At 41.0% G+C, this 108880-nt stretch overlaps 4 protein-coding genes and 1 pseudogene across 9 annotated transcripts; 4 read left to right on the top strand and 1 right to left on the bottom strand.

The window, feature by feature from the left end:
- Nucleotides 1–4306: 4306 nt before the first annotated feature.
- Nucleotides 4307–22551, top strand: znf609b (zinc finger protein 609b). Of its 2 annotated transcripts, none has more exons than XM_035948430.2 (5): nt 4307–4461; nt 8117–10418; nt 10537–10903; nt 12259–12639; nt 19860–22551. In XM_035948430.2, exons 1-5 carry the CDS (start codon nt 4343–4345, stop codon nt 19901–19903), a joined length of 3213 nt encoding a protein of 1070 aa, XP_035804323.2. In that variant the 5' UTR covers nt 4307–4342; the 3' UTR covers nt 19904–22551. The 2 variants fall into 2 exon arrangements, with proteins under 2 accessions (XP_035804323.2, XP_035804322.2); XM_035948429.2 differs by having other exon boundaries at nt 10534–10903.
- Nucleotides 22552–26658: 4107 nt separating this feature from the next.
- LOC111570744 (probable serpin E3) lies at nt 26659–47263 on the top strand. 5 transcript variants are annotated; one of them, XM_055012231.1, is made up of 12 exons: nt 26661–27390; nt 29019–29159; nt 32228–32342; nt 34732–34874; nt 36468–36710; nt 39018–39216; nt 39315–39415; nt 39504–39590; nt 40226–40309; nt 40639–44418; nt 45797–45908; nt 47058–47263. In XM_055012231.1, the coding sequence occupies exons 5-10, from the start codon at nt 36680–36682 to the stop codon at nt 40647–40649; spliced, it is 513 nt and encodes a 170-aa protein (XP_054868206.1). In that variant the 5' UTR covers nt 26661–27390; nt 29019–29159; nt 32228–32342; nt 34732–34874; nt 36468–36679; the 3' UTR covers nt 40650–44418; nt 45797–45908; nt 47058–47263. The 5 variants fall into 5 exon arrangements, with proteins under 5 accessions (XP_054868203.1, XP_054868207.1, XP_054868206.1 ...); XM_055012230.1 differs by having other exon boundaries at nt 45797–46648; XM_055012228.1 differs by lacking the exons at nt 40639–44418; nt 45797–45908; nt 47058–47263 and having other exon boundaries at nt 26659–27390; nt 40226–40618.
- Nucleotides 30413–31167, bottom strand: LOC118470324 (myb/SANT-like DNA-binding domain-containing protein 4). The gene is made up of 2 exons (XM_035948428.2): nt 30754–31167; nt 30413–30656 (listed from the first exon to the last, which is right to left on the bottom strand). The coding sequence occupies exons 1-2, from the start codon at nt 31157–31159 to the stop codon at nt 30529–30531; spliced, it is 534 nt and encodes a 177-aa protein (XP_035804321.2). The 5' UTR covers nt 31160–31167; the 3' UTR covers nt 30413–30528.
- Nucleotides 43165–86332, top strand: LOC118469247 (ATP-binding cassette sub-family C member 4-like; annotated as a pseudogene).
- A 794-nt stretch (nt 86333–87126) lies between these two features.
- Nucleotides 87127–89503, top strand: LOC129349318 (non-homologous end joining factor IFFO1-like). Its single transcript, XM_055012274.1, has 2 exons — nt 87127–87174; nt 88493–89503. Exons 1-2 carry the CDS (start codon nt 87127–87129, stop codon nt 89501–89503), a joined length of 1059 nt encoding a protein of 352 aa, XP_054868249.1.
- Nucleotides 89504–108880: the final 19377 nt, after the last annotated feature.

Raw genomic sequence — 108880 nt, 5'->3', positions numbered from 1 at the left:
AGTTTATTTTTGTTGTTCATTTAGTTGTGTTGATGTGGGATTTGATTTGAAAATCCAGCTTTTTATGTATTTTTTGTTGTTTAAGGTAAAGTATAATTTCAGTTTCACTTTTAAAAAGGAGACGTATGCGCTTTGTTGCACAGCTTAGTCTGCCTCAGAGAAATAAAAAGGGATTCTCTTTATTTTGTTAAAGATGAGAGAAAAATATAATTAGTAGTTTTTATGTTTGAATATGTATATGTTTTTCAAATATGCATTCATTACATACTTTGTGTTTTGTTCCAGCCGACCTCAGAGATGGATTTTTCTCTGAGAAATAATTAAAAGAATCTTTTTCAGTCATAATTTGTCTGCAAGCTCAAAAGTCGTGAGAATATCGTGTCGTTAACCTCGTGTCGGAAATCGTATCGAATCGTGAGTTGGGTGTTTTTTGCACCTTTTGCTACTGACAGCATATAAAGTGTTTCCAGCCGATCTAGAGCGTCCATGCTCAGTAAAATCGATGGCTGCACCTCATGGAGTTGAGCGTGTACAACTCTGAGAGGTGGAGCTGAGGAAGGAAAACCCGATGCTAAGAACCCACCATGTCAAGACTGCAGAGATTTGTCTTCCAGCAGGACAGTGATCCTTATCAAATGCTTGAATAAAATTTCTCCAGAACAAGACTGTGATGATGAAAAATCTTTGCAGGGGCTTGGAGATGGTATTGAGATGCTCCTCGTACAGCTCGGCTGAGCTTTAGTCAATCTGCGGGTGGAATTACAGGAAATTTAGCCTGATGTGCCAGATATATATTCAAGATGACTCAAAGGTGTACGAGTGTCTGCTTGGGATGAAATAACAACTTAGATATCTGTGTTTCCAGTAGATTTATTTAATTTTTTTAAAAAAACTACATCTCTGACAATAAAATGCAACGTTCATTATGTTTAGTTTAATAGAAAGCACTTTTATTATGTGCTTTACCTTGTGGATGGATGGATGGATGGATGGATACTTTATTAATCTCGAGGGGAAATCTCATTGACTCAGTGAGGATCCTTTGACCGTTTAATTTTAAACAGATTTTTATCTTTCTTGCTGAGACTTAAAACATGACGGTTGCTTCAGTATTCTCACTGAACTGTAGGCAGAAAAAAACAAACTCATGTGTTTCCCAAACTGTTTTTCTTTCATATATTTTTGATCAGTTCTGGTATCAGTCGAGCTAAAATCCCTCTCATGCTGATCCGTTGTCTCAGCTAAAGACTGAATACTAATTTAACATCATTAAAGACTTTTAACAACTCGCGGTGTAATTTCCAGAGCCCTCTCCAGAGAATGCAGGGAAGGCTATATCCTGAACATCATGAAAGGCTAGTCATTCATTTGCCCTGCTTTGATTTACATCCTGCCACCACCAGCTGCCAGAGCCATTTTGTGCTAGAATGTTTGGAGAGCTCAGGGGGGCGGGCTGTTGAAGGCGTTTTAGAAAAGCTCTGGGTTCTTTTAATGTGACAGAAATCTGAACTGGAGGACCTCTCCACAACCCAGTGCACACACAGACCACGTTTGGATCCAGCCCCGACCGAGCTCTCACGTTTTCAGGTCAAAGATTGAAGGAAGAGATTGGTGTCTGAGTGTCGGCAGGTTCCAGTAAACATCTATAAACAAATGCCCCGTACGCTCGCTGCTTCACGCCGCCGGCAGCAGTAGAAAAAATGAGTTCTGAAATGCATCTTGTGTGTGTGGGAGAGGAAAAGATTGTAAGCCAGGGATGGTTATAGCATTGAAAAGAGGAAATGAGGGTGAGGGTGAAGGAGAGAGGGAAAATGGGGTGAGCGAGAGAGGTTTCCTAAGCTAATAAAATGCTCGGAGGGATGGAAGCTGCCAGCCAGCATTCCTGTGCCATTAGATAAGTTAGCTCTCTGCAGCCTCCAGTTTCTCTGCAGTGCTGAAGTGGCAGGCTGAGGTCACCGCCGGGGAGTAAGAGGGATGGTGTGGGCAACGATTTCACCAGCTTTTAGTGCACAGCCGTCCCTTCTGAACCGCTGAAGCTGTTTGGTTGATGATTTACATTGGAATTTGTGAGCAAAATCTGAAATTATTCATCATGTGCTTCTATCACAGCGGCATCTCTGTATTTCCTGTTCCAGTTAAACATCTACATTGCTGCACTGTAAAAAAAATGTTTTTATGGTAAAATTCCTCTGGTCACCAGAACGTACCGTACCGTAAAATCACAGTAAAACATTTTCTCCATTTATGGTAAAGAAATGTGTCAGTATTGTTGATTTTAGGGTTAAAAATGTGCTTCATTCCATATTTTACCTTGAAAAAAGTTTTAACCTTTAAAAAATTTAAAATTTACATGAAAATACTTTATAAAATAAAATTTGTGTAACTTATAAATAATATAGCATTTTTCCATCATTAGCACAACAGTTTGTGTTTTTAACATTAAATATGTGTATTTGTAGCAAAAATGGAAGGTAAAGCTGTCATAAATATTAAAGCATATGTCGGTTATTAATGCAAAACTACATCAATCTGACCGGTAGCAAACTGTTTTTTTTTTACATGTAATAAATGCAGAAATGTTACTTGCTATAAATATTGCAGCATGTTTCCATTATCAGTACAACAATATGTACATTTAAATGGTAAAAACTGGTATTCTTTTTGAGAATTAAATTCAAAAACTACACTATTGTTCTACATATTATGGCATTTTTTCCATTAAAAACTGTGCAGGAGTCGGGAAATTTGTTTTGTCAAAAGGAAAAAAAATCTAAAAAACACACTTTTCTCCTGATTAACCTGTTTATGGTGATTCAATGTTAAATAAACTGCATCAAACTGTTTTAAAGTTTACAGATTTTTACCGTCATGGTTTGACAGTTTTTCACCATAGAATATACAAACATTTTTTACAGTGTAGTTAAGTAACTTTGCGCAAACCTGCATCACGGATTGTGACATTTTGATGACATACAGGCTGTTGAAATGAAGAGTATTTGGTTTCGTAGTGGAGAAATGTACATAGAGGGCCATGTGATCTCCTGGAACTAATTTTAGATGTTAAAATGTGAGGTCAGGTATCGCAGTCGGCACAGGTCGGATTGTGTAGCTCACACCAAGCGCTACCAAATTCACACCAGCCAAATGGCAACACAGAAGCTTCTAAGTGTGACAGATTGCAGCAATACCAGAGAAGTCAAGAAGCTTCTCTTGTGCACTCATTTACAGTCTGTCAGGCTGAACCCTTCACGTTGAATTGGTTGAACCCAGGAGCTTGTTGGTTGTTTTTAAGAAGCTGTAGTAGTAAATCCAAACTCTTCCCCACAGTAGTAAATTTCTGGGCTGAAAAGTGAGATAGAGGGTTGCGAAAAGTATTTGCCTCCAAGTAATTCTCCATCAGGGAGAACTCTGGCGCTGTGAGATGCCTTATTTAAATGGAAGGAGTGTTGAGTGAGAATTCCCCAGCAGCCTGAGCATGATCATTCTTAGTGAGACCTTCTGCCACTATCTTCTACAGGTTTTACAATAGTGACTGCAGCTGAGTCTGTTCCAAGTCATTTAGAAGATATCAGTCAGTCTCATCCCCACGGCTTCACTGAGTGAAGGAGATTAAAAAAGGATCTTTGACTTGTAGAACTATCTCGCATCTGACACCCTTTAGCAAAGATTAACACATTGATGGAGGAGCCACAATGCTCTATATATACCATTATTGCATTACATTCACTCTGTTTCTTTCTGTGTCCTTTCTCCGAGTGTCCCTGGTCCCAGAGCTGGATGCTGGAAGCTTCAGATGTGTGGCTGTGTTTTATGGTCCTTGTGTCCCACCCCCCACCTCTCTATCTCTACCTCTACACCTCTATCTCTATCCCTCTACCTCTTCCCCTCTACCTCTATCCCTCTATCTGTATCCCTCTATCTCTACCTCCATCCCTCTATCTCTACCTCTCTACCTCTTCTGTCCCTCTCAACCCACCCGGCCAGCAGCAGATGGGTCCCCCCTCATTAGAGCCAGGTTCTGCTCGAGGTTTTTTTCCCTGTTCAAAGGGTGTTTTCCTGCCACTGTCTCCTTAGGGCTGCTCTGGGGGTTCAGGCATATGGGTTCTGTAAAGCGTCTCGAGACAATTTGACTGTAATTGGCACTATATAAATTGAATTGAATTGAATTGAATTGAATTGAATTGAATTGAATTGAATTGAATTGAATTGAATTGAATTGAACTGAACTGAACTGAACTGAACTGAACTGAATGCTCGCGTAGTGCATGCGGCTACACATGAATCTGACAGATGTTCTCTGTTGTGTTCAGTCCATGACTTACTGTCAGTTAACACAGTCTAAATGTGTGAATCATCCATTTGTTGTCTTGCAGGCATGCTGGTGGTCAATGTTACCTGGAGGAACAAGACATATGTGGGCACACTGTTGGACTGCACACGGCATGACTGGGCTCCCCCCAGGTAAGCAGCCGGTTCACTTCAGTTCAGTTAAAGAAAGCATATTCTGCACACTGTTCATGTGATTATTTAATCATGGTAATACAGGGATGAAGTTACAGATTTCTAGATGGCAAAAAAGGGAGATAAATAAAATCATAAATATGGAAGCGTTTGTCAGCACAAAGCTGACAGGCAAAGCTAAAGAGAGATAAAGCAGCAGGGTTTTGTGTACTGTTAAATTTACTGTCGTGCATGCTGGTTGTAAATGTCAAGGTAGAGGAGGGTTCACATTCGCCATGAATCACTGATGCGTTCACTCTATCCAAGCTCTTGGTACTTGGTCTCTTAACCTTTTCATATTCTCTGTGATATGAATCTGCTGTAGCAGCATCTGCTCAAGGATATGCAGCCTAATGCACCAAATTGCCAGTGAGCCACTGGATCTACTGAGAACATGAGTCTTTATGTTGTACCTGGAGAAACAGGATTCATTGGCAAACGGCTGACATCCCAGGAGGCAGCAGTGGAAATAGAAAGCTACTCTAACAAGCCAGATTGCAGAATCCAATTATTGGACAAATAGCTTTTCCTCAACACTGTAAAACATTCTCCTTCTCAAAGGCTGCAGTTTCTTAGATCAGTGTTATGTGGGCGGCAAAAGGTGTTTTTGTAATTTCTGGATACTTGCCTTTGTTATGCAAAACACACAGGATGTGTAAAATACGTTGCCAAGCGCTGGCTTTCATTTAGAGCAGTGGCCTATTTGGCTTGGAGCCCCCCCTATAAGCTGCACCCCACCCCCCACCACCACCAACAAAACCACCACCCCCCACCCACCCACCCACCACATAAGTACACTACAAAACATAAGAGGGAAGTTATTGAATTGTATTACTAATAGAAAATTCCCTAAAATTACAAAAATATATTTTATATCAAACCAAGAGTTCAAGAGTTGTACTATGACGAGGAGGAGAGAGTTTATGGCTGCAGTAAATTTGTTGACACTACAATGCATAAGAGTTAAGTTATTGATTTTTATTTATTTATTTTTTTAAATTTTTTTTACGAAAAAAATCCTTGAAATTATCAGAAAAAAATATTTAATATTAAACCAAGAGTTGTAGTATGAGAAGCAGGAGTCAGTTGCTGGCTGCAGTAAATGTGTTGAATATTTGTGTCTCTGGGCTGCACAGTGGTGTAGTGGTTAGCACTTTCACCTTGCAGCTAGAAGATCCCTGGTTCGCGTCCCGGCTTTCCCGGGATCTTTCTGCATGGAGTTTGCATGTTCTCCCTGTGCATGCGTGGGTTTTCTCCGGGTACTCCGGCTTCCTCCCACAGTCCAAAAATATGCTGAGGTTAATTGATCATTCTAAATTGCCCGTAGGTGTGAATGTGAGAGTGATTGTTTGTCTCTGTATGTAGCCCTGTGACAGACTGGTGACCTGTCTAGGGTGTCCCCTGCCTTCACCTGAGTCAGCTGGGATAGGCTCCAGCCCCCCCCCCGCGACCCTAGTGAGGATAAAGCGGTGTATAGATAGATATTTGTGTCTCTTCACTGTTTGCAGCAGTTTTGCTATTTGCAGACGGTCCCTGTTCACTCGTCGCACAGCCGGCTGCTCATAGACACCAATGTTATTTCTGCAGCTTGAAAGACAGCGACTTTTGATAAAACTAGGCTTGTAGCATATTGTCTACCTTACAACGATGGAAAAGAGGCATCGTTTATGTTTAGACAATGTATATTTAATGAGTTATTGATGCCGGAAGTCTGAATTTGTGAATATCTTTCCGACTTTACCAAACTGTGTTTTGTTTCCTGACGTCGCCGTAATTCGCTGGTTTCATGCTGTCATTTACGAGCATTTCACTACGAATAACATAATTCTGTCTTGTCCTTTAATAAAACCAAATTTAAGGTAACTCTCGAGGTATAGCCGGAGTTTTTAGGTACTGATGAATCTTCACCCGTTTTGCGTTTTTCAGACACCAATTCCGTCAGTAATTTTCTAACTGTACACAAACTAATGAATCGGGATGAACTAACGAGCCAACCTGAAGAAAGACCAAATAAATGTGTTTTAAAAATATTTTATAGGTAGACTTGTGATGACACAGTGAGTCTGTTACTCTGATTTTATCTGGAATGTAAAAATCTATTTTTTATAACATCACAGCCTCAGAGCAGACAAAGCTTCGCGCCCCCTCTCAGATCTCTGGTGCCCCCCTTGGGAGGGCGTGGACCCCAGGTTGGGAACCAGTGATTTAGAGCACCTGCACCACATCTAAATGTAAATATGAATCTATATTTGAAATGCATGGTTAAGTGCAATAGAAAAAAATAATCAAAATTAAAGTAGTGCTAATGGAAAACAAGGAGCTGCTGTATCACACTAATGTATCACAGTATATCACAATAATGCTAGGTACGGGAGGTTGCTTTTGCACCAAGATAGTCTTACAGTTTGCAGCATGACTACATTAGGGACACACCATGAATAATTCAGAAAGCTTTCAACGGACTGAATATAAACTTGGGCTTGTAATGAGTCTAAATTCCTGTACCACTGTCAGACTACGGATGTATTCACATCCCCTGCTGGGGCTGAAATTGTTTGGAGAGACTCGTAGAGGAAGCTGTGAGTCATACCAGCCCCTTTGTCTGACTTTGTCACAGACTGCTAACCTTCACTGCTGTGCAGAAAGATAATTACATTACTGTTATGGAGAGATAAGGCCAAACCGCTATTTTAAGTATTTGAATGACTGTGTGTTTTGATTACAGAGCAGGTAGAAGCTTCATGGCTGTCTTTTCAAATCATGTTCGCTTGTCTTTCATTTGGACAGTCGTGTGGCTTCATTTAAAGTGCTTATAGTGCACCAGGCATCAGCTTGGTATGTTGGAAGAAGACATGGATGGAACAATGGTGAATCTATTTTGATATAATTGCCATTGTTTACACCACTGTGGTAAACAATGTACAGTACTGTCATCCTGGGTATTACTGTTATGTTATGAGTTTCCTATGAGACAGTGTGGAATTGCACCATGTTATTTGGCACACCGACACAGTAAATAACAGTGTATGTGAGATTCCCAATGAAAATGTAAATAAATCTGACTCAAACTTTAGGAGGAATATGGCCAAGTACAGAAGTAGCCAAAATCTTGCTAAAAAAAATGTTTTTCTCCGAAAGCTTTGCTATGATCTAGAGAGCTTTACAGATGCCAGAAACTGACATTTTTCCCCTTTTATCTTGACAGTCAGAGGCTTTGGGCCTCTGTGGTTTCCAAGCAATGACTAATGAGGGCAACAGGGGTTTGCCTTCCAGATACAAGCATACTTATTGTAAGGTCACTTGTCACATCTTGATTCCACACAGGTGATCTCCATTTCACAAGAACAGCTGACTGCAACACTGATGAGATTTGTCATTTTTCGTGACAGACTGTTGATCACTGTCAAAAGTGCCAATGACATTCACGGTGATTAAATGCTGTAAGATAATAAGAATGAAAATGACTGAAGGGAGATGGGTTGGAATAGTGTTACTCAGTTTTCACAGCAATGTATTCCCATTATATTACTTCAGAATCTAAAATAAAGAACTGTTACACTTGCATTGATACTGTGACATGACTAACCCTTCTGTCTGATTTTCAACACTGCTGCAGGTTTTGTGAATCCCCTACAAGTGATCTGGAGATGAGGAACGGTCGTGGTCGAGGTAAACGAATGCGACCGAACAGTAACACCCCCATCAACGAGAACAGCAACTCGTCAGACAACAAAGGCACCACCAACAAGACCCGTGCCGCGTCTAACAGCAAAGGCCGAAGGGGCAGCCAGACGCCGTCGGAGCGCCGCACCCCACCCAACAGCAACACCGAGGACATCAAGGCCAGCCCGTCCTCAGCTGGAAAACGTAAGACCAAACCAGCCTCAGACATGGAACCCAATTCCAGCTCAGAGGACACCAAAGGCAACAAACGTATGCGGACAAACTCCAGCAGTGGAGGGGTGGGACCAACCGGCCTCCCTATCCCTTCTATTAAGACTGAGCCACTTCCACCTCCCCTCGATCGCAGCTGCCCCTCTCCAATTCTAATTGACTGCCCACACCCCAACTGCAACAAGAAATACAAGCACATCAATGGTCTCAAGTACCACCAAGCCCGTGCCCACAATGATGATGACATAAAGTTGGAAATGGATGGAGACAGTGAGTATGGAGAGGACTCAACTCTCCACCCCGAACCAGGGAACTGTAACGGAGCCTCCATCTCTCAGAAAGGATGCTTATCTCCTGCACGGTCTGTCACTCCAAAAGGCAGGAACTTTGAGGCTCAGAGTCCTTCCCCATCTTCTGGCAAGTTTGGTTCAAAGAGTAAAAAGAAAATTGCCGAGACAGATCCAGAAACAGGAGGTACACCGATGGATGGGTGTGAGGATGGGCCATGCCTCACTGATGAGGCCAGTAACGATGGTATAGATGATAAGAGAGGATCAGATAAGTCTAAAAAGGGTAGCGCTGGCACAAAAGCTGATAAAATGGGCCAGAAAAACTTGAAGTCACCGCGACCCATGGGTCCTGGCCTTCCAGCATCCCAGCAGATGTACTCTTTTCCTCCTGGAAACCCAAATTCTTCCCCAGGGCTTACCCCAATTATTCAAGGAATCCCCAAGAGTCCTCAAATGAAAGGCACACAGCCGAAACCCCCTGCCATTGGAGATCCTGCCCCGAGTAGCTCCAAAGACAAGAAGAAGAAGGACAAAAAGAAAAAGGATGGTGGGAAGGAAGCAGACAGTCCCAAGCCTCCAGGAAAAGGAGGGAAACTGGAGGAAGGAAAGCTTCCATACGCCGAACCTTGTGATCAAGGGAATAAGGGAGAAGGACTCCTCAATGGTTCCTCAGATCCTCATCAGAGTCGCTTGGCCAGTATCAAGGCAGAGGCTGACAAGATTTACAGCTTTTCTGACAACGCCCCAAGCCCATCCATTGGTGTCGCCAGTCGGATAGACGGTAGTGGGATGCCACAGCCCCTCACACCACTTCATGTAGTGAACCAGAACGGAGCTGACAACTCTTCAGTCAAAACCAATAGCCCAGCTTACTCAGATATTTCAGATGCTGGTGAGGATGGTGAAGGAAAACTAGAAGGTGTCAAAGTCAGGACAGAGGACCAAGCCATCAGGGAAAGTGTCAAAAAAGCGCTCTTTCCAAACCAGACACCCAACAAAGATTCCCCGTACTATGCCAGTTATGAGACATATTACTCACCCAATTACGTCAACCCCAGTCCAGGTGGGCCCAATCCAGGAACACCAGTGGCTGAAGGTCAGGTTAAAATCAAACGAGATGATGAGCCGGACCAAGGTGAAGAAAAAGTCAAGGTTGAGGTTCATGAAGAGCGCAAACCTGACAGCACTGCTCCTGGCCAGCAGCAGCAGCAACCCTCCGTCATCCAACAGAGATCCAACATGTACATGCAGCCTCTCTACTACAACCAGTATGCTTATGTCCCTCCATACGCATACCATCCTGATCAAGCCTACCATAACCACTTGATGAACACCAACCCAGCCTACCGGCAACAGTACGAGGAGCGGCAGCGACAGATGGCTGAACAGCATCGTGCTGCTGAGAAGAAGTCAGACGTAGCCATGAAAGAGCGAGAAGCCTCCATGAAGGAGGAGTGGAAGCAGAAGAGCCCAATGCCACCAAGCCTCTCCAAAGCCCCGAGTCAGTCAGACCTTGGAAAGACCTCGCAACCTCCAAGCAAATCCAGGGACTCACCCTCCGAGCCCTGTTCCAAGTCCATGGGAAGCATAAAGGTGGAGGACCCAAAGTCCCAGCAAGCGGAGGGGCTAAAGATGAAGCTGACTGAAGGGGGCCACCATGGAAAGGAGGACTCCAAGCAAGCACTGGAGTCCAGAAGCCAGGCAGGGATGGAGCAAGCCATGTGGTACAGACAGGTAAATACCCATCTACTCTCTCAGTGCTTATGAATCTGTTAATGAGAATGTTTTTTAGTTATTTCAGTATTTAAATGCTGGTTTCTGCTGACTGAGCCGTCTTTCTCACCCTCAGCAGTACCCCGAGAGCCAGAAGCCCCAAGCAGAAGATGAACACCAGCAACAACAACCTCGATGGAAAGATGAAAGGGACAGAGAGCGGGAACGCGACCGTAAATTAAAGGAAGACAGGCCTCGGCCCAAGGACAGTCAAAGTGGGCCCAAGGAGGACAGCAAAGAGGGCAGTGATCCCAGAATCACTTCTGAAGACCATCGGGCTCTGAGCAAAGACTCTCGTTCTAATCCTCACATGCAGTTCTCATCACCACTAGCACAGCACCAAGGCTACATGCCCTACATGCATGGTTACCCCTATGGACAAGGCTATGACCCCAACCACCCTGGATACAGGGGCATGCCTTCAGTCATGATGCAGAATTACCCAGGTATGACATTACATTTACTCCAAATATAAGTAAATATATTTTGCAGTGTAAAAAATGTTGAACTGATGACAAGGTAAAATCATCCAGTGTCTGGCTGGTGAGTTTCATCATTAGTCCAAATCACCAGTGGCTTTTTTTGGGCGAACACTTTACATGATCATTATTGAAGAACGGTGCATAAACTGCTGACGTAAACTACGTTTTAAGTTGTGAACAGCTGAAAGGTAACAGTTCACATGACTTACTTTTTGCTTGTAAAGACATTGGCTCTAAAGAATCAGTGCAGCTTTAGTTGTATAGTCTTAACAGATATAGTTTCCTGCACATTTTGTTTTTTTCTAGAGAATGTAATTTTCAAAAGCTCCACAAAGCAACTGTATTCCTTTGGTGTTTTGAGGGCAGCATGGAAGTAATTTATAAGGAAGTTAGATAGTTCAAGCCAATCAAGGATTGATTTTGTTGGAACCAAAGTCCCTAACAAAGGTTTAGAGTTGGATTATAAGTGGAAAATCGTATTTTCTGGGGAAATTTCATGCGTCCTTCCATTCTTTATTTTCACCAGTAATAGTGAAGATCTTTGAATGCTTGTACAAAGAGAAGTAGGAGTGGTTGAATTTGTGTTAATCTTCAAATATCTGGTCATTCTGGTAAACATGACCCTAAGAATTTAGTCTACATTGATAATGAGTGAGTTCTCGGTAAATGTTAGCGTTTTTATATGGCTGCTACTGATGTAGCAAGACCCTGATGTTAACTCCAATTGCGACAAAACAACAAAAAACAGGAATTACTGGACATAAACCTGGTTCTGTGAGTGCACAGGAAATAAAAGAATGGAAACTTGATGTGCTAGCTTATAAGACAGATCTTAAATTGTTAGTGGCGATGTCTGAAAGGGGAACAGATCGCTACTTAATGTGGTCATCTCTAAATTTAACTAATCAGCAGTAAGCTGTTTTTCAGGACCACTTTTTCCCCTGAAAACGACTCCGAAAGTAGTTCTACACGGCCGGTTCTTAAAGTTGGAACACACATAAAGGTTGAGCCCACCCTGAAACAGCCTATTGATAACATACATAACATAGCCAAGTTAGTGTATCCAAACAGCTTTTCTTTATGGTGAACCACAGTGCAATATTTACAGTCTGTGTGTTTACAATTTAAGATTAAAATGATCCCATGTGGAGAAATTCTAGTGGTACTACTGTTTAGTTCTTGGATAAAGGAGTCCAAGTGGACTGATTTCTGATCTAAAATCAATCATGTTCACCTCAAGAATGACTAATGTTTGCATTAATGGATAATAATCTCGTTTGTATTCCATGTAAATCGAAATGTTTCCTCATCGCTCTTAGGTTCCTATCTGCCCGGAGGTTACCCCTTCTCTCCATACGGGAGTAAAATAGCCGGAGGGGAGGAAGTCAGCGACAAATCTTGCGCTAGCCCCACCGTCACCAAAACAGCAACGGACTCCAAAGCCCTCGATATCCTGCATCAGCACGCCAGCCAGTACAAGAGCAAATCCCCGACTGTAGGCGACAAGCTGCCCCACGACAGGGAGAGGGAGCAGGACCGAGGGGCTGCCGGAGACCGAGACCGGGAACGGGAGCGCGAACGGGAACGGGAGCGAGACGTGGACCGACCGCGATCCTCGCCGTCCCAGCGCATCATGCCCTCCCACCACCACCTGGGATACCCCCTGCTCTCAGGGCAATACGACCTGTCCTACGCCACAGGTCAGTCAGTAACCCGCTCTAGAACCACAGTAGATTGTAGAACAGAAAGTCTGTCGCCCAGATAGCGACCCAGAAACGGGCTATAGTCCCCGACACAGCGGCCTGGCTTCCATTCCAGCTCACGGCCTTTTGCTGCAGGTCTTCCCCCGTTCTTCTTCCTTCTAAAAAGGTCTAAAAACTCTAATGGTTGCTACCGGGTCATTCCACCTCAATTCAACAAATTTTTAAGAACGTTCTCGCCTGACCATCTCACATTAGTCAGATTGTTTTCTGTGCATACATATCATGATTAATAAAGTATCTATCTATCTATCTATCTATCTATCTATCTATCTATCTATCTATCTATCTATCTATCTATCTATCTATCTATCTATCTATCTATCTATCTATCTATCTATCTATCTATCTGTCTATCTATCTATCTATCTGTCTATCTATCTGTCTATCTATAGTTCATCCATCCATCCATAGTAAAACATGTAAAGTTGTAAGGCCAGGTGTGTAAACATCAATGTTTGAAATTCCATAACTTGAGAAATGATGTAGCTACAGTCCTGAAATTTTGTAGTTTCATTGATGTGTTCATATGGGTCAGTATATAACTGCAGGACTTTTAGTATCATAGTTGACATTTTTGCTGTTTTCAGGCCTAAAATCAACATGACCGCCTATAACCAAACACCACGACATTGTAGAGAAAGAGTCTTCTAAATATTATATATACTGAATGTAAAGTTATTTCTAAAGCTATTGCAGTAAACCTGTTGACTACTTTATATTGAATAAGTCAAACCTTGGAAGCCAAAGCTCATTTTATTATTGTTTAGCTCATTAGAAGGTGGTTGGTATTAAATTCAGACGGTTATTTAGTTGACATTTAGTTGATATCCAGTCATTTTTTATTAATAAATGATTGTTTCCATAATGAATAATGATGGAATTTGTAAAGACATGATCATAATGAACATAAAAACAGTTTTTTTTTTTTACTTTTAATAAAAATGCATGCAGATATATCCCATGGACTTCAGAAGTCCCTCAGATTGACCCAGAAGGTCTTTAGTGTTGCTTCCCTGCCATGATAGAATAATGCTAACTAGTCATAGGAAGGGGCAGATTTGGTCACGAAATATCCACGTTTTAAGTCAACTCTATCAATATTTGCCATGATTTAAAAAATATCTGTCCAACTGAAGCTGATCAGATGTGGGGCGTTGGTTGAATTGATGCTTTAACCCTCCTGTTGTCCTCATTTACAGGCACCAAAAAATATTGTTTCCTTGTCTGAAAAAAATTCAAAAATCAGCAAAAAAATTCCCCAAATTTATGAAAATTTGCAAAACCTTCAGGAAGAAAATTCCAAGAATTCCTTAAAAGTTTCCCTTTAAGATTTTATTTTTTAAAAAATCCCCCAAATTTGACAAGAAAATTCTTGTAAATATTTTCAAAAGATGAGTAAAAATCTTCCAAAAAAATCCTAAAAATATCTGAAGTGATTCCATACATATCAGTAAAACTTCTGATATTTTCTTGAAGAACCTTCACATAAAAATCTTTTTGTGAATGTTGTTAAGAAACATTTTTAAAATTTCTTTTTTTCCACCAAAAAATGTTCCCAAAAATGTTGAAAATGTGTACATCAGAAGTTTTACTGTGAAAAAAATTTTTTTCCCACATTTTCAAACTTTAAAACGGGTCAATATGACCCGCAGGACGACACGAGGGTTAAATCTAAATTAACTGAACAAGGAAACAGAGCAGAGTGTGGTATATTCCCTCTTTGCTGCTGCTGCCAGCTACAACCAGCAGCTCCTCCCTTCACCAGCAGCTAGGGTTGCCACTTTTCAGAAATAAAAATAAAGGATGCCCATCACGGCTCCTCTGGGCCACAGTTCAGTAAAGTTGGAAAGATATTCACAGATTCAGATTTCCAGCATCAATAACTCGTTAGATATAGGTTATCAAAACATAACAATAACATAACAAAACATTGGTGTCAACAGGAGCCAGTTGAAGGCTGCAGTGATTTTAGTGACACTACAATGTATAAGAGTGAAGTTATTGAATATTTGTGTCTCTCTTTACTGTTGCAGCGGTTTTGCAAATTGCAGACGGACCCTGTTCACTCCATAGACACCAATGTTATTCCTGTAGCTTGAAAGAAAGCTACTTTTGATAAAACTGGGCTTGTAGCACATTGTCTGCCTTGCAACAATGGGAAAGAGGCACCGTTTATGTTTTGACAACCTATATCTAATGAGTTATTGATGCTGGAAGTCCCAATCTGTGAATATCTTTCCAACTTTACTGAACTTGGGGCCACTACCACCTAAGGAGTGATATATTTAATTTTGAAAAAAGCATTTAGCCATACTTAAAGCTTTAAGTGCTTTATTAACACGGAACTAAAAATTTTGTATTGTTTTATTATCACAGGTTCTGTCTGAAAAGAGGTGGCATCATTTTAAACAGTGAAACCAAACTAATAAAATGTCATGACCAACCAGTGTGCAATAGAATTAGAATTAGAATGGCTTTATTGTCATCATACATGGCATGACGAAAATATAAATAGCTTCCACTGAACAGTGCACAACAACAAGCAATAAGTAATAAAATATCAACATTAAATAATAAAATCAAATGTACATATATAAAAAACAATGTTAAAAATGCCAACATGTGCAAAGGAGGCCAGATATTTACAATATGGGTAGATGAAATGGAATAAGAACCAATACTGGATTCTGCAAAAACATAAACAACTGAATGGAGAATACTGGACAAAGAAATTCCCTACAGACATTATTTTAAATCTAAATCTAAATCTTATCTTAACACAGTTAATGTATTAACTTATTTATGTGTGTATGCATGTATTTATTGATTTATTTAGTACTGTTAACATATCAGAGTTCTGAGTGAATTTTTCTTAAGATAGGCAAAGGCCATTTATTGATTACATATAGGCTGTTAAATGTTTATTAAAAACTAAAAAGCATTTTAAAAAAACAACGTAGGCATTTATTGAGTCACTAAATACTGTAGAGTACAGACCACATCAGCATGATTATAAGCATCCTCTGGTAAATTAACAACCAGATACTGATGTCTCTCACCATATGGACTTCAGGAGATGATTAGATGATGATAAACTGTGACCTACTGGTTGGGTTCTCTCTGTTCTCATGGTTCTTACATGTTGATGCTGCCTTACTTCAGCCAGTCCATGAGCAACAGAAAACACAGTTTGTACCTACTGCCAGGGGTTCCACTCTTCCCACTCCAGTCTGTACATATGCAAACGTTTTTGCTTCTTTGGACATGGTGGAGTTTCGCTTGCAGACATTTTTAAATGCGTGGGAGCAGCAGCGTCTGTAACCAGGCAACCAGAGACAGGACCAGGTAGGACCATGTAGGACCGGGTAGGACCGGGTAGGACTGGGCACGCAGAGAAGGTCTATCCGCTGGACCTCGTATCGGGTCCTCGCTACATAGATATGAATAAGGAATGAATAGGTCCTATGAAGATGAAATTGGCTGCCCTTAATATTTGCTGTTTTATTTTGTTCATTACAGTTTGGATGAGTGTGTGACAGATTTGTCTGGGACGTTTATGAAAATACGGAAAAATTTGCGTCCCGTAGTGATTCAATACGGGACGCAACAATTAATTGTCAAATAAAGGGTGGCAACCCTAGGTGTCGGCCTCCTGCATTCAGCTGCTCTGGGTTTGTCCATGTGTCTCAGCAGGCTTGTGTTGGTTTCACGGTCAGTCTGCTGCTGGTAGGGTTGCCACCCATCCCTTAAAATACGAAATCGTCCTTTATTTCACAATTTCATAGTAGAACCCTCATTGTAAAAACGTCATAGTATGGTGTGTTGCTCAAAAACATTAGGACCTGGCTGTCAGGGGACAAACATGTAAGAACCATGAGAACAGAGAGAACCCAACCAGTAGGTCACAGTTTATCATCATCTAATCATCTCCTGAAGTCCATATGGTGAGAGACATCAGTATCTGGTTGTTAATTTACCAGAGGATGCTTATAATCATGCTGATGTGGTCTGTACTCTACAGTATTTTAGTGACTCAATAAATGCCTAAGTTGTTTTTTTTAAATGCTTTTTAGTTTTTAATAAACATTTAACAGCCTATATGTAATCAATAAATGGCCTTTGCCTATCTTAAGAAAAACTCACTCAGAACTCTGATATGTTAACAGTACTAAATAAATCAATAAATACATGCATACACACATAAATAAGTTCATACATTAACTGTGTTAAGATAAGATTTAGATATAAAAGAAAAGTTGTTTATGTTTTTGCAGAATCCAGTATTGCTCACTGGTTGGTCATTACATTTTATTAGTTTGATTTCACTGTTTAAAATGATGCCACCTCTTTTCAGACAGAACCTGTGATAATAAAACAATACAAAATTTTTAGTTCCGTGTTAATAAAGCACTTAAAGCTTTAAGTATGGCTAAATGCTTTTTTCAAAATTAAATATATCACTCCTTAGGTGGTAGTGGCCCCAAGTTCAGTAAAGTTGGAAAGATATTCACAGATTGGGACTTCCAGCATCAATAACTCATTAGATATAGGTTGTCAAAACATAAACGGTGCCTCTTTCCCATTGTTGCAAGGCAGACAATGTGCTACAAGCCCAGTTTTATCAAAAGTAGCTTTCTTTCAAGCTACAGGAATAACATTGGTGTCTATGGAGTGAACAGGGTCCGTCTCGTCTGCAATTTGCAAAACCGCTGCAACAGTAAAGAGAGACACAAATATTCAATAACTTCACTCTTATACATTGTAGTGTCACTAAAATCACTGCAGCCTTCAACTGGCTCCTGTTGACACCAATGTTTTGTTATGTTATTGTTATGTTTTGATAACCTATATCTAACGAGTTTTTTTTTTTTTTTTTTTTTAAACAAGTTATTGATGCCGGAAATTTGAATCTGTGAATATCTTTCCAACTTTACTGAACTGTGGCCCAGAGGAGCCGTGATGGGCGTCCTTTATTTTTATTTCTGAAAGGTGGCAACCCTACCGACACCTTCATATGAATAAATCACCACCAGAGTCCTGCTTTAGAGTGTTTAGCTGCTCAGAACATCCTGTAAAACCTACAACTACTTGTGTCTTTGTTCTGGGATTATTGGAGGTGAAATAAAAAGAACACGGCGTTCATGTTGGCGACTCGGAGGCAGCAGAACCTGTTAGAAACCAAACGGTGTCCAAACAAAGCACTCGCTGCTGCTGCAGTCTAGTCCAATATGCAGCACAGCTTTTAGCCCTCAGCTCATCCATCTTAAGTAGGTCCTCTGAGGACAAGTGGATCACAGTGTTGATAATAGAGATGTTGAATGAGCCTCCAAGACACAGAAACACCGCAGCCTGCAGCGACATCTAGTGGCAGCTCTGCTCCATTACAGCTTCAGAAAGAAATGACGCTTGTCAATGAGCAGAAATATGTTCAGCAGCTCTGCAGTGGATTCTACATTAGAGTTAGACTCAGCTGGAGGATCTTGTTGTTTGTGGAGCTGTTGATCTGTTAATCTGTTATTTCAACCGCATCACAAACTACATCCTCTCTGAAACAGTTTAAACCAGGAGTCTCAAACTCATCTTAGTCCAGGTTCCACATCCAGTCCAGTCTGATCTCCAGTGGACCAGACCAGTAAAACCACAGCAGAATAACCTATAAATAACCACAACTCCTGATGGTTCCTTTGGTTTAGTAGAAAAATGTTCACATTTAAGGAATTATCTTTTTACAAAACATCATGAACAACCTGAAATTTCTGAAGAAAAATAAATTCAGTTTCATCAACATTCATCCTCAGTTTATCATTTCCACATTACAACTTCCAGATCACAGAGTGTCTACAAAGGAACACAACATTTAGTCACCTGGAACTGAACCAGAGAGGATTTACTGTATGATCAATATGACAAAAAAAGACAAAAGATAACAAAAACAAGATGGAATATTACAAAAATGAGACACAAAACACCAAAAAATGGGACAAACGACACAAAACAAAACAATAAAGAGACAACAAATTAACAAAGGAAGTTACAAAGCGACAAAAAAACAAACAAATGACAAAAATGAGACAAAAATGACAAAAGCAAGAAAAAAAACGGCAAAAAAGTAGACAATCGACAAAAAAATTAACAATGCAAAACACAATATGACAAAATAAGACGAAAAACAAAAATGAGGCAAAAAGGAAATGCAAAACAACAAAAAACATGAGACAAAAGTCAGACAAAAGCAACAAAAACAAGACAAAATATGACAAAAATGAAACAAAACGACAAAAGAACAATGAACAATCTAGTATTTTACTTTATGATCCAAACAACTTGTCATGGTCTAGAAATGATTTTAGATTTATAGTTTTACTAATTTACAATCTGCAGTTAATGTCTTCTCTGGAATATTTACACTTTGAGGGCCAGATTGGACCCTCTGGAGGACCGCTTTTGGCCCACGGACCGCATGTTGGACACCTCTGGGCTAAACAAAAACTGCGCATTTTAGGCATCATAGAGGAAGGATTTAATGCACCACTGTTGATTTTAATTAAGAAACTATTTTATATGCAGCTGTGTGTAAATAGAGTAAAATGCTTCATATTCTTTAAGATGTTTGGATATTTTTATGTAAAATCTTAAACTACATGTAGTATAATATTGCTAAAATCACAATAAGCTGTTTCTTCTTTTCAGTCACAGTAAATAACTAGTGATAATATTAACAACCTACTGGAAGAAAAGTTTATTTTGAATTTGAAAAATGAAGCATTGAGCCCATTTATCAATAGATAATTATTTTAATGTTAATTCAATCGCAGAAAATACTCTGATAAATAAAATAAATAGAAATGAAGGATTGATCTGACCTTAAATCATTACGGTTTATATTTAATGCACTGAGCTAAAACATTGTCAGTAGTCGGTCGTATTCAATTAAATAAGCTTCCTTTACTGTTTCATTTTTCCATTCTAGTCCTGTCTAGCTTCCTTATTGTTATTTTTAGTAATGTGTGATATTTATATCTTACAGCTTGTTTATTCTCATGTTTTTGTCATTTTTGTCTCCATAAAGTTCCGTCTTCTCCCGTATTCTGAGGTGTTGTTTAGATCAACCATGTGTTACTAACTTTAATAATTGTGTGTGTTTTGTGTCTTTCCAGGGAAACCTGACCGTCACACCTCAACCCTGCAGAGATTCATGTGACCGGCTCACGTGAGAAGCTGATCTCCGGGTGAAACCTTCTAGACATCAGTTGAATGGTGTTTCTACCTATATTTTTTAGTTTCTTCTGCCCCGAGGCGAGGCAAAGTGTTGTTGTTTTTGCTGTTTTTTTTGTTGTTGTTTTTTTTCCTCCTCCCCTCGTAAAAGAATTCTCCAAACCTTGGACTGTAACAGGACTGAGAATAAACCAGGTTCAAAGCCATCGCTCTCTCTGGCCGTCAGAGGAAACACCGACCCGCTGATTATCTAGTCTTTGCACTGTCAACAAACACAATGCAAAAAGAGACTATGGGATGCCACAACAGCTTCTCTCGTTGTTGTTTTGTTTTTTCTGACTGCATTATTTGTTTTATTTAGTCACGCAGAGAGAAATTGGCCAGGAAGAAGGGTGGCTGATGGGGAAAGAGGAGTCAAAGTGAATGAAAGAGGGACGCAGAACGAGGAGGCTTCAGCTCTTCTGTCTTTGGCTTCATGAATCAGCAGAAAATCCTAAACTTGACAAACGTTTGGCTACCGGGGGAGGGAGAGGGAAAATGGTAACAGCTGCTTTCTTCAGAGACTTCCGAGCCTGAGACTGAAGTTTATTCGTTGGTTTTCCATCGTCATTAACTCCCATCCTCTCTGAACCCTCAGTTTTCGTTTCAGGGATGATGTCGTCGTGTTTTTTGTTTTGTTTTTTTTTTGCGAAGGGACCGCGAACACCTCAACAGAGAATCAACACTATTCATGTTTTCTTTCTTTTCTCCATTTAGTTCTACTCCATATCATTGTGTTCAACTTTGAATGTGTCTGATGCTGGTGTTGGTCCTGTTTTTTTTGTTTTTTCTGTCTGTTTCCACTCTAAAACGCGGTGAAGCCACGTTAGCGAAGCCGTTCGATTGCTCTGTGGCTGTTTTCCTGTCAGGTTGTGCTTCTTTTCCAGCTCTGTCACGTTTGATTGTTTCCTGTAAACAATGTGAAAAGTTCACTCATGTAATTTTTCTGCTGTAATATAGACTTTAATCCTCCTTTTTAATGTGCATAAATGTTTATATTTATCCCAGAACGCAACTGTTCAAAAAGAAGAAAAAAAGTGTTAAAAAGCTTTCAGCCTCACAGCGTTTCACCGTGACGTCACATCTGTCGCTGCAGAGTCTCTGTGCTGCTTCTGCTTCTTCTTCTTCTTCTGCTTCTTCTTTGCCTCACAGTTTCACTCGTCTCACTGCAGCTTTATTTGCTTCGGCTTCGTTCCGTTCATCCCATCGTCTCCCTCCAGGCTTCAGGTTGCATCTCGGTGCTTCGCTTGCTAACGTGGCTTCACCAGAAACACCTCAGACAGGTTCTTAGCATGTTTTTGCGTTTTTTCGCTTTAGATCCGGCCAGAAACGGGCCAACGACAGGTCAGCTGACTGTCCCGGTAAATAGAAACGCATGAGACGACCCCACCTCCAAAGAAAAGAACAAGAGTCGGTTAAAGTAGAGCAACGAGTTAAATTAATTTTTAAATGGACATCGGAGTTCCTCCTGGCTTTAAATCAGATGTTCCTCATACCTCAGGGGTTGTAAAAGCTGAAACTATCCATCGATTGGTTCCTGTTTCTGGTGTGAGGAGGGAAAAAGCCCATTTTCTACAAGGTTTAACGTGTTGAGGGTTGTCTTAACGTTCCTCTAAAACCATTAGAGAGTAGAATACTGACCACGATGTCATTAAATTTAATTTTATCGATTTATTTTTTGTTACTTTTAATGTTCCCATTGTTGTAGTCTCTTTTTTTCCTCATTAAACACTCGGATCCCTGAATAAACCGCCCACCGGTTGATCTCAGTCTCTCCGATCAGCTGCAGCTCTTCGTTTCCAGGTTCTTGGACATTCCAAGGAGGAAAGCTGCCGGTTTCTCGCCCCAGACGGTTTCTATTTTGACTTTTTAAGCGCATTTTAAAGAAGAATGGCTGACGTGAATAGACTGAATGTGGTGGTGTTTGTACTTAATCTGTGAGGGTATCTAGGCAGCTGTGATGTTGTCCTTCAGTCAGTGGGTTTTAGTACCAGCAGACTGCATACAGTACATATAGTTTTATCAGACAATGGTTGTGACAAGTGCATTTGTTCTCTCTCTGAGAGTAGTAATGTTATCTCAGTAGTAAAGCGAAGCCCAGTGAAAAATCCTCTATATACTAAAGTGTATGAAAAGCCAGAAAAGTAATGTTTGCTATCAACATATTGGAAAGTGCTTGGCTCTTGTATTTTGCAGGACTGTATTTGTTTCATGGTGAAGAGTATATTTATTGGCCAGCAGTTGTCTCAATTGGTGCCTAGTTGAACATTCTCCTGTGAAAACGCAGAGACATCTCGCTCGTTTGTCCTTTTCCTGACCTTCCGACCATCACGCAAACTCCCCCTCCCTCCCGGAGCGCAGCACCAGCGCTCACTACGGATGTTTACAAGGTCTTCATTTCTCTTTTCTTTTTGGTTTCTTTTTGTTTCTTCCTGTGTGAGAAATTCAGAACTCTCCTCCCTCCTCTCCTCGTTTCTCCCTCTCCCTTCAGGAGTTTGTGTAAAGTGTACATTACCATGGTTCTTTTTTATACAATACTCTGTAACTTGCCTTTGTAAATTTGGGCTGGAAAAAATAAATCTTTTTATGAGACAATCCGTCCCGAGGACTGATCACTGGATTCACATCGGTGTTGATGAGGAGGCGTTCGGATCGATGGTTTGGGAGGGAATCGTTCCTTAAAAGATCCTCAGATTGAACTGAAATAATTCCCAACACTGAGGGTTTAGTCAGGATTAACCGAGAAACTAAAGGAAACTTTCTGGAGGACGACATTGAAGCCAGAAAATGCTGCAGAGAACGATGATGTGGGACAAAAGAAAATTAAATTACTGATGTTTCTTTTGATCATTTTGTGGAAAACCTTCATTAGATCATTTTTATTCTCAGCTCAGAGGGATTATTAGAGTCAATAATTATGTAAAATAATCCGAGATTTGCTGCTAAAAGCTTCTAAAATGTCCCCTTCGATTTAAATTTTAAAGATTTTAAAAGACTTTTGCATAGATTTGGGATTTTTCAGTTTAAGAGGGGACGTAGATTTAGTTATTGATGCGTTTCTTAAACTATTTTGTGGAAAACCCCTTTCAGCTGAGTACCTTTATGTTGTAAAACCAGTTTAGAGCAGATATTTGGGTAAATAATGTGTTTGCTGGTATGAAGCTTCTAAAATGAGTTTAAAAGCCAGATTTTTCCAGACATTTTATAGAGATTTGGGATTTTACAATTAGAGAGGGGGAGTAGAGATAATGTAAAAAACTTTAAATAAGTTATTGATGTGTTTCTGTTGGGTTTTTGTTTTTTATATGTGGAACATAAATTTAGATAAAACACCGTTAAAAAATGTTTTTTTTGTTTATTCTAGTGTTCAAAAACTGTGAAAATAACAGCAAATATCTCTAAAATAACAAGATTTTTTGCAGATTTACATCCAGTTCACAGTTACAGATTTATTTATTCTTTTAACAGCCAACATGTAAATTTATACTTTTTTTTCTGTGATTTTTGTGGAAAATAAATGGATTCTTATTGTCAGTATTTTTATGTCATAAAATATCTTGAAGTCAATAATTATGTAAAACATTCAAAGCTTCTAAAATGTCACCTTAGATTTAAATTTAAAGGATTTGGTGTCAGACATTTTGCATAGATTTGGGATTTTTCAGCAGACAGAGAATTTTTCTGAACTGATTTCTTGATGTGAGGTCGGCTGCAGTTCTGGGGCCTCGTTTATTAAAATATCTTCAGATTGAACTAAAATAATTCCTAATAATGTGCTTATGTTTGATTTAAAAACCTGAGTTATGCAGGTTTCACACGTTAAACACCTGTGATCTACTGATCTCAAATCAGCTTCAACTGACGACACCTGCTCTGATTTCCTTCTCATCACACACCGAGGGTTTAGTCCGGATTAACCACGAAACTAAAGGAAACTTTGTGGAGGACGGCGATGAAGCAGGACGAAAGAAACGGTCAGAAAAGTCACAGTTCCGTCTTTCTAAATGGAAATTATGTCCAACTGCATTTATTTATCAGATGAACTCAAACAGATCAAGCTGCAACTTTTTAAAATGTTCCTACAAGCAGAAACTCTCATTTTCCAGGAGAAGTCGGTCTGATGTGATGCTTTAATCTGATTTAAGGGTTCTTGGAAGGTTTATTTTATAGATTTTAACTTTATTCACATGCAAGTTTCACATGTTCAAGAGGAAAGATCAGAAAAAAATTTTGTTTGTAAAAAAAAAAAAGCAAATCGACATCAGGAGGATGGAAGTTTATTTTCCTGCAGAGGGACGTTGAAATGAAACGAGCTCAAGAAGCAACAAAATAAACGAGTTTGATGGTTTAAATTCCCGAGCCTCATCTGGATGCTTTTATGAAACAGAAACTCGTCTGAATGTCTTTACCATCGAAGAGAAACGTTTCAAGGAAGTCATTTATTAAATTACTGACAGATTTGTTCAAGTCATCTGGTGAGAATTTCAGGATTTCTTTTTCTTTTCAACCAAATTTTTCTTTAAATGTTTTTATACATATTTATATGAGGCTCAAAAACGGACAAACGAAAACATACACATGATGAACAAAAACAAACAAGCCGGTGTTCCAGTTTGACTGGTGATCAGGTTAACTGGCGATAGTTTCCGTCTCCAGATGTTTCGTCCGCAGATTCGTCACGATCAGACCTGGATTTACGTGAAATAAAGATACCAGATAAAGAAGACCTCACCGAAAAACGCCGGCATCGCTGCTTAATAAAGTCTATATCCATGTAAATATCATCTACAGACAGTAAAAAGAAACGTGCTGGCCGAAATAAAAAAACACGTATTTTCAAATACGGTGAGAGGATTCGAAACCACGTAATCCAGCGATAAAATTACGAGACCATCGTTTTACTCATTATGCTACTGATCATCTCTGCAAGCATTCTGCTTCATCCACATAGATCGCTGTCATCCTGTCAGGTGTTTAACACCTGGTGATCGTTCAGGAAACACGTCCATGTCAACTGGGGATAGTCACAACTTAACACAGGCTTCCTGGTTAAGAACGAGACACAAAACTATTTATTGTCTCACCAAGAAAACCCACAACATAGAAGCACGTCCACTGCTGTGTTGTGTGTTAGTTTGTGTGTTCAGTGGAACAGATCCAGAGCAGAACTTCTGGTTTAACTCGGGTTTGTTCTCAGAAACACTCAGACTCTCAGCAGCCTCCCATCAGAACAACATGCAGCACATTAGCTTTATTTGCTAAAATACATCGGAACAAACTGAGCCCACGTTGTTTAAACTAGTCACTCAGAAAACAATAAAAACTCGTTCAGTCGTCCGCGTCCTAACCGTCATTTCAGAGCACTTTAACCGCTGACTATATATATATATATATATATATATATATATATATATATATATATATATATATATATATATATATATATATATAAATAAAAATTTTTTTAACGAAGTAAAGGGATTCTATCTGGTCAAAACAAACAATGGTTTATTAGTCCTACACAGTGAGCCATGAGCACCTATTGGAGGTATTGAAGTAGACTACAGTCACATTTGAATGTTACAGCTACGGATATTCCTGTTGGACTCTGAAGATATTGTGCTGCCATATTTGTATATTTAGCCAACTTGTACAGTTAGGTAAAGTTGGCAAGATATTCACAGATTCGTACTTCCGGCATCAATAACTCATGGGATATACGTTGTAAAAACATAAACAATGCCTCTTTCCCATCGTTGTAAGCTAGACAATGTGCTACAAGGCCAGTTTTATCAAAAGTCGCTGTCTTTCAAGCTGCAGAAATAACATTGACGTCTATGAGCAGCCGGCTGTGCAACGAGTGAACAGGGACCGTCTGCAACTAGCAAAACCGCTGCAACAGCGAAGAGAGACAAATATTCAATTACTTAACTTTTATACACTGTAGTGTCACCAAATTTACTGCAGCCATCAATTGTCTCCTGCTGGTCATACTACAACTCTTGGTTTGATACTAAATACAGAATCTGAATTATAAGGAATTTTCATTGTTTTATTATTATTTTATTAGTCGTAAAATTCAATAACTTCACTCTTATATACTGTAGTGTCACCAAAATCATTGGAGCCATCAACTGTCTCCTGCTGGTCATACTAAAACTCTTGGTTTGACATTAAATAAAAAAATCTGAATTTTAAGGAATTTTTATTATTTTATTATTATTTTATTAGTCATAAAATTCAATAACTTCACTCTTATTCATTGTAGTGTCACCAAAATCACTGGAGCCATCAATTGGCTTCTGCTGGTCATACTACAACTCTTGGTTTGATATTAAGTACAACATTTGAATTTTTAATAATTTTTATTCATAATACAATTCAATAACTTCACTCTTATGTACTGTAGTGTCATCAAATTCACTGGAGCCATCAGTTGACTCCTACTGGTCATACTACAACTCTTGGTTTGATATTAAAACATTTTTTCACAATTGTAATGAATTTTATTATTTTATTATTATTTTATTAGTAATACAATTCAATAACTTTACTCTTATGTACTGTAGTGTCATCAAATTCACTGGAGCCATCAGTTGGCTCCTGATTGTCATACTGCAATGCTTGGTTTGATATTAAATAAAAAATCAGAATTTTCAGGAATTTTTTTCTTATTTTCTTATTATTTTATTAGTAATAAAATTCAATAACTTCCCTCTTATGTACTGCAAAAAGATTACACTCTGTCTAACTCAGTTGGCTCCTGTTGATCATACTACAACTCTTGGTTTGATATTTAACTATTTTTCATGATTTTAAGGATTTTTTTTTTTATCGGTAATGAAATTGTTGTTATATATCTCAAATATTTTTTGTTGTAACAGTTAAAAGTGGTCATCCATTTTTTTTTTTTTTTGGTAGATTGTGTAACATTAACAACCAAAAGTAACTGAATTTTAATGATTTGGGTTGTTTATTGCCATGTGAAGATGTGCACACTATTTAGTGTGCATGCTTGTGTGTGAAGTTTAAGGATTATGAGTAAATTAGCTTTGACGGCTCTTCTCTTGATGTGTGTGGGGCTATATTTTTAGATCCACAGTGCACCTGTTTGTCCAAATACATGATACTGAATAGTAATGGAACTTGGACTCCTCATCAAAGAGAGGATCAGATAACATCAATATACCAAACTAAACTGTTTAGACTGTCTCCTCAAGTACTGACGATTGGGAAGAAAGACAGTCAGACGCTTTCTTACGAGGCTGCAGCCTTAACTGATTCATTTAAACCCTAATGTTAAACAGCTAATAATATTTTCCAAGTTAAGGACTGCACGGACAATACTTGGAAGAAAAAACCTGAAGGTATGATCAGTAGGACCCTTTTGATGGTTGGATGGCGTTTATTTTTTCTGCAGTGTTTAAGAGTAAAGTAAGTGAATTTTATTTACTACAAAAATTCCTTAAAATTCAGATTTTTTACTTAATGTCAAACCAAGAGTTGTAGTATGATAATCAGGAGCCAACTGATGGCTCCAGCGAATTTGATGACACTACAGTGTGTAAGAGTGAAGTTATTGAATTGTATTACGAATAAAAATTATTAAAAATTCAAATGTTGTACTTAATATCAAACCAAGAGTTGTAGTATGACCATCAGAAGCCGGTTGATGGCTCCAGTGATTTTGGTGACACTACAATGCATAAGAGTGAAGTTATTGAATTTTATGCCTAATAAAATAATAATAAAATAATAAAAAATTCCTTATAATTCAGATTCTGTATTTAGTATCAAACCAAGAGTTTTAGTATGACCAGCAGGAGACAATTGATGGCTGCAGTAAATTTGGTGACACTACAGTGTATAAAAGTTAAATAATTGAATATTTGTGTAGTGTCTCTCTTCGCTGTTGCAGCGGTTTTGCTATTTGCAGACGGTCCCTGTTCACTCGTTGCACAGCCGGCTGCTCATAGACATCAGTGCTATTTCTACAACTTGAAAGACAGCGACTTTTGATAAAACTGGCCTCGTAGCACATTGTCTAGCTTACAGCGATTTGAAAGAGGCATTGTTTATGTTTTTACAATGTATATCTCATGAGTTATTGATGCCGGAAGTCCGAATCTGTGAATATCTTGCCAACTTTACCTAATTTACATGTACTCTAAGGTGGATTAGGAACATATCATTAAATCAAATCCTGTCAAGCACCACAATTCACACTAGTCTTCCTCTGTGACATCTTTAAAAGTATCTTCTGCCATTTCTAAACCAGCCAGGATGTTTGGGAAGACACAAATCACACACATATATTGTTTGTTTTGACCAGGTCGGATCCCTTCGCTTCCTTTTTGAAAAAAAAGTATTGTCAGAGGTTAAAGTGCTCTGAATGACGGGTTAGGACGCGGATGACTGAACAAGTTTTTATTGTTTTCTGAGTGACTAGTTTAAACAAGGTGGTCTCAGTTTATTCCGATGTATTTTAGCAAATAAAGCTGATGTTCTCCTGCGTGTTGTTTTGATGGGAGACTGCTGAGGGTCTGAGTGTTTCTGGGAACAAACCCGAGTTAAACCTGAAGTTCTGCTCTGGATCTGTTCCACTGAACTCACAAACTAACACACAACACAGCAGTGGACGTGCTTCTATGTTGTGGGTTTTCTTGGTGAGACAATAAATATTTTTCTGACTCGTTCTTAACCAGGAAGCCTGTGTTAAGTTGTGACTATCCCCAGTTGACATGGGCGTGTTTCCTGAACGATCACCAGGTGTTAAACACCTGACAGAATGACAGCGATCTATATGGATGAAGCGGAATGCTCGTCAAGCTGATTGGTAGCACACTGAGTAAAACGATGGTCTCGTAATTTTATCGCAGGATTACGTGGTTTCGAATCCTCTCACCGTACTTGAAAAATACGTGTTTTTTATTTCGGCCCGCACGTTTCTTTTTACTGTCTGTAGATGATATTTACATGGATATAGACTTTATTAAGTAGTGATGCCGACGTTTTTCGGTGAGGTCTTCTTTATCTGGTATCTTTATTTCACGTAAATCCAGGTCTGATCGTGACGAATCTGCGGACGAAACATCTGGAGACGGAAACTATCGCCAGTTAACCAGTCAAACTGGAACACCGGCAACATGACAAACTCATGACATCACCTAAACCCACAGGAAGAGGAGAATTTCAAATTAAAGGTAAATTAAAGATAAATTAACTTTCGCCTGTAAAACCCACTGTTTCAGAAATACAACATCAGTTTTTGTTTTTAATATGATTTTTTAAATATTTAATATATTTATTTTTGAATATTCTCTCTATATATATGTATAGTTTCTTATTTTTTATATATTTGTTTTACATATTGTGACGACCCTCCATCTCAACACCAGGAGTGTCGCCACCTGACTGAGGCACATCTGCAATCAGTGGCTCAGCTGCATTTAATTGCTCTCCTTTTCTAGTCGAGGGCTCTCGCTGACAGGAGCGGTGTGTCCGGGGAGCTCCAGTCCCTCGTAGACATCCGGCTGATTTGGGCCTGGGCAGCAGTGACAGATTAGTTTGTTTGGTAATAAAAGCTTTGTTTTTGCATCGTACAGTGGTGGTCTCAGCGTCTTTGTTACAACTGAGGAACCGAGTTGTAACAAATGGAGGCTCGTCTAAACGGTCTAGTGTAAGCAGCGGTAGCTGATCTGCGTGCTTGCCGTTGTGGGCGGAGACTGAGACTTTTTGTGTGTGTGAATGAGTCAAGGGTTGTCGCGTCGGGAGTGACGTTGTGTGACCTGTTCATTCATTCGGTGTATGGGAACAGCGCGTGTGGTGAGGATTTTCTGGAGTTAAGAAGCAGCTCTTGGTAAGTTGAATTGTTTTGTAGATTGACTCAGAGGACAGGTTGTTGCCGGATGTAATGCTGGTGTTTCTAGTTCTGAGTTCTGTGTTTCTGTAGCTGTACAGTGGTGATAAGTCGCTGTGGTTCTGTCCCTGTTAGGCTTCAGAGCGAACTCCCTTGGAGTCCGTTGGGGGGTCGGTAGTGTGGTGAGAACGTGGTTGTCTCGGCAGCACGTCCGAGGCTGCAGGTGGAGTCGCCGTTTCTCGGTTGCTTCACCGGGCCTACGGGAGCTGGGGCCTCATTTATAAAGCTTGCTTACGCACAAAACAGGGCTAGAAAGTTACGTACGCCACTTCCAACGCAAGGGTTGTGATTTATAAAAATAAACGTGGCGTGAGAATATGCGCACCGGTGCGCCAACTTTGATGCTTGCTTACGGACATTTTGCAGACAGAGGGAACGGCAGTGCCAGACGGTGAGGTGGTGAATTGAAGCCAGATTGATCCCAAACCTTTACTGTCATCACATATTACACTTGTAGAGCCGGGGTGTTATGCAGCGTTTACAATAAGACCGAAAGTACGTTTCATTTTTTTTAACAAGATCTTTAATAGAGGCAGCAATGTCAGACAGGACCTCACACATGTTGTTCATTACGGTGCGTATTTGCTGGAGCTCATCCCGCACTTCATTTATGGCACCGATGGTGTCCCTTTGTGATTGTAGGACTCTGTCTGTCAGGACCCGACCACTTCTGGGTGTGCCATGGTCTCAGGATGTACTTGTACTGGGGACAGCCAGGATTCATCCACGCTGACAGGACACGCTGTGGTCGGAACCTCCTCGTCAGCCAGCGTTTCCAACTCTAGAGTGACGGAGGAAAAAAGCATAAGTTCACTGCCTTTTTACAAGTCCATTTAAATATTTAATACATTTAATAAACAGATAAAAGTGTATTTTACCGGTCTCCTCTGTGGGCTCTGCCAAATCGGTGTCTCCTTCCTTCTCTGACACGATTCCACACCCGCTGGCCGTCCCGAGGATGGATGCTATCCTGCTGTCCAGAGGTGTGGGCTCAGGTTTGCCTCTATCCCCACCTGTAGCAGACACGCTTTGGCGATGGCTTGTCACTCTCTTCTTGGTCTCCACCTTCAAATCAGACCACTTCTTTTTCACCTCTGCCACAGTTCTCTCTGTGGCACTCACACTGTTGACAGAGGTGACAACTTGCTGCCACTCAGTGCCTTTTCTTTTGTTAGTGATGCCACTACTATGACCACCAAACAAAATACTCTTCCTGGCCTCCACCTCATCCACAAGCACCTCTATCTCGGTCTCCGAAAAATTTCCTTTTCTTTTTTCTGCCATGACTGAGCGTAAAATGCTGTGGATCAGCAGCTTGTTTATATGCAAATACATTCATAAGTTACTTTGCATTGACCATTCATGGTAGAATGTGGGTGTGTCGTGGGCGGGATGCGAGGTGGATCCACCTGCGCAATCTTCCAGCTGGAGTGTGATTTATAAATGGGAAGTTGCGTGCAGTTGTGCGTACGCACAGTTTTATAAATCAGAATATGTTTTGGCGTACGCCTATTTCCGATTTTCGGGGTAGTCAAACTTTTAGTGTGGATCCTACGCAATGTTTTATAAATGAGGCCCCAGATGAGTAGTTGATCATTCTGTTAATCGCTTGTCAGAAAATTGGTTAAAAAAAAAAAATATGGGATGCCAGATTGAACAGGCCACACACCTGAATATATTGAATTTGTAATAGCAACAACAACAACCTGGTTGTGTCACATTTCTGTGTGTTACAAAATGTGTTAGGTGGGAAATAATAATAATAATTAGAATTACTATGATGTCAAAAACGTACAGAGGAAGGAGAAAATGAGATTGAAAACCTAAATGCAGGATCTAAAATCATAAAGTGGACATAAATGCTTTCTTACAGTGACATAAAAAAACTGAAAATACACACATTTGACTTTTTTCTTAAAAAGTGATGCATTAGATGAAATAATTGTCAGAATAATTCAGACCCAATTTGCTGTTGCTGTCAGCTGTTTTGTGTAGGTATTATGTTTGAAAATGAGTTAGAAGACCAAATGCAGTTGTCTTTTGTGCTTTTTTTTAATTGACTTTTATTTCTAAAAATGTAATTCTCAGTACCTCAGCTAAAATGCTGTGCAATTATGTCTCACTGGGGCATTCAACAGACTCACTGTCAAAACAACCACTTGTGATTTCTACTGTTAAAGTTTTGCAGAGGTTTTAGCTAAGTGTGTGTACATGTGTAATTGTGGTGCATAACCTTTCATGCTTCTGTTTAAATTGCTTGAAGCGGACCAGCGGTCATCAAGCTTTCTGTATCAGCAGAACGATGGTGCCGCCGCTGTTTGCTAACATGGTTCACTTTGTGTGTCTCTGCAGGGGGAGGTGGTGCACTGGCTGGCCTGTTGGCTGGATGCAGCCTGCAGGAAGGGCTCCACTCCCACAGTGGGTAAAGGACTGATGGAGGGAGGATCCTTCACTCGTCCAAACTCAGGTCAGACGCTGGCGCCTCTGCAGGACAATAATCCAGTAAAACCTGCCTCTGAATACGGCCCAATGCATAAAAACACTCAACTATTTTAAATAACTAATGGATTCTGGTTAAATGTCTTTTATTCTTTTAAAGCTGTGTAATCCTTCAAACTACTGGATCATGAACTATGTGTTTGCAAACTCAGGCTTTGCCAAAGTGAGTTGAAAAATGTCAGCAGTTGTTCAGTGAGTTATTTTAAACAGGAGCCAGTGAACAAGCACAGTAGACCTGTTTTTATATCTCCTCTTTGTCTGTGTCACAGAGCTACCTCAGGTTATAAACATTTCTCAGAGAGCCCATAGTGTACACATTTAGAGGTTCCGAATTGATTTTGTGGGTCGAGTAGAATGTTTACAAGTATTCATTTTCAAAAAACACATTATTTTAACATGAGTATTGGGATGTAGCAGCATCAGAAGAAGCTGCTCATTCTTTTTGAGGCCAAACTAGCCACCAGGCAGGCGTTTTGTGTTACATGGTGATGTAGATCAGTAACAGAAATAACTGCACTCTGAATGAGATATTGTGATATGATAACAACAGAGCAGCCCCTTATTCCTATGATTTCTGAAAACAGAAATATGTGAACTGGTGATTCCAACACAAGAATGATCCAGGATTAGAAAACGAATGCGTTTAACCTGCTGTCTTTAGATGCTCTGCCAAGGTGGTTGTTGAGTTGTGATATTAAAAAGTTTTTTGCAAAGTTTATCTTCGATTTTAACAAAAATGCAACCACACCATCAAGATGACTTCTTCGACTTGGTATCAGACTATTTAGTTCAGCCACTGAACTGAAAATGTTTTCCTGTTCTTTTTTAGACTTGTCGTTCTTTAACATCTGGGCTAGTTTCATTCTTAAACCTACTGCTGAGTTTTTCTTATCTTAAAATGGATGTTTGACCACACACAGCAGTGAGCATGACTGATAAAATGCTGTAGAGTGAATTTATCTGACAAAAATCTGAGTATTTTTCTGTTTTTTCTCACTATTCAGTAACAGACACATCAATAATGCTTGAGTACTTGGAACCCAAAATGTGAAAACGGATTTCATACTAAGTTCTGTTATTATTTTCCTTTGGTGCCTGCTCAAACCTCTGGATGGTGTAAAACAATTCTCACTGCAAGAAAACCCTTGTTTTTGTTATTTTACAGTGGAAAGTTAGTTGCTTTGTGTGAATGCTTTTTGACACTTGTGTCTGTTGAGCAGGTTCGTTTTTTGAGATAGAAAACAAACTACTACTTTCCAGTTAAGCTGTTTATTTTCTGCCATCAGTGTCTCAAAAGAATCTTGATCAAGGACCTTTTCTGTCTGGAACAGCCTCCCAGAAAATGACAAAGTCTGATATGAACAGAACATTTTATACCGTATTGTGAAATGTGATTGGTTATTGAACACAAACATATCATTCAAATATTGAACAGTGATTGGCTAAAGGTGGGGATAACCGTGGTGTAGACTTAGCTCTCCCATTGGTTGGTGCACAGATACGTCCATATCTCTGGCACACGATTCATCCAATCTCCAGGAACCATCCTGTAAAAGAACCTCTTAGAACCCTCTTCCCTCTCTCTACCTGTCAGTCTTATTCCTCTGTTAACTGAGATGTGATGCAGCTGCTGGTGGTGTCTCATAGGGAGGATTATTATGGTTTCCACTCTTAAACAACCTTGAGTTTAGCGGTTTCAGTAAAATTAGTTGTTTTATTATAAGGACATAGGAATGTGCTGTGTGTGTGAAAACACTCTTTGTACTGGTGTGTGTGTGTGTGTGTGTGTGTGTGTGTGTGTGTGTGTGTGTGTGTGTGTGTGTGTGTGTGTGTGTGTGTGTGTGTGTGTGTGTGTGTGTGTGTGTGTGTGTGTGTGTGTGTGTGTGTGTGTGTGTGTGTGTGTGTGTGTGTGTGTGTGTGTGTGTGTGTGTGTGTGTGTGTGTGTGTGCGCGCGCAGCTGTAGCTTTCCAGCCTGACCTGTGTGTATCCATCATGTATTTAACCCTTCAGAGCCTGGGGTTAATGCTCTCTCTCTATTCAGGTCAACACAACTCATACATTAATTACACAACAAATGGTTATTAATATTGTAATGTCTGTATATCTTATATCGACATAAAATATAATGAGGCGAAACGAGAGTGGTGTCTTTCAGTGTGTTTACTTCTGAACTGCCAGACCAGACTGCCAAACATGGGGTAATCCCATAATACCTTGCGCAGGTACTTCTTAAAGTGACCATAACACTGTTTTATACATTACAAATATCAATATTGTATTACTCATATGTGACATCAAGTTCAGTGTTCAGCTAGCAGTGCCTTAAAAAAATAAATCCTAACATGTCCTTGTCTCAGTCTGATCCAGTTCTTCTCTAAGATGAGGAAGTGGGCCGACATGTCCAACCTCTCGCAGGACTTCAGGCTACAAATGGATGGCTGGAGCGAAACTTTGAGGTCTCCACCATGATCTTCCGCAAGTTTGATGTCTTGATTTAGTAGTAAGAGACTTCCTTTTTGTCCAAACCATTTGACTCTGATGGTGTGTGTCCACTGCATTCAATGTTCAACAAGTGAGCAATGGTTTTGTTTCCATGAATATAAACATATATGAAGAGTACATTGTAGTCCAAATTGTTTTCCTGGTCATAAAACTGTTCACCAAGAAGTGTTTCTATTGGAGAGCTGTTACAGTTTAGGGCTGCATGTGGCAAACAGCTGCTCGAAAATAATAAAAGTTGCTATATTTAACAATAGCGCTTCTAAGCATCCAACTTATACTTACTCCTTGAGTGCTCTTTGCTACTGTGACCTGGAAATCAGTCCCCTCCACCATCATGGAGGATCTTCCAAACCTTTAAATGCTCAGTAAGGAGAGTGGAGCTTAGTGCGAGTAAACACAGCTGTGTTCTACGCACAGTAACTACAGGTTATGTTTCTGTGGTTTAGTGTCTCACACACACACACACACACACACACATATTATTTATCTTTTACTGCAGTATTTTTCCGCTAATATTCTTCTTTTACTGCAGCATTTTAGCTCTAATATTCATCTTTTACTGCAATAGTTTAAATGTATAAGAGCTCATTGTTTGCATCTGTTGTACTGCAACTAATGTATTGCATATATTATACTACAACTAATGCATGACAGCTAATTTTTTACAGTAACGTATTAGAGCTAATGCTTATCATCAATTGTACTGTTAGATCTAATGTGCTACAGCTAATGAAGCCTGAGTTTTGACCAAATGACCACAAAAAGACACAAAATAATCACAGAAACAAAAAATTTGAACAAAAACACACAAAAATGACCGCAAAGAGACACAAAATGACCATAAAGAAATGCAAAATGATCACATAACCAAAAATAAAACAGAAAAATGAATAAATTTGAAGGGACTGAACAGGAAAACAGTGTGACTTTTGACTTCTTTCAAAGCTGTTTCACTGTAATCATGTTTTGATAGATAGATAGATAGATAGATAGATAGATAGATAGATAGAAACTTTTATTATTTGGATGATGTTCATTTTGTTGTTGACTATCATAGGATAGCGTTATTTCTTTTACACTGACAAATCAAAAATAAGATGGTTTCACCTTAGCTGACATGTTTCAACTGCAACTACAGTCTTCTTCAGAGCGTCATCTGGCGTGTGCTGACGTGTCCTTTTTATCATGTGACCAGTCTGACAGATCTGTCAGAATCTGTCAGATAGGCCACGCCCCCCGCCGTCCGGTGGTCTCTGGAGGATGGGGTCCCAGGTATTAGAGGGTGTAGTCCCCCTCATCCCGGTTCATGGAGCAGCTCGCCTGCTTCCTGATCTCGATGGCCTCCTTGATCCATCGTTTATGTTTGTTGGTCTCTGATGTTAAAATCCTCCCCCTGTCCCAGTCCATGATAAGATTATTTCTTTTGCAGCGATCCCTGATGGCTGATTTTTTGTTTTCTTGTTCGGCTTTTTCTTTTTGTGTTCTTGTGAGTCGTCCAGTTCATTCATTTATTCATGGCATCAGACCACATGAGTCGATAACAGCCTCGTGGCCTCTCCATTAACCCCTGCCGTTCCCTGGTTCCCTCCAGATGAGTCGTGGCCCCTCCAGTCAGGAAGCAGCAGCGGAGAGCTCTCTGGATCAGGAGAGGCCCAGGCCGAGGCCCTGTGGTGGGGACACCACCTGCAGGTGGCGCTGGTCAACACGGTGGCCTTCAGGGGCATCTGGCAGAAGCAGTTTCTGTTCACCAACTCCCAGAACCTGCCCTTCATCCTGTCTGATGGGACTCCCATCAAGGTGCCCATGAAGTACCAGGCTGCAGAGGTCAGCTTTGGTAAGGGACCAGAATCATCCACTGGATGAGCTTCTAGGATGTAGTTAGAAGGAACTGTTCAGTTTAGTTATAGAGTGTATATACAGTGTATTATATGACTGGGTGTAATTCTGTGATTAGTTTCACTCATCTGAAGTCGCTTCTGCTGCACGTTTCACGCAGCATCCTCCCCTTCTGCTCTCCCTGTGGTTGCTCTTATATATATATATATATATATATATATATATATATATATATATATATATATATATATATATATATATATATATATATATATACATACACACACACACTATATTGCCAAAAGTATTCGCTCACCTGCCTTGACTTGCATATGAACATAAGTGACATCCCGTTCCTAATCCATAGGGTTCAATATGACGTGGGTCCACCCTTTGCAGCTAGAACAGCTTCAACTCTTCTGGGAAGGCTGTCCACAAGGTTTAGGAGTGTGTTTATGGGAATTTTTGACCATTCTTCCAGAAGCACATTTGTGAGGTCACACACTGATGTTGGACCAGAAGGTCTGGCTCTCAGTCTCTGCTCTAATTCATCCCAAAGGTGTTCTATGGGGTTGAGGTCAGGACTCTGTGCAGGTCAGTCAAGTTCATCCACACCAGACTCTGTCATCCATGTCTTTATGGACCTTGCTTTGTGCACTGGTGCACAGTCATGTTGGAAGAGGAAGGACCAGCTCCAAACTGTTCCCACAACGTTGGGAGCATGGAATTGTCCAAAATGTCTTGGTATGCTGAAGCATTCAGAGTTCCTTTCACTGGAACTAAGGGTCCAAGCCCAGCTCCTGAAAAACAAGCCCACACCATAATGCCCCCTCCACCAAACTTTACACTTGGCACAATGCAGTCCGACAAGTATGGTTCTCCTGACAACCACCAAACCCAGACTGGTCCATCAGATTGCCAGATGGAGAAGCGTGATTGGTCACTCCAGAGAAGGTGTCTCCACTGCTCTAGAGTCCAGTGGTGGCTGCTTTACACCACTGCATCCCACGCTTTGCATTGCACTTGGTGATGTATGGCTTGGATGCAGCTGCTCGGCCATGGAAACCCATTCCATGAAGCTCTCTGCTGAAGCACTGTTCTGGAGCTAATCTGAAGGCCACATGAAGTTTGAAGGTCTGTAGCGATTGACTCTGCAGAAAGTTGGCCACCTCTTGGCACTATGCTCCTCAGCATCCACTGATCCCGCTCCGTCAGTTTACGTGGCCTACCACTTGGTGGCAGAGTTGCTGTCATTCCCACACACTTCCACTTTCTTATAATACAGCTGACAGTTGACTGTGGAATATTTAGGAGTGAGGAAATGTCACGACTGGATTTGTTGCACAGGTGGCATCCTATCACAGTTCCACGCTGGAATTCACTGAGCTGAGAGCGACCCAATCTTTCACAAATGTTTGTAAAAGCAGTCTGCAGCCTAGGTGCTGGATTTTATACACCTGTGGACATGGAAGTGATTGGAACACCTGATTCTGATTATTTGGATGGATGAGCCAATACTTTTGCATATATACACACATATATATATATATATATATATATATATATATATGTGTGTGTGTGTATATATGTATATATATATATATATATATATATGTATATATATACATATATATATAATTTATTTATATATATATATATATATATATATATATATATATATATATATATATATCCAGTGAATTTAAAAGAGCAGTATTTCTATGAACATTTGGAACTTCAGTTATTTAAACTTCTTAGATGGTTGTTCAATAACATTTGTCAGTGACAGTTCTGACCATCATCAAGGTGATGTTTGACTGTTTCTTTGTCATTTTCAGAACTAAATGACATTAATCCCTCTCTGCAGCTGATCCCAGTGGAGCTTCTACCATCTGTTTCTCATCAACCAGTTCCTCTATCAGACATGCAGCTCCACATTTATTAGAAACTCACTGTTATCTCTGTAATCTCTTTATTTTCCAGTCCTGCCTGTATTTAATTACAACCTTGTTCCATTCAGAACATTTAAATACATTTTCTTTCACCATCCAATAATTGTTTATTATCACAGTGACAAGAGAAAATGTTTCACTTTCTCGATATTTAATAAAATGTTTAGTTAAATATGTTTGGCATTTACAAATGATGTGAGTCGTTTCTGTTTCTACTCTGGTGTTGTCTTTCTTTTAATCTGTTGGACATGGTTCTGTGAGGTTTAAAGTGAAATCAGGTGGAAATAGACCTGAGCTAAACTCTACTGATGACTGAATCAGAAGAAGTCCTGACCTCATTGATCTCCCCTCAGGTCAGCTCAGGACGGGATCGGATCAGCGCTACACGGTTCTGGAGCTGCCGTTCCTGGGCCGCTCCCTGAGCCTGCAGGTGCTTCTACCCAGCGAGAGGAAGACGCTACTGTCCTCCCTGGAGGCTCAGCTCACACAGCGCCACCTAGCGTCCTGGGACACCGGCCTGCGCAGAACCAGGATGGACATCTTCCTCCCAAGGTAGAGAACAATGCTTCAGGATTAGAGACTGGTTCAGGACTTGCAGACTCTTCATGAGGCTTGGTTCATAAACATGGATCTTCTTCTGGTGTTTCCAGATTCAGAATGCAGAACAAGTTCAACCTGAGGTCGGTGCTCCCCGCTATGGGCATCAGCGACGCCTTCAACCCCACAGCAGCCGACTTCACCGGGATCTCAGGTCAGTCCATCAGTTCATAAACATCCAGGATGTCCTTCAGGTTTAATCCCAGGTTCTTCAGGTATCTGACAGTTTGTTCCTTCTGAAGTGGAGGAGGGTCTCTATGTGTCTGATGCCTTCCATGAAGTCAGGATAGAAGTCACGGAGGACGGGACCAAAGCAGCTGCTGCTACTGGTGATAATATGATAGATATTAATACAACAAATAGATATTAATCCTACTGTTGTCCTCATTTACGGGCACCAAAAAATATTGTTTCCTTGTCTGAAAAAAGATCCAAAAATTCAGCAAAAAAATTCCCCAAATTTCTGAAAATTTGCAAAAGCTTCAGAAGAAAACTCCAATAATTCCTTAGAAGTTTCCCTTAAAAGTTTTATTTTAAAATAATCCCCCAGATTTGGCAAGAAAAATCTTGTAGATATTTTCAAGAAATGAGTAAAAATATTCCAAAAAAATCTATCTAAAGTGATTATATATATATCAGTAAAACTTCTACTATTGTCTTTAAGTACATTCACAAAAAAAATCAACCAAAATCCAGTGAAATTCGCTGGATTTTGGTTGATTTTTTTTTATGAATGTTGTTGAGAAACATTTTAACATTTTTTTTTCCACCAAAAAAATGTTCAACAATTTCCCCAAAATGTTGAAAATGTGGACATCAGAAGTTTCACTGTGAAAATATTTTTTTCCCACATTTTCAAAATTTAAAACGGGTCAATTTTGAGCCGCAGGACGACACGAGGGTTAATAGAACAGAACAAACCAACTGTCTAAAGTTTCTAAAACATGATTTTCTATCCCTGCAGGGATGGTCCTCCTCAAAAGATCCCGAGATCCAGTTTTCAAAGCAGATCGGCCGTTCTTATTTCTACTGCAACAGGTTCACACAGGTATTTACTTCACATCATACAGATGTTTTCAATGTTTTAGTCTAGAAAAGCACCCTAGTCAGGGTATGCTGTTTGACATTTTAGTTTTAGTATGAAAATAAATAGATCTTTGAATGAGTTGCACTGATCAGACACTACAGAAATACTCAGTGGAGCAGACAGGTTTGAGCTGAGCATCAACAGGTGACCTATCCTTGAGCTCCTGGAGGGTTTTTGTGAACAGAAGCTTTGGAACACGTGTGTGAATTACTCCTGTTGGACCTTCTCTCTCAGAAGTTTAAAAATGAAATTAATAAATGATCTGTTTCTGTTCTGTGATTCATGTTCAGTGGTGAAATAAAAAACCATCCAGGAAACTTTTCTACATTGATGCAACGTTTCCCAGAGCTTCATCTGATGACCTGAAACAGAACTGACCTGCTGATGGAGGACCTGTTGAAGAACCCTAACTCTGTAACTGATGAAGATAAAGAAGAAGGTTTTCCTGTCAGGTGTAACTGATGATGATGAAGGTTTTCCTGTCAGGTGTTACTGATGAAGGTGACGATGGGGGACGACTGGGGGACCCTGAGGGGGTCAGCTGGAGTCTTCCTCTTGGACGTCCCTTAGTTCTGCCCCTAGTTCTGCTGCTACAGGCCTAGGCTGCTGGAGGACCTCTCTGGATGCACTGAGCCCTTCTCTATCTACCATTGTATTTAATATACAGTATATATACCATTATTGCATTACACTCACTCTGTTTCTCCCTGTGTCCTTTCTCCGAGTGTCCCTGATCCCAGAGCTGGATGCTTCAGATCTGTGGTGGTTCTCCCACCAACTGGCCTAATCTCCATCTGTGGGATGCTGCTGCTGCTGACCTTCCTCCAGCCCACTGCTTCCAGCTGCCCATTTCCATCAATCTACTCTGCATCACCCTCACTATACTTGATTTGCTCGTCTACATATTTTTGAATTTACCACCAGCTATATATGTAGTATATTTAATGCCAGAGCCATACACCGTAGCAGTAAACTATAATCAGTTTCCAGCCTCGAGGGATATATGCGCAGATTTTTTTAAATACCATGTAGAAGACTATATACAGGAAGATGAGGTATCAGTTCTTGCACATAGATATACAACAGTCCTTTATTACTCCCCAGGTTAGGGGAAATTTCCAGTGTTAGAGCAGCAAAAATCTTTCAGAGCAGCACTAACTACAGTTTGCTACAGTAAAGATAATAATTATAATAACAATAATATATACAAGAATGAAAAATGAATAAATACAGTATTACTACACTATAAGTGACATCAGCATAAAGTGGCTTGTGGAATACATGTAATTGTAAAAGTGCAGAAAATGCCAGCAGTGCAAGGAGTTGTGGAGATTTTCTCAAAACAGGTGAGTCCCGTGAATATGACCAAAATATGAGATAAAACTACCAGAAACATGTACAAAATGGCCAAAATATGATTGGTTGATAATGTATCAGTGTTGTTATTGATTATTGATCGGTTGCAGGGACAGAGATTTGTGTCTGAGTCTCTGCTGTCATCTAATCTCTCTCATGTAAGATCATGTCACAGGAGGGGGCGCTACTGGCCTCTTGTGGACACAGGCGGTAACGACACGACATTATTACTAACGGTATAGCTGGCGACATTACAGGTGAGCAGCACTTCCTGTTCATCTTCAACGTAAAAGCATCTTTCTTTATTGTACATTTTATGTCAAAAGTATTACTAAGCGATTTTGGTCGATTCAGAAGGATCTCTGGTGTAAACCAAGTCGTATTTGACGACAGCTAGCTTCTCCACTTGCTCCGATTACTTCTGTTGTAGTCCGAGTCACGTCCAAACAGGAAACGAATCCACAACGTAGCTAATGACAATCTATGGCTGCCTCTCCGTGATGGCAGCGTTAGCGAGCTAGCAGCTAATCAGAAGCTAGTGACAAGCTAACTCCAGCGCTACAAGCAGCGTCTCTTTAAAAGGTGCTGATCACGCTATCAGGCTGAAACGTGAGACCTGGGACAGGAAAAGGAGCTAGAGCGCTGTGTCTTGCAGAGGATTTATTTTAGAACTACGCATGTTAAGGTAGGAGTCCGTGTCATAGCAAACCCTCGTTTGCACTTCCGCTAGCTCGGCTAACACTTCCGGTCACGAATGCATCTGTACATTAGCTATAACGTGTTCATTTTTGAACGTATAGTGACAACAAACACAATTTGAGACTGTCGACAAACTAGTGGTCCTTAAATAGATTTTGTTTCATACTGCAGATTCTTCTGAGTCTCACAAAACCACGTTTTAGCATAATAGCATTACGATAGTTTTACGTTGAAACAGGAAGTGTTGCTCCTCTGTAATGTCGCCAGCTTTGCCTCAAATAATAATAGTGTCGTTACCGGCTGTGTCCGCCAGAGGGCAGTAATGTGTACAGTAAAGGGTTAGTGACTTTAGGGGTCATTTTGAATGTTTTTATGGCTATTTTTGCTTCAGTTTGTTCATGTTTTGTCTCATATTGTTACTTTAGTGACTTTAGGGGTCAATTTGCATGTTTTTATGAATATTTTTGATTCAGTTTGTTCATTTTTTGTCTCATATTATTACTTTAGTGACTTTAGGGGTAATTTTGCATGTTTTTATGGCTATTTTTGATTCAATTTGTTCATTTTTGGTCTCACATTGTTACTTTAGTTACTTTAGGGGTCATCTTGCATGTTTTAATGGCTATTTTATTATTCAGTTTGTTCATTTTTTGTCTCATATTATTATCATAGCAGAGGCTCATGGGTAACGTGGTTCTGAGGCAGCCAGGAGCAGAGGCTCATGGGTAACATGTCTCTGAGCCAGCCAGGAGCAGAGGCTCATGGGTAACGTGGTCCTCTGTTTCCAGTCTTTATGCTAAGCTAGGCTAACAGTTCTAACCTCTTTCCAGTCTTTATGCTAAGCTAGGATAGCTGTTTTCCTCTGTTTCCAGTCTTTATGCTAAGCTAGGCTAACAGTTCTAACCTGTTTTGTCTTTCTGCTAACCTAGGCTAACAGTTCAAACCTGTTGTGTCTTTCTGCTAACCTAGGCTAACAGTTCCCACCTGTTGCCAGCCTTTGTGCGAAGGTAAGCTAACAGTTCCCACCTATTTCCAGTCTTTGCTAAACTAGGCTAACAGTTCTAACCTGTTTCCAGCCTTTGTGCAAAGCTAAGCTAACAGTTCCCACCTGTTTCCAGTCTTTGCTAAACTAGGCTAACAGTTCTAACCTGTTTCCAGTCTTTGTGCTAAGCTAAGCTACCTTGGAGACTATTTGTCTGTGAGTAAAACGTGTACATAAGCACAAATAGAAATTTCATGTTAGAAGTTTGTTATAATTTGTCAAGTAGTTGAAATATGTCATACAGTGTTGTTAGAAAGCCCTCATATTTTGATCATGATGTTGTATGGGTTGCGTTATAGTTGTATTTCCTCCCTTGTTGAGCTAATCGGATGTTTGTGTTTTTTTACGTAATGTCCTTGAACGCACCTCGTGTGTGACGTAGCTTTTCTCCATGTTGCAGCACAGTTGTTAGCTAGTTCTCTCCTGTGCACATGTCTGAACTGGATGCATGTTGCATTTTTTTCTTCCTTAACCTGCTGTGTGTAAATGATGAAGGTGAGTGGTCATGTGTTCCACCAGTAGAGCATGATTATGCACTGTTTAGTGTTACTTGTTGATCGTTTAGCGACACTTTACAGGACGGACGTTAGCTTAGCAATTAGCCCACCATGTTGTCTGTCCGAGCGGGTTTGGCTACATTGCTACCGTCATGTGATTGAAATGCTGAGCCATGCATAATATTTTGCCCTTCGTTATTGTGTTTATGTGCATTTGTGTTACTGTTTCATAGTATAATTATTATTGTGGTTACATTTATGCTGAATGTCTTACTGATTCAGTATTCCTGTTTGTGATGTTTCAGAACCACAGCTAGCCACAGTTATCCACAAGTAGCCACAGTTGTCTACCAGTGCAGCACAGAGTTATCTGCAACAACAATAAACATCATTAACCTGGAAAGTCTGGCTGCCGTGTTCACTCAACTCAACTCAACTCAACTCAGACCGACAAATTCTTCAATGGAAACTCTATGGTAAACTAAATGTGAGAAATCTATAAAAATACTGATCAGGTCTCCTTCTTTAAATCAAAATACCATTACTTACATTCAATAAAAACAATTTAAACCACAAAACAGATGGTAAAACCAAACTAACACAATCATTTATACACATAGAAACAAAAATGTACTGCACCAAACATTTCCTACCAAATTCATGTGACAGCAATCCTACAAATCTGAATAACAACTTTATCTACTACCCAACCACACTTACTATCATATTATTCATGATTGCCACAAACAATTTATTAGAAACAACAACCGCTAACTAACATCCAAACAAAATCCATAAGCACTATATATATTGCAAACATATAATACCTGTAAACCATTTGTATAAATGTTGTATTTGCACACAATTGCATCCCTCTGATAACATGCACACAATCTCTACCATAACCCAATAAAATCCCTTCACATAACTTTATCATTTTTGGCATAAATAAAAGTGTAACTGGCACACTTACAATTTCATACTCTAAACATGGACTATGAAAAACAACACCACTGCAACACAGACTTCATACCACACAACAAACTCAAAAAGATTTTCCTATACTTTTATGTCATTACCACTAAAACTGTCTTTCATATTAAAACTTTCCACAATCTAACCATTTAACATCATTACCTAATTTCAAACACTAAACTGATTTTGTTCTTTTCTACAAACAACTAATCTGCAGTACAATTAATACCACTATTTAATTGACAAACAAGGCCTCTTCCCATCACACTCAAAAGTGTTCCTACAAGAATCACATACAATGTTCCACATCTAATCCTGCTTTTGAAACATAAACTTGATCAAAAATTATTTTACTTATGGGGTGCCTGAAACTCCTACAACAAACACAAACAAACCAAAAAAAAAAAAAGAAACTCCTACAACAACCATTTGAGAACTAGCAATGCAAACATTATCAGTGAAACATAGAGCAGAAAATATACCTCCTTTATCAATTAATATCTCCAATTTAATTACATAATAATGCACAGCATTTCACAGGCAATCTTCTTCTCTGTTCGCAGTTGCCTGCTAATCTTGATTTGGAAGTAGAGGCTCGAGGAAATGGACAAGGAATACTAGAGGTATTATCACGATACATAAGAATGGACTTGTAGAATGTTGTAGAATGACATGAATGGAGTATGGGGTTACTAACCAAGACTGACCTCATTCGAGTCTCACTTTCATGGCGTGCTGAAACCGCAACAATCCATTCTAAATGTATTTCAGAAATATCACAAAGACCTTGCCGCTAAGGGCTTTGTTTATGAGTACAATACTTATACGCTACTGTCTGCTTTTCCTCTTATGTTTGTTTGTTGTTTGTTTTCTTTCCAGTACAGGGAAAGACGACCACGGGTTGTGACCTATTACAATCAGCTGCATGAGGTGGAAGAGAAAATGCCCTGCAAGCACTTTGATCTCAACGTCACTTTTGAAGGATCCAGCGGTAGATCAAATTCTCACACTATATCACATATTTTACACGACGTCCTTCAGACGGGTGACAAATTAAAGCAAATGCACTTTAACAAAAAAAAAAAAAAAACAAAGCATTTTGACTGCTGACCTGAGTAAATTTAGTAAATTGAATTTATAAAACACTCGCGTACAATCTCTTAAAATACATACGTTTTGCATACATCACAATGCAAGGACTGTGTGTGCTCATCTTCAGGGACTTTTTGTTCGTATTATTTTTGTTAAGATCAAATGAATACATGATTGTTAAGATCAAAATAACACGTTGGAGCATAATTACATCAAATACACTATTACATACGCTCTAGCCCACCATATAATATATACAGCTGTACATTAATTAATGCTTTGCTGCTGTCCCGGACCAGAAAAGCCTCCAGCAGATGTAGAAAAGTCAGACAAGATCAAGTAGTTGTTGTTGTTATACGTGTACACGACTGTGCAAAATGTTAGATCGGCAGCAATATCGACTACCTTATTACAAATTGCAGGGCACAGTTTCACAGCTTTGGGTAGTTCAAAATATCTTGTGCCAGTTCCTCTGTGGACTGACACTCTGTACATTATCTGATAGGTACTTTATTCATTCCCTTAGGGAGATTCAAGGTATGCATGAGCTCACGTGTTACATAGAAGATAGAGGGCCACTGTGCGAATGAGCATGCAACAGACATCCCAAATCTGCCTAAAATGCTGGTATTTACAGAGGTGAGCTTAAAAAACTGTTAATATTTACAATAAAGTGCAAATCGGTGTTATTTGCAATAAAAATAGAGCATGATAAGAGTTCATAATACAATAAATATAGCATTTGAAGTACAAACGATGTCAGAGCTCTGTGGAAGAACATCTGTTGGTCTGCAGATGCAGGTACATCTGTTAGTCTGCTGCTGCAGGTAGTTCTTCATGGATTCTTGGTGTGCCTCAGTAAAGACCGATTCCTCTGGTTTTTCTTTCAGACTCATTTTAAAATGCTGCTGCTCACATGCTCAAAGACTTTAATCTGATCAGTGACTGATTGTACGTTATGCCTTTACATGAACAATGTGACAGCAGCTGATTATAGTCGTATAGTCATCGTGCCCTTTGTCAGTGCTGTTCTTTTTCTCATTCACAGCAGGGCTCTAGGACCCGGAGACGTCAGGATGGTGGTTCTTGATATCAGTCTACCAACTGGATTCACCCCAGAAAACTCTGACCTGGAGATGGTAATCACCTTCTAGTGCTAGTGCAGAAAAATCTGAAAGCTTGTGTCAATGGTGTATTTAAGTGTCTTTAAAATGAATGTAGTATTTTAAATAAAAGTTTGTAAAAAGTTTACTACATCATGATAATGACCTTCTAATGGATGAGACATGAATGATCGCATGTTTAGGACGGCGGCGTTGCTAACTAGCTAACAGCTGACTCTGTTTATGTGTGTGTCCAGCTGTCCAATTCAGTGCATCGTTACATCAGTAACTTCCAGATTGTAGACAACCTGAGTGACAGAGGCTCCCTGATCATTCACCTGTTCAAAGTAACATCACTGTATTTATAATTATTATTCTATGTCATATCATTTTATGTTATTCATATGCTTTTCTTTTTTTCCAAGAAGCAGGTTTCTCAATGCTCAGTAAATAAGTCATTATGACCACAGTCAACAATCTGAGGCGGTTTTAGGCTATTACACAAAACCGGCTTATTGGTACCAAAGCCACGGTTCAGAACTCAGACTTGCTAAATCGGTGTTGGTGTAGTGCAGTGTAGGGCTGCAGCCAGAGTACTGACGATAGTTAGCAAGAGAGATCATATTTCTCCTATGCTGGTTTCTCTTCATTGGCTTCCTGTGAAATGTAGAATAGAATTCAAAATCCTTCTTCTGACATATAAAGCTCTTAACAACCAATCTCCATCATATCTTAAAGACCTGATAGTACCATATTATCCTAGCAGAACTCTTCGCTCTCAGACTGCAGGCTTACTCGGAGAAGCGACCTGTAACTTCTCTCTAAAAGTAGAATGGGAGGCGGAGCCTTCAGTTATCAGCTCCTCTCCTGTGGAACCAGCTCCCAGTTTGGGTTCCGGAGGCGGACACCCTCTCTAATTTTAAGACCAGGCTTAAAACCTTCCTTTTTGACAAATCTTATAGTTAGGACTGACTGGGGGACCCCGAGGGGGTCAGCTGGAGTCTTCCTCTTGGACGTCCCTTAGTTCTGCCCCTAGTTCTGCTGCTACAGGCCTAGGCTGCTGGAGGACCTCTCTGGATGCACTGAGCCCTTCTCTATCTAGCATTATATACAATGGTATACCATAAATATATATACCATTATTGCATTACACTCACTCTGTTTCTCCCTGTGTCCTTTCTCCGAGTGTCCCTGATCCCAGAGCTGGATGCTTCAGATCTGTGGCGGTTCTCCCACCAACTGGCCTAATCTCCATCTGTGGGATGCTGCTGCTGCTGACCTTCCTCCAGCCCACTGCTTCCAGCTGCCCATTTCCATCAATCTACTCTGCATCACCCTCACTATACTTGATTTGCTCGTCTACATATTTTTGAATTTACCACCAGCTATATATGTAGTATATTTAATGCCAGAGCCATACACCGTAGCAGTAAACTATAATCAGTTTCCAGCCCCGAGGGATATATGCGCAGATTTTTTTAAATACCATGTAGAAGACTATATACAGGAAGATGAGGTATCAGTTCTTGCACATAGATATACAACAGTCCTTTATTACTCCCCAGGTCGGGGGAAATTTCCAGTGTTAGAGCAGCAAAAATCTTTCAGAGCAGCACTAACTACAGTTTGCTACAGTAAAGATAATAATTATAATAACAATGATATATATACAAGAATGAAAAATGAATAAATACCCTATTACTACACTATAAGTGACATCAGCATAAAGTGGCTTGTGGAATACATGTAATTGTAAAAGTGCAGAAAATGCCAGCCGTGCAAGGAGTTGTGGAGATTTTCTCAAAACAGGTGAGTCCCTGTGAATATGACCAAAATATGAGATAAAACTACCAGAAACATGTACAAAATGGCCAAAATATGATTGGTTGATAATGTATCAGTGTTGTTATTGATTATTGATCGGTTGCAGGGACAGAGATTTGTGTCTGAGTCTCTGCTGTCATCTAATCGCTCTCATGTAAGATCGTGTCACAGGAGGGGCCGCTACTGACCTCTTGTGGACACAGGCGGTAACGACACGACATTATTACTAACGGTATAGCTGGCGACATTACAGGTGAGCAGCACTTCCTGTTCATCTTCAACGTAAAAGCATCTTTCTTTATTGTACATTTTATGTCAAACGTATTATTAAGCGATTTAGGTCGATTCAGAAGGATCTCTGGTGTAAACCAAGTCGTATTTGACGACAGCTAGCCTCTCCACTTGCTCCGATTACTTTTGTTGTAGTCCGAGTCACGTCCAAACAGGAAACGAATCCACAACGTAGCTAATGACAATCTATAGCTGCATCTCCGTGATGGCAGCGTTAGCGAGCTAGCAGCTAATCAGAAGCTAGTGACAAGCTAACTCCAGCGCTACCAGCAGCGTCTCTTTAAAAGGTGCTGATCACGATATCAGGCTGAAACATTAGACCTGGGACAGGAAACGGAGCTAGAGCTCTGTGTCTTGGAGAGAATTGATTTTAGAGCTACGTGTGTTAAGGTATTAGTCCGTGTCATAACAAACCCTCGTTAGCACTTCCGCTAGCTCGGCTAACACTTCCGGTCACGAATGCATCTGTACATTACCTATAACGTGTTCATTTTTGAACGTATAGTGACAACAAACACAATTTGAGGGAGTCGACAAGCTAGTGGTCCATAAATACATTTTGGTTCATACTGCAGATTCTTCTGAGTCTCACAAAACCACGTTTTAGCCTAAGAGCATTACGATAGTTTTACGTTGAAACAGGAAGTGCTGCTTCTCTGTAATGTCGCCAGCTTTGCCTCAAATAATAATAGTGTCGTTACCGGCTGTGTCCGCCAGAGGGCAGTAATGTGTACAGTAAAGATTTAGTGACTTTAGGGGTCATTTTGAATGTTTTTATGGCTATTTTTGCTTCAGTTTGTTCATGTTTTGTCTCATATTGTTACTTTAGTGACTTTAGGGGTCCTTTTGCATGTTTTTATGGTTATTTTTGCTTCAGTTTGTTCATTTTGTGCCTCGTATTGTTACTTTAGCGACTTTAGGGGTAATTTTGCATGTTTTTATGGCTATTTTTGATTCAGTTTGTTCATTTTTGGTCTTACATTGTTACTTTAGTTACTTTAGGGGTCATCTTGCATGTTTTAATGGCTATTTTATTATTCAGTTTGTTCATTTTTTGTCTCATATTATTATCATAGCAGAGGCTCATGGGTAATGTGGTTCTGAGGCAGCTTGGAGCAGAGGCTCATGGGTAACGTGTCTCTGAGCCAGCCAGGAGCAGAGGCTCATGGGTAACGTGGTCCTCTGTTTCCAGTCTTTATGCTAAGCTAGGCTAACAGTTCTAACCTCTTTCCAGTCTTTATGCTCAGCTAGGATAGCTGTTTTCCTCTGTTTCCAGTCTTTATGCTAAACTAGGCTAACAGTTCTAATCTGTTTCATCTTTCTGCTAACCTATGCTAACAGTTCTAACCTGTTTCCAGTCTTTATACTAAGTTAGGCTAACAGTTCCCACCTGTTTCCAGTCTTTATGCTAAGCTAGGGTAGCTGTTTTCCTCTGTTTCCAGTCTTTCTGCTAACCTGGGCTTACAGTTCTAACCTGTTTTGTATTCCTGATAATCTAGGCTAACAGTTCTAACCTGTTATGTCTTTCTGCTAACCTAGGCTAACAGTTCTAACCTGTTTTGTCTTTCTCCTAATCTAGTGTAGTATCTGATATGAGTTCTGATAGTTGTTGACCATAGAGTGAACTTTTAACTAACAGGTGGTAGTAAGTACTGAGGAATGTGTTTTCGGCTCCAGAAACTCTATGCTGTGTTGACATTGGGGTCCACTGTTAACCTATAGCTGACCTGTGACCCTTAGGAATGTGCAGAGTAGGGGGTTTTTGTCTGAGGAGGTGTTGTTCTTGAGTAGGGGTTTAAACCAGATGTTGTAATTCTATCCTTTACCAGAGGGTATAAAATGACCACCAGCCCTTTGTTCAAGTGGGATTTTCATATTGGCTGGGAAACTCTCCACAGGCAGACCATGGTGCCTGTTCAGATGCTGTCTTATTTATGTAATAAATTATATTATAAACGTAACAGTGTCAATGGACGTTTTCTTCAACATCTACACATCCTTGAGGTTTAAGAGAAACTACGACAAAAAGTGGCGACGAGGATGGGATCAGTTTGTGGTCTCCTTTGAGGTCACCGACAGCTCCAGCGCACTTTTCCACCGCTTCAGAGAAGGAGAAGAGAGAAAGGACCGGTCAGAGAGAGAGGAGTGAGTATGTTTCTCTCACAATGTGGGGTGCTGGTTAGTGCGTGGAAGCTGAGGGTGCTTGGCTGCACTGTAAAGGATCATGTGTGCATATGCCAGGATGTGTTGAGGTTTAGGATAGCGTTCGGTCTAAATTGGGGGGTTTATTGATAGATAAAAGTTGAGTTACAAGAAAAAGAGTTTATAGAGTATAAGAGAGAGAGTTCAGAAGTGAAGAGAGATGAGGCTGCAGCAATAGAGTAGAGAAGAGAAATAGAAGTTGAAATGTTGAAGTTGAAGCGGTAAATGTAGAATAGCAGAACTAGTAACGATGGAGCAAGCTAAATAACCATGCAAGTTTAATGAGACAGGCCTGAATCTTGTTAAGGGTAAGACGTGTAAATTAGATGCTTTAAGTGCAAGTTGGCTTTTGAGTAGTCGAATTGGTGTATAGAAAAAGAAGAGGACAGAGTGGATTTTACCTTTGGGCCCAGAGGTCAATTGGCAAAGTGAAAATATAGAGATGAAGAGAGACCAAGTGAAGAAGAGGAAAAGAGGCCTGAAGAAATAGAGTTTGAGAAGAAGAGGAATGAGGATGACAAGGGAAGCCGCAGATTTGGACAAAGCCCTCTGGGAGGCAGGTAGCTCTGGCCACAAACCCTGTTATGTGAATAGTCTACATGTAGCAGGTCGGTTCATAGAACTGGGGATATAATGAATATATTCAATCGTAAATAAGTTCCCTCTCAAGTTCCCACCGAAAGACGTCACGGTGTCCGAAGCAGCTTCTCGATTGGATGATTTATATCCCAGAATGGTAGCACAAATTTAGATGATAAGAGAAAGAGAGAGTTGAAGGAGCGGCTCAAGCATGCTTTTAGGATTTGTGTGAATGACTTGATGCTGGGATTGGATGCTGAGAGTGTTGTGGATGAGGTTGAGTAGGCCTATGTGTTTTATTTTGTGAGGTTGATTTGTTTGATAGTGTGTTGAATGTGGGTGCTTTATTCTGTGAGTTTGTGTCGGCGCCTATGTCTGCATCTGGGTGTGGGTCTGGAGTGCACGCCAGCCCCTCCCTGATGTGTGTGTCTGTGTCTGTCTGTGTGTGTGATGCTGCAGCGACTGTGTGTGTGGAAGAATTTTGGCCAAAATGAAACAGATAATGAATACATAGATGAATATAGGGGATATTTCTGATTGAGTCGACTTTTGTAACTGATATGGATATATATATATATATATATATATATATATGTAGAGAGAGAGAGAGAGAGAGAGAGAATAGACTTCTTATTAAGTAGATAGATATAGAGAGAGGTTGTTGCCTCCTCAGTGTTGAATACCTATGATCCCTTCTGCAGGGGGGACGTTTATGAAGTTGCTGAATCCGTATGAGCCTTATGAGAGGACTATTGTGAATTGATAATATATCTGAGCCTTATAGTGGATGTATACATCTGATGAATATAAGGGAGCCTTTGCTGAGTCTGAGGAGAAGTAGAGACTCTTGAGGGAATTTATTAGTTGGGGGACAATTAAATGACCTAAATGTTGATGAAGAGATGAGTGCAAATTGCAATGAGTGGTTTTTTGGGGTGATGTGGAAGATTGATGGTGATCATATGACATTAACCCTTTGTTTTGTTTTTCCAATGTTCGACTGTGATGTGTGAGAATTGTGGAGGAGACTGAGGAGATGGAATGCGTCTGAATCCGATCCTCCAAGAGGACAGATGAGAGGACAGCTGATGGTGCTCTACATGAGCTGAAGCTTTGTGGATGACAGCATGTGTGGCTCTGGTGTCTGACGTCATCAAGGCTAGTGTGATTTTATCCACAAACTGTTTTTGATGTTATTTTGCTTATGTACACATCTGTTTATTGATGATATTGGGGACATATTTAGTCTGTTCACATATCGGTCCACGGTGTTTCCTTCAGTTTGGGGTTAATGAAGCACATCTGTGTATACATAGAGGGGATGTTTTGATTATTGGAGAGGAAGCTTGGCAACAGACTGACCATCTGAGGCATTTAAGTGATTAGTAGATCATTAGTGATTGAGATGATTGTTGAACATTTGTAGAGAGGTTGATTTGGCTTGAAGGCTGTTGAGTGCATGATGTCAAAGATGGAGCGTGAAGTTAGGGGAGTGATTACGCCGGTTGATGTAGTCCAAAGGAGCAATCCGCTTGTTGAAGGTATTGCAGAGATGTCAGGGAAGTGGAGCAAGCGATGGCCTGATATCGACCGACCTTGGCCGGTAGAGGGGACTCTCAATCCTGATGTGATAGAGACGATGCAGGTGCTGGTGTCCACCCATAAAGCAGGCCAGAAGAAAGGGAAGAAAGGACAGAGACGCATGGAGAGGAGACAGATGGAGCTGGGTATGCTGAAGTTGTTTGAAAATGAAGGACAGAAGTTGTTGAAGGCTGTGAAGGAAAGGAGAGAGCAGAAGGTCAAGGAAGCAGAGCAGCTAGTGGAGAAGATTGATGCACCTTTCTCACATGTGGCTTCAATGAAGAAGCCCCCACCTAATGAAAGGGGGGTGACTGTTGCATCAGAGATGAGACTGTTGGAGGATATGATCCAGTAGTGAGAAGGATTTTGGCTAGAGCAGAGATGAGAGAGTGCAGAGAGGAGGTCTAGGAGAGAAGGAGACTGATGAGAGTGAGGATGGAGACAGTGATGGAGATTCTGAGAGTGAGAGACAGTGGGCTTTAAGAGAAGTTGAGAGTAGGAAAGGAAAGGTGTCAGATAGGATGTGTCCAGTGGTTGTTAGAGGCCAGAATCTGGAATACAAGCCTTGGCAGAATACTGATATGTCAGATATACTTGAGAAGTTGCCGACTCTTCATGATGGGGCATATCCTTGGATTTCGAAGCTTGAGGAGGTCCTGGTGGGAACACAACCTGCCAGGGGAGACATTAAGCGACTCTTAGCTAGTCTCCTGGGACTTCCTGTGATGGAGGAGATCCTACAACAGGTGGGTCTTAACAGATATGTTGCAACTGCAGTGAATGATGCAGATCTCTTTGCTGCAAGTAGAGGTAGGATGTGGAGAGCATTGAGAGATACGTTCCCAACGAACATACATCCTGATAATATTTTGGTTGAGCCACTGGGTCCAGAGGAGAATCCGAGGGCCTATGTGTCGGGGGCTCATCAGATGTGGAGAAATGTCACAGGAAATGACCCAGAAGTGAACCAGATGGAGAAGTTGATTCTGCGAAGTAAAATACAGAGGGGGTTGCCACTGCCAGTGAGGAGTAGATTGGCAGAAGTGGTTTCTCTGGGGAGCATGATGAGAGCTGCCTATACTGATCATGTGGCTCATCTGGTGGAGCTACACAGGAAGAAGGAGCATGCTCAGAAACAGCAGGACGAGGAGATGCTTAGGAAACTACATCAGATGCAGCTGGTGGAATGTAGGAGAGAAGCTTGTAGTGAGTAGTGGTTATAGAGGAGTGAGTCTGAATCCTGAGAGCAACATATATCTACAGTCAGTGAAACAGCCAGAGGATTCTTATTGTATGATAGATGATTTGAGAGTATAGTGCCTGATTTTGTAGTAGATTTTTCAGTGTTCCGCTAAGTGTGGAGACATTACATAGTTCTCATATTTGTTATACATATTGGAAGATGACTTGGATACTCAGTCCGTTGCTAAGTTGTTGCTAAGTGTTTGTTAAGTTGGTTGTTAAGTTTGATGTTTGGGGTGTCACTTACAATAGAGATGTCCAAACCTTAAGGGGATTTAGTTTGATCAAAGGGGGGACTGCAAGATGTCCTATGTATGATGTTGTTGGTTGCAAGATACTGGTGGATGATTTGTTTCTTCCTAGAACACTGAGGGGAGAGAGTGGCTGTGGTGCAGAGATTCCTGCAGCCGAGTGGACTCAGATGTTCACATGTGGACAATGGAATGGACAAAGAGAAAGGAGGGAGAATCCTGAATGAGGACACTGCAGTGGCATACTACGACATCAGAAGATGAAGCTGCTGAAGAGCGACAGTTTGATATATTGATGTGTTCTTATGTATGCTTACAGGATTGGATGTTGTTTCATCATGTATGATCTGTTTTATTATGAGAGGTTTACTCTTGCTTACATTTTCCTACATAGGGGAAATATTTGAATTGTGATAATGCTAGTATGTCTAGTTTAGGGGGTTTCTATAACTCTATGATGGATGTGAATTGTTTATGAAAAGGGGATGTTTTCTCCTAGGAGGTGAGTACATTGGGATCTCAGGTGTTTTGTTTTTTTCGATTGTTTAGGGACAGTTATGTTAGGCAGGAAGAGGTCCACTGAAGGGTACGATGGGTCGACCAGCCTGACTTTGGACACTTTTTGAGTTTTATTTCTGTGACTCCCAAATGTATTTGCTTTCACTTATTTCACAGAATCTTTTGAACCTCTTTTCTGATTGGGTTGGAGTACCATATGTGGTCGCCTAGGCAGAGGGACCGTGAGAGAATTTTCCTGTCTTGATTGTTTGATGGATAATTTGGGAAAGATAGCTGCCAGGCAGGTTTTTCGCTCTCACACTCCATAAATTTTCTATGTTGCTAAGCTTGTGCCATGATTAGCATGGACAGAAGAAAAGTCATAAACATTCTGTGTGTGACTCTTATGTACTCAATATTACGATAATTAGCGAGACAAATGTCTCGAAGGGGGGAAATATGTAGTATCTGATCTGATATGAGTTCTGATAGTTGTTGACCATAGAGTGAACTTTTAACTAACAGGTGGTAGTAAGTACTGAGGAATGTGTTTTCGGCTCCAGAAACTCTATGCTGTGTTGACATTGGGGTCCACTGTTAACCTATAGCTGACCTGTGACCCTTAGGAATGTGCAGAGTAGGGGGTTTTTGTCTGAGGAGGTGTTGTTCTTGAGTAGGGGTTTAAACCAGATGTTGTAATTCTATCCTTTACCAGAGGGTATAAAATGACCACCAGCCCTTTGTTCAAGTGGGATTTTCATATTGGCTGGGAAACTCTCCACAGGCAGACCATGGTGCCTGTTCAGATGCTGTCTTATTTATGTAATAAATTATATTATAAACGTAACAGTGTCAATGGACGTTTTCTTCAACATCTACACATCCTTGAGGTTTAAGAGAAACTACGACACTAGGCTAACAGTTCTAACCTGTTTCGTCTTTCTGCTAACCTAGGCTAACAGTTCTAACCTCTTTCGTCTTTCTGCTAACCTAGGCTAACAGTTCTAACCTCTTTCGTCTTTCTGCTAACCTATGCTAACAGTTCTAACCTGTTTTGTGTTTCTGCTACCCTAAGCTAACAGTTCCCACCTGTTTCCAGTCTTTGCTAAGCTAACAGTTCCCACCTGTTTTGTCTTTCTGCTAACCCTAACCCGTTACAATGACTTTAGCAATCCATGTATATTTAGCATGTGTAAGTGTGAATATTGGTAAGGTCAAGTTAAAAATTGACTCTGTCAAGGTTAATTGGGCTTCTGCAAGCGAGCTAAAGTTTGATCTGTCTGTCTGTCTGTGTGTGTGTGTGTGTCAGTGCATGTCTGTCTGTCAGTGTATGTCTGTCAGTGTATGTCTGTCTGACAATTGGTATTATTTTTATTTATTATTATTATTATTATTATTATTATTACTATTATTGTTACTATTTATTATTATTTATTTCTGGTGGCGGCGGCGGCGGCTCATGCGTGTGTTTTCCATCTTTTCCATCTAACAGTTCTAACCTGTTTCGTCTTTGTGCTAAGCTAGGCTAACAGTTCTAGCCTGTTTCCAGTCTTTATGCTAAGCTAGGCTAACAGTTCTAACCTGCTATCAGTCTTTATGCTAAGCTAGGCTAACAGTTCCCACCTGATTCCAGTCTTTATGCTAAGCTAGGCTAACAGTTCTAACCTGTTTTGTCTTTCTGCTAACCTATGCTAACAGTTCTAACCTGTTTCGTCTTTCTGCTAACCTAGGCTAACAGTTCTAACCTGTTTCCAATCTTTATGCTAAGCTAGGCTAACAGTTCCCACCTGTTTCCAGTCTTTGCGAAACTAGGCTAACAGTTCTAACCTGTTTCCAGTCTTTGCGCTAAGCTAGGCTAACAGTTCCATTTGTTTCCAGTCTGTGTGGTAAGCTAGGCTAACAATTCTAACCTGTTTTGTCTTTCTGCTAACCTAGGCTAACAGTTGTAACCTGTTGTGTCTTTCTGCTAACCTAGGCTAACAGTTCTCACCTGTTGCCAGCCTTTGTGTGAAGGTAAGCTAACAGTTCCCACCTATTTCCAGTCTTTGTGAAACTATGCTAACAGTTCTAACCTGTTTCCAGTCTTTGTACTGAGCTAGGCTAACAGTTCCACCTGTTTCTAGTCTGTGCGGTAAGCTAGGCTAACAGTTCCCCCTGTTTCCAGTCTTTGCTAAACTACGCTAACAGTTCTAACCTGTTTCCACTCTTTGTGCTATGCTAAGCTAACAGTTCCACCTGTTTCCAGTCTTTGCGAAGCTAGGCTAACAGTTCTAGCCTGTTTCCAGTCTTTGTGCTAAGCTAGGCTAACAGTTCCACCTGTTTCCAGTCTTTGCTAAACTAGGCTAACAGTTCCACCTGTTTCCAGTCTTTGTGAAACTAGGCTAACAGTTCTAACCATTTTCCAGTCTTTGCGTGAAGCTAAGCTTCCCACCTGTTTCCAGTCTTTATGCTAAACTAGGCTAACTGTTCCCACCTCTTTCCAGTCTAGGTCTATAAACAGACGGTCAAGTTCTTCAGACTTGGCACAGGGGTTATCAGTGGAAATCAGAGTTTATGGGACAGTTGAAGGTTCAACATCAACCTCTATGGACAGCATCCAAGAAAAATACCTGTGCTTGCTGTTTGGTACAAAACTGCAGCTTTGATAGCTACTGACACATATTCTGTTTGTCATGTAATAAAACTGCTTGGTTCAGGTGGAGTCCAGTGTGTTTTGTACAAACCTGACCAGGGAGTTGGAGAGTGTTGGTGCTACATAAATGGAAAGGTGTTGTATCGGTGACTTTTAGACGGGACCTTGAATGACTGTAGATACACCAAAATAGTGGTTGACAAGATGCCTCCTAAGTGCTGTACTACGATGCAAGAACCTAAAGATCTCCATGGTAACTGATGCTGAGGAGTGGGGCTGAAATGATTCCTCGAGTTATTCGATTGCTAGAATCTCTCGAGGCAAAATTCTTTGAATCGAGGCTTCGTTTAATTCCACAACATACTAGACCCCAGGTCACTAACTGGACCCAGACTTCATCCTGTAAAAACTAGGATCTATAATCAATAAATTATAAGGGGGTTTTATATGTGACAGGGCATGTCTATTTTAATTGGTGCAGCTGTTCTAGTGTTTACGGCGTTGAGCAGAACAGAGGCTGAACTCCGATGGCAGTTTGACATATTTAGGCTTTCCTTGTGTGAGTACTTTGTGGCCAAATCAACGTGAAATTAATGTTACCGATTGAATATTCTCTGTAATAAATCATAATAAACAACATATTTATGTGATTTCTGCATCATCAGCTAAATATATGTCTGGTTCCCATGGCTTTGGATTTTAGTTGAATACCCCTGTACTATATATACATGATACTCCTGTACTATACTATATATGTACAATACTCCTGTACTATACTATATATGTACAGTACACCACAGATGTCCACCCGGATGGTTATTTCTGTTGCACAGCGCACTCACTTCCACTTTTGATGCTGTAATGTGCATGCCAATTGCAGAATCTGATCACTCGAATAATCGATAGAATACTCGATTATTAAAATATTCGATAGCTGCAGCCCTACTGTGGAGTTTACCTGATCTAAAACAGGTTTTGTTCAGAGCCTGAGATTTAAATCTGTAAACCTGTTGAGTTGTGTGTTACTAATACCATTAAATGAAGCTGTACATTTCCAGTATCGTACCCAGTGTACGATGCATTGCCACAGAACCCGACACGGTATTCGGCTGGTGATGGAGAAACCACAAAAATATGATTTTATGTTTTGACCTAATTTGAGGTCCAAGTCCGTTTCCACTGCTATGAGTCAGTGTCAGACCTACATGCACTTCAGTAAAATATGGTTGAATATATGAAGTTTAATGTGCTCCCGTCAGTGAGAAATAAGCTGCTACACGGATTGGTAAAATACATATATTAACACATGTTCAGCAGTATTCGACAGCATTTTTTTCCTGCATCATTCAAAGTAGCAGCACTTTATAATGTCATAAATTTTTATAATCTTGTTGCTCTACATGACGTGTTGAAGGCCACCTTTCAAGTGAATCTAAAACAAAGTTTGAGTTAACAAAGAAAGCTAAAAAACACTTTTATGATACCCATTGTCTCTGACTGGGGCTTTAATTTTTGTTGAGCTGACTTCCACAAAGACGGCCCGGTAATGCTGTAAACCGTGGTGGTAAAACAACACAACTCCAAGGAAGAGCATCTGGAAAAAAAAGTGTAAAAGCACAGGGATGTACTCATTTCTGTTACTGTGTGTAATCATGGGCTTGTTAAAAGAAAAAAGATTGTGAAAAGGAAATGTGTAGGAATCTTATTTTGACTTTCCTTGTGAGTGTTCCATTTCTGTTGAACAACATTGTAGTCACTTCAGATTTCTGCTTTCTTTCATAGGAGTCAGACGGCTGTTCTCACCGACAGCAGAATCCACACAATGAACGAAGTGGTGTCCGGAATCAGGATAATAAAGATGTATGCCTGGGAGAAACCCTTTGCTGCTCTGGTCTCTGACATCAGAAGGTAAAAACATGAAAGGATACTTATACTCAGGAATTTTCTCCACATGAGGAGTATTTTAAAAATAGTTCAACGTAATTCTTTCAGGAGATGTTGTCATGTGTTTTTTATATTCTTGTTCCTATGTTCTTCAATGTGTTCAGAGTGTCTAGATCAGGGGTGTCAAACTCATCTTAGTTCAGGTTCCACATTCAGCCCAGTTTGATCTCCAGTGACCAGTAAAATCACAGCATAACCTATAAATAATCACAACTCCTAATATTTCCTTTGTTTTGGTGCTAAAAAGTACAATTCTGAAAATGATCACATTTCAAGAATTCTTTTTACAAAACGTGCACAAACTGAAATTTCTGAAATAAAATAAATTCAGTTTCAGCAATATTATGTATCAGTTTATCATTTAGACATTACATCTTCCAGATCAGAGTATCGACAAAGGAACACAACATTTAGTCACAGCTGTCTGGAACTGAATGGTATCGTATTTTACTTTAAAAAACAACAAACACAAGACAAAGTATGACAAAAATGAGACAGAAAAGGACCAAAAATTGGACAACATGAAACAGAAAAGAGACAAAAAACAATTACAAAACAAAAAAATTCAGACGCCAAAAACGATACACAAAGCAATAAATAAAGCAAAACCGAAAACGACAAAGATAAGACAAAAAAACGCAAGCATGACAAAAAGGAAACACAAAACAACAAAAGCAAGAAACAAAACGACAAAATCGTGCAAAAAATGACAAAATCAAGACAAAATATTAAAAAACGAGATACAAAGCAACAAAAAAATGGACAAATGACACAAGCAAGACAAAAAAAGACACAAAATGACAAAAACATGAGACAAAATGACAAAAACATGAGATAAACGACAAAAGTCAGACAAAAAAAGACAAAATATTACAAAAATGAGTCACAAAATGACAAAAACGTGAGACAAATGACAAAAAAACAACAAACAATCTAGTATTTTATTTTATAATCGAAACAGCTTGTCATGGTCTAGAAATTATTTTAAATGTATAGTTTTACTAATTTCCAATCTGCAGTTAATGTCTTCTCTGGAATTTTTACATTTTGAGGGCCGGATTGGACCCTCTGGAGGGCCGCTTTTGGCCCACGGACTGCATGTTGGACACCTCTGGTCGAGAGTGTATCCTAGTTAGCGTTTCATTATTCACAAGTATTTCTGTTACTGTTTATTGATTTTATTTAGTGAGCTATGTTGTTTTACTGGGTATCCATCAGGTTACAAATTCACAGCATTCATTTTGTTGCGAAGACAAATCGCTGACTAAAGTTTAAGATCACTTACAGGACGAGGAGCTTTTCAAAAATGTTGATGCGTTCATGATGGAAGATGTACATTATGACAGTGATGTACAGGCGTGTTAACATGCTAAGATGTGCATTTCACCAGGCAGGAAGAGGAACATTTCAGGATAGTAAACACAGATGTAAACAATACCAGGTTTAATAAATGGTTTCCTAAATGTTTTACGTGGAAGAAGATGCACCTGACAGGTTTGTTAGACCTTTAAGGGGAAGTGTTTTGGTGAGTAACAGAATGTAAACAGTTTTTGTTTGTTTCCAAAAAGAAGTCCAGAGTTAGTGCCATTTCGTGTGCTTGATTTAAAGGACAGTGGAGCCAGGTTTTTAAATCACATCCAGTGATCCTGACTTTTTCATGGCCTCTTGTCTAATTAGTGGGGAACGACTACTGTACAGAATAAAACCTGGATATTTACGGTAGCTCATATCTTCACAAATCGGCTGAAAGAGAAAAAGAAATTACAGCTCTCGTTGCTGTGAGCAGTTTATCTTAGTCAAAAAAAACAGTTTAAGGTTGTGAGATTCCTCTGTCTCCTTAACCGTTTGTCTGTCGCTGTATTTCCCACTTGGGTTTGTTCTACTATCCTCTCGATTTTATTGAATTTAATTGTAATGCTCGGGTAGAATAAATTAAAAAAGCAAACAAAAAAACCCCAGCTAGAGTTACCAGATTTATGTTGTCTGTTTTTGGTAATATGAAAAGCTGCGTACAGTGTATCACATGCAGACCTACATACAGAATATATGTAAGAAGCATCACTCAAAATAACTGCTTTTTGGGAGGCGAGATTCTATGTAAATTATTTGTGTTTTTTTTACACGACCAGTCAAAAGTTTGGACGCCGCTTCTCATTCAATACTTTATTTTCTACATTATAGATTAATACTGAAGAACACTTTGTTTACAACATAATTCCACATGTGTTCTTCTATAGTTTTGACGTCTTCAGTATTAATCTACAATGTAGAAAATAATTATATAAAAACCAGTGAAGGAGAAGGTGTGTCCAAACTGTTGACTGGTAGTGTATGTCACTGTAATTAGTTTAATCAGACAGACAGGTTATGATGATAGTAGTGGGAATTTTAACCAGTTTAATTCCTGCTAAATGTCTGGAAGGTCAACAGAATGTGCCGTCCACTGCTCCATGTCCCCCATCACATCTGACCAGGCAGCCTGCCAAACGCCTCATTCTTTTTAGCCTTTATCCTATAGGACGGTGGAGAGAGACCGGAGAGCAGGGAGGACGGGGGATGAGCTGGACTCAAACCCACTGCATCGGGGACTATAGCTCCTGTTTATGGGTCGCCAGCTCAACCAGTAGAGCTCCCGGGACGCCCGAAGGACTCATACTTGTTCTTTCTGTCGTTTCCTACTGCTGCTGATGTTGGAACTCTGTGTTGTCTTAGGAAGGAGATCTCCAAGATCATGAAGAGCTCCTACCTGCGAGGTCTCAACATGGCCTCCTTTTTCTGTGCCAGCAAGATTATTGTCTTCGTCACCTTCACCCTCTATGTCCTTTTGGGAAACAAGAGCTCGGCCAGCCGTGTCTTTGTGACGGTGTCGTTGTACACAGCTGTGCGACTCACCGTCACACTCTTCTTCCCCAATGCCATTGAGAAGCTGTTTGAGAGCCGTGTCAGCATCCGAAGGATTCAGGTGAGACCACTTTACTAAAAATACAAATTCACCTCATTCATTTATAAAAAGATACAGCCTCCCGAATGAAATTACTCTTATCTTTGGTCAGTGTGAAGCTGACTGTATGCAGATCAGCGCAGAACTAAAGTTGCCTCATCATGTTTGTCTGGAGGTTTTAGGTGACTGTTCTTACTTTAGTGTGATCTTAAGTCTGGATGTTTGCTTCTCAGTGAAACGACTGGTATAAAAGCACATAAAAGCTTATAGTGACTATACCCAGTTATACTGCTGATGTCACGACTTCTTTATCAGTTCGAGCACTGCTGATCTTGCACAGTCTTATCATTCAGGTCCAGTTCTGTAAAGCAATTTCTATTTTTATGTCTTCCCCTCATAAGGTGTTAAATGCAGCTTTAAACCAAAAAAATCTATTTAATTCTATGTATAGTCACAATATATGTGATCTCAGTGCACATAGTCAGACCACCATATGAATTTTAATTATAGAAGCCCAACAAATCCAAAGTTACGAAGAACTCTGACAGACTAAGACAAGACTCAGGGAGGGCGGCCGTCTGCCTTGACCGGTTGGAACAGGCAGTTATAAAACAAATGATTTACATGACTACCACAGCAAGACTTCCTCTATATACATACCAGGATAACTTACATGTGCTTGCTACATAACACCTGTAATGTTTTTAATGCTATATGACTGGCTGGGTTTTTGGATAACCCTTGGCAATGACAATGTTTTTTCCCCACTGGTAAGGAGTTCTTGCTGCTGGGTGAGATCACTAAAAGCAGCGCTGATCTGCCAAAGGATGAGAAGAAGGACGCAGGCGTGGAGGTCCAGGATCTGACTTGCTACTGGGACAAGGTCAGACACCCTGCACTAACTGGGATCTAGATTAGGAAAAGTCCCAAGCTGATTGGCCATGCATTGTTCGCTAGAGGGATGACAGCATGATGTAAAACTTTAACAGAACAGCTAGCACTATAACAAGTTACACAAACATTAACAAGCAATGATTAGACTTGACAAAAGTGCCGATGTCATGGTGACTGTAGAATGAGTGAATTCCACAACAGTCCATCCTATATTTGATGAGGTATTTCAGACTGGAGGACCATTCAACAAACAGCAATCCCATCCCTATGGCTAACAAGAAAATTTAAGGTTGTGTAAAGCAGGGGTGTCAAACTCATCTTAGTTCAGGTTCCACATTCAGCCCAATTTGATCTCCAGTGGAACCGAACAGTAAAATCATAGCATAAAAACCTATAAATAACCACAATGTTTCCTTTGTTTTAGTGCTTAAAAATTCACATCTAATGAACTATGTTTTTTTACCAAACAATATGAACAACCTGAAATTTATCTTTCAAATAAGTGAAATTTCAATGGTATTATGCCTCAGTTTATCATTTCCACATTACAACTTCCAGATCAGAGTGTCTACAAAGGAACACAACATTTAGTCATAGCTATCTGGAACTGAACGATACAGGATTTTACTTTATGATCAAAATGACAAAAGTCAGACAAAAAAATGCAAAAAAACCCAAAATATGACAAAAATGAGACACACAATGACAAAAAATGAGACAGACCCAAAACAAAAGAAACAGCAAAACACAAAATGACAAAAATAAGACAAAAAACCTAAGCGAGACTAAAAGGAAACACAAAACAACATTTGACAAGCGACAAAAGTGAGACAAAAAAGACAAAAACACAATAAAAACACGACAAAATATTACAAAAATGAGACACAGAATGACAAAAGAACAATGAACAGTGTAGTATTTTACTTTATGATCAAAACAACTTGTCATAGTCTAGAAATTATTTTAGATTTATAGTTTTACTGAATTTATAGTTTTACGAATTAATGCAGTTAATGTCTTCTCTGGAATTTTTACACTTTGAGGACCGAATTGGACCCTCTGGAGGGCCACTTTTTGGCCCACGTGCCTTATGTTGGACACTCTTGGTGTAAAGTTTGCTCATTTTTAAGTCTTGATGGTGAATAATTTCTGGATTATTAATTGAATCTTTAAATATTTTTGCTCCCTTTTCAGAGTTCGGATGCTCCGTCTCTGCAGAACGTCTCCTTCTCTCTGAAGTCAAATCAGCCGGTGGCTGTAATCGGACCAGTGGGAGCTGGAAAGGTCAGAGATCTGCTAATTATTCAGTTAGTTATGTGTAGATTTCCTCTCTTCATCAGACAGCTCATGTCATGTCACACCTCTCCTCTGCCTGTTCCATCCTGCAGTCATCCCTACTGAGCTCCATCCTGGGAGAGCTTCCAGCTGAGAAGGGGGTGCTGAAAGTGAAAGGTCAGCTGACCTATGCTGCCCAGCAGCCCTGGGTTTTTCCTGGAAGCATTCGCAGCAACATCCTGTTTGGAAAAGAGCTGAACCCCCAGAAGTATGAAAGAACCATCAGGGCCTGCGCTCTGAAGAGGTTGAGATTTCATTTATTTCCTACTTCACATTGATTTCAATTTCATTCACTGTACACCAAATACACATTACAGTTTAGAGGGATGCAGATTGAGTCATTAAATCGATTTAGAGTTAAAACTTTATGATAAAGGATTAAGTAAATATTGAAAAAGCTCAAAGACAGTTCGCTGTACATCCAGAGAATTGGGGCCCAAAGCCATTACACTTTGTTCAGACTCTCTCATAAGTACCCGGCTGCACTGAAATAATGGTTATGGATATTTAGGCTCATAAAGCTGAATACTAACGGCCTCTGTTAACTCTAGCTTATGTGTGTGACATCATATTAGGATTTAGAAATACTACCGTCACCATTTGCTAAAAACACTCAGTGTTTGTGTTGTATACATGTCTGACAATTGATTAGTCAAACGTTTGGACACACCTTCTCATTTAATGTTTTTTATTTATTTTCATGACTGTTAAATTGTAGATTCTCACTGAAGGCATCAAAACTACGAATGAACACATTGGATTATGTAGTAAGCAAAAGTGTGAATTAAGTGAAAACATGTTTTATATTTTAGATTCTTCCAGATAGCCAACCTTAGCTTTGATTCCTGCTTTGCTCACTCTTGGCATTTCTCTGGATGAGCTTCATGAGGTAGAGCTTCATAGTTTTGATGGAAATGGATTTGTAATCGTAGAGCGAAGTTGGTGAGACAGGTGTGTTGTGGTTTTGGCACACCAGCTACATATTAAATGCTCTCTGTGATGTTCTCTAAATCACTTAACACAACTCAAAGCACTGCTTTGTGGGTCTATCTGTTAACGTGACAGTCCAATTCAGAGAATGATACGAAAATGTTTTGAACAAGTAAGATTGCCGATGCAACTTTTCTGGAAACGTGACCAGAGTGCTGTGGACTAGATGTTCCACAGCAGAGGCCTTTCTCAAGACGCTGGTAAATGGTTCAACTTTAAATATTGTCTTGGTTGTCTTTTTTGCTTTTTTGAATGACTGAGAGCTCACAAAATGCCCATCTTCTTCTGAAGAGACTTGTATTAATTTAATCTAAATCTTTTTTTAATGTTTTATGGGTCATTTATTGCTTACATTGAGCTACGATTGCACTCGGCTGTCAGTGTTTCGCTGGCAGCCTGTCAGGAGGAGAGGTTACTGAAGCTGTGTTCAGTTAATGAGTCACTAGTCCTGTGACTGTGCAGATTTATCCAAATAATAAATACACATATTGATCTGCTGTTATGAGATCAAACTCTCTTAATGATTGGACTCGTTCTGTATTCTGGTGTGATGCAGACGCTCTTCTCATTTAATGTGTACTGTCTTACCTGTGTACAGTAATCCAAGTCAATGTTTATACATGCAGTCACACAGTTTACTGATTGTGCTGACTCACTAAGTGGCTCTTGAGCAACTCCGTTATTGTCAGTTTGCTTTCAGCGGGACACTGGTTGCTGAATCATTGTAAATGTAACTCTGTTCAGAGGATTCAGTTTCAGAAAAAGCTCCTTTTCTTTTTGAAACAGGTGCTGCTGTCAGTAATATCAAGCATTTTTAGGCACACCTGTCATATTTGATCGTAGTGGCTTAGAAATAGTGGTACAATTTCAGGAATGGAAATAATGGTTAGTTAATAATAGTCTGTTATCATATTAATTAAGCTGATTGTTTTGTCTATATAATGTCTGTCAAAGATCATAGAGGTATGAGATCCCCGAGTCAGCCATAGGTGCGGGCTTCTGGCAGAATAACAGATAAATGAGGGGGCACAATATGATATTATAACCTGTGATTTACCATTAATTCATGCTCTAACGTAATAAATGTGTGTAAACTAACCAAATGCCTATATTTGTTAAATATATACAATCTTTATTTGAAACAGTGTAGAAATCAGAAGCGTACCTCACCGGGAACGGTGATGAGTTGATTATTTTTTGAATGTCTTTTTATACAATTCTTATTTGAAACAGTGTAGAAATCAGAAGCGTACCTCACCGGGAACGGTGGTGAGTTGATTATTTTTGAATATGTCTCTTTTATACAATCTTTATTTTGAATAGTGTAAAAATCAGAGGAGTGGGGAGTTGATTATTTTAATACTTGTCTTTTATAATGTTGGTATAGGGAGTAACCACATGGGGGCAGCAACTCACTGTAGGAAGTGAGGTCTAGGGTTGCCAAGAGAAATGATGTGTTAAGGTTTTTTATTACTGTGAGAATGGAAATGCTTTTAAGGTTTTGATTACTACGAAATAGAGATGTTTACAGAAGAGTTTGATCACCCGTGAAATTGGGAGGTTGTTGACTTGGAGGTGAAGCGAGAAGACGAGACAAACTTGGGTCGCCGCACAAGTTAATGAACTGTATATATTTTATATATTTGGGGGGTTTTAGCGTAAGTCTGTGCGCACTGTGCAGAGATGTACAGTGTGGTGTCAGTGATTATTAGGCGCTGACATCAGCTACTTCTGTTCCCCGACCGGATCTGCTCTTAGCTGTGGATGGAACAAATACAGTAATAGAAAGTTGAGACTGGGTGAAAGGGCAAAACAGTCCAAGGTTTTGGTTCCTCCAGAGCACGCAGAGGCCATGAGGTCGGTGGATGGGAGCAGTGCACGAGTGAGGAGGGGGATGAATGCTGTCATCACGTATGTAAATTAAAAGTGTACTGTCATCACGTATGCAAACTGGATGCTGACATCGCATATGTAAATTCTGGAGAGAGAAGTTTGCTATAAAATGCACTGGATCAAGACACGAGTTGGGAGAGTTACGAGGTAGTCGCTGGATGCAAGCCAGGCAGCAATGTTCTGAGCATGGGGGATTTTACCACGTAACTTGGAAAGGAATTCATCATGATCTGTAAAGGAATAACTTTTCCACGGGAATTATGGATTTAAGGACTGCTCTTTCTGCACTGTTGGAGGATTATGAAAGACTGTGATCTAAAAATAACGCTGACTGAAGGAATATTACTGAACTCTATTATTTCCAAAAGGATTAACACCAGAGTGGATTATAACAAAGTTTTTACTGGCCCAAACAACATAAAGGATACCAGCAGATCTAAATGGGGACTGAACTCTCTCTCCACCTCCTCCCTGGAGCAGAGCCCAGCGGGGCGTCGGTCTTCAGGTGAGCAGCAGGTGAGGCCACACCGTCTGCTCTCCCCCTCCAAATTACATAGTTTGGGTGATTATTGCTCTTCTTAGATAAAAGCATAGTTCCAGTTAGGAGTCATATTAGAGGATTGTTATAAGAATTAATGTTTAATTGGTTGTCTGATGATTTATGGGCTATTGCTATTTTCCTGCTGAAATTTTATAATAAAGCATTTATCCTGCAATTAGAGTTAACAGATTGGAAATTCTATTTATTTTTATCATGATGATGAATTAATCACATATATCTTCTCAGTTTGTAAAAAGTCAGGTTATTGTGTGCATTACATCTAAAACTGGTTCTGTCAGATTACCTATTCGTTGGGGCCGGGGGTGGCCTTTTCTAAACTTATCCTTGGGGTTATCCATTCCTTAACCTCTAAATTTAAACCTAGCAACTTACCAAGTGCAGAATCCGATGAGAGAAAAGCTGCCGTTAACAGACGTGACTGGTAATTAATTTGACCATTCAAAAGTGGCTACTCAGTTGAGTTAGTTATCAGTGGAAGCAGGATAGGCGTCTGGATGGAGGCAGTTAGAAGCTAGGTGAATTTTCTCGCTTACCAGCTTAAAAACGTTCCTCAGATCCCATCTGGGTTGTACCATATGGGCTACGGGAACCGGATCCGTTAGATGGAGAGCTGGTCCAGTAATTCTCTGATAGTTAATTAATTAATTTGATTGATATAGGAGGTTACTGGCCCCAGGATTCCACATGTCTTACTATTCTATTAGCAGTCTAAAATCCAGAGATAGGAAATGTGGAAAAGAAATGATACAGTGAAAACAGAAAATACACACATTTAAGAAGCTTTTGCTTGAACAGTAGCTAAAACAGTCACTTAGTAAAATACTTTCAGCTGTCAGTCAGTGAGCTAAATGAATAATTGACTAAACATTTCACCTAAATTATAATCGATTAAACCTCATGTCAAGTTTCTATACTTAGAATATTCTGTAGCAGATGCAGAGTAGCCTTTTTCGACAGTAGGAGCACACTAGCGTGATTGAAAACATGACAATTACGTCTTGATTTTAGTTAAATAATGTGTCTTCCCCCCCCCACACACACACACCCACACACACACACACACACACACACACACACACACACACACACACACACACACACACACACACACACACACACACACACACACACTTTAGTTTGTGCTGTTGTACTGATGCTTAATTAGAAAGAATGATAATATGTGACTCAAGTATATAAATCATGACCAATCAAACTGTTTTCCAAACCATGAGGTTGTGGCATCATTTTTCTGCAGCTTGTTTCTCATCCCATTTTTGTCGCCTTCCTACTGTCAGATATTAGCAAAAATACTTAGACTGTATAAAGAAAAGTCACTGTGATGCTGACACTCTGGGAGGAAAAGGCCTCACATTGTCATACCTACAACTTCTCGAGTATTAGTGCCTGTGGGTTCTGCAGTAATAATGCTCTGATCTCTGTCTTTGCAGGACTTGCAGCTGCTCCCTGATGGAGACCAGATGCTGATCGGGGACAGAGGAGCCACGCTCAGCGGGGGACAGAAAGCTCGAGTCAACCTGGCGAGGTACGAGGACGAGTGTAAAGAAAGCCGGATGAGTTTTACTATATGAAGAGATAAATGTTCCACCTTTATTTATAGTCGTTAAAGGAGGATGTAATTATATACCGAACAGCATTAAGATCAAAAGTTAGGGTTAAGAAGGAGTCATTTCAGTGAACATTAAATAAAGCAATAGTTGAGTCGGTAGGGTGCAAACAGCAGTGGTGAATATACCCTGGGTGTCCTTGTTTGCCTTTCTTTAATGAGTGTCTCTATGACAGGCATAGAAATGTTTCCAAAAAGTCTTAAAGTATTAAACTTTTTCTAGTTATCTTAAAGGCTGTCATGTTTAGAGGATCTTACTTGCCAAAGCTTAAGAGCTTTGCTGCTGTTATTTCCCTGATGGGACACTTCCTGGACTGGATGGTTTAAAATCCAGTGCTGCATGGAGTTTTAAAGAGTACCAGTACACCAATTTAGCACTGCATTTCTCTGACATTGTGGGACTCATGAGGAACTGTTTAAAAAAAAATGCTAAAAATCTAGCCTTTGGGCGCCCCTGTAGCTCAACAGGTTGAGCGAGCGACTTTAAACAAGGGCTATTGTTTACGGTCATGGGTTCGAGTCCGACCCATGACCATTTACTGCATGTCTTCCCACGCTCTTCTCCCCACGTTTCCTGTCTCTTTCTCCACTGTGAACTGTAATAAAGGAGAAATGGCCAAAAAAATTAACGCCTTTATTTCCATACTGCACATTTGTCATGCTTGCACCTACAGTACCGTGAAAGTATTGCCCCCTTCTCGAATTCTTGTTTTTTTGAATGATTTTTTGAACATTTCCCCTACTTAATGTTTCAGACCATCAAATAAATTTAAATATTAGACAACGATAACCAAAGTAAATGTAAAATGCAGTTTTTAAAAGATGATTTAATGTTTTAAGGGTAAAAAAACCTCTCCAAACCTACCTGGCCCAGTGGGGAAAAAATAATTGCCCACCTTGTTAAATCATGAATTAATTGTGACCAATCACATTTTTTTGAAACTGAGTTTAATTTCACTGACCACACCCAAGCCTGATCACCTCCAGACCTGTTCAATGAAGAGATAGAACCAGTCTGACTAAATGAATTCAGCCAAAAGATCTCAAAAAGCTGCAACAAAATGCCACGATCCAAAGAAATTCAGGAACAATTTACATGTATCAGTCTGGAAACGGTTACAAAGCCATTTCTAAAGCTTTAGGACTCCAGGAAACAAGGCTGCTGCATTTAAATACAATATTTACCATAGACTGAGTATAAACAAATCATCCTAAAGGCGGCCGAGTGCTGATTTAAAGCAACATGTGGCTGCAAGCTCCACTGAAACCAGTTGATTCAGATCAGTAGCGTATCAGGTGTTACTTTTTCCTCCCTGAAGGACAATTCTTACTAACATGGTAAACCAAAAGACAAAGGTTTACACGAAGAGGAAACACACCGGTGCTGTTGGAGTGATATTAAGAGAATATTAGAAGTTGTTTTGGAAGATTTTTGCTCATTTTTTGAAAATATTTACAGGAATTTTCTTGCCAAATTTGGGTGATTTTTTTTTTTTTTAAATAAAACTTTTAAGGGAAACTTTTCAGGAATTATTGGAATTTCCTTCCTGAAGGTTTTGCACATTTTCAGAAATTTGGGGAATTTTTTTTGCTGAATTTTGGGGGGTTTTTTTCTGACAAGGAAACAATAGTTTTTGGTGTCTGTAAATGAGGACAGCAGGAGGGTTAAGTCAATTAATTTATTGATGGAAATGAACCAGTTACCATCCCTAGTTCACATAATATGGTAGCCACATGTTGCCAGTAAATGTCTAAAAGATGATGTGCTTGTTTTCAGAGCCGTGTATCAGGATGCAGACATCTACCTCCTGGATGATCCTTTAAGTGCTGTCGACGCCGAGGTTGGAAGACACCTCTTTGAACAGTGAGTGATTTTAGAGTTACACAAACTCTCCGTCTCTCTCCATGTGACCCGTTCAGTCCGAGTGGTTCTATTCCCTTCATACATCTAAACCAGGGATGTCAAACATGCGGCCCACGGGCCAAAACCAGCCCTCCAGAGGGTCAAAGCCGGCCCGCAAGATGACTTTATAAAGTGTAAAAATTACAGACAAGACATTAATTGAAAACTGTCAATTTGTGAAACTTTACATTTAAAATAATTTCTAGACCTTGACAACTTTTAATCATAAAATAAAATACCAGATTGCTCATTGCTGTTTTGTTGTTTCATGTCTTGTTTTGTAATATTTTGTCTTGTTTTTGTTGTTTTTTTTGTCTTATGTTGTTAGTCTATTTTTTGGTTGTTTTGTTTTTCGCTTTTGTCATTTTTTGTCTTATTTTTGTCGTTTGTCCATTTTTTTGTTGCTTTCTGTCAAATTTTTTGTCTCTTGTTTCATGTTTGTCTCATTTTTTGTCATTTTGTTTCTTGTTTTTGTCATTTTGTGTATCATTTTTGTAATATTTTGTCTTGTTTTTGTTGGGGTTTTTTTTGTCTTTTTTTGCCTGACTTTTGTCATTTGATCATAAAGTGAAATACTATCTCATTCAGTTCCAGATAGCTGTGACTAAATGTTGTGTTCCTTTGTAGACACTCTGTGATCTGGAAGTTGTAATGTGGAAATGATAAACTGAGGCTGAATGTTGCTGAAAATGAATTAATTTTTCTAAATAAATTTCAGGTTGTTCATAAGGTTTTGTAAAACGATAATTCCTTAAATGTGAACATTTTCAGAACGAACATTTTTTTGCACTAAAACAAAGGAAAAATGTGGAAAATCTTCCAGCTTCTGATCACAGTAGGAGACAGTTCCAGTAAAACCAGGGTGGAGATGTGTCTGTAGTGTTACTGGACATGATGTAAGCTTTTAACTTTGTATTCCGCTTTATGCTGGTCTCCCACATTTATTCAACCTGAGCGATGGATATCAGCGGTGCTTGGTTATTTAATAGTGTTGTCGTTGCATTGTCATGTGTGCATCTCACGTGAAAACAGACAAAGATCAAGAGAATGTTTACATGAGTTGAACTAAGCCAGGAAGAGGTGTGGTGCTGCCAGTGTCCGGAAGACCATTGAACTTGGCCCCAGTCTTCCTGTGATACTCTTCCTCTTGAGTAATGCAGCAGCTCTGAGCATTACATAACAATTACGATAGGGAAGACGGAGGCAAGCAGAGATGTAGGATATTTGTTGATTTTTATCTCACTTTTATCTCTCATTCTACCATAACTTGCTGCTCTGTTCATGTTTAGATGTGCAGACTAAAGAAGAAAGCTGATAACATCTTGACTTGTTCTGCTTGCATGTGTCAGGTGCATCTGTGGGCTGCTGAAGAACAAACCTCGTATCTTGGTCACCCACCAGCTGCAGTACCTGAAGGCAGCAGACCAGATCGTTGTCCTCAAGGAGGTCGGTGTCTGTGTAGAAATCTTTGTGTGTCCAACCTTCAAGTAAAGCTGTGTACACAACTTCACTTTAACAAGGAAGACAAATTTTGGTTACGTGAGTGTTTGTGCAGACTTGTGATGGCACCAGTCTTCTTTTTACTCATTTTTGTCAATGCATTTTGCCTACAGACGGAGAGGAAGATGTAGCTTTACAGTGGTCCCTCGTCTATCTCGGGGGTTACGTTCCTCACCGTAGCAACCATATTTATTGTATTATTTATATGTATTTTAAGGCTTTATACACCCTCCCCACACTCTTAGAAACACTTCCTACGCTCTTAAACTTACGTCATTTTAACAACATATAAAATTCTGTATGGGTAATATAATAATAATTATAACAATAACAATAACAATAATAATAATGATAATAATAATAATAATAATAATAATAATAATAATAATAATAATAATAATAATAAAAAAATTTATAAAGTGCTTTCAGTCAAAGTGCTGTACATAGAGATAAAAACAATAATAATAGATAAAAACAATAAAAACAAAACAATATAAAGGTCATCAGGAAAACAAACAATTTAAGACTCATGTAACAGTAAACCAGTCGGTCTTGAGCCTCTTGTTGTCCTCATTTACGGGCACCAAAAAATATTGTTTTCTTGTCTGGAAAAAATCCAAAAATTCAGCAAAAAAATTCCCCAAATTTCTGAAAATTTGCAAAACCTTCAGAAAGAAAATTCCAATAATTCCTTAAAAGTTTTATTTTTAAAAAAATCCCCCAGAAAAAATGTGTGAATATTGTCAATAAATGAGTAAAAATCTTTCAAAAAATAAAATATCTATTAAAAATATCTAAAGTGATTCCATATATATCAGTAAAACTTGTAATATTTTATTAAAGAACATTCACATAAAAATCAACCAAAATCCAGCAAATTTCCCTGGATTTTGGTAGATTTTTATGCGTCAATGTTCTTAAGAAACATTTTTAACGTTTCTTTTTTCCACCAAAAAATATTCAGAGATTTCCCAAAAATGTTGAAAATGTGGACATCAGAAGTTTCACTGTGAAAAGAGCCGGTGCAAACATTAGCGGAGGAGAGTCGAGCTCAGGGAACCATTGGAGTGAGGCTGTACGTCAAATACCTGAGAGCTGGAGCCAGCATTGTGACTCTGCTGGCTGCCATTGTGCTCAACCTGCTGGCTCAGGTACGCAGCAAGTCCACTGGAGGGCGCTGGACTCCCTCAGTGAGGACATGTAGAACAGGAGTGACATGATGAAGATAAATTGATAAATGTGATCAAATACAGAAACCGTGTATTTATTTTCTAGGGAGCATACATCATGCAGGACTGGTGGCTGGCCTACTGGTAAGCATGAAAACCACAGCAACAAAATGTGTCAGGAAGTGATCAAACTCACGGTCCTGACTACATAACAAAATTTCACCAAACTATCTAGGCTGTCTAAACCACAAAAACACAATAAAACACAAGCACTACTAACACTGTAAAACTAACATAAACCACAATAATGACATACAAACCCTGGATTATTTTAATCATTTTTTCAGTAAAATAAGCATTTTCTAACCTAAAAAAGTAAAACAATATAAAAATGATAAAAATAATAATTCAAACATATTAAAAGAATTTTTAATGTAAATAAAATGCGTCGCGTACAGCGCTGGGCTCTGATTGGCTCAGAGACCGTAGCATCAGTCTCCTCTGTCTCCCGTGTTCAGCAGCATTCAGCATCTTGTCCATTTTACATCGACATCTGAATGCTGATGGTGTTGCTCTGTGGTGTGTGGGGAGGGTTTGTAAAGCCTTAAAATACACATGAATAATAAAATAAATATGGTGGCTACTTTGTGGATCTTTATCTATGGTGGGGTGTGTGTAACGTAACCCCCACCATAGACGAGGAACCGCCGTGTACTTCACATACTGGATAGTGTTTTTTCCACACTTGTTTATAACCTTGTACCATTTTAGGGCTGATGAGCAAGAAAAGCTTGATGCTCTCAACACCACCATCACAAATGCACAAAATGCTATCCAAGAGCTGGACAGAGATTTCTACCTGGGAATCTACGCAGGTAATCTGTAAACAGTTGCTGTCTTCTTGCAGGGTTTGGTTTTTGACTTGTTTGTAACAGAATGTTCTGCTCGCCAGGTTTGACCGGAGCCACCATCATTTTTGGCTTCATGAGGAATCTGGTTCTGTTCAACGTGCTGGTGAGGTGTGCACAGTCCCTGCACAACGGCATGTTCAACACCATACTCAGAACCCCCGTGCGCTTCTTTGACATCAACCCCATCGGTAAGCTAGAGGTTGTAAAAGCGTTTAGAGAAAATGTTTAGTCATAGTTATCAGTCAGTATTCATTTGAAGTTGGGAATTTTGGATGTATTTTTCCTTTTGTTTGTTCTGTGTTGTTCTGTTAATGTTGATTTTCTTCAAAGAATTTTTAATTAGTCAAAAATATGAGGGAACAATACACAATCATGAATTAAAATGTTCTCTAAAGACCAGATAAGGTTATATTTTGGCTAAACTTACTCTTCATATTCTGACTGTGTTTTTTCTTGTCTTACTGCAGGAAGAATCTTAAACAGATTTTCAAAGGACATCGGCCAGCTGGACTCCAACATGCCATGGACTTTTGTGGACTTCATTCAGGTTAGAAGAGGTCTTAATAAATCCTCTGCACATATTGTTGCATGAATGTAACAGAAGAAAGGGATTGCTGCTCATCAACAAAACAGTGGCAGTCCTTTTACTGACAGTTAATCATTTTTCTAAGAGGAGACATGAATTTCTGGTCGGAGTCTATCCAGCTTAACTTACTTTTACTTGTCAGTGTCCGTGTGAAGGCACAAAGTAAAACAAACATGGAGGGAAATGAGGTGCATGTTGTTTTTACTTCAAAGTTCAAGTAGATATTTTTATATATGTACGTGTGTGTGTGTGTGTGTGTGTGTGTGTGTATATATGTGTGTACATATATATATATAATATATATATATATATATATATATATATATATATATATATATATATATATATATATATATATATATATATATATATTTTTATATATATATATATATATATATATACACACACACACACACACATATTAATGTGATTGTAGAACGCCTTTCTATGTACGTGTGTGTGTGTGTGTGTGTGTGTGTGTGTATATATATATATATATATATATATATATATATATATATATATATATACACACACACACACACACACACGTACATAGAAAGGCGTTCTACAATCACATTAATATGGCCGGCACTGTTGGGACTGCTGTTGATAATCTTCTGAGCTGATGACAGTAAGCTGTCTGTGACACAGGTGCTGTCATGGTGAATATCTATCTCCACCTCAGTCTCTGTCTCTGTTGTCACATTTTTAATTCTTTCTACATCCAGTCATGTGTTTTTTTCTGTTTCCATAGCGATGCAGGACTTTGTATTGCAGTGAAAATTAACCCACAGTGAGTAAAAACAGGACAGGAGTAAAAAACACAGAAAACCGTTGGGAGTTCAGAGGGTTAAAAGACTTTGTATGTTTTTAAGGCTGTATGAAAAGTTGTATCTTCTGACACATCTTTCTCTTCATTGCTTGTCCTGCAGCTCGGAGTCCCGTCTTCTCCCACCTGTCTTCGTCTCTTCAGGGCCTGTGGACGATCCGAGCCTTCGGGGCTGAGGAGAGATTCCAGAATACGTTTGACGCCCATCAGGATCTACACTCAGGTTCCCTTCAGTCTCAGCACTTTGAGGTCTTTCTGAACTTTAATGCTCTGTGTTCCTATAGCGTCACTGACTTTTTTTTCCCTCCTGAGCAGAAGCGTGGTTCCTGTTCCTGACCACTTCTCGCTGGTTTGCCGTCCACCTCGATTTCATCTGCGCCGTTTTCGTCACCATCACCACTTTCGGCTGCGTGCTGCTCCGAGACCGTAAGGAAGAGTTTTAAGCTTTGAACTTCAAACACTAGACTTTGATGGCTGTCCTCCACGGTGTCTTTACTGGCGTTCCACCACCAGGGGTCGCCAGTGTCTGATACTTTGTAATGCTCCACGTTGAATTAAAACGTAATATGTAAGAGGCAGCAGATTCTTTCTGAGGAGAGTGAATTCTGGTGTGATTTGATGTTTTCAGTGAAAGATTTAATTCTTTTTCCTGGTCTTGTTAGAGCTGGATGCCGGCTCCGTTGGTTTGGCTCTGAGCTACGCCGTCACTCTGACCGGCATGTTTCAGTGGGGTGTCAGGCAGAGTGCCGAGGTGGAGAACATGGTAAGGTACTGGTGTTGTCTTTGCTCCTATTAGAACATACTGTAGGATGAAGTGATACTTACTGGATCTATAAACATGTCTGGATCTGACTCTTTTCCATAAATGCTTGAAAGATTTTATTGTTTAAACCAAATCAATCAAATGAAATGCCTTTATTGTCATTGGACATATGTACAACAAAATTTTGAGTGCATCTCCTTCGTAGGATAAAAAGATAGCAACAGATAAAGATAAAATATGTAGATCAAAAATATATAGATATATACTATGCCAATTATCTATTATATATGTTTGAAAATAAATATATAAATAAATATTGCACAAACCCACCCAAGACTGCACTGGCCATGCTAAATGTACAGGTTCCAGAGTTATTGCACTGGTTCAGCTGCTTTATGGGACAGGGGTAAAAACAGTGTTCACATTTGTTGGGTATCTATCATTTTCTTTTGCCACGTATTTATGTTTTAGTCAAATTATAGCTGCTAACTTCTACAGTATAATTCTGTTGCGTGTCATCAACAGTAAATATAATTTATTCTCTGCCCAGACTCTGGAAAAGATTTCATGCATATTACACCATTATGTATCGTTATGTTTCTAAGCTTTTGTAAAAGTTTGAATACCTTAAGTACATTTTTACAAGTAACTCTGGTCTTCAGTCTAACAGCATTTGCCATAATTATATCAACTTTTACTTTTAGCACATCGTACCTAAAAAATATTAAACTACAACAATTATAACGAAACTGTTGTTTGCTAATTCACTTGATTTAATTTCCCAAATTGTAAACAGATTAGGCCCATTGTGTTTTTCTATGTTGTAGGATTGAGTTTTACTCCTCCAGACACAGCGGTGTAGACGTTTATTTTCTGCTATGTAGACCACTCAGAGTTTATTTGTCACTGAGTCCCTGAGACGTTTCCTGCAGGTGCAGCTGAAGTCGGCGGTGGAGGAGCTGCCCGGTAAGTTGGAGATGGTTCTGGCTGAGTCGGGCTCCAACTTCAGCGTGGGTCAGAGGCAGCTGGTGTGTTTGGCCAGAGCCATCCTGAGGAAGAACCGCACCCTCATCATCGACGAGGCCACGGCCAACGTGGACCCCAGGTACTGCAAGTTAACGAGGGCGTCAAAGGGACATGATTTTACCAGTTACAGCACAATACATACCGAACCACGATGGCTCACACAAACTGTTCGGAAAATGAAAGTGTTTGTAGATTCTGGCCTGACAGATGTTGAAGTGTGTTTTTGCTAAGTGCAACATTCTTATTATTACCTCCAGTTTACAATGTCATCAAACACGGGTTTAAAGAAAAAACGTGAAACAAACAAGCACGGAAGACAAGAAAAATGAATTCTACAGATTCAGTCCATGTTAATTCACACTGAATTCAGGAAATCTCTTGAGAATTTACTTGTTTTTGTTTGCAAACTAAGTTCTGTAGAATAATTTGGCAGATTTTTTGGTAATTAGCATGTTTTCAGATGTGAGAATTTTTGCATTTTCAGTCTCAATGAAGTGTTTTACCTGAGTAGCTGTTTTAGGGATTCAGTATCTCCTGAAATGAAACTCCCACAGACATTTAATGAAGACACAGAGAAAAACTTTTCCAGCAGTCTCAAAAGATCAGATGGCTCAAATGTAAACACTGGTCACTCAGAATTTTAGACTCAGAAGTGTAAAATCTTCAGATGAGTGTGGTATTTCGGCTGAAACATTCCTGTAACTGTAAATGAATGAAGAAAAAACGTACATCTATACATCATTGGGCATATTTAGTATCGTTGTTACAAGCTGCCTCCACGTTGTCTTCGTGTTGAAACTGAACAACATACGAGGCTTATTTTGTCAGATCAGTGCTGTCCTAAAAGCATCCAAAGAAAACAATGCTGCAGGGTCCTCATTTGTTAGTGGATTTCCATTTCAATCTTATGCAGAAAGGAAATTCCAAACTGCCTTTTCAATGTCTTTGTTGGTCCTAATGTCAGATTGACTCTGTAGTTGGATGAAGTGATGGATGACAGAACTGTTTGTGTGACCTCCATCCGATGGTTTCCAACAGTATATGTGCTGCTGGTTTGATATTCTGGAGGTATTAAACCTTTAAAATGGATTCCCAGGTGAAATGTTAGGTTTCATGTGAAAATACCAGAATGCTAGAGTGGTGTGCTGGTGATTTTGTTGGCTAGATAATGAATTATAAATGTGGTTTTACATAATTCACTTCAATTTAATTTCTCGAGCACCACTTCACAACACGTCATCTCAGAATACTCCACATATTTGATCTACTTTGTACCAAAACATCCCAACAACCCTGCTTTAAGAGGGTTGTTGGGCAACAAACATGTCAGCTTCTTATTGAATACTTAGCTTCTTAACATGCAAAGAAAATCCATTTCTTCATTGTTAAACCTCTGTGGCTGCAGGACCGATGAGCTGATCCAGAAAACGATATGGGACAAGTTCAGAGAATGCACCGTGCTCAAACTAACCCTCTAACCCGTGCCTCAACACCATCATAGACTGCGACCGCATTCTGGTGAGTTACTCTGATAGTAATCTGTTAGTTTACTGAAGGACTTTTAGGAGGCCACACCCAGATGTTACACAAGAACATTTATTGAAGAGCAACAGGTGTGAAGGTTCCTCTCCAGCAGGGTGAATAAACATACAGTGCTTTTATTTTATTTCTCACGCTTAAATGTTCCACATCAAACTAATATTTAGATGTATTTAATTTTAAACAGAGGTAACCCATAGAACGCAAAATAAAGTTTTTTAAGTGGCAATTTATTGAAAACCTTTATCACTTCAATTCCGTTTTATTTATATAGCGTCAATTACAGGTCAGATTCTCTCAAGACACTTTCAAGACCCCATATGAACCTGCAGAGCAGCTCTAAGGCGACAGAGGCAAGAAAAAGCTCACTTTTAACAGGAAGAAACCTTGAACAGAACCTGAAATGAAATACAGAAGACCAGAAATGCTTGTTTTGTCCACATTCACAGCATGACCAATCCTGTTGGAATAGCGCCCCCTTGTGGCCACAGAGATATTAGTAGGTAATTCAGTGATTATTGCCAAAAGCATTAATCTTATGTCCTTGTATGAAATACCAGAGTTGAGGGAGTTTAGGGAAGCGATTCTCATTCATCACTCCTGTGAAAAAGTAATTGATCCTCTAAACCTGATAAGTGGTTGGTCTCTTGGCAGAAACAACTGCAGTAAACTGTTTGTGATCAGTCTTTGGAGGAAGGTACCATGTGCCATGGAGGAATCTTGGGGGCAAATAGTTTTTCACAGCACCTTATATCTACATTTGTCCAAATAAAGTTAACATAGTGCCTCTGCTCTTGTGTTGAAAGAGGATGAAGTGATGCCGAGTCATTAATTGTGCAACTCATCATAAATAACTGACGGGGTTTTAGCCTAATTAGTTGTTTGTCAAGCGTATCCTTACTGCCAGAGTGACCAAAGATAACAAAGTCAGTCACCTGACCTGAATCCAGTTGAGCTGCAGTTCACCAGCTGAAGACTAAACTGAAGAGAAAACTGCTCAAGAACCAGCAGGAAGTGAAGACAGCAGCAGTAGAGCATCACCAGGACAAACCCAGACACTTCAGGCTGTTGTAGACTGTGAAGCAGTTTGTCCAGTTACTGTTGGTCCTTTAAAAAGGTGGAGGCCATCCATCCATCCATCCATCCATCTATCTATCTTCTACCGCTGGTCCGGGTCGGGTCGCGGAGGCAGCAGCTTTAGGAGGAAAGCCCAGACCTCCCTCTCCCCGGCCACATCATCTAGCTCCTCCCGGGGGACCCCAAGGCGTTCCCAGGCCAGCTGGGAGACATAGTCTCTCCAGCGTGTCCTGGGTCTTCCCCGGGGCCTCCTCCCAGTGGGATGTGCCCTAAACACCTCACCGGGGAGGCGTCCGGGGGGCATCCTAATTAGATGCCCGAGCCACCTCATCTGGCTCCTCTCTACGCGGAGGAGCAGCGGCTCTACTCTGAGATCCTCCCGGATGGCCGAGCTTCTCACCCTATCTCTAAGGGAGAGCCCAGCCACCCTGCGGAGGAAACTCATTTCAGCCGCTTGTACCCGCGATCTTGTTCTTTCGGTCACTACCCAAAGCTCGTGACCATAGGTGAGGGTAGGAACGTAGATCGACCGGTAAATTGAGAGCTTTGCCTTTCGGCTCAGCTCCCTCTTTACCACGACGGACCTGTACAGCGCCCGCATTACTGCGGAGGCCGTAGCAATCCGCCGGTCGATCTCTCGCTCCATCCTTCCCTCACTCGTGAACAAGACCCCGAGGTACTTAAACTCCTCCACTTGGGGCAGGACCTCATCCCTGACCCGGAGAGTGCACTCCACCCTTTTCCGGCTGAGGACCATGGACTCGGATTTGGAGGTGCTGATCCTCATCCCAACCGCTTCACACTCGGCTGCGAACCGATCCAGTGAGAGTTGGAGGTCCTGGCACGATGAAGCCAACAGGACCACATCATCCGCGAAAAGCAGTGACGGAATCCTGAGGTCACCAAACCGGACCCCCTCAACACCCTGGCTGCGCCTAGATATTCTGTCCATAAAAATTATGAACAGAATCGGTGACAAAGGGCAGCCCTGGCGGAGTCCAACTCTCACTGGAAACGAGTTCGACTTATTGCCAGAGATGCGGACCAAGCTCTGGCACCGGTCATACAGGGAACGGACAGCCTGTATTAGGTGGTCCGTTACCCCGTACTCCCGGAGCACCCCCCAGAGGGTTCCCCGAGGGACACGGTCGAAAGCCTTCTCCAGATCCACAAAACACATGTGGACTGGTTGGGCAAACTCCCATGCACCCTCAAGGACCCTGCTGAGGGTGTAGAGCTGGTCCACAGTTCCACGGCCGGGACGAAAACCACATTGCTCCTCCTGAATCCGAGGTTCGACTATCCGGCGGACCCTCCTCTCCAGTACCCCTGAATAGACCTTCCCGGGGAGGCTGAGGAGTGTGATCCCCCTATAGTTGGAACACACCCTCCGGTCCCCCTTTTTGAAAAGAGGGACCACCACCCCAGTCTGCCAATCCAGAGGCACTGCCCCCGATGTCCACGCGATGTTGCAGAGGCGTGTCAACCAGGACAGCCCCACAACATCCAGGGCCTTGAGGAACTCCGGGCGGATCTCATCCACCCCCGGGGCCCTGCCACCAAGGAGCTTTTTAACTACCTCGGCGACTTCGACCCCAGAGATGGGAGAATCCACCCCCGAGACCCCAGGCCCCGCTTCTGAATCAGAAGGCGTGTCGGTGGGATTGAGGAGGTCTTCGAAGTACTCCCCCCACCGATTCACAACGTCCCGAGTTGAGGTCAGCAGTGCACCATCCCCACTATACACAGTGTTGACAGTGCACCGCTTTCCCCCCCTGAGACGCCGGATGGTGGACCAGAATCTCGTCGAAGCCGTCCGGAAGTCGTTTTCCATGGCCTCGCCAAACTCCTCCCATACCCGAGTTTTTGCCTCGGCGACAGCCGCAGCTGCAGCCCGCTTGGCCAGCCGATACCTGTCAGCTGCCTCCGGAGTCCCACAGGCCAAAAAGGCCCGGTAGGACTCCTTCTTCAGCTTGACGGCATCCCTTACCGCCGGTGTCCACCAACGGGTTCGGGAATTGCCGCCGCGACAGGCACCGACCACCTTACGGCCACAGCAACGATCGGCCGCCTCAGCAATGGAGGCACGGAACATGGTCCACTCGGACTCAATGTCCCCCACCTCCCTCGGGACATGGTTGAAGTTTGACCGGAGGTGGGAGTTGAAACTCCTTCTGACAGGGGACTCCGCCAGACGTTCCCAGCACACCCTCACGATCCGTTTGGGTCTGCCAGGTCTGACTGGCATCCTCCCCCACCATCAGAGACAACTCACCACCAGGTGGTGATCGGTTGACAGCTCCGCCCCTCTCTTCACCCGAGTGTCCAGGACATGCGGCCGCAAGTCCGACGATACGACAACAAAGTCGATCATCGAACTGCGGTCTAGGGTGTCCTGGTGCCAAGTGCACATATGGACACCCTTATGCCTGAACATGGTGTTCGTTATGGACAATCTGTGACGAGCACAGAAGTCCAATAACAGAACACCGCTCGGGTTCAGATCGGGAGGGCCGTTCCTCCCAGTCACGCCTCTCCAGGTCTCACTGTCATTGCCAACGTGAGCGTTGAAGTCCCCCAGCAGAACTATGGAATCCCCAGAAGGGGCGCTCTCCAGCACCCCCTCCAAGGATTCCAGAAAGGGCGGATACTCCGAACTGCTGTTCGGCCCGTAGGCGCAAACAACAGTAAGGAACCGTCCCCCCACCCGAAGGCGAAGGGAGGCCACCCTCTCGTCCACCGGGGTAAACTTCAACACACAGTCACCGAGCCGAGGCGCAATGAGTATTGACACCCCTGCTCGGCGCCTCTCACCATTGACAACTCCAGAGTGGAAGAGAGTCCAACCCCTCTCGAGAGGGCTGGTTCCAGAGCCCCTGCTGTGTGTCGAGGTGAGGCCGACTATATCAAGTCGGAACTTCTCAGCCTCGCACACCAGCTCAGGCTCCTTCCCCGCCAGAGAGGTGCCGTTCCACGTCCCTAGAGCCAGCTTGTGTAGTCGGGGGTCGGTACGCCAGGCTCCCCGCCCCTGGCCACCGCCCAACACACATGGCACCGGACCCCTATGGCCCCTCCTGCGGGTGGTGGGCCTGCTGGAGGGGGGTCCCACGTCTCTTCTTCGGGCTGTGCCCGAAGTGGAGGCTACATATAAAATGTGTCGTAGTTCCTCCACCGTTCACCTGATACCCTCAAACTAAAGTCTGCAATTAAAGCACATATGGATTGTTTCATTTTTAATCCACTCTGGTGAACAGAGTCAAACATTTATGGACCTGACTATCTGAGGTCTCGTCTTGTTCTGCTAAAAGTCAATGCTAAATGCTACAACTTAAAACATGCATACAATCAAAACTGACTTTGTTTCCAGGTTCTGGATGCCGGGGAGATCCACGCCTACGACGAGCCTTACAGCCTGCTTCAAGATCCAAATGGGACCTTTTATAAGATGGTCCAGCAGACGGGCAAACAGGAGGCTGCAGCTCTGCGGTCGGCAGCTGAGCAGGTGAGTTTCAGACTCAGAGATTCCTATACATGTTGAAAAGTGAAAAGCTTTTGTCACCATCTCCGGTCAAACAAAATTTTTAAATGATCTTTTCAGGTTTACTCCAACCGAAGCCGTGCTAACGTTCCAAACGGACACGCAGAAATGGCAGACGGTAACATCGTAATCTTTGAGACGGCTCTGTAAGCCGAAGAAGAGTCTCTGCTCTGCCAGAAGCCTCAGAGAGCTGCTGGGCTTGTCCACCGGTCCACCAGACAGACGGTGAGGAGACGCATCTCAGGACCTACAGGGAGGCTGCAGCCTCAGTGAACATCTGAGCCAAACAGTCTAACGCTGTTTGTTGGAGCTCACAGACCTGAGAAATCACTGCTGTACAAACTGTTGAAGCAGACCAATATTTATTATCTGCTGCTTCATATTTATCATGTTGAATAGCTTTCAAATGGCCATGTAATCCTTAAAAACCAAGTGCCTTATTTCAAGTTTGTGTAAATTTAACCGTTCAAAGAATATCTGTATCTTTGAGTCCAGGTAGCAGAGAAGCACGGAATCAGCGACTAAATCTACCTGAGGTTGCTGCTTAATCAGTCGCAGCATTTGGGTTCCTTTTCCACGAATGTTTGTCGTTCAGACGTACCGACCACTGTGATGTTAGTCAGGTGTGTATTCTACATAGGACAGAAAAGCAGCTGATCACCTGAGGACGGCTGCGATGTAGCTAAAGTTTTACCTCCAGCTTATAGGAAGATCACTGCTCTGACTAAAGGAAAGTGAGTTCATTCAGACACGAGACTGACGAACCTGAAGACACATTTCACTGCAGCAGCACTTTCTGTGTTAGATTTCAGCAACAGTCTGTTCTCAACACTGATGTCTTTGCCTTAAACAAATCCAGACACACATGTACCAGACTTTAGAAACAGTCTGAAAAGGAGTTTCTTGTACAGATGCTGTGGTCCTTGTACTCCCACTCCACTGATTTAAGAGCTTACAGGGAGGAGGGAATCTTAACAGCTGCTACAGATGATGTGGAGTTTGTTGAATGACTTTGATCTGTTCACACTTGTATTAACTGCAGATTTGTACATTTGTTCAGTCAAATTCTACATAAAAGGTGCATTAAACAACACTTCTTTGATCTTTGGGTCTTTCTGTTCTCGAAGATGTAAAAAAGATCAAAAACTTCCACTTCATGAATAAACCTTAATTCAGTTTCATTTATAGTGCCAATTACAGTCAAATTGTCTCAAGATGCTTTACAGAACCCATATGCCTGAATGCAACAAAACATCCAGATGTCTGTTATTAACCAACAAAGCACGCATTACTTCTCCTTGTTTACTTGTCGGATGTTGCTCCATCCTAACAAATATGCAACGAAGGAAGGAAAAACCAACAAAGCATGCATTACTTCTCCTTGTTTACTTCTCCTATGGAAAATAATTCTCTCCAAAAATATTCCGTCATTTGGTGGGAATATCCATCTTAAAACATCACTCCATTCTTAATTTAGGGTTTTTCTCTGTCAACTGTCTGTATTTTAAATACTGGGACGTTTTTTTTAGGCAGAACATCAAAGCAGTTAGTCCTGTTTGGTGCAGAACATTGAAGACATTTAGCAGGAGGCCAGTCAGTAGATGTTTCCTGAGAAGACATGTCACCCTGGACAATTTTATATAAATCATGTCTCATTTAATTCTTAAATGAGCTGTCACTTTCACCATTCTTTAAACAACCATTTGGTAATTTGTGCGTCACTTTACATTTACATAAATTTATAAATTCATCAGGGCCGTGCAGAGACCTTTGGAGGGGCAGGTGCTCAAAGTTAAAGGGGGCACATGGAGCACGAATTTGAAACACCATCCAGAAACATACCTGACAATATAACTGGCTGAACTGTAGCAACCCATATCCATGAACATGGAAGTGGTGATGCAATGGTTAAATTTCTGGACTACTGATCAGAAGGTCAGTGGTTCAAACCCTGATGTAGTCACCATTGGGCCCTACAATTTATTATTTTGAAGTTGAATTTACATCACCATTAGAATACACATCACTGGACTGTTTAACTGTTGCTACTCTTCCTGGAGTCCTTGCTTTTAAATTTCATACCTTTTCCAGACATGTACTGTAGAGCCACGGATTTGCGCCATGGTGCTGATTCATAACCTGCCCTTTATTATTTGTAGTGCTAATAATAAAGTAAAAATAAAAAAATGATACAGGAATCATGTATTTAAATATATTTGTACTTTTATTCAGTTTGACTATCCACTTTGTGCAAGATAGCAAGGTTCTAAATGTTATATATTTTATATTTATGCATATTATATTTAATTTGTCTATATATACAAATGTTATAAACAAGTACTGATATCTTTAAATGAGAGGTTGAGAGAAAAACAATTCAAATTCTTCTAATTATTATTGTTAATGTATTTGTACTGCAATAGTCCAAAATTATGTGAAAATGCATGTACGTAGTTTCAGTGAAATAACATAACCTCTGTCTCATTGCCTCTAGAAACAGGAAACACACTGCAACTCACTGACAGTAAAATAATACTTCTCTCTGATGCACTTTGCCCATGACAACAGAAACATACAGAAACAAAAAGAAGCCTGGCAGACTTTATCCTCTCAGCAGCTGTGTGGTTAACTAGCGGCTAGAACTGATGACAGGTGTGTGTTAGAGTCAGACACACACACACAGGATGCTCACTTCATCAGTCATCTTGCAAAAATACACCGTACATAAACGAATCCCGCTGCAGAACCTCCTCTCCATCAGGACCATCAGTTGTTGATGTCCTCCCTCGGGTCTCCGGTTTCTAGACTAGCGGCGCTAGCGCAGAGCTACAGGGAACATCTGGACCCCTCAGAGCAGTGGGGGACGTCTACGTAGATCACGTGACCGACCGACGGTAGATCTGAATTATTATTATTTTTATTTTATTTATTATTTTGTCTTTTGTGTTTGTCCGTGTCTGTCCTCTAAACGAGTCCTGCGTAAAAGTGAACTCAGCAATCTCATTTTGATACAGGCTCCAGTGGCAGATTTAGAGGCACCTTATTTGTTTGTTTGTATCATATGTCCACAAAGGTTTACTGCAGCGCTGTGTTTGAATCCTGTCATTCTGGTCTGTTTTTAGGCCCTAAAAGCCTCCTTTCTAAAACGCATCGTCTGCTCTTCTTTGCCCTCAGCTCCTCTCTGTAAAGGGGATCATCAGGAATAAACATCCAAACCGGGCTGCTGGGCCTCATTCCTGCTGCGGATAACTAGCAGATTTTACTCGGAATTACCTGCAGAGCTGAATCTACGGAAGTCTGGGTTCATGCCGGATTTCGAGCACTTCAGATTTTCCTATTCGAGCATGAATCCGGTCCTGGGGGAGAGCGGCCTCCTGGCTCCGCAGCAGCATCACCACCAGATGACGGGCCAAGCCGACTCCGCCATCCCGGAGCCGGGATACTTCCTGGGGGAGCACGGCGGCTTCGGGCCGGATGGTTTGTTCGGGTTGGATCTGGGCGCGCTGCCGTCGTCTGGCCTCGCCGACCTGCACCTGAGCAGCTCCCTGCACCGGGTCCCACCGGCCGCCGCGGCGCTGCGCTGCGCAACGACCTGGGATCCAACATCAGCTGGCTGAAGACCCTGAACCTGCGCTTCCGCTGCTTCCTGGTCAAAGTGCACGAACTGGAGCGCAGGAACAAGGTGCTGGAGAAGCAGCTGCAGCAGGCCCTGGAGGACAACAGCGGAGGAGATCCACACCAGAAGCCGCTGACCAAAGACATGGGGGTCCAGAGCGGATTCATCGGTCCGATCCATCCCAGACCGGGCTACATGCCGCACCACAACGCCAACAACCCGGCCTACCTGACCGGCGGCCTCCTCTCTCCCACCCTCAACCCTCCCCCTCTGTTCCACAACAAATACCTGCTGGGGAACAACCTGAACACGGACTCCAACTCCAACCTCACCACCAGCCCGGCTCTGAGTCCCAGCGACCCGACCAGAACCATCAGCAACATCAACGAGAAGCTCTCCGCTCACACCGGAACCCGCACCAGCAATGGGCCTCCTCCTCCGCGCTTCCTCCCCGGAACCATCTGGTCCTTCAACCACACCCGGAGGTTCGGCACCGGCAGGGAGTCGTGCGTCACGGGACCCGGAGTGTCCTGGACCCACCCGGACGGCGTCGGAGTCCAGATCGACACCATCACACCGGAGATCAGGGCGCTGAACAACGTGCTGGCCAAGGTGAAGAGAGAGAGGGACGAGTACAAGAGGAGGTGAGGACTTCACAGTCTGTCAGTGGGTTAAAATATGATCCTGATGCTCATTGAAAGGTTTCAGGTGGAGGGAGTTTTCTGTCACTAGAGAGCAGGTTTTTGGATGAACTTGTGTTTATCAGGGTGTTTGGACAGGTTGTAGCTTGGTGCTGGGTGGTTGTGGATAAAATTAAGATTAAAACAGTTAAATTCAATGCAGCAAACTTTGTTAATTTCTTAAATCATTCAATCAATCAATCCAGCTTTATTTGTGTAGCATTTTTCAAATCAAAGGAAGTACATGAAGAAGACAAGGAACAAAACGGCAGTTAAAAAAACAATGCCCCAATTGTTTTAAAGTGATATAATCTAAATAGTGAAAATGTACAATTAAATGGGTGAAAATCTGTTTTCAAAGTTGTAGTGATCTTAAATTTTTATAAAATCTAGTAAAATCTGATAATCTAATTCAAAAAGTGATGAAAGATAAACGAGTCAAAATGTATATATATAAATGGGATTAAAATCATTTTAAAATTGTAGTAATAAAAATAAAGAAAATCGAACAATCTAATTTTAAAAAAGTGACAAAAGATAAATAAATTAGTCAAAAGTGTATAAATACATGGATCAAAATCTGTTTTTAAAACCATAATAAATAAAAATCTTAAATGAAAACCGTGTCAACACACTGATTGAAAGCCAATAAGACAGTGATCCTGCATATTAAAAACTCCATTCAAAAACACATCAAAAAATACAGCAGGGAACGGATATAAAAGGTTAGAATGGGTTTTCCAGGCTGTTGCTGCAGTTAGGAGCTGATATTTAATCCATTCAGGATGTAAAATCAATCCTATTCATGTCTCCTATGTTTATTCATTTATTCACCTTTATTTAAACTTCGAGTACATTGAGGATTGGAGGCCTCATCTAAAATGTAAAATAAGAAAAACTTGTCTTCTGTGAATAATTTACACATTCCTGCACATCTTAGATATTCGCATCACTTATGAGCCATAATTTCTTACAGTGTTTTCTAAAATAAAGCAAAACTCACTTCAAATGTGACATGTGACAAATCTTTCATTTAAAGCGTTGCAGAGTTACAGCTTCCTTAAACAAACGTGACACCAGAATCATGCAGGATTTGAATTCTTTGTTGCATTTTGTTGTCGTTTTCCTGCAGGATCTTGTGCGATGCCTTAGCGTCTGCTGATTTGCAGCGTTCATGTTGCTGTTTGGTGGATTTTGGTGCATGACACATACAGAAGAGATCAGATTTAAGCGTATTTTTTAGCCCAGTGACTAGTTGGCCCAGCCTGCAGCCTGTGTGTGTTTTCATTAATGTGTTTCTCCGTATTTTTTTTTCTACTGCTGTGTGATGTTTAAAAGCACCGACCTCAACACTTTGTGCTTCGTCCTGCTGACACAAGATGCTTCTGCAAGACAAACCTTCAGTCACATTGATTTCAGGAGGATGTTAAACTGAGCAGCAGAGACTCGTTGTCTGAGCTGCACGTTCACAAACTGCTTATCGTTCCGGTTTTATAGCTGCACTAAAAGTTCCATTAAGTTTTTACATGTTTGAAAGCTATTAGAGGGACGTGGAGATGGAAAACGATTCAGTAGTTTCTTCAGTGGCATTGTGCTGGTTGTGGAGGTGTTTTTGTCCCGTCGTCTCCTTTGTCGTTTTTTGTCGGCACCAGTTTGAATCATAGCTCCGCCAAGGAACGCCCCATTTGTCTGTTTGTCCGTCTGTCTGTTGGCAACATTACTTCAAAATGGATTTGGATGAAATTTTCAGGGAAGGTCAGAAATGACACAAGGACCAAGTGATTAGATTTTAGCAGTGATGCGGCTTATAGTCTGGAGCCACGGATTTGTTAAAGATTTCTGTATTATTGCCAGATAGCGGCACAGCGTCACTGTAACCATGACAACAAGTGAACGCTACGTCAGCTGCCTGCCTCCAAACATGAAGGTCAAAGTGTTTTTTCAAAGCCTTCTCTGAGCTACCAGGCATATAACTGTGATGATATAATGCCAAAAATCTTTCATTTATTTATTTATCACTGGGAAAAATGAATCAAAATGAAACGCTTTGAGCATTTCCCTGTTAAAAGGGTGTTTTCCTGCCACTGTCTCCTTAGGGCTGCTCTGGGTGTTCAGGCATATGGGTTCCGTAAAGCGTCTCGAGACAATTTGACTGTAATTGGCGCAAGATAAATAAAATTGAATTGAACCCACAGCTGTTGTAATGATATTCCAAAATCCCTTCTTGGGCAGTCCAGATAAATCCTTCAGTTAGGAACCTTCAAAAAAGGTCTCCCAGTCCATCATGGTTGCCCAGGTACAGCTCTCTGATACTCAGACAGCTCCTCACTCTACCTGGTTTCAACCACAGCACATAATGCAGCAACACGGGAGTGTGGTCATCCTCCCTGCTGGATCATAATCCACGATCATCTAAAAAGTCTGTCCCGGCGTCCTTAGAACCCCTCCTACCTTCTGTAGTGACTTTTTAATTCACTCTTTGAATGCAGGTTTCTGCTTCACTGCTTTTCTCTTGGATACATCCAGCAGTGAAACAACCTGTACATCCTTCTTCGCCCCTTTTCTGGAGCCCAGTGTCAGTACTTTCACCCTACTTGGCGAAGTATATTCCATGGAGTCAGCAGTGTCCTCCTCGCTGATCTCACTGTGCTCGGCCATGTTGTCCTCCTCAGGCTCTGCTGGATCCTCTGCTGCCGTTCTGGAGGCTCCGGCCGGGTGCTCTGCTTCTTATACTCTCACTTTCTGGCTCAGTCTCCCAAAGCGCCAGCCTGCTGCCACTGCAGTCTCTGCACAACTGGAGCCGGTTGAGCTTGAGCTCCCCACTCAGAAAACCCCGGGCTGGAAGAAGGAGGGGTCCTTATGATGCCAGAGAGTGCTGACGCCCCGCGATCCCAACCTCTTGCCCCTCCCACCCCCCAGGTCACGTTGCCCCCCGCTGGTTCGTTCCTTCGTGTAGATGCATGCCTCAGCCTCAGGCTGGGCCTAGCTGGCCAATCACGCCTAAGTGTCCTGACCCCATCTTTCTGTTCCGCTTTTTTCCCATGTGCCTGCTCCTCTTCTGTGGTCACATTCCCACAGGAACGGGTGAACTCCTTCAGTGCTTCAATCACAGACTTATTAGCAGCCACCATCCTCTCCAGCCACACGCCCGTGGCAGGACTGTGTCGGTCTATTTTTGGCTCTACTTCCCCATCTGCATCCGAGGTCTCCTCCTGCGATGCAGCCTGGTCATTACTGTCATTTTCTTCATCTGATATCGCCTCAGGGTCAGTGCGTACACTCGCGGTTTCTTCACTCTCCTCAATAATCCTGTCGCGGTACACATTTAATGGGGCCAGGAACTGTCCATGGTCCTTATACACCGACATGGCTTCCGCCTTTGAGGGAGCCACTAAAACCTGTTGCACCGCGGTTTCTCTTGCCAATGTCTTCACTACAGGATCATATTTCACAGAGGGGCTAATTATTGACACTATCCGCCCCTTTAAGGTGCCCTCTTTGGTCTTCTCTAAGAAGTCACCCCACCACATCAGCCATACTCTGGCATCTTGCTCTGTTTTTACTTCAGTAGGATTGTCTAATATTATAATCCAAACTTTGTTCAGGTGGTCATACACAGCATACCGTCCGTCCTGCTTCACTCCACCTCTCTCCTCTTTGGGGAATGCTGCCTCCACCAACTTCCGCACAACCGGGTGCCAAGAATTCCACCCATCCCCACGGATAATCACCTGGAATTTCTGCTCAGGTAATACCCCGGGCGGAATCCTCAGTGACTGGGATGCAGCTGCGCTTTCACTTCCTCCTCCATTCTCCGCCGCTGTCTCCACCGCTGCCTCGTGAGCCGGCGGAGGGGAGACTTCTTTCTCCAACTGTAGGGAATCCGACTCCTGATCGTTGTTCATTTTATCCAATTTGTCCGTCTTTGTCGTCTCGAGTCGCCTGCACCCTCAAAGCCGCTTGTAGCGCATAGAGTCAGGATGAGGGCAGACTAGTTTCGACTACTCCGCGAAGTCGTCCTGGGCTACCTGATTGCCCTCACGACTTTCACGTATCTCCCCTCATTACCAGGTTAAAAATCTCTTAGTTTAACCGTAATCCAAACTCTTTCTAAAACATCTCAGTTTCATAGTAATCAAAACTCTTAAAAGCATTTCCATTTCATAAAGTATCAGTTCCTCATATCTGTAAAATCTATGAAAAACATCAGTTTCCCTGGTAACCAAAAACATCACTTTTCACAGTGAGTTGCTGTTCTGACTTAGTTACTTCTTAAATAAAGATGATAAGAATAGGTATTTGAGTTAGCTTCAACACATTCATTGGGTTATGGCATAATTTATTTATAAATCACAGGTTATGATATCACAGTGTCCCTTATTTAGCTGTTATTCTGCCAGAGTCTGACCCTTGGGGCTGATTCTGGGATCTCATACCGCCATGTTTCTCAACAACTTAAAGAACTGAAGTTATCTCTATGTATCCTTCATTATGTGAGAGTTAAACCTGCACTTCTTGGTGTTTAAATGAAGGAAGTTTCAGAGCTCTGTCAGGTTAGAAACCAGTGGAAGCATTGCGAGTGCTCTGAGCAGTATAATACATATTTTAACCCACATGATTATCAGAGAATGATGCCCTGAGTTAACAAAGCTGATAACCACCGTCAGTTAAAGGAAACAAGCCTGATTCTGAGGTTCTTTTTGTGACATGTCAAAAAATTTGCTTCCAGTTTGCGTGACAGTTTTCTGGAAACGTGGATTAAATGTTTGTCTGCAGAGAGGAGAGCTGGACATGAGCTGCTGTTTTTCTCTCTCTCATTAGTCCTCCTCCTCTTCCTCCTGTTCCTCCTCTTCCTCCTCCTGTTCTTCCTCCTCCTCCTCCTCCTGTTCCTCTTCCTCCTCCTCCTCCTGTTCCTCCTCCTCCTCCTCTTCGTCCTCCTGTTCCTCTTCCTCCTCTTCCTACTCCTCCCTGATGGTTTTCTCTCAGTACCTGCAATGCAGCAAAGGCCTGTGACCGCCAGCAGTGATGTCATTCTGTCTCCCTCTCTGCCTCCCCCATCTCCCTCTATGTCTCCCTCTCTGTCTCCTCCATGTCTCCCACCCATTTCCCCCTCTGTCTCACTTTCTGTCCTCCTCTCTGTCTCCCCTTCTCTCGCCTCCTCTGTCTCACCCTCTGCGTCCCTTTCTGTCTCCCCCTCTGCCCTCCGCCTGCCTCCCTCTATGTCTTCCCCTCTGGCTATTCTCTTTGTCTCTCCTCTCTGTGTCTCCCTCTCTGTCTCACTCTGTGCCTCCCTCTGTCTCCCTCCATCTCTCCCTCTCTGTCTCACCCTCTGCCTCCCTTTTTGTCTCCCTCTCTCTCTCCCCCTCTGTCTATCCTCTGTCTTTCTCTCTGTCTCACCCTGTCTCCCCCCATGTCTCCCTCTCTGTCTTTCCTCTCGGTCTTCCCCTGTCTCCCTCTCTGTGTCCTGTCTCTGTGTGTGCAGTCAGACGGATTAGTGAGGTCCAGTAATGATGAAGGTTAATGAGGATGCAGCTGTGTGCAGCCAGTTAAGTTCAGCAGTAAACTGTGACACAATTTCTCAGTGGATCAGGTGTTGTGAACATGTGGGGTTTGCTAGGACTGTTATAATCATGAATTTGGTGATTAATTGTCTTTTTCATTTCATTTTTTACCTGTATTAGTTTTAAATTTGTGGTACTGGCAGCTTTGATGGCCTTTTTTTTGCTGCAAATCCCTTAGTTTAACTTTTCCATGTGGTTTTCTGCTGCTAAGTCCTTGACGTTCATGTCACTAGATGCCACAACTATACTATTCACTGAATATTAAATACAATTTTGGCTTCCGACAATGAAATGACATGAGCGACTGTGATGCTGATTTTAAAATGCTGCACACTTAGAAATCTCAATTTACTAGCAAACAACTCAGGAGAATAAAATCACTTGGTTTCAGGTCAATCTGGTCAAAAGTTAATAAGCAGATGTTCAGCAAGTGAGTAGTTTTGGGTAAAGTTTTACTCATATTTAGCCAATAGGAAATGCTCCAAGTCTATTTTTGCTTTAAATGTTTGTGCATAGATAGGAGCGTAGCATGACAGGGGACTGAAAACTTGATTTTTTTAAAATGTCAAAGTGTAGGAAAATTATTTTGTTCCTAAAATAAATCATCAGTGGTGATAAATAATCAGAATGTCCACATAGATCAAAACACTGGTGACTATTTTGGTCATAATTGTGCAGCTTGAATTTATGATAAAATTATAAATGATATATAAATATGTGTTTCGATCCAACCTCTAGGAGTTGGCTGGATGCAACAAAATAACCAGAATGTTATTGGTTCAGGTGAAAGGATTTATTGCTTAGTGGCAAATGGAACATAAAAGTGATAACAACAAACACACAATTGGTGGATGTTGTCAAATCAAAAAACAAAATATAACAGAACGAAGGCTAACAGAGTTTGTAACTAAGCTAATTACAAACAAAACAACTGAACTCCTTAGCCAAACTTAAATACAGGAACAACAGCCACCACAAGTAACAAAAACTAATACAGAGTGCAAAAACGAACTAAAATGTGGTGCCTCACACTCACATACTGATTACACAGTTCCCAAATTCAATTCAATTCAAATAGCGCCAATTAAAGTCAAATTGTCTTGAGACGCTTTACAGAACCCATATGCCTGAACCCCCAGAGCAGCCCTAAGGAGACAGTGGCAGGAAAACACCCTTTTAACAGGGAAAAAAAAAACCCTCGAGCAGAACCCGAGTCTTTATGTGGGGGACCCATCTGCTGCTGGCCGGATGGGTTGAGAGGGACAGAAGAGGTAGAGAGGCAGAGACAGAGGGATAGAGGGACAGGGGTAGAGAGGTGGGGGGGGGGACACAAGGACCATAAAACACACAGTTTAATACATGCATGATAAGACAGATGATACATGGAAAGTACAATTAACATGGAAACTGATTATAGTTTACTGCTATGGTGTACGGCTCTGGCATTAAATATACTACATATATAGCTGGTGGTAAATCTGTGGATGTTCTCAGTCATCCAGGTCATGATAAGTCTCAAGCAAGCATAAGTTATGGCAACTGGACTAACCTCATATGAGTCGAAAACGTTTCACCTCTCATCCAAGAGGCTTCTTCAGTTCTGAAAGCCTGGTGGGGAGTACCAGATATTTATCCACCAGGAGGGTGGTGGCAAAAACAAGTGGACAAAGACTCGAAACCAATAGACTTGTTAGGTGTTAATGTGAGTTGTTAGCCTTTGATGGGCGGTCGTTACCCCTCCCAGCCCTCTAGGAGGGTGGTTGGGGGTCACCTGACTGCAGGTGGGAATGATGGCTGCACCTCCTTGGGAGGGCTCTAAGAACGGCGTTGTAAGTGGGAGACAAGTGGTGTCTGAGGCCCCCTCCTCTGTTCGAAGATGGCCGTTCTAGTTTGACATGAATGGCTTCTTTTACCCCTCTCTCAAACCATCTGTCCTCTCTGGCTAGAACGCGCACCTTGTGGTCATCAAAGGAGTGCCCCTTCTCCTTGAGGTGGACTGCTGAGTCCTGGCCTGTGGTCGTGGCCCTCCTGTGTTGTGCCATGCACTTGTGTAATGGCTGCTTAGTCTCTCCAATGTGCAGTGCAATGAGGGATGCTCTGACCTGTACATTGGAGAGACTAAGCAGCCATTACACAAGCGCATGGCACAACACAGGAGGGCCACGACCACAGGCCAGGACTCAGCAGTCCACCTCAAGGAGAAGGGGCACTCCTTTGATGACCACAAGGTGCGCGTTCTAGCCAGAGAGGACAGATGGTTTGAGAGAGGGGTAAAAGAAGCCATTCATGTCAAACTAGAACAGCCATCTTCGAACAGAGGAGGGGGCCTCAGACACCACTTGTCTCCCACTTACAACGCCGTTCTTAGAGCCCTCCCAAGGAGGTGCAGCCATCATTCCCACCTGCAGTCAGGTGACCCCCAACCACCCTCCTAGAGGGCTGGGAGGGGTAACGACCGCCCATCAAAGGCTAACAACTCACATTAACACCTAACAAGTCTATTGGTTTCGGGTCTTTGTCCACTTGTTTTTGCCACCACCCTCCTGGTGGATAAATATCTGGTACTCCCCACCAGGCTTTCAGAATTGAAGAAGCCTCTTGGATGAGAGGTGAAACGTTTTCGACTCATACGAGGTTAGTCCAGTTGCCATAACTTATGCTTGCTTGAGACTTAGCTGGTGGTAAATTCAAAAATATGTAGATGAGCAAATCAAGTATAGTGAGGGCGATGCAGAGTAGATTGGTGGAAATGGGCAGCTGGAAACAGTGGGCTGGAGGAAGGTCAGCAGCAGCATCCCACAGATGGAGATTAGGCCAGTTGGTGGGAGAACCACCACAGATCTGAAGCATCCAGCTCTGGGATCAGGGACACTCGGAGAAAGGACACAGGGAGAAACAGTGATTGCGGTGCAATAATGGTGTATATATATATTAAATACAAAGGTAGTTAGAGGAGGGCTCAGTGCATCCAGAGAGGTTCCCCAGCAGGCCTATAGCAGCATAACTAGGGGCAGAACTAAGGGACGTCAAGAGGGGAAGTCAGTTTTGCAAATGAAAACACCAGCTCACCCAGTCAGGGTCCCCCAGTCAGCCTTAACTATAAGCTTTGTCAAAAAGGAAGGTTTTAAGCCTGGTCTTAAAAATAGAGAGGATGTCCGCCTCCAGAACCCAAACTGGGAGCTGGTTCCACAGGAGAGGAGCTGATAACTGAAGGCTCTGCCTCCCATTCTACTTTTAGAGATTCTAGGAACAACAAGTAAGCCGGCAGTCTGAGAGCGAAGAGTTCTGCTAGGATAATATGGTACTATCAGGTCTTCAAGATATGATGGAGATTGGTTGTTAAGAGCTTTATATGTCAGAAGAAGGATTTTGAATTCTATTCTACATTTAACAGGAAGCCAATGAAGAGAAACCAGCATAGGAGAAATACGATCTCTCTTGCTAACTCCCGTCAGTACTCTGGCTGCAGCATTTTGGATCAGCTGTAGATGTTTCAGAGAGCTATTGGGACAACCTGATAAGGAATTACAGTAGTCAAGCCTAGAAGTAACAAATGCATGGACTAGTTTTTCTGCATCACTCTGAGACAGGATGTTCCTGATTTTCAAAATATTTCTCAGGTGGAAAAAGGAAGTCCTACAGATTTAAGGTAAAGGACATGTCCTGGTCAAAGACAACTCCGAGGTTCCTCACAGTAGTACTGAAGGCCAATGTAATGCCATCCAGAGTAACTATATGCTTTGAAAGCAATTTTCTAAGATGTTTGGGGCCAAATACAATGACTTCAGTCTTGTTTGAATTTAGTGGTAAGAAATTCTAGGTCATTCAGGTCTTTATGTCATTAAGACAATCTTGCAGTCTGGCTAGCTGATTAGTTTCATCTGGCGAAGACTCTAAATACAAAACAGCTCCTTGACTAAGTTGGCGGACTGCTACCTGGAGGTTCCACACCAAAGCAGCAGCCGCCAACAGGAGCTTGAAGTGTCTGTAGAACCCGCCACAAGTACCTACAGACCAAAAGACATCACAGAAATAGAAACAAGAAATTACTCACAGAGGCACCAGGGTGGACTGGTCACAGATGTCAGCCGCCCAGACTAAGCGCATGGTTGCAGGTATATAGTCTGCAGGTGTGGCTATGGCTGTGTTCGATTGGTTAGAGGTGGAGGGGAGCTGGAGGGTGGCCCAATCAGGAAGGTCGGGAGGCGGGGAGAACAGGGCTGCGGTGCAGGTCTTCTACTCCTGACTCATTAGTTGGAACGACTGGCAGCTGGGGTTCTGGAGAGACTCTGAAACCAGCCACAGCTGAAGCCACACAAGCAATCTCCCCACACAAAGGCCTAACAGAAAAGCACCCCAGAAACCAGACGGCACACAGATACCTGTGGCCATAACAATATGTAAATAATAGTACATTAAAACAGGTGGATAATAGAAGTTAAAAGCCTCAAGATAAACAGCTAGTATCATTAAACTTTAGCACAAGAAGGGTTGCAAAACAACTTGAAAATATTGACCGAAACATGACATTTCTGTAGCTGTTTTTACTTCGGTGAGCAGTAACGATTACAGTAAGTCGGCAAAATAATCAAACCTGCTCAAATAATAGCAAATAATGATGTGAGAGCTGTGACAGTCCTCAGTGTTATCATGTTGGGACAGGAAGAAGTGCCATAAAGTGCACAGGTTTACAAAATGTCAGTGCTTTCAGTGAAACTAAAGGGTAAAACATGACAGACGGCCTCACACCAAAGGTTAGTCTGCCTGCTTTTGGCCACAGAATACATCAACACGTACTGTTGTGTTGTCTCCACAGGCGTTAAATGTTCCCTCCACTATTAATAGAGAGCAGTAAATGTGGGCTCTCATTTTTCCAGTAGTGTCACTTGTGGGAGGCTGCAGTGACTCATACAGAGTGTTTGTGTGTTAGGGTTGGATACAGTGAGAGGTGACGTCACCTTGTATAGAAAGACACCAAGAGGACACCCAGATTGTTTGGTAGAGGTGCTACATGGTTATCTGTAGCACTGAAGATGCTGTGGTGTGGGATTGTTGTTAATGTGTTGCATACTGTTGGTTTTAGCTCACGCTTTAAGTCACCGTTCAAAAAACGTAACATAAAATGGACTCGTTCGGGGTGCGACGAGATTGTAAAAAGTGGAAAGTGGTGAAAGCTCTTGCAACATATGGACTTGGACGGTTTTTATTCAATTTGTTAGAGTTGGATTTTTTTCAAGACATTTAATTCATACAAACACTCTTCTTTTTGTTCAGACTTTAAGTTGGCTGCAGCATTTTTAAAAGAGTATTTCAACATTTTTGAACAGCGTTTTCTCATTTCTCTCAATTTAGTGTGTTGCAAGAGTGTAGATTTAAACCCAGGTGATAAATGTAGCTTAGCATAAAAAATGACAGCTGTAGAATAGCTCTCTAAGTTTACAAAAATGTACCTGTCTGGGTGAGTGAGTGAGTGAGCAATGAATTCCACAAGCTTTTATTGCTGTGTTTATGGGAAGCGTCCTAACATTCAGGCAGCAGTCAGTGGACAGATGACGAACTAACTGTAGAACTGCTTGGGGTTCATCCAGAAAATGTTGAATAACTGACCATGCCTAAAACAGTTCCACTTATACTTACTAGATGATTGTGTCCATTTGTATTTGTGCATTTTTAAGTGCCGTTTGCGTCTCCGTCTTCCTCCAGTTGTCAGTTCCTTCTACAGTAGTTGTGTACATGTTTACCACCTGTCTGCATTGTAGCCTGGCTACGAACAAGTACAGTTTGACAGCACTTGTCTTGTGTTATTGGCTGCAGCCTGTTTGTGTGTTTTTAGACTTCAGGTAGAAACACACTTTTTTTAAAAATGAGTTTATTTGACAGGGACCATGTACAGAAGAACATCAAACACAATGAAAAGATGCTGCGGACCAGATTATAGCATGCTCGCTAGTTTCCATCTGCAGTCCCTGGAACAGCCAAGAGAGACACAAGTAAAGGCAGAAAAGCAAAATATTACATTTTCTTTAAGAAAGGATCTCACATTCTCACATTTACATGGTTCAAAAAAATCATTTCAAGACTGTCAAAGCTGACAGGTTTGGCATTTTTTTTTGTCTCTATAGAAAAGTCTTTAAAATCAGTTACTGGCTTTAGTTCAGTGGGGAGCTCATTCCATTCTGTTTTTGCTTTGTAGGAAAAAGATGATTGTCCAAAGGCAGTTTTACGTAGAGGGATGCGGCCTTGTTGTCCTGGCTGTATTTCCAGAGGTGCAGTGTATCAAAAACTTGAGGCGAGGGTGCTTAACCACGAAAATCCTTGAAAACCAATCGTACGTTTGCATACACTATGGTGTTTTCAAAATGTCACGTCCTATACTTATCCGGTATACAACTCATTCATTCATGTGTTTCAGAAGAGTGACTTTGGAGAAACACCTGAAGGGTTTTTGTTGCTTTCAGAGTCCAACTTCTTTCTGCTCTTTCTACGATCTCATACACTTTAAGGTCTAGTTAAGGTTAAGACACTAAAACCTATTTGAAAAGGTTCCTGTCTGGATTTAAGGTCTCTGAGCGTGAGGCTGAGTGAAAACAAACTCACCTTATGAATGCTATCAGTTTGCTGAAGCCTTTTAGTTTGGAGGTAACAGTGGAGTGTGTTTGAAGCTGCTCAGGATGTTATGTAAGAATCCAAGAATAGGGGTCAGAGGAAAAGCTCCAGGTCCATCTAAGGAGATCTGTTCATCTCTAGTCAGCTTTATGTCTCTGTAAAGCAGGACTAAGCATTCCCTACATGACACAGAAAACCATTATAGGTTAAAATCTAGAGCTAAGTATACCCGACCTACCTGTGGAGGGGAGTTCCTGGCTTGTCTGTTCACCATAAAAGCTTTTTTCTTCACCGTGGGGTCATTTTTCACTGCATTCTAAAGTTTTACTGATGTTTTTGAGGTTAGTGACGATCACACGATTGCGATCCTACTACAAATCCACCATTTACAGAATCTTTTTTTGTTTTTGATAAATGTTTAGAAGCAGAATACAGTGATTTTGATGAATTATCACGTTTTTAGATTGAGATTTGGTTCATTTTGTAGACGGAAAATCCTACATTATCTCTGTTTCTGTCTGATGAATGGTGTCATGTCGGTGGTTTATGTTTTCTTGATAGAACATACTCAGTGAGGTTTAGAGGTTCAGAGGGCCTGTTTGATGTTCTGTGATCACCTCGATTGTTTCTTTTGCTTGTTTTTGTTTTGTTTTTGTGTCCATCTCCATGTAAAACTTGTGCTTTGTGTGTGTTTCTAGATGGGAAGAAGAATACACGGCCAGGATGAACGTTTCTCCGTTTTTTAAGACGCGATGAAGCAAAAAGGTTTACGGTGCTCCGGTTCTAGGCATTCAGTTTTTCATGAGCAATATTCCAATTTCATGTCCAATATTTCATTATCATGTGTGGCATTTCTTCTAACTTTTCTATTTTACAGCATTGTTGGAGCTGTGTTTAATTTTCAGTCATGTCTCATTCTTGTAGCTTATTGCTTTTCTACTAGATATTTTGTTTTCTGAGCCATGTCTGCAAAATTAATAATGTTTTATCTTATCCTAACTTGTGAAAAACACAGACAGTATGTCGGTCTATAATTTTATTTAGCAGATGCTTTTATCCAAGACACATCTGAGAGTAGATCCAACACAAGCAATGATCTAATCAGGAGAAAAATTAACTTCATGTGTTTTTCAAGGGAGTTTCTGTGCCACAGTGCTGATGAGAGGATGAGCTGCAGCTGCGCTGGATGAGTTGAATGAGCTGTGGAGGTCCAGTTCGTTTGTCATCTCCCGCTTAAAAGGCCGGCAATGCGACTATGCCGATCATTCGCACTCTTCCTACGAAGCTGTGCGGATCATTCCTCCTGTCCAGTGTCTCCGGAGACCGAGCAGCTCGCATTTTCCCCAGCCGTCCTCCGACCAGATGGAGCCCTCCTTCTTCTTTTTCGTGTGGTGAGTTCTGCACATAGTTGGCATGTTTGTTAGTGTTTTTGTAACTAAAACCCTGCTCATCTACAGTCTGTCTGGTGTCTCTTTGAAAGAAGCTGGGGTTTTTTTGTTTTTTAAAAAAATTATTTTTTCGGCTTTATTTAGGCACAGTGAGCGAGAGACAGGAAACGGGGGAAAAGAGTTGGACAAGACATGCAGCAGAGTGCCGTGACCGGGTATCAAACCCGGGTCGCTGCGTCGGTGAACAACTCCCGTACATGGGTCGTACGCTTAACGCATTGAGCTGTACGGGAGCCGGGTAAGTAGCCGTTTTTGAGTCGATTTGTCAGCGTAGTTTATGAATAAAACAAAATGTGGATCGTTATGATCATGCTTCGACTGTCAAACACGTTTGGTAATTTAGCCCATGGCATTTCAACCTAAATAAATGCCTGATTGTCTGCGCCTGCCAGAAAATGTTCCCCCCCTCTATATTCCTCAGGTGATGTACTAACATCACGTGGTTTATTCTGCAGACATTTGTGATCATGCTTAGCAACACTTGTGAATTAGGACTAATTTCATTAATCTCAGCTAAAGTTATAGAGGGATACAAATTGTTTCAGCCTCATTCACTGGACCTGCCAATGTATCCCCCCGCTGCAATGACAAGTCCAGTGAATGAGGCTGAAATAATTTGTATCCCTCTACAACTTTAGCTGTGATTGATGAAATTAGTCCTAATTCACAGGCGTTGCTAAGCATGATCACAAATGTCTGCAGAATCAACCACGTGATGTTAGTACATCACCTGAGGAATATAGAGGGGGGCGGGGGGGTACATTTTTTTTTTTTGGCAGGCAGACAATCAGGCATTTATTTAGGTTGAAATGTCATGTGCTAAATTGCCAAACATATTTGACAGACATTTTGTTTTATTCATAAGCTATGCCGATATGTAAATACAGAATTATAGCTCCACACTTCCGAATGCATGCACGGTGGGACTTTGATCGTTTGATGATGTTGGCATTTCCTTTTTTTCTTTTACATGTCGAGAGACCGAGATCTGCAGTGGACGATTAAAGACGACCTCGTTGACATCCATAGAAGTGAGTTACATACAGTCATGGAAGCGATTTCTGTTTTGTGTTGTGCGTGTCATGTTTGCACTTTTTTTGGGTCACTTGCATGTCTAATTCTTTGCTTTGACACACTCTGTCCTAGTGGTGATTTCTGTTTTCCATCTGGGTCACGTTTGGACTTTATCCTGGTCACTTGTCTGTCTAATTCATCTGTTTGACACAAATTGAAGACATGGGCCTTTGATCGTTTGCTGATGTTGCAGTTTTCTTTCTTTTTCATGGCGAGAGACCGACATCTGCATTGGACGACTAAAGACGACGTCGTCGACATCCATAGAGGTGAGTTACACACACTCATGTAGGCGATTTCTGTTGTCTGTGTCACATTTGGACTTTATCCTGGTCACTTTTTTTTTTTTTTTTTTTGTCTAATTCATGGCTTTGACACATATTGAAGACATGGGACTTTGATCGTTTGCTGATGTTGCTATTTTCTTTCTTTTACATGCGGAGAGACTGAGATGTGCAGTGGATGATTAAAGACACCGTCGTTGCTATCCATAGAGGTGAGTCACACACATTGATGGAAGCGATGGCTGTTTTGTGTCGTCTGTGTCATGTTTGCACTTTGTTCGGGTTCTTTGCATGTCTAACTCTTTGCTTTGACACACTCTGTCCTTGAGGTGTTGGCTGTTTTCCATCTGGGTCACGTTTGGACTTAATCCTGGTCACTTGTCTGCGTCATTCATGGCTTTGACATAAATAGAAGACATGGGACTTTGATTGTTTGCTGATGTTGCCATTTTCTTTGTTTGTTTTACATGCTGAGAGACCGAGATGTGCAGTGGACGATTAAAGAGGACGTTGACATCCATAGAGGTGAGTCACACACATTGACGGAAGCGATGGCTGTTTTGTCATCTGTGTCATGTTTGCACTTTGTTCGGGTTCTTTGCATGTCTAACTCTTTGCTTTGACACACTCTGTCTTTGAGGTGTTGGCTGTTTTCCATCTGGGTCACGTTTGGACTTAATCCTGGTCACTTGTCTGCGTCATTCATGGCTTTGACATAAATAGAAGACATGGGACTTTGATTGTTTGCTGATGTTGCCATTTTCTTTGTTTTACATGCTGAGAGACCGAGATGTGCAGTGGACGATTAAAGAGGACATTGACATCCATAGAGGTGAGTCATACACATTGACGGAAGCGATGGCTGTTTTGTGTCATTTGTGTCATGTTTGCACTTTGTTCGGGTTCTTTGCATGTCTAACTCTTTGCTTTGACACACTCTGTCCTTGAGGTGTTGGCTGTTTTCCATCTGGGTCACGTTTGGACTTAATCCTGGTCACTTGTCTGCGTCATTCATGGCTTTGACATAAATAGAAGACATGGGACTTTGATTGTTTGCTGATGTTGCCATTTTCTTTGTTTGTTTTACATGCTGAGAGACCGAGATGTGCAGTGGACGATTAAAGAGGACGTTGACATCCATAGAGGTGAGTCATACACATTGACGGAAGCGATGGCTGTTTTGTGTCGTCTGTGTCATGTTTGCACTTTGTTCGGGTTCTTTGCATGTCTAACTCTTTGCTTTGACACACTCTGTCCTTGAGGTGTTGGCTGTTTTCCATCTGGGTCACGTTTGGACTTAATCCTGGTTACTTGTCTGCGTCATTCATGGCTTTGCAATAAATAGAAGACATGGGACTTTGATTGTTTGCTGATGTTGCCATTTTCTTTGTTTGTTTTACATGTCGAGAGACGAGATGTGCAGTGGACGATTAAAGACGATGTAGACATCCATAGAGGTGAGTTAAACACACTCATGGAGGAGATGGTTGTTGTATTTCTGCTTCATGTTTGCACTGTTTTCCGGTGACTTGCATTTCTGATTCAGTGCTTTCCAGTTTGCTCTTTTTTCACACTTTGGTATTTTCACACTTTGTTTTTTTTTCTCACACTTTGTTCTTTTGTCACACGTTGCTGTTTTCACACTTTGCCATTTTCTCACACTTAGCTATTTTCACACTTTGTTCTTTTTCATACTTTGTTCTTTTTCCTCTTTTGTCTTCCTTTGCTATTTTCACACTTTGCTGTTTTTCACACTTTGCTATTTTCAGTTTGTTCTTTTGTTACACTTTGGTATTTTCACACTTTGCTCTTTTGTCACACTTTGCTGTTTCCTCACACTTTGTTGTTTTTCCTGTTTTCTCACAGTGTTCTTTTTACTCTTTTGTTACACTTTGTTCTTTTTCCACACTTTGTTGTTTTTACTCTTTCCTCACACTTTGCTCTTTTTTCACACTTTGCTATTTTCTCACGCTTTGCTATTTTCTGAGTCTTAGCTATTTTCACACTTTGTTGTTTTTCCTCTTTCCTCACACTTTGTTCTTTTTCCTCTTTCCTCACACTTTGTTCTTTTTCCTTTTTGTCTTACACTTTGCTCTTTTCTCACACTTTGCTATTTTGTCACGCTTTGCTATTTTCTGAGTCTTAGCTATTTTCACACTTTGTTCTTTTCGTCTTTCCTCACACTTTGTTCTTTTCCTGTTTCCTCACACTTTGTTCTTTTTCCTCTTTCCTCACACTTTGTTCTTTTTCTACACTTTGTTCTTTTTACTCTTTCCTCACACTTTGCTCTTTTTTTCAAACTTTGTTGTTTTCTCATACTTTGTTGTTTTTCCTCACACTTTGTTGTTTTTCCTGTTTTCTCACACTGTTCTTTTTCGTCTTTCGTTACACTTTGTTCTTTTTCCACACTTTGTTCTTTTTACTCTTTCTTCAGACTTTGCTCTTTTCTCACACTTTGCTATTTTCAGTTTGTTCTTTTGTCACACTTTGGTATTTTCACACTTTGCTCTTTCCTCACACTTTGTTCTTTTTCCTCTTTCCTCACACTTTGTTCTTTTTCCTTTTTCTCTTACACTTTGCTCTTTTCTCACACTTTGCTATTTTCTCACGCTTTGCTATTTTCTAAGTCTTAGCTATTTTCACACTTTGTTCTTTTCCTCTTTCCTCACACTTTGTTCTTTTTCCTCTTTCCTCACACTTTGTTCTTTTTCCTCTTTCCTCACACTTTGTTCTTTTTCCTCTTTCCTCACACTTAGTCTTTTTTCCTCTATCCCCTTTCCTCTCACACTTAGTCTTTTTTCCTCTATCCCCTTTCTCTCACACTTAGTCTTTTTTCCTCTATCCCCTTTCTCTCACACTTAGTCTTTTTTCCTCTATCCCCTTTCTCTCACACTTTAGGGTTAGGGTTAGGGTTAGGGTTAGTGGGGGGGGTTAGGGTTAGGGTTGGGGGGGTTAGGGTTAGGGTTAGGGTTAGGGTTGGGTTAGGGTTTGGGTTTGAGGTTAGGGGTTCCTACTTAGATTGCACAGGCCTGCTAACTAGGAATTAAGGTAGAAGAAAGTGTATGCGTGTGTGCATGCCTATTAGGATATAGTTTATATATGGATGTAGTGTTGGTGGGAGTATTTCTATTGGCGTGAATGTAGTAGTAACTTGTATGAAGTAATGAATATTGGAGATGTGTGTGTGTGTGTATATATGTGTGTGTGTGTATGTGTGTGTGTGGGGGGGGGAGGGGGGGAAAGGGGAAAGTTATTTTTGTTTTTTGTAAGTCCATATTTATAAGGTTAAGGTTAGGATAAAGGGTTAGGGGTAGAAGTTAAGGTTGAATATAGGATTCAGGTTAGAGGTTAGGGTTAGATTTAAGTAAAAGGTGCAGGGTTGTGGTTAGGGGTTGGGATTTAAGGTTTAGGATTATAAGGTTAAGGTTAGGATTAGGGGTTAGGGGTAGAGGTTAGGGTTGAATATAGGATTCGGGTTGAGGTTAGGGATGGAGGTTAGGGTAGGATTTAGGTAAAAGGTACAGGATTAGGATTAGGGGTTGGGATTTGGGATTAGGATCATAGATTTAGTTGACTGCACCAGTTATTAAAAATCTGTTTGGCAGTAGAACGGGTCCAATGGATGTTGTCTCGTTCTGTAAAAAAAGTATCATGTGGAATTTCTGTTAAGATAGGATATTGTGTTGCCATGGTGTTATTAATAAGTTTAAGATTACTTTGTTGTGTTGGGGTAAGTTTAGATGAGTAATTTATGATTGGGAAATAAATATCTGCATTGGGGAAAACCATCTCTGCTGTCCTGAAAAGTGTTTTAAGTTGTTTAATGGAAGTTTGTTTTGCATCCTGGTCCTTATTGTTAATACCAATGGAAAAAACAACTATTTGAACTGATGGGTCTGGTGGAGTTTTTTTGCAAATTTCCTGAAAGTGGTAGCTATTAGCTCCAGGATAGCTATCCAGTTGGACCTGTGGGTAGTTATGTGGAGGAATTCTGTTGATATTGGAATCACCTAGAATGAGAATTGGTTTCTTGGCTTTGAATGACCAGGCCGCAATTTTCCTATTAGAACCAACCAAATGATGGTTGGGTCTAAATAAACCAGGAGGTGAACAAGGTAGTGGGTTAGGGTTAGGGTTAGGGTTAGGGTTAGGGTTAGGGTTAGGGTTAGGGTTAGGGTTAGGGTTAGGGTTAGGGTTAGGGTTAGGGTTAGGGTTAGGGTTAGGGTTAGGGTTAGGGTTAGGGTTAGGGTTAGGGTTAGGGTTAGGGTTAGGGTTAGGGTTAGGGTTAGGGTTAGGGTTAGGGTTAGGGTTAGGGTTAGGGTTAGGGTTAGGGTTAGGGTTAGGGTTAGGGTTAGGGTTAGGGTTAGGGTTA

The sequence above is a fragment of the Amphiprion ocellaris genome, chromosome 7 (assembly GCF_022539595.1).
Source record: "Amphiprion ocellaris isolate individual 3 ecotype Okinawa chromosome 7, ASM2253959v1, whole genome shotgun sequence".
NCBI classification, from domain to species: Eukaryota; Metazoa; Chordata; class Actinopteri; family Pomacentridae; genus Amphiprion; species Amphiprion ocellaris.
This window is presented reverse-complemented; position numbering and strand designations above follow the sequence as displayed.

Bases quoted from the DNA above. Each gene is read 5' to 3' on its own strand.
- znf609b (XM_035948429.2), top strand. From the start codon at position 4,343: ATGTGTGAATCATCCATTTGTTGTCTTGCAGGCATGCTGGTGGTCAAT. The intron at 4,462-8,116 runs GTAAGCAGCCGG...ACACTGCTGCAG, and splicing joins CATGACTGGGCTCCCCCCAG to GTTTTGTGAATCCCCTACAA. The intron at 12,640-19,859 runs GTCAGTCAGTAA...GTGTCTTTCCAG, and splicing joins CGACCTGTCCTACGCCACAG to GGAAACCTGACCGTCACACC.
- LOC118470324 (XM_035948428.2), bottom strand. From the start codon at position 31,159: ATGGCAGAAAAAAGAAAAGGAAATTTTTCGGAGACCGAGATAGAGGTG. The intron at 30,657-30,753 runs GTAAAATACACT...CCGTCACTCTAG, and splicing joins AGAGCCCACAGAGGAGACCG to AGTTGGAAACGCTGGCTGAC.
- LOC111570744 (XM_055012228.1), top strand. From the start codon at position 36,680: ATGAAGTACCAGGCTGCAGAGGTCAGCTTTG. The intron at 39,217-39,314 runs GTAGAGAACAAT...TGGTGTTTCCAG, and splicing joins ATGGACATCTTCCTCCCAAG to ATTCAGAATGCAGAACAAGT. The intron at 39,416-39,503 runs GTCAGTCCATCA...TTCCTTCTGAAG, and splicing joins CGACTTCACCGGGATCTCAG to TGGAGGAGGGTCTCTATGTG.
- LOC129349318 (XM_055012274.1), top strand. From the start codon at position 87,127: ATGGAAGTGGTGATGCAATGGTTAAATTTCTGGACTACTGATCAGAAG. The intron at 87,175-88,492 runs GTCAGTGGTTCA...GCGGATAACTAG, and splicing joins TCTGGACTACTGATCAGAAG to CAGATTTTACTCGGAATTAC.